This window comes from Numenius arquata, chromosome 7 (genome assembly GCF_964106895.1).
Source record: "Numenius arquata chromosome 7, bNumArq3.hap1.1, whole genome shotgun sequence".
In the NCBI taxonomy this organism is placed as follows: Eukaryota; Metazoa; Chordata; class Aves; order Charadriiformes; family Scolopacidae; genus Numenius; species Numenius arquata.
Genome location: NC_133582.1, coordinates 59,026,709 through 59,155,467, shown reverse-complemented (window position 1 = coordinate 59,155,467; position 128,759 = coordinate 59,026,709). Strand labels below are relative to the sequence as shown.

Here is a 128,759-nt window from a genome sequence, read left to right as displayed (position 1 = left end):
CGGCGCTGGGGGAGGGAAGGGGGGGCCAGCGGCGGCGGCCTGTGGCCACCGGGCGACCCCGCTTCCCCTGGGCATCCCCAGCCCGGGTGCTCCCTGGGGCGGCGGCTGGGGGTATTTTCAGCAAGAAAACAAGCGAAACATTCAGCGGTTCCTGTCGGGGGCTTTATGAAGATGCTTTTTTGAATCCTACACAGACCCAAAGCTGGTCGGGGTCACTAGTGACATGGTTTAGTGATGGCTTTTTATCAGGGTCAGGTTGATGGTTGGACTAGATGATCTTAAAGGTCCCTTCCAACCTCGACAATTCTATGATTCAATGCAAGAGCAATGCCCCGCTGTCCTCTGACCCATAACTCTTTATTTTCTGATATTCAGTAAAATGCTGGAAAAGGGCAAGTTTCAAACTGCTTGCCGTGACTGCTTTGGTCGTTTCCTTAGACCACCAAGAGTGTTTTATACTTCTGCCCTAGCACTCATTACAACCTGCTGCGTTGGATACTGTTAATGCAGAATGAGTTGAGCAAATACCTAACAATTTCAAACACCCACGTTTCAAGGCTTGCTGGGAGACGCTCCTCGTTGGAAATATCTAGGAGAGGACAAAGAAGAGGACAAATCTCCACTTTTAAGACTGGGTAAATGCTGGTATTTTAGTTTGTAGGCTCGAGGTTGTGCAGGCGCTGAACTGCTTTGCACACACACGGGTCTACAGCAGCCCGCAGAGAAGTTTCACCTTCTCATTAAGGATACGCAGCCCAAAATCAAACCAATAAATGTTGCTGACGCTAAACCACAGCTTACTGCCATCCCCTGCACGGGTAAAATGTTCACTGGGACTGCTTTTAGGAGGTACTCACCTGGGTGAGTGGCTCTTGGCAGAGCAGGTTTCTCTGCAGAAGGAGGTATCAGGGGCTGGAGTCAAGGTGGAGACACAGCAGTGGTTTGGGGGTAACCTCAGTCTGCTCCTCTGCGCACACACCCTGAGCCTCTCCCCTGGAAGAAGCAGTTCAGCTCCGTGACAACAGCAGCGAGTTTCTAAAAGGAAACAGTGGCACAGCCCAAGAGTTGAATTCTCTGATTTCAGTTCTCTATGGCAGCTACATTTCTCCTAAGCACCCAGAGAAATTTTAAGTATGAGTTTTCTTAATTGTTTAGACAACTATCTGGGTTATTTGCTACCAGATATGGTAAAATTTTATCCTGAAAAGCTGCGTATGTCTGAAATAATTTTGGATCTTGTTTTTATTTTTTTTTTCCTAAGCTGTGTGTTTATAAAGACGACAAAAGGAAAGAAAGAGGTATTTTACAAATCAGGTTACAAAACAAGGACCTAGAAAGAGAGACGTAAGAAGCTTTTGACAAAATTTAAACATCGGGCTACTCCTTTGACCCCTGCTAATCATGATGGAGTGGTATTTACAGGAGGATTAACACCTTTCATCATGGATCATGCAGGAGACCGAAAGAGGTGGCAGTAACGGCTGCTGGGGGAAAGATACCTTTCATCTTTTCTGCACTGCTTTTCCTCTGCCAGCTCCCTCTGCTACTATCAGCCTTGTAGCCTCTTACAGTGACAGCAGAGGAAGAGCATATTGCAGTTAAAAGAGCTGACAACTTGCCAAAAGTAGTACTCGGCCCTCACGGTGACAGGAGTTGTGCCAGTGACAGTGAATTTATGAAAAAATGAAAGTAATTCCAGGGCAGCCTCATGCTTTTAATAGGAGTAAGGTCTTTCCAGGAGGCTGCAATTTCAGAAAGTTTTAGATGGTAGTTTACATAGATTTAATTTACTAAATCATAGGCCATGTAACATTGGTTTGCACTGCTGAAAACACCTCTTTTACACTTACCGTGGAATATGAAGTCAAATTACAATTTGCTATGTGCATATTATTAAGTAGCAGGATGTTTGGGACTGTTAAATGGAGGAAGAATTTAAGATGCTATAAATGATTATATAGCCCAAGTCATCACTGTTGTGAACTGTTTAAAGCTTGACTAAAAACCCGACACAGGGGTCAATGCTAGGGGGCCTTTAGACATTGCAGCGCGGAGCAGCATTTCTCGGAGTGGATTTTATGAATAACAGTGAAGAAAGAGAGATGCAAGCATGGTTTTGAAAAATATTCCAAGGCTAACTTCAAGTTTAATAATCTCAGTCTGTTCAGTAAAGCTTTTAAATACATATTTAAAATAAGGGGAATTCTCAAGTTTCATCTATGAATAAACAAAAGTATTTTTTTGAATGAAGCCTGAGTGGAAGTGTTTTTGCTGACTCAGGACTGACTTATTAGGGAGGGAAGAGCATAGTGATAAATCAGAGAAAACAGACGTGTTGGATGACAAGGAGCAGGGACTCAGGCGATGCTGCAAATAGAGTCATTGCAGAAGTTTAAAAATTCAGATGAAAAAGAAGGTGGCTCTGCTGATGCTAAGTGCTTGGTGCTGCAACTAGATTGGACTGGTTTCATGGTTATCTGTGTAAGTTCATGACTCCGGAGCTCCAGCGTGTGTGTACGAGTAACAGGAATCCAAGAAAAATCGTGAAAGAGAAAAAAAGGGAACTTTCTCATAAATGCAGCCAACGTAGCAATTTCTTACTTCATCTGTCATTTCTATTGCCAACGTGCCAGTAGTGTCTCTGTAACAGTGCACCTTAGGTCATGAACTTAATGTATATCAAATGCACGTCTTTTGCAGAATTTAACAAGATGATGTTATCTCGAACTGCATTTGGGGGAGCAATGCAGAGCAGGCAGCAGGCAAATGGATAGCAGGCTGATTAAAGATAAAGGAGTAATAGCCTTAGGTATTATAGGTAAGTAAATCAGGAAGAGCAATCAGCAGTGTTTGCCAGAATGTGTACATTCACAAATACCTGTGCAGAGCTGTTCAGGTGTGAACTGGAAATGAGAAACCACCTTTGAGTTTTAAAAGTCTTTGGCTTCAGACAAAGCCGTGAATGGTTTTTTGTAGTTGTATCCAAGCCCAAAACTCAAAGGTAAATAAGGGGATCCCCTAGAACAAAGGCAGGGCTTGTGGTAGGCTACTTGGAATAACAAGTAATTAGCGGGAATGCTGGTGCACCAGAGAGGGGAAGCAGAGATTGAGAGCTGAGGGCAGCAACGGGGTGGGCGGATGCTGTCCTGGACAATGACTCTCCAGATCCCACACTTAAGGCTTCTTAGTGATATTTTGTAAATAAAGGTAAACAATTAGAGAAGAATCTGATTAAGTTTAAGCTAAAATTGCCCACTATATCTGATTGATTATAAGCCTTTTCTTTCAAACTATCTAGCTAAGAGTATGAATGGGAGTCTTAAATGAATCCCCCCTGCTGTACCATTAAGCCTGTCTGTATTGTAGGCAAGGTAAATTTGAATAAAACCTTTAAACCTGTGTTGCTGTATTTGTTATCTGTGTAGAGGCAGAACATGGATGACAACTCCAAATAAAGCTGTGAGCAGAACTTGGAAGCTGGGAGAGGTTTTCCTGCAAAGCTTCAAAGGGTCATCGCTGAGTGTTTGGAAAGAGTTGCCTTCAGCAGATAACACCCCTCCTGCAAGGGGCAGATGGCTGAGAGACAGTCCTTGGCAGATCCAAAAGCATCAGAGAGAGAAAAGTTCTCTTGCACTTGCCCTTTAATGTTTTTAATTCTTTCTGTTTGTAAAAATAATTTCTTTTCAGTTATCCCTGTTCATTTATGGGAATGGTAAGTGAACATGTCCTTTCTGAAACAGTAAATTGTTAACATTCTTTGTCTAATCTAATCAATTCTGCCCTTAAAGTCAAATTCCAATCTTCCCTTCAAATTGAGGGTTGTGTGCCTTTTAACTTAGCTAAGGTTCATTAGATTTAATAACAGCTCTGAAACTAAGGTCCCAAAATGTCACTAGGGCGTAGGAAGACACATGAAGACACGTTGCTAATTCCAGTTCAGAATGAGGTATTTGATTCTATCCCCCGTCCCTATCTTTGACACCAAATGAACAGAAAAAGAGAATCAGTAATGGCCACATGCATTTATTTATTTTGGTTATTCTGTGGCTAACGTTACAGCACCACAAGAGGTTAAATTTACCCATGTTTATTCTGTTGTCAGCTTTTTCTGAAAACCGCATGGCTTTTGAGTGGCATTAGTTTTCAAAATGCTTTTAAAATTTGTAGAGGGTATTTTTTAAACTGCCATGTAAATGTACTCAGGGTTGACAGTCTGTTTAGCTTTCAGAAGTAATGACATCTTTAGTATGTTTTAGCTCCTCTTTCATATTTGACCTCTTGTATGTACTGTATTTGACTAATGTAGTAAAGGGCTGCAGTATAAAAATCTAATGTAATTTGGCTTAGATAAGCACTATGAGGTTTAATATAAAATATAGGAAATCTATCTCCAGGGGTTACTAAGAGCCAAATAAAATCAGTAGCAGACTTTCCATTAACTTCAATTGTCTTTGGATCAGCCCCTTGCTCTTTTATGGTTCTCGAGTATTTTTATATTCTTTATTGCATAATGGCTTGAAACCGAACTCAAAACTCTATCAGCTGTATTTACTCAGAATGTGCCAGAATATTTTGAAGTCTGGGAAGTCTCTTGGCTGGTAGAATATTAATGGAATAATCTTTGTTTTACCCATACTGAGCTGTGGCACTGACGTGTGGTTACATTGATGAGTTGCGTGTGATACAATTCTCAGCTATTATTTCTTCTCTTTCTGTCTCCCATGCTGTTTGGGTTTGTGTGGGTACAGCTTGCTTAGTTGCAATTTTTAATAAAGTAGGAAAACATAGAATTCATTCTTTAGCCCATCTATCGAATAAATGCTACTGGAGTAAGGTCCAAAGCATTGATCTTGTAGGATTCCTCAGCAAGGAAAAAAGTTCATCAAAGCAGAAAAAAGCACATTCTTTGGCTTTGTTTTATGAAAAGGTCTGGTTCCTGCCTCAAGGAGAGAGTTCATGGTGGAGGATCATAAAAGGGAAGAAGCACATGAGTAAGTTTTCCTCAGCTTTGACTACACACCAAGTTAGTCTGTGTCTTTCCGTAAGGCTCTGCCTGCATTGTAGATAAAGGCAATATTTACTTATTTAATAACGAGTAGAATGGTAAGAACGAATGCCCTCTAAAGGAGCAGAAGCGCAGATCATCAACTAGCTTTCATTGGGTGGCGTTGCAATGATTTTTGCTGTGGATTTCACCCAGAATTCCCATTTTCATGCATATCTTTATATAATACGAAGAAACTGAGAAGTAAGTCCTCACAGAGAGAAGCAGATGTGATTGCTTTTTCCCTTCCCAATTTTCCATCGGGCTTTGTTGAGGCTTTAAACAAGTATTTAGAGGGATACAGATTCCCCCTGCCTCATATTAATGGAAAATATGTTTCCTGTCTGTTCCCTAGATAAACTTATTTATTTTTCTTGGATAGGAGTAAGATATCTCACTGCCTGTAGCATTTTCTTGGCACGGCAAATTACGACAACTTTTTTTATCATCTATAGTCTGAAGAAACTGGAAGGACAGTGTCTGTCTGGTGCCCTGTTAACTTCCCCCTCTGATGCTCTAGGAGAGGTTCTGAAAGGGAGAGCTAAAAAAAGCTCTAGAAGAGTCTTCTCAGGAATGAAATCCAAAAGCCCCATGTAAGTAATTTAAATAGAGGTCAGAAACTGCAGTCAGGAATCTGTTTCAGATCAAATCTTATTCTGGCAAAAAAAAAAAAAAAGGAGACGATTATGTGGTTTGCTCATATGATGTAATTATTGATAATTTTATTGAATAAAAAAAAAAAAGTAAAAGGTAGCTTTTCTTGATGAGGTGTCAACATTTGTATGAATTAAGTGCCAGAAGGCAATCTGCTCTATAGGTAATGGAGCATATCTTAAAGTTGTGCAAAATAGCCCTGCTATACAGATACGTAAGCTTCAATTACCTACAAGTGACAATTAAAAATGGAAGGGAGAAAATAATCTAATTCCATTAGATTAGTTTAAAAGATTAATTCTCATTTTATTGGTAGCAAGGAACCGTGGTAAATGCTATGTAATTTTTGTAATTGAATGTCTTTCTGGCAGTATGTAGATTTAAGCGCACTCTTCAGTTTTACTGTAATTTGAAGTTTCTGTTCCATTACCTTTCTTCTTACTCCATGGTTAGGAATTTTGATATAAACTGTATGAGAAAAAGAGATGGCTTATGGAGACTGGGATTTGTGCAAGGATAAAGAGAATGTAAGTGCTGTATTCTGACGTTTAATACTGCTAACAATCTTAGGTTTGTCATTTTAGAAATAGATAGTAAGTATATCTGAGAATGAAAGCCAGATGTGGGGAAAAAAAAAAATCCTTTTGGCATCTTTCTTTATGATACAAATTTTGTTCCAATGACTATGTAAGTCAAGAATGAATAAAACAAAAACTTCAGCGACGAAATTCAGACAGAGATAGTACTACTACTTAAAAAAACCCCAACACACCAGCTACTTCATTTTTCCTGCCAGAACAAGGCTGTAGTATATCAGCTTCCCCCAACTTGCCTCTCTGACATGGACTATCTGTAGACATTTGTCTCTGCTTTGATCCTTTCCCAAACCCCATGATTATAACATAATTTCTTATTTTTTTTTCCCTTTAAGAATGTGCCCTTTCTGTATTACGGCTGTCTGGCTTCAGAGCTGCTGTGGTTACATCTATGGTCTTGACATAGGGAAGTCATGATGAACTTGTTACATTTGGTAGAATATTGTTTGTATTTTGAGAAAAAAAAGTGAGCAGCTGAGTTAAAAGTGAACTCCTTCACATTCCCTAAGCAAAGACTTATTATTCCAACCCGTGGGGCAATTAATCTCCTTTGCAGTAAAGAAGACATTATCTTTAACCTGACTTCATAGGTGTTATTTTTATAGTGCACCAAATATACAAAAAACTCTGGTTTCAGGTTCTTTCAATCTAGAAATAACCAAGTATTAGTTACATAAAATTATTAAATAAATGGATGCATTAAACAATGTACATGTGTGGATATATAACTGCTAAAGAAAAAGATATTGAATGTCATTGCTAGAACTGTAATACTTTATTTTACAGTATGGATGTCCTTGACATAATTACTAATATCAAGACATCATCTATTTAGTACCCATGGGCTTGGAGAATGATTTCAGCAGGTCATTGCTGAAACTGTGAGATGAAAACAACATAAAAGATACCAGAAAAACCTGTAAAAAGCAGAGCCAAATTATACTGTTACACTACAGCAATGTCTGAGTGCAAGTTGGGGGAGAAATGTTAAAAAGAATGGAAAATGTTAGGTGTTGTATAGTCCCAGTTACGCTGGCGGGGGCCCACAGAACTACATGACTTTGTGTTGGTAAAAGTTGGGCATAGGATTTTTATGATTTTAATAGAGTTCCTGTAGTTAGGGAGAGAACGCCCGGCATTTAAGTGGGTTTTGTTTCAGTCCTGCCTGTGTGGTCTTAGTTTTTCATTGCATATAATACTTCTGCAGGATCTATTGTCACAAATTCAAAATACAGTCCACATATATAAAATAAAAAAACAGAGCTAATGAAAAGCACCAACTAATAAAACTTCCCATACCTTCAACAGGTCTCAAACGCCTGTTTAAAATTTGTTTTGTAACTTGCTCTGAAATGTGATGGAGATTAATGCTTATGAGTCCCTCGTGAAAATGTAAAATAAAAGCTTCACGTACAGGTCGACAGAAAACATTTATCTCAAACACATCGACTGTGTCCCACCAGGACTATTCCAAGCTGATGCCCAGTGCATTCAGATGAAAAGAATAATTATCCTGGTCAATGCTGTTTTTTAACTGTCAGAAAGCAAATGTGATCTGTTTAGTTACTAACCTAAAGTGACTATTGCTCAGAAGTGAAGATATTCAAAAGTAAAAGTGATCAATCCAATGAAACATTTCCATTCTTTCATCCTGCTGTGTTTAGGCTGGTCTAAGCTTGCATATACTACAAAGGAAAACGCTGTTTAAAATCTGTTAATTTTGTCTGTATAGACAATATAGACTATATAGATTTGTTCATAGGAAAAGGAACTGTCAATCAAGAAGAACGATAATGTAGGGGGAAGCAAAAAGGTGCTTATTTCCCTTGTATATAATGACAATTGTAGAACTAAAACCATCTTTTTAAGCAAGAGATGTCCTCCATAACACTTTTTTTCCCCCTCAGTCCTTGATAAACTCCTTGGCTTCTCTTTTCAGAGTAGCCTCGCATATGTAAAAGCCAGTTCATCTGTATTTTGAGGATGAAGGGTCATTTTAAACTCCACAACCCATTAACAGCAGGTTTCCTGAAGTTGAAACACTCAGTCCCTAAGCCCTCTGCAAAGGCACTATAATCACTTAGACGTTATTTCTCATCTTCCCTATTTGATGATACAGATTTAATCTAGAGAGATAGCATTTGCTGATTTGTGAAAGGAGGAATTCCCCTTCTATAGATCTGTGACTCTCTGTGATGTGCTTACCTCTCTGTTTCCAGACTTGCTGCCACGCTAAGAGCAGGCGTCCCGCTGTTCGGCTGGAGCCTTAGCATTGTGTATCTGAAGATAATCCCTAGACCACCAGCATCTTTTCGGCATCTGTGAACATAAAGGTTATGACAGTTGCCCCTTCTGAGTGTAATCTTTGGTTTTACAAGAATTCTGCTAAAAGATTTTCAAGCTGTGATTATCTCTTCCTGCTTTGTGTGGTATTGCTAAAGGGAAAAAAAAAATAGTGGAAGTTTTACAAGCAATGCATTCTGCAGTGTTTTAAGACCTTCAATTTGCAACTAAATTATGTACTTAGCTTTACACACTTGACTTCTTTGGACTATTTAACAGCTCACACTGCAGCACATGTTCAAGTGTTTGCAGGATCAAGATCCACATCCTCTCTGCACCATTAAATGTTTTGCAATTGAACACTGGTTGGATTCCCCAAGGGGTTGTCTTTTACGTATAAATGGAGAACATCCACAGCTTGCATCTGGGATTTCTCATCTTGTTTGAGTGATCTAATCTCCTTAGTGTGTATGTGAGTACTCATGCACTTAAATATGTAGACATAGTAATGACCAGAATAAGCTTGCTGGGGGGTAAAAAGCAAGCAGGAGAAAGAATTGCCAAATATTCATGTCGGGGTTTAACCCCAGCCAGCAACAAGAACCATGGAGCCTCTCACTCACCTCCCCTTACCCCCCGAAGGGTAGGGAGAAGAGGGAGAAAAGCCGGGGAAAGGGAAAAAAAAACTCGTGGATTGATATAAAGACAGTTTAATAGAACAATAACGGAAAAGAAAAATAACAATAATAATCACAATAGTAATGGTACAAAAATATACAAGACACAAATCAGTCTCACCACCCAGTGAATTGATTGCCCTGCCCAACCTGAGCTGAGATCACAGATTCCCCCACCTCCCTGGCCAACCACCATTTATATACTGAGCATGATGTCTATGGTATGGAATATTCCATTGGCCATTCCATCCTTCTGTCTATGCTCCTTCTCAGCTTCTGTGGGAGGCTGGAAAAAGTCCTTGACTAGTATAAACATCCAGTCGTTGGATAAAAGACAGGAAAAAAAGATTTTAAAGGGCTTTCTAGCTGAAGAAAAGTATATCTTAAACTTATAGCCTTATACACTTTTATGTCTGGTTTGACATACTCTTATTTATGAAGGAGCAATTTTAAATTGAACAGCATAGTTTTAAGAGAATTCAGGATTTGTAAACTGTTACTTCTTTTTGTAATTGATTATTCTTGTAATGTCTTGGTTGAGCCATTCTGTGAATGTACCACTGACTTCTCCATTACATAAAAATACACTTCTGTCTATGTTAAAATTAATGGTAATTTTCGTATTACCTTTGATGAGAGCAAGAATAGATTTTTGCCTTTTGACAAGTATTAGTACTAAACTACATTGTTATGAGTTTTTCACAAACATTATCCCAAGAATTTATCTCCCCGGCAAACCCTGAGGTCACGGTCCCCTGGTTATGGCCTCTAAGTCATGGCCATGGTCCCCCCAAGGTTACTGTCTCTAAGTATTGTACCTACGAGACAGCACCTCTACCAGATCTAAGAACAAAGCTCAAATCTTCTGATGAGTACTACTGCATCCGAAGTGCTTTGGCGCTAGAAGTAACTGTCCAGTTTTCTATTGTCTCCGCTCAGTCAAAACTTCGCTCTCTGATTTTGAGTTGTGCGGTAAAATTAAATATTTTCATTGAGATTTGTTTTATACCCTTGTTGTAGATAGCGATATGCTTCTCTGTCTATGAAACCTTTGGTTATACCCCTTATTTCAGCTTTGGATACACATATTTTAATTCCACTTGATCATCTTAAACATGCATCTGTTAACACGTTCATTAGTAATGAATGCATATTCTCATGTGTGTTTCTGTTTGGAAAGGGGCTTCATTAATTGTTGCTCTATGTGATTCACGAGCAGATGCAGAATATGTAGTGACTCCTTTGTTAGAAGCGTTGTTGCCTCTCATATCCAGAAATGTATGGAAGGGGAAAAATCAAACCTATGTTCTCCTTCATATCTGCTGTGGGCAGGATGGCAGTGGGCTCAGGATTCCATTGGCCAAAAAGGCAGACGAAATATTTTGAGAGAATGACATAAAATTCCAGTGAGGTACAGATAACTATGCTGTATTCATTCTAAGGGTCCCCAAAATACCAACATGGACAGGTCTACAATTATGCTGTAATGAGGTCCCCAACTGTGCCCTATTTTCAGCTCCTTCCTTTTCCTACCAGGAGGTCTATGAATGTACAGGAAAAATCTAGTCCAAATTAGAGCAGGCTGGCAAAACTTCCAACAAAACAGTTTGTTTGGATGAAAAATACCTTAATTCCTGCGAAATTTCAGTGAAGCAACAGTCTGGTTCTTTGCCTGGCGGGCTGCTTAGGAGACCAGGCTTCCTAAGTCTGTGGTCCCCGACAGCTTCATCATGACTTCTTCTGAGGCTGAGAATCTCAGACAATGAAACAGGGATGCTAGAAGTAAGGAAGAATTTTAGGTAAGTGTGGTGGGTTGACCCCAGCTGGTAGGTAAACCCCCACCCAGTTGCTCACTCCGTCCTCCCCCAGTGGGATGGGGGAGAGAATCAGAAGGCAAAAGTGAGAACACTTGTGGGTTGAGATAAGACAGTTTAATAGGCAAGGGGAAAAAAAGAGTGAAAAAAGCAAACAGTGCAAAAGCAATCACTCACCACCAGCTGACCAATGCGTGGCCAGTCTCTGAGCAAAGACTACTTAAGTTTTAGTATATCTCTAGCTAAATACAAATACATAGCCATGCACTGGAAGTTAAATAGCTTTTGGAGATGTTAGCATCTTATTTATTTTTGTATGTCTTAAACATCTAGTACCATGTGGCTTTCAGAATAGGGATGTTAAGATTATTGTATTCTCACCTTAAATCAGAATCAATAGCACTTGAAATCTGCTGAAGGCAGTGGAGGCTGTCTAACTTGTAGTTAATTGTCCTGTAGGGGCCGTCCTTAAAGGTTCTTTTAGTTTCCTGAATTAGGAGTTACTGCATCGTTTTTAGGTATGTACTAATAACATCTGCTATTAGGAAAAAAATAATGGATTTTCTTTAAAGATTGTTTTGTTAAAGATATGAGGTTAATAAATGTGTCACAATACAGCCTGCAGATGAAAAACTCTGTATCAGCCATGGACACATTGCCAATTGCCCAGGTGAGGAGCCAACAACTTGGGAAGAGCTGGTGGGTGGTGAAGTTAGTTTGCTTCCTCACACACCAGCTCAGCTTCTCCTTCTTATAATTATATATGAGAACACATTATACAAGCCATCAGGCTCAGGAGAACTCCTCTTATTTATGATCTGAATAAAGTACATTGACATTAAATAACTATCATGAAGAAGTAAGTCATTGTCTCCCACAGGGAAGCTGTTCCTTCATCTTGTCTTGGAGATTGATAATTTCAGAGCCCACAGACAGGTCTCATCTTCTTTTCCATGTTTTTCCATTTACATATGCTAATGGCTCTTCTGTCTGTAGATGGTACCAGTTTCCTAAAGCCATTGTTACAGAAAATTAAATTTCGCAGAATTGATTGATGACACAGTTAAAAATTTAACTTAATTAAAAAGTATAATTAGTAGCGTGTGAGCTAACCTTGACAGAAGAAATGCAGCATGAGGAGCAGACTTAAAGAAGTGCTATCACAAAAATACGCTAATATAACACATAGAAAGACATTTATTATGATCCCTCAGATCCCATACTGGATGAACTGAACAGCTATTTTATCACTATAAACACTATCAGAGTTATTTTCCTCAAGGTAAAGAAAATTATTTCTTGATTCTCATGAGTGGAAACATAACTGTCTGCCTCAAGTTTTATGACTATTTTAAGCTGTCTCATGTACTAGTCATAGATGCCAGTACAGTTCATCTGGTTGAATGAGGAGAAAAGAAACATACCACACAGAAATACCTCCTTCACTGCTGTGTAATTTAATGTCACATCCATTTTCTGTAGAAAGGGCCATGCATTAGGGTTTCACCTTCTCACGTACACACCAAAGAGGGAGGGAAAGAGCAAAGGAGCACCTCATTTGTGTGAGGAACCGCTGAATCTTCTAATGAAACTTGTATTGCACATATTTGACTTTCCAGAGTCCCAAGGAGGTGTTGGCATGAAGAAGAAACAGTGTTTTCATGGCCCCACAACTCTTCAGTCTGTGAGGATTTGCTGTCTACAGTTCTTATAGTCAAAGCTCTCAAGTTGCCCAGCTCTACAGTTGAGCAGAACAAGGGTTTGGTAAAATATTCAGCAAAGTTTCCCTGTTGGCTTTGCCCTGAGGGCCAGCTCCGTGGCCAAACACAATCTTATTTTATTTATTTACGAAAGCTGAGATTGTTTTTTTTTTTAAAAAGCTACCAAATCGCAAGACACCAGGGAAGAAGAGAGGGTTCTTGGGAACAAGTAGATAGCACTGTGTATGACATCTGCGATGCAGCTACGAGGAAGAGGGGACAGGTTTTAACGCATGCCTAGGGCTTCTGCATGTAAATGGCATAAACACATTTTAATTCATCAGTCCTGAAATGGAGTCTCGCAGACAAGGTTCTTAATAGGTCAGTCTTCATGTTCCAAAAGATGATGTCTGTAGGTTTTGATACTCCCTTTGAGTACATACATAATAGATACATTATCAGCTCTGGGTGTTTGAAGAAATACGAAAACATTTTTAATCGACATTAAATACAAAATGAAGACATTACTTCAGCTGGTGCCTCAACCAAATGCATTTGATCCTTTTGGTTATGACGTACTCACTTGTAGTATTTAGATCTTGTAGGTTTTAATGCTCACCAACTGAGCTCCTGTCTTTAGAATAGAGTCCCTTTACAGGTCTTATTGATGCAGGGAAAATGTTGGCTAAATACTTCATTAGAATGCTAAACTAGAGATAAAACAATTCCTTCTTTAAGTTGAAAACTCAGCAGTCTCCCTAGGGATTGCAGTCTTGGGCTTTTTCTTCATTGCTGGTTTATCCTGGCTCTTCAGGAGGAAAGTGAGTTCCCAGAACTTAAGGTCACCTTCCATATCTTTAAATTAAAAGCAACATTTCTAACATTTCTCCTCTGTGTCTAGGTCTGAAAGTGTATTGTGCATCTTGCTAAAAAAGCCTGTACTTTCATTTCCTGCAGGAAGAAACTAGAGACAAAAAAAGTTAACCCTCAGGAGCTGAGGTTTAGTGTCCTATCTCACAAATGATGTAGAAAAGCTGCCAAATGGGACATTTGGAGGGGCCAAATTCCAACAGTACTTCTATAGAACCTGTTTTTTCTCAGCAGCTTTGCTCATGCAACCTGAGGCAATTAAAGCTCCAGCACTTCAATGCATGACAAATTTCCTTTTGTCTATAGTGAGGTAAGGAAATAAGTAAGAGTATTTTCTGGTTGCTGTGTTTTTTTGCCTTGATGCAGCTGTTTGGATTTCAATAATAAAGCAGTGTTCACTCAAGTTCTCATCGCGGCTGTGATTTCCTTCAGAGTGAACCAAGCAAAGCAATGAATATAAAATTGGCCCTATCTAGTCTGGATCTAATTTGAGAGTGAATGCTAGATTACAGGGACAGTTAAAGGAGGAAGGAAACTCAGGGGGATCCCACTGAGTTACTGATATTCCCAGATGCTGCGTGTCGACAGGTAAAATTTGTCTTAGGAACCTAAAGGCATTTTTTTCCTTGGTTATGCCTTTATCTTTCTTACTGACACATCAGTGGTTGCAGGAGGGACACTAAGGCACACTAGCTTTTAAAATAGCTTTCCACGGAGGTATTTTTGTATTTTTTTCTTCCAAAATTTTCAAAAATGAGTGTCAAAAGACCTAAGGTTTGGCAGTGCAGGAGTTCAAGGGATATTGTTCAAAGAGATTGAGCAAAAGCACTTGACAAAATGAGTTAAAGTTGTTAATCTACACCCTAATATACCCTGTATATGTATGTATATGTATATGTAATAGATATTGCATATATATATACATATATGTATATGTATATGTAATAGATATTGCAAGTGAATGTATGTAAGACATAGCTTTATATCAGCATGCTAGTATGTATATTGCAATTTATACTGGTTTACAGTCTGAGTTCTGCCACACACATACCAATCAGATAACCATCTTGATGTGGAACAAATAATTTCCCAGATATAAAAACTCAAGGTGGCCAAGAACTTGGTTACACCAGACTGGGGCCACGTCTTTGGTAGCCACGTTGAAAACTGTGTGAAAACTACGGCTCTTTTCACTGTTCAGCAGTCTTTCCCCCTTCTGGTGGTGTTGGTACAATTAAAGTTGAGTGCTGTCACTAAAAGAAGTTTAATCCTTTTGCTGCAATGTAGTCATATGGTAAATTTTTATAGCTATAACTACTCCTGCTTTATTTGCTATCCCAGCGGGGCATGGCTGAGATATAACAATATCGCACAGCAGGGCTGTCTCTTTTCACAAAACATTTCATTGAGGCTTTTGAGCTATCTCCTACTAATCAGATTTCTCACCGAGTTGCCCACCCACCCAAATCAAGTGTGGTCAGTGGACCTGACAGGTTACCACGTTCCAAGCAGTTTAATGAATATCTACCCATTTAATTTTGCTAAAGAAGAACCAGCAGGGTGGCTTCATAGGGTGGGATTATTGCCTCTGCATCCTGTTGTTCTTGACTGTGGGTTTAATTCCTGCTTCTGCAATATGAGTGGGTAAATGTAATCCGAGATAGTACATTTGATCTCGCTGCTCCCGGCAATGGAATCCCATTGAGCCACCTATTCCAAAACAATGCATGGAGGTTTCTTACAAACCTAAATATTGCCTGACATAAAGTAGCGTATCTAACTGTAGAGCAACAGCTGGCACGCTGAGGATATATATTCATTTGCACCCTTCTGCACTGCCTCGAGCAGATATCACTAAACATAAAAGAATTGGAAGATGACATTAAAAATATTATTTGTAAAGCTAGTATTTGTTTCCCCAGCTGTTTTCAGTCCTCTTTTCTTGTTCCTAATGTTTTGCAGTTTCATTCTTATTCCTGTTTCTCTGGTGGTACCTGTGACGCAACTTTGAAACTTTAATAAACAATATTCTTTGCAGAATCTTCCACATAGAATTGTAATTTGTTTTATGACTATTACAACATAAATCATTAATTACTTCTTAGGCATATTATCAATCAGCTTTCTGGTCCAAAGGATTAAGAAATTAAATCAAAAGCAGATGAAAACCGAATAGCAGATAACTTGGATAGGTTCTGAAATACCTATTATTTTGCTGTCTGGTTTATAGAATCATAGAATCACAGAATGGTTAGAGTTGGAATGGACCTTAAAGATCATCCAGTTCCAACCCCCCTGCCCTGGGCAGGGACACCTTCCACCAGACCAGGTTGCTCAAAGCCCCATCCAGCCTGGCCTTGAACCCCTCCAGGGATGGGGCAGCCACAGCTTCTCTGGGCAACCTCTTCCAGTGTCTCACCACCCTCACAGGAAGAATTTCTTCCTGAGATCTAATCTAAATCTCCCCTCTTTCAGTTTAAAACCATTACCCCTCATCCTACTGCTCTACTCCCTGATAAAGACTCTCTCCCCATCTCTCCTGTAGCCCCTTTTAGGTACTGGAAGGGGCTCTAAGGTCTCCCCAGAGCCTTCTCTTCTCCAGGCTGAACAACCCCAACTCTCTCAGCCCGTCAGATACAGCTGTCTGGAAGACAGTTATGTTTTCTCTAAAATGAAGTGAAGCTGTAAAACAGAAAAAGGAAACTTAGCCAGGCTTTTTGTTTGCTTGTTTCTTTCTTTTTTTCCCCAGTCTATATGGTTCATTTACATTTCTCTCCACGCTGCCTCTTATTGTGGGATTTGCAGGATGCTACTTTGCAAGCACAGCTCACAGGCATTCCTTAACATGTTGTCTCATGGAGACAAAGTTTGTTTTGTTTGTGGATAAATGATTACATTAAATTCTTCAACGTGACTGTCCTGACACGGGGTATTGGACTTTTCAGAATGGAAGAGTGGTTTCAAAAAACAGAAGAAGGTGTTGATGGGATACTACGTTAGAAACTTCAGAGCTGCACTAAACATTTACCTTTTTACTGCCACAAGCAGCCCTGAAGCCCTTCTGCAAAAAACACTGAAGCTGCACAGAGAATAAATCTATCGTCTACACACCAATAAGATCTGCCTGAGCTCCTTCTCCAGGCTAAACAGTCCCAGCTCTCAGCCTCTTCTCATACAAAGGATGCTCCGGTCCCTTAATCGTCTTCATGGCCCTTCACTGGGCTCGCTCCGGCGTGTCCATGTCTCTCCTGTATTGCTGGGCTCAGAAGTGGACACCGGACACTGTGTGTTGTCATACCGCTAATAACTAGAAGGCAGATAGGGAGGATAATATAGCAGAAAATCCAAAGCATCACTTCAAAATGATCACATGTGACTACCAGAATAAATGTACCAAAGCTGTGGGTTTCAAGGGCTGCAAAACTTATACCAAAAAAAACCCCTTGTTAAAAAATGTGAAAGAACTGGTTTCTTTAAGAAAAATCAATGTAAACCAGAAATCAGGATTGGATATTTTGGATCATCTTTGCAACAAAGAGGTTTAGAAACTATATTATGCTGTTGTGGTGCTGCAAAAAGCCTCCACATTTTAATCAGTCTTTTTACTCAATGTTTCCCCTATTCCAGATGCAGTGGCTGAGGGGAGAAGACAACGGCTAACCTACTGTACACCAAGAACCAAAACCTGAGAGACGAATAAAATGGAGTTATTGAGCTAGTTAATGAGTATGCTGAAAGCATCTGTCCTTTCATTCTGTTTATAATTTTTCAAAAGAATGCTAATATATTTTGACATGACGGAATGAATAGGAAAAATAACACTAGTGCACTGGAGAAAAAAAAAAGGCAACTAAAATCTCAAGAGGAATAGGAAATGAGAAATTTTCATGTTCTTCCATAAAGAGAATCACTCTTTATCTAAATTCCTAAAGCCCAGGTTGAAAAGCATAAAGTAATGCATTCAATTTCCTGGCTGTAGGTAGTGGCTTATAAGAGACCATCGTGGGGTATATTTCCTGTTCATGTAAATGCTGAGCTTCTGGAATAAATCAATAATATTTTGTCCCCCTTCCCAGCACCATTTTCAAAGGACGCTATTGAGAGATGCTGTCAAATTTGAATGTTTCGTTTCTTAGAACTTAAAAATGAAACTCCTTATAACTGCGTGTATCATCAGGGGGTTAAAAATAATGAATACCAACTTTTTTTTTTTTTCCTTCTGCTGCTTAGGAAGTAAGATTGAATCTTTCCAAAGTCTGGGAGCTTTATAGCTATATGCTGAATGTTCTGTTCAGCATCAAGGCAAATCCCAAGTTAAGCTATCAGAGATGAAAAACAACAATACCATCGCCTTATCTTAAGCTTTCCTTCAGGGGATTCAAAAACATTCAGTAAACATTAGCGAATTTAAGTAATTCTCTGTGAAGCAGATAGTCAGAATTTTCAAAAGCCTGTAAGTGCCAGGAAATCCATTAACTTTCTGTTATCAAAGGGCATCCCAGAGTAAGCCAATGAAAAATAGAGTATGTTAGAAGAAAGTCAGTCACAGATTACACAGACTCTTACTGTCAAAAGACTATAACTTGAGAAAGAGCTGATGTATGCAGTTAGTTTCCGTTCCTTTTAGGTTCTGCTGAAGTGCTCATTACTGTTGATAGGGATTCTCTTGTTCATTTTCCTGGGACTTAACTCCCACATTCAGAAAGAGTTCTGAAATTTGGTCTGACCATTACAATAAGAGGATCCGAAGCGGTGGCATTTTTTGAACCTAGAACTGGAATCACACCCTTGGTCATACATGGTGGAGTGGTGATCGTGAGGGAAGAGCGTTCCAAAATTCTGAGGTCTCTGGGTCATGCCAAGTCTCTGCTGAACTCTGGTCTTTATACCATGATCAGACACTGGTTAAGAGAGACACTCAAAGATCAAACACCCACCAAATCTCACCGTTTATATAAAGCCAATAAACATCTTTTTAGCCTGGAAACAAAACTACGTGTCAAGTCTTCTAACTTACTGTTCTCACTCCACACTTCCTTGGTGGGTGGCTGTTTAAGTTCAGCATCTGAAATCTTTTGGCACAGCATAAATAACCGTTCTAGGGAGCTGTCATTAGACATATTGGTTTTACTCCCCCTCTGTACCTGGTTGATATAAAATAACACCATCAATCTTGTAAAAATGACCCCTTGTTTTCCTCCTCCAGCCCCGTTACCACTGCTGTCTCTCCATAAGTCATGAATACTCCTAACACAGCAGGAACACATTAATGATTTATTTTTTCTAGGGAATACCCTTATTACAAATGATTTTGTTACCTTGCTGGGTACTCTCACTGCAGGACATTGATGCTAATAGATCCCCTTGAGCATTTGCAGTCTACATTCCTCATTTAACTGGATCCCAGGTGCTATGCATGTTAAAAACCTCATCTATAATCTCTTTAAGCGTGAGATTTCTATCACCATCTCTTTTGTTGGCTAGGCAATTTCTGGCAGGAACAGTAAAAACAGTGCAAGGATTTTCTAAAAATCACGGGAGAAGTTGCTCATTGTAATTATTCACAGTTGCACGCAGCGATAGGCTCATATTTAGAGGGAACGTCAGTTCCGGCACCCCTTATCTCTGCCACTCTGTATGACTCCTCTGTTACCTGAAATCCTAGAGCACCTTCAGACCCTCCTATTATTTTCTGATATGCCTCTCAAACTGTGGCAAAAGAAGTTTTGGCACATTAAAATCCAAGTGAGTTTTACCACAGTGAGAATAGGACTGAGTGCCAAGACTGAACGCTAATGCTAAAAAATGCTAATTTTCATGCCTTCTGCAAGATTTTGTTAAAAGATCCCTACTAAGAGAGGAAATACTTAGTTATCTATCTGAGGGAAAGGTTTCAGAGATAAAGGGCTGAATGGATGATAGGTCTTGCACTGACACATTCCTGCTGGGCTGTGCAAGGTGGAGACTGACTCTGGTGTGGAGGCAAAAGACTCAAAAATAGTGAGATGTCATTTGAGTTGGGGACGAAGAATAGAGCAGCTCTTTGTTGCAGGAGGAGAGGCTGCTGCCTGTCTGTGAGACTTGGTAGTTGTTACAGATTTTTTGGTTATATAGCAGTTACAAAGACAGAATCTAACCAGTGATGAAGTGGTATAGAGGATGTATGTGGAGCAAGTATATGGAGTGTGCAAGTCCCTTGGAGAGCATCTCATATGGATTGCAAACCTAAAGGACAACAATGTTGTGAAGGGCCTGTGCTTCGTGTCATCCTCTTTTAATAAATACATAGAGAGCAAAGTTTATTTGGAGATGCTTGAGGACTTACTTTATCATTTTTCTAGGAGTATTTCTTTATTGTCCATTTTTCATGCTTTTGCACATGCTCCCTTGTAACTGTAGTTGTAGCTGATGCTTGTGTGTGATTAGTCTGTCATGAAAAGCCGAGTTCTACTATTTTTTTATATGTACATTCTTCAAAAATAAGATCTTACTAAATCTTGACCCTTGATAAGATCCTACTTGAACATGACCCTACATTGTTAGATATGTGAGATGCTTTGCACTTTTTATTCCTCTTTACAAAACATCAGAAATTATAAGATTAATGCAAAACACTTATGGGAGGGGAGTACATGGAAAGAAAGAAATATAGATTGACACTATTTTGGCACTGTTTATAAATAGCAACTGAATGATAGGCCTTCTGTTTTTCCAAGTAAATGTTAATTAATCCAAGTGACCTGTTGTAGTGTTTAAACTATGGTAACACATCATTCATAAGGGAGGTAAGGGGTCAAGGCTGGTTCATAAGGGAGGTAGGGGCCACTGTATTTTGTTAAAAAAGAAATGAAGGTGACCAGGTGGCAAGCAGGTCCTGCAGTAAGGATGGTGGCGAGACACAAGGGAAAGAAACCTGTGGACTTTTCTAACCCCAGAATAGCAGCTAATTAGGGCCTGTTACTCCATAATGGCTTGTCTGAGTCAGGAACACCTAAGCTGGAATAGTTTCCTTTAAGGTTGGATTTCTGTAGCATTAATTGTCCAGGTTTCTTTTCCAACAGACAGTATTTTCCTACAGTTAATTAATGTGCAATATATTTACTTGATACATGCTAATATGCAGTTTCTGAAATGCAACATAATCGTATGACATTGCCATCTGTAGCCACAGAGAAGCTGTAACGTCATTTATGCACCATTTTCACAAACAATGAGCTACATCGTGGAACAAGACATGTCACCAACTGTAGCACCTGCGGGAATCGCAGTAATGCAGAAGCCGCAGTAATGTCATCAGAGACATTTGCAGCCTTCCCCCTCAAGGGGTAAGAAAATACACATATTTTCCTCTCACTGGGACCCAAGGCCTTGGTAGATTGAAAAGATGTACTGGTTTCCCCCTAGACTCACAGCACCCAGTCTTTCAATCTTTGTTGGTTTGGTACTGATCCGTAAATTCTCTAATGCTTCTGCAGTATTTGCCAGTTCTCCCATATTTAAGAAAAGCTGATACACAAATTGCATATATTATCTAGAAATTGAAGAGTCTCGATCGTGCCTTAGGTATGCGGCACAGCTTGGCTCCCCAGCTCCAACAGAGTTTAGTTGGAAGAATTGTACTGAAATGAGATGCAGAGTAAGTTTCTTCTCTGAGATGCCAAATACACTGGCTTTATTGAAAACATCTCTGCAGTTCTGCATTTACCCTATATAAGTAATATCTAATCTTTATTTAGTGAAAACAGCCATTGACAGCAATGGCAGGAAGGAACTTGGTAGAGTAAGAATGTTTGGTTTGGATTAAGGTAGTTTTTTTTCCTTTTGTACAACCTCTCTCCCGAAGAAAAGGCTCATTGAATGAATCATGTTTGCTGGGACAAAATAATTCTCTGTGCTTGAAGACGAAAGAATGAGGGATTAGCAAAGTAGATGGACCCCATGGTTCTCAGATAATGGGTCTGTTTTACCAGAACACTTTACAAGAGGAATCTACATCCTGTGAGACAGACAGTGTTTGTTCCACTGAACCAGGCTCATCCAATGCAAAATGTAAACAGTTGGAATGGAAATGCGATTTTCTAACATTTTTTTGAGCATTTAATAAAAAACAGCCCCTTGAAATTCTGACAATCTCTATCCCTCATCACTTCACTATTGGTTTCATGTTTCATTTAGTGTGATGCCAGCAGGAGTGCAAACTTTTTGGCTGGGAATATCTCTACTCCCATCAGAAATATTTCCCTTTCTTAATGGAATACAGGTAGAAGGTATAGGCTAAACTGCTGGAAATCAATGGAGTAACACGGAGGTAACCCTGGAATACCGCTGGTAGTGTTACAGCGCTGACTGTGAGCTGTGCCTGAAATGCCTAAAAGCAAGAAAAAAAAAGACATGTTGACTCCTCTGCATGGGGGAATGGATTGATCTTAGGGACACTGAGAAACACTGAGAATGGGACTTTGTCTGAAAAACCTTATGACTCTAGGGATTAGGTCCAAGCCCGGGTTTACTGCTGATGGTTATGTGAACACTCACTTGAAAGCACCTAGTCCTTGTCCTAGACCTTGCACTATTGTTTGTCCAGTGACTTACATATAATCCACATATTCATCAAATTAAAACAAAAGTGCAAGAATATCTTCATCTCTTCCTTTGCAAAGTGGAAGCTGCTGCTGAATTTTAAAGGAAACCATGCCATAGAAGCTTATTAGGCATGTGGGAGAGTATCCAGCAGACAAAGTCTACCAGTATCTTGGGTGTGATGGTTCTGCGCTTCTGGACTCTGATGATGTGGTTTGGATGCCCAACAGTTAATTTCCAAAAGGACTGGGAAAACACTGAAATAATTTTGTGGGTTTATTGCTATTTGAAGTTACTCAGGCAACTAGAAGCATGCGGCAATCGAAGCTGAGCATGGGGTTCTTGTGACTGACATCCTGATCTTAGCTTCAGATGTTCCTGCAGGAATGGAGTTGTTAGAGGATAATAACTGTTCAAAATATTTGAAAAAAATACTGGACAGAAATTAGTATTTATTATAAGAGAGAGGTTATCAATAACGAACAGAAATCTGCACCTGTGCTGTTCAATATGGGCATAAATGAGCTGGGGAAAAAGGTGAATAGGAAGACGACAATTTGCTGCTGATCCAAATTACTCAGGGTAGTCAAAATGGACTGTGAAGAAGTGTAGGGAATGGCTGGGTGGTAAATTGGCAGATGAGATTTTCCTTTGATAAATGCAAATAATGAATATGGGACAAGGCAATAATCTTAACTGTACATGAAGGGCTCTTATTAGTTATAGCCACTCAGAAAAGAGAACGTGTTATTGTAGACATTTCACTGAAAACACACTTTTAACGCCCAGCTGCAGTTACAAAGCAGCTAGCAGAATGGTTAGCTTTATTGGGAAAGGAGCAGAAACCATTGCTATGGGCCTGCTAAGGACCATTAAAGACAGATTTGAAAGACATCTGCAGCACAAAACCCTCTATGTTAAGGCTGACAAAACTAGGAAGATAAACCAATGAAAGTCCCAGTTTAGATTCATCCCATTCTTCCACTCTTTATTTTAATACAACTTATTATTCCTGCTAGAAACAAGACTTTTCTGCATATATCCCTAATTTTGCTGAAACCTCACTTTTAACTTAACCTTGGTTTGTGCTTCTAATTACATTATCTGATCAAGATATTCTGTGTCTCAGATGCTTTTCTGGAAATGTAGGTATTTATACCCTGACTTTGGGGCACCTCATAACAACAACGTGTAAGACAGTCAGACACTACAGGTGGAAACTCCAAAGAGTGAATGAGCTACCCCATATGGCTGCTGTTATGATTTTATGCTAATAGTGATCCAGGCTTTGCTCGAGATGAGCTTTGGTATGAAAGCTCAGATTTTAATGTCAACAACATTTGATAGTAGATGTCTTACGGAGACATTAGAAATGTCCATGTATTGAAATACTAGAGAGAACTAATGGCTCTAGTTCAAGCGACTCTAGAACAAGTGGCTCTAGTTCTAGAAACCCTGCAGCGGCGTTAGTGCGATGCTCTGCTCGATCTAATTATTTGTAATCAGTAATTTGTAAATCAGGCACCCGCGCTCCCTCTACAATATGCTATTTCCTCTTAAAAGCAAACAGCTGCTTTCATCTTGGAAACTAAATTTCAAGTTCCCGACGTGCTACATGAATTTCTGTTACTTTAATCTATATTTTACTTACACCATTTATAAAAGAGGATACTAAGGTTTTTAAGGCAGTTCACTTCACAGCAAACACCAACGTGCTCTAACAGAGAAAAACAAACTGTGTAAAATAATTTTCTTTCATAGAGGGTAAGAAAACAAGGAAGTTCTTGAGACCTGTTTATAAAACAGGTCAAATTAGAGTGGCTTCTCCTTGTGTTAAAATACAAGCATGGATAAATTTTGTAAACAAAGTTGTAAAAATAGCTATTAGAAAAAGCAAAGTATATTGCTACATTACATAATTAGGATAGAATTAGGGATATAGCAAAGAGTATTTTTCAGTAAAATACTAATTCTTTTACACAAAACTAGATATGACTATTTTATATGTTAAACCACATTTTTCTTGGCACACTGTCTGCAACTTCGTTAACAAATCAAAATGTGGCCTCAAGAAGCTAAAAAAGCAGATCACAGATACATCATTATCATCACAAATGAAGTTCATTTTCACAGGTGTTCCAGGTCAGAACGGGCAGGGGTGTTGGTTACCGAGAACTAATTTTTGAAGTGCCCTTTGCCACAGAGCTGTAAAAAGCTTTCTGCTGTTGACGAGGCTCAGTACTGTGGGTTTCAGCTATGTACACAGATATGCAAGAACAGGAACCATTCAGCTGTGAACTGAAGCCAGTTGTGAACCAGCGACCTGTCATAAATCTTTTCACAAAATTAATTAATTTTAAGGTCTTCGATATAGGGAAGCTTTTGCTATTCCACATTCATGATATTTCTAGAAAACTTTCTAACTTTGAAAGAGGGATGGATAGTTGATCTGTTTCAAAGTTTTCCATTAAATTCACATAGTGTAAAGCCTGTAGGGAATTTAAAAGGAATGTAAAGACTGTATTGTGATTTCCACCTTGATTAAAATATCTTTCAGGACTTGGGTTTTGCCACAGAACTGAAGAGCACAATCCTACCCAGCTGTATGCATGTAACTTATCCATGTGAGTATTCAACTGAAGTACATTCTGTGTGAAATTCAGTAGAACGTGAGCTGCAAGGCCTGTGTGACAGGAAACAAGTTATGCTGTTTTTTAGAGTAATCCTATTAACTCCTGACATGGTAAAACTGTAATTTCATGATATGTTGACTTAAGAAGTTCCTGTCTCTTCAGTTTTATTGACAGCTGTCTGTGGGATCTGATAGACTCTCATTTGATTCCTGCCTATCACGGAGTAATCATGTGGGGAGCACATCTGACTTAGATGCAACACAAAATCTTAAGCGTTGGACCAGGAATAAACTGGTTTTGCTTAAGCACAAATCCGTGAAGAGCTTCAGTTACCTGTCCCATGCTCTTTTTACTGCACTTGCATGGCTGGTTGGGACAGACAAGACAGGAAGAGCACAGGGGGAGTTGTGCCCTCTAGTAGGCCTGAGTAACAGGCACAGGAAAAAGATGTCTCCAGTGACATTTGTAGTTGTTCACTTGCTTAAAGAACAGCTGCTCAAATTGCATCTAGTGAAGGATATAGACTCGGATAAGCCTTGCCTGCCAGATGACACGGCCCAGGCTGGATTTAGGACTTACTCTCTGTGGTTTCACTCCTAAGCTTTCACTGAACTCTGCTGTGCTATCCTGGCTTTCAGCATCTAACCCTCCATATCAGCCCTTATTAAAGGGAGTTTGTCTGTCAGTCAACCGTATGAGATCTAAATCTTCTCCCTTGCTTGCTAAAAGAATCTTGATTTTTACCTGATCTCTACCACTGTGATGATGTATCACCACTTGATTTGCAGTGGAAGATTTTACTTTTTGGACTATAAATATGCAGTCTTGTGAGTGCCAAAGATGATGTCCTGTTTTATTTTTATTTAAATAGCTTTCAGGAAATTGTAGAAATAAAGAGGCTCACTGGATAGCCCTTCCTTCTGAAATTTCCACTACCTTTTGCCAAGAAAATGAAGAGTCAAGCCCTGATGTATGTTGTTGCACTTGCATTAAAAGATTTACATTTTGAACCAGAGCAGGTGCACAGATACCACGTACAGAACACTGTTACCAGATTGGGAACAGCAAATACTGGGCACTGATGGGTTCTAATCATGTATCATGCAGCTTCATGTTTTAGGGCAAGCAACTTGATTCAGTAAGATTCTTATCTGTGTAACTAAACCTACATTTATTCAGAAAATGCCTTAAATACATGCTTAAATTTCACTAAGCAATAGAGTTGATACCCCCTTTCTCAAATTATTGATTAATCACTCAATGAGCCTTAGGTATGACAGATAGTAACAAAGGCTTTTTGACTGTTTTACTGTCATAATAAAATTCCAGATCACTAATAAATGGCACCTCCTTTCAATGAGAACCTTGTAGTCAATGTGGGATACTTGAAAGAGAAAACTCAGGAGGACAGAAACACAACATGAAGGTGCAGCAGATACACAGATCGGTGTACAAAGCAGTAAGTATGTACCAGCTCCATGTGTCACTACCACCTTTGAGATGACACAAGAAAGGATGAGAATTGAACATTTTCATGCTTAGGAGAATTGTAGAATCTTGGTTTTGATTTGAAAAAAATGCATTGAATAGGAAAAAGTACAAATACGTTATGAAGGACAGCTTCCTGAAACTCATTTTCCACTCCTGCATCTGCAGCAGTCACTGAATTTCACTGAATTTCACTGAATTTTTAGAGTTGGAAGGGACCATAGAGATCATCTAGTCCAACTCCCTTGCTGAAGCAGAATTGCCTAGAGCATGTTAGAGCATGTTGTTCAGGACTGCAGTCCCGGTACAATGGGCCATAAAGACATGGGCTCAGAAGCAGGTCACTAACCACATCTGTATGCCTGCTCCTCAACATCCACCATAGTCAAGAGAAAAGGTGTCCAGCCTCTGCAGAGCCACTAACAGATGCTACACCATCCTACCAGCCCTGTGGTGGGAGGGGATGAAGGAAAAGGAGAAAAAACCCCGAAGGCTTAAAACTAAGACAGAAAAACATAAGGAATGAACAGAGAAGGAGGTCAAAATTGGTATTTCAGCAAAAGGTGATGGAGGCTATCTGTTTTCACAGTTCTGCCACAAGAGAACTCCAATACAAAGGTCTAGTTCATAAATGTGAGGGTGCTTTCACCAAACACTCTTTTCACAAGAAAGAGAGTTGTGAATATAAGGCAGACAGATATTTAAGAGGATAAGAAGAACATTTGAGTCTTGTTAGATAAATATTTTCTTTTAAAATTTGTATTATTGCTAAATAAATAAAAGCAAGGCTTCATGCACAGTTCTACCGACACCAATCTGACTCATTATTGTTTTCGATTTATTTTTGGGGGTAAGCATGTTGAATAATGAAAGCAAACTCCATCCACCTTCATGTGAATATATTGTAAGTCCTACAATGTGACACATTATTGTAATATGGTGGTTGAATTAATGATTTCAATTTAGAAATGAATCAGTGATTTAGAGCTGTGCATATACACAATCTATTTCAGCTGATATTAAGCCTCTGGAAGCAGTGGATATTTATTAGCACCTTTGTAATAATGCAAATTATACTTGATTTGGCTTCTGAAACACTGAACAAAGAATCTTGCGAATTCAGAACTTTTAACTCCTTATTGTACAGTGTACAATTGAATGTGTTAGAAAATGATTGGTTAATTTGCCCGAAAGAGTCCTGGATGTTTAAAATAATACCCAGCCTCTAATGGTAGAATTTTGTATTTAGACTATAAAGCATTCAAGATTGCAGATCTTCATTACAAAGACAATGTTCATTTGGCTCTTTCATAAAACTATGCTTAGCTAAAGGAATGTAATGGCTTAAGCTTATTCAGCAGAGCCAATATAATTATTCTCATCTGTTAGAGATATATGGGGATTACCAGAAAATTAATTTGAAAGACTAAAGGACTTATATAATTAAAGAATTGTCTTTATTAAGCAATTATTGAATTTAGTAAATTTTATCTGTTGTTTGAGAAATAAGTTTCCTACTAGGAAAAACATCCTGCAGACAATTACTTTCATCTGTATTTAGCAAATGAGGACAAGGTAATGATTCAAAACTGTCTTTCCAAGACAATTTGCAGAGAACATTTATTAGGTCCCTACTTACTCAGAGCGGACAGAAGCAGTACGTTTTCTCTTGCTCACCGTCTGCCAGAAGTCTGAATGTGGTGCTAATCAAGGCTGGTCTCATGCCCATCATGTCTATGCCTATGATGCTCTCCAGGTCTATTCTGTTCCTCCTCCCTTCTCTTGCAACTCACTCTTTCCTCTTCCCAGTTTACAGCCTGTTAAAAGACAGGTAAAGGACACCATCGCTTGGCCCTGTCACAGGACTTGGTATTCAGACACCCCTCCATCTAAGCTGCATACCTTTGTGGATGTAGGAAAATAGTACCATATATGTTTTATGAATATTGAAGAGTCAGCAGGATGTATCCAAAATAATGTTTTAGGAACCACATTGCATACCGCTGTAATGCCTCCGGGTTTGGTACTCGGCTATAAAAGTTATTCACAAGACTGAGACAGAATATTGAATGAGTAGTTAGATACCCAGGATTCAATTTCCAACAATCCCGTGGGTTTTATGAACACCTAATTCAAGAAACAGGATTAGCCATTTCTTCTGGTGTGTTGTTTCTTCTGTTTTAAAGCAAGAACTATTCTTAGATATATTTCCATGAGATTATGAAATCATTCCACATTGCTTCTTTCTGTAGAAGTTGTCCTGAGTCATGAGGCTGATACAGACATACGCTTCCGTAAAGTTTAAAGAAAACTCTCTGTAAGGAGACGGGAGATCCTTGTATTCCCATGCACTGAAGGATATTATTTTCTACCCCTCCTTACTTAGCTCAGGGGGTGGGAATGACATTATAGTTTTCCCTAATACACAACCCTCATAGAATAGCAGGTGCTCAGAACATTTATCTTGTTTTACACAATAAATAAACAATAAATAAACAGTTCATATGTTAACTTGTTATGTTCATACGTTGAACTTGTTAAACTATTTGTTGTGTATGAATGTTGTGGTGAAGCTTGAATCCCCATCCCTCATCCATCAAGAGTTTTTATATGAACAGAAATACAGAAACTGCAGGACCCCAAATTTATGGTAGCGATTAATTTATGGCAGATATTTTCCAGTGTGTGACTGAAACAGAGCATACACTTTCTCTGGCTATCTTAACGAAAAAGTTACCTACCTGAACTCAGTTTATGGCTTGATAGCGTTGGGCTGCAAGGAAGCCTTTTGCTGTATTTTGGAGTTACACGACGCATTTTACTGCTAGTCCCAAGATCTGAGTTTTATGTGAGCTTTTATATAAAAAGCCCAATACCGTGTGTTGGTGCCCTGGCACCGGTAGGGGGGGGCCTCAGGGCGGGCTCTGTGAGGAGAGGCCGGGGCTGCCCCGAGCCGGAGGCAGCCGGTTCCAGCCGGTTCTGTGACAGAGCCACCCCAGCCCCTCAGCCAAGATGGCGGCGCCTCAGGAGAAACATTTTAAAGAAAGGGCAGAAAAGCCAGACAGCCAAAAGAGTGAGGGGAAAAAAGTGAGAAACAGCAGTATGGATTTTCTTAGGCCACATTACAGAGAACAAATTGCAGTCTCTTACCTCTAGGCCTCGCATTTTCCTGAGAGAAACTGTTTCCAGGGGTTTTTCCTCCTATAGCTCTGTGAAACCTTCTTCCTCAGTCAAGACCTTTTCCTAAGTGAACTCTTCCAGCACTTCTTTAATGAGAAACATAACTTTTCTCCAGATGGTTTCCACTGATTTGAATAATCTGACTTGGGAACTTCAGGTAGGTAACTTCAAATGTTTCAGTTTCCTCCCCGTCTGCCAGTGTGAGGTAGGTATTTGCCTGTGATGTACCTGAACTTAAAAGCTGCAGTCCTGGAGCAGGGGTTTTTTTGTTAGGAACTACCAAAAAACAGGCATGTCTTTGCTGGAAGAATTTATGCACCCCAGCTGGAAGACTGAAATACTTTAAACAAAGCAGCAATAAACAGCTAAAGATAAATATTTATTTTTAGGTATCCTTTGTATGACTTAGGTCTCCAAACTACATTATCAATGTGATAAAATGGAATTAGAGCCACTCAACATTGTCACTCATGACAGAAACAGTCTTGTACAAGTTATTTAGAAAATAATTTGTGAATCTCTTTTTTTTTTTTTTTCCACTTGCAGGCATTGGATGTGTCCGTGCCTTCAACTGAGACACTTTATTCCTTGTATATCATCTAAACGGATGTAAAGAACCTAGTTCTGGTGGTTATTACCAGCCTCTTAGGTGGATGTTTTCCAGCCTTATGGAGATCAGGGTAACTTCTGAAAAAGGCTGCTTGGTTTCAGGAAAAGCAGGACTAAAACTAAAAACCTTAAGGAGTGGGACCAGGAAAATAAAATCCAAATGTATGATGGTAAATCTTGCTCATAAGCTCATAAGCTCATAAGAAAAATGTTGAATTATTTAACCAAACAAATGTAATCTGTATATGTTGAGCCACTGTGCCTATCTGTTATTGTTTCTAGTTTTTGATTAATTCAAAATTCAGGGAATCCAGTCCCACTGGACTGAAACTCGGGGAAGGGAACATCATTCCTTCAGCAGCAACTAACATGATGACCCGAATCCACAGCAGTGTATATTCCCTGTTTTAGTTTTGTCAGCAATTTGGGCAAATTAAATCCTGTTGGTGAGGGATTTAGAACTTGATGATAAACGCTAAGGCTGTAACTTGGCTTAGACCAAGTCTATGGAGTGATAATTGCTTTAAGGTGAAGGAATACCAAATATTTACAAGCTGATATTATGCATATACACACACTTACATTTGTGGTTCTTACTGGAAAAAGGAGAGATATGAGGGGGAGGAAATTGCTGTCTGGCTTAATTTTGCTTTAGAAGGGCACTGCAAATCATAAGGGAGCTTTTTGCTGTCGTTTCTACTGCTGACTACTCTTTGTTGTGTCTTTATCTTCACTTCTATGCGGTTTGGAAACAGCAGAGTGAAAAACCGCTATCAGAATGGATTAGAAAACACAAAAAAAATTTTTTGTGATCTTATTTTTAATCAGTCACTCTCTAAATTTTCCATTAAAAATAATTCTCACAGCAAAAACAGGTGAGGTTTTTACTTTCATGTCATACGATATTTTAAGGCAAACTATAATGGAGATGCTTGAAGGCATAACCAGATTAAAGGAGAAATTTATAAGGACTCAAATTTCACAAGCATGGGAGCTGGTTTTCAGGTTTGGGGTTTTTTTGTTTTGTTTGTTTATTTTGTGCTTCTAGGTATCCCAAGTGTTTCTCCCAACTATTGCATTTTTAAGAAATAGAAGTTGCCCCTACCTAGCCTTTGAGACTGTTCTCCTTTTCCTTCATTTCTGGGGAAGGAATGAGGATAAGGAATTATCCTCACAACTCCTTCTGTAGTGCAGAGATGCCTAAAATAGCTCTGAGCTGGCTTGCATTTCTTAACCCCAGCACTTGAATGCAATAGAGTTGTGTTTGCCTGATGCTGAAACACAAAGGCTAATTAGCAGAGATGGATGTGTCACCTTGTCCTGGACTTGTAGGCATCGATCCTGGAGTTAGCTGGGATATTTCAGAGTTGCACTGTATGGGGTAGACAGGCCTCTAATTCCTGGGCTTGATGAACATTCAGAATAAGGAAAATGAAGCAGTTATTTTGGTGTAAACCAGGATTTATTCTACTGAGTCTCTAATAAGATTTCTGAAAGAAGAAGTGGATTTATAAAATCTGTAGGCTTGTTCCTTACTTACATGAGTTACAGCAAGGGAACGCTAAGCCACCATTTGCCCTCAAACACTATCCTATATCCTAGTTGAGGAAAAATGAAATATTACCCTGTTATCACATGTTGATCAGAATTTTACACAGTAATGCAAATCTCTGTAATTTAATCTTTCTTTCCATTGCTTCAGCAGTGTTTTTAAATAGCTAATTATGATTTCATTCTGCCTTTGCACCTTCTTCAGTGGACGTATTCAGATTCTGCTAGAGTATTAGAACTAAATCAGAACTGCAAATACTTAGTGACATCTTCCCGATTCTCTTGAGTTATCACTGAAGCATTGCTGTGATATACCCCACATATGGGCCCTGAACTTACTTGGTTCAGCTGCCACAGAAATACAGGAAAAAGGTAGGTCACTATCACAAAAAGCTGACAGCCTAAGGAAAGGAAAGATTCTAACATAGGCTGGAGACAAGTGATAAGAATTGTTTGTCTCTTCTCGAAATCAAAAGTAAAACTGTTTTTTTTTTGACTCTTGGGAATCGATACACTATAGAACAATTTAAATTTTAAAAGTCCTAAAAACCATTGAAGAATACAACATGCTCCAAAAGACATGCTAATGGTCCTGCCAAGTGATGTGTTTTTCTTCTAGTCTAGGTTTTGGCTGATAATACTTCTTTATTATATGGTGGTTGAACAAAATATTTTTCGTCCCATTCTCTTTTACCGTTTATAAATAGTGAATGGGTAGGTTTTCTTTTTCCCTTTTTTTTTTTTTTTTTTTTTTTGAAATCCCTTCTTTCAAGTTAGAAAGTATAAATACTGCTGGTTATGGTTTTCAAGGTTAAATCTGGGTATAGAATTCCATCTGTGCTTGCTTGTCCCTAAGAAGATTCTGCAGCTCAGACTTGGATCCTGACTAGCTTTACTGCTTTTTCCAGCTTGTGCTCTTAAGGTCTCCTTAATCTTATTTAAGTCTACAAAGGGTTTATATTTAGCTGAAAACATGAGGTGGTTTTGTGTAGGAAAATTTCGAGCTCTCTTGCTACGCTGCGGTAGAGCAAAAAGATTTACTCCTCAGCTTTCTGGGGTTTAGGCTCCTTTCCCTTGTTCACTAAGGAACATGCTGCCATCTGCTGGCAATACAACGTGATTTTATTTCTTCAGGTGATTTTTAAGGAGTTTTGGCTGATGACGCTCCCTCTTCAGTAAAACTGTAGGTATCTCAGCAGCATGAACTTGCAAAGGATATCTTATAATTTACTTTCAGATCTCTGTGAGATCTTTGGGTATTTGAAATAATACAAAATCCCATCGCAAATCTTGGCTACGACCTCCAACTTCCTTCTCAGCTGAAAACCTGACGAAATGTTCATTTGCTTAGAAAGACAGAAAAGTGTATTGTGTCAGTGTAAAATCTCAAAGGGTTCTGAATGTCTTTCAAAAAAAACCCAGAAAACAAACAAAGGTATTTTCCCATATATTCTTTTTGCCCAGATTCTGATCAACTGCAACGTTATAAATGCTGAAGGAACCGCATGGAAGTGCTGAGAACTTAGAAACATTTAAGGAAGAAAGGGGTTTTTTTGCTTTTTTTTAATTATTTTTTTCTTTTTCTTTTGGAAATAGTACACTTACAAGAAGTAAAAATAAATGTGGAAACTGTTCAGGTGGCTCGAGGTGATTTGTCACCAATGAATTTTGCTTCCTCTTTCATCTCCAGTTAAATCCACTGTGTACACAGTCGTATCATGCAGCTGAAGAATAGCTCTTTGTGATTTTATGATGAAACATCAAAAAAGAAAAACAAAACAAGTGAGCCCTGTTTACTCAGCTGAGAACTGTAACTCCATTCAGACATGGCCTCCTCAGCTGGAGTGCTGGCCCAAGTTTCAGCTGAGTAATGAAGTTCTGCAACCAGAGGGAACAGATTTTACAATGAAATAGCTGATTGAACCAATGTAATTTCCAACAGCACATAATGACAGTTTGTTAAGGCGAAAGGGTGCTATAACGTATTTCTATTTTTATACATGTGCTGTGTTCTTATTTAGACCTTCCTTGCACATAAGCAAATATAGAAAACACTCTATGTGTAAGTGGTTAAGTAATTGCTCCCAGTTATACAATTAATGCCATTTTAAGAATGATCATTTTCAGCAACTATTGAATTCTTCTGTTGGCAGAGTGCTTGAAAACTGAAATGCAAACTGGAAGTTAATTCTGCTGGTCTGACTCTTGTGTTGTCACTGATACTGCACAAGCTGAATCAGGAAATACAGGTGTAAATACTGATGTTGCTTTGTATTCACTTGTTCTAGTAAATATGGACCTGCTCAAAGCACAGGGTAGCAAAGCACCGATCTTTCAGGTCATAAAGGTATGTTTAGTAAAAGATAGTTCCATCCCTTAGGATAATTGGTGATACAACAGCTCTGTTTTGTTTTCAAATTGCTGTTTTCTTTTCCTCAGTCATATTTTCCTTCCAATACCTTTGTTTTCTAACATGTAAGAGAATCACATTGAACTTGTGGCCTTGTTGCTAGGTTTCAAGCTGCATTTATGCAGTCTACTGAGACACTATTTTCATTTTTGAATTCTGAATCGAGTCCCAAGGCAACAGCGCCCTGTTTCTTAGCAACACAGATGGGTAGACTGTATATTCCAGCTCTTTTGCACAATGGAAGAATAAACAATTCCCTGAATAAGAGTGTGCTGCAAGTTCATCCCTTTGCTTAACTTCCCTTAGGAGAGAGGGAAGAGAAGCCTTCAGTGATACAGTGCATGAAGTTTGTCAGGAAGTCCCTGTTTTTTGCAGTGGTGAGTCTTTTCTGTTAACTGCGTTAACTGCTAACTCTGTCTTTTCTGTTAACTGCGTACCTCGGGGGTCCTTATTCATCACGGTGCATATGGGCCTGTAGGTACTTTGGATCCATGAGTCTCAGTTTCTAGGACACAAACATATGCATGGAAAATCCATGGTAACAAAGCTGGTAGGGGTGTGATGTGTGAAAACACACAGACTTTTTCTTCGCTGAAATTAATGGAGAATCATAGAAGTGCATAGTTTTAGAAACTTCCTCTGGATGCAAAACCATGGTTATAGGAAAAAAACTGGGGCTGAAGAAAACAAACAGGTGGAGGATTGAGAGGTAAGGAGGAAATGGTTATTCACGTGACTAGTAAATTAGTGGTGTATGACATAGTGAATGAAACAGAGAAGAGTTGCCCTTTGCCACGATCTCTGCAGAGGGTTGCACGGCTTTGAGACTTCTTGGCCATATAGGAAAAAATTTGAATTTTGCTGCCTCCGGACAACGGGACTGACATTGCCATGGGGAGGGAGGAGTACTAGGAAGAGAAGGACACACAGCCGGTATCTCTGTTTAGTTGCAAAACAAGAAAAGGCTGCTTTAAATGTATTTTTCTCCCCAGTTTATGGAATTACCAGATCAGCTGTTGTCTCTCTGTAGACTCTCCCACGCACATACCTGATAGGAAGCCAGGGCTACCTTAGAGGACAAAAGCAGAGTGACCCCCCAAGCCTGCTCACCTCCTCCCAAGCAGGAGCAAGTCCAGGCTGTGCTTGGGTATTTGGATAGCCTGAGAATAATTTGTGGAGTAAGGACTGTGAGTTTTGGCCCCTTCCCGGAGGCTGTCCTTCAGTGGGGCCTGGCTGCAGCTGAGAATTCTTCAGCCAGTGGGGTCCTGGACTGGAAGGAGCCTGGCTTGACAGTGCAGTGCAGCTGAGCATGGCTTGGGAACCTGAATCACCTGAGAAAGAAAGCACAGAAATGTGACTTTCCAAAAACAGTTTGTGGGAACTTACTTTCTCTCCATTAAGCTGCCCACCCAAATCCCTGTTGAGAAACACAATTTTGTTGTTTGTTCCATTTGCCCTTATCCTACAATTATCTTAGAAAACAAAACCCCATAATCCATCCTCAGAATGAATAAGCACAAAGAAGAGAAAGTTGTCAGGTTATAGCTTTCCTTCAGATTTCCTAACCGTTGAATATTAAAGGAAGTAGGAAAAAGTGGTTTGTATTGTCTTGGGGCCTGTTGCAATACCTTCATGTTTTGCAAAACCCTATGTCTGTCTGCTGGATTTTGCAGGACGTACAAGGAGCTCTTTAAGGCTCCTATTGCAGAGTGTAAGAAAAGTAACAGTCTGGGTGGGTGTTTAAGATCAGCAAGAGACAGAACAGAGATAAATAATGTCTAGCTTGTGCACAGAGGGAAATACTTTACTGCTATTTGGGGCGTTAGTGCTGCTCCAGTGGTTTTTCACCCTGCCCAGAGGCATCCTTGGGTGTATGAAAGGGCCTCCCTCTCCCTCTGGGCAAGAAGGTGAAGCTCGAGTGGCACTGGCTGATGAGATAGCCCACGGCAGGACGTAACACCTGGGCACATACTAGGATAGTAATGGGGCAGCTCTAATTAATGTTGTGGCCTGGGTGGGCCCAGGAATGTGGAGAGACATGAAAATGGAGATGGAGAGTGGATGGAGACTGGAGTTTCAACAGTCCCCTGATCGGAGCTTGTGCAAAGTGAGGCTAGTGTGCATCCAACACGACCCAGCTAACACCAAATCCCCGCTGTGCTGCACTGCATGTGCAAAGGTTTAGTGTCCCCTCAAAGATGTCCTGGTTAATGAGACAAGAATAAAAACTTGAAGGAGAGGATGTATTTGTGATCCTACTTAGTGGTGGATATTTCAGGCCAAATAAAAACCAGAACTGCTGTTAATACAGGCTGGTATGAACATTTAGATTCCTGAACATCCATGCTTTTGGCTTCAGATAGGCTTTCTGTATGGTTAGGAGTTTGCTTCTTCAGAATACTTTGCAGAACTGAGAGAATGAGGGAATCAAGAAGCAAGAGTTCTTCATCTAAGCACTGGTACAAAATAATGTTGAAGATACTCATTTATCTTCAATGCCTGTGCTACGTTATACAGACAGGGCTAGCCAGACTGTAAGTTACAATAATCAAAGTTCTGTCGTATATGTGTCTGTTGCTTTTTTCTTTTTCTTTTTGCCAGGATTACAGTATCTGAGAAGAAAAAAATCCATCATCAAGCCATTATGTTCACCCTCCACCAAGAAAAGCAAAAATTTTTATTGGAAAGTCAAGCACAATTTTCTGTGAGCCTTGATTTGCCTTTCTTCCAGCGAAAAACTGTAGTGGAGCAACGTAAATCCAATACAGATGTATGGCTAAAACAGCCTCCTGATTTTAGCTACCGGCTCTGTAGATCATCCAACCCTTCACTGAAGCCCCAAGGAAAGGGAAAAGGGGAACTGAAGCTAAAAATGACCTCTGAGTCCATGGTCACGCAACAGCTTTCCAGGCTTAGGTCCAGGCTGCTCCTTCCTCTCTCAGAAAAAGAAAAGGGACTTGTCTCAGCTTGTCACTCACTTTCCACAGATTGGCTCTTATGAGGCCAAAATACTGTTTATGAAGGATGGCAAATATAAGACTGGTGTGTATGAAGACCCCAAACTGCATGAATTTAGGCAGGTAAGGTGTCTGGCTCCTACACTTATAAAGCAAACACTGAAATAGAGGATGCTTGGAGATCTGTAAATGAAACCACTAGATGTCAGTCTCGGCAGCCCCAAAAAGAAAAGAAAACCCAGCAATTAGCACCACAGCTGGGCTCTGACTTTCATAGATAACTCTGCTGTAGTCACAAATTATTTGCCAAAAAGACTTCCACAGGGAAAGCTAATAAATCCAGGTTTGGAGCTTTACCTTTTAATGTGCTTTGTAGCTGACAAGACGGTTTCCATTTTGGCAGAGCAGACTGGAATAAGGGTATCAGGGCTAATCAGTTCATCTTCCCCTTGCTCTCTGTGACACATCTGCTTCCCCCAGAAGAATAGGTAGCAGTTGAATGGCTTGACACACTGGATGGAAGTATTTTACGGTAATTTTTCCGTTTTGCAGCCCTAACTGAGACCAGTGTTTCATTGTGCTGGCTCTTGTTCATAACACATGGCAAGAAACTGTCCTTTTTTTCACAACAGCTGAAAATCAAATTATTGATTTTTGATGAAAATCAAGAAAGTTGCATGGAAAATTAAAAAATTCAAGGTATAACTTGGATCAGTGCATTCCCCCAAAATCAGTACATTCAACACTAAAACTGCTAAGAAAGAGAACTCTTCAAACTAGATGGGTTTTGTTCAGATTCTTTTGATTAATTTTTTTTTTCTTTCAGAGACTCATTCTTCAGTTTCAGTTTTGGGGTTTTTTTTTTGTTTGGTTTTTGTTTGGTAATACCTTTTAAAATCAGATGCCATAAAAACAGAGAGAGGAATAACATTTTAATAAGTTTCAGTATACTATCCATATTCCATTAACTTTTAATTACAGACCTTCCTATCTCCTCTCGTTGGAGCCCTTCAGAGAATCTTACCCAAAGAGCAATTCAACAAACTTACTATTTCTAAAATAAGAAACGAAACCGAGACAGTGAAAAAAAAATCCTTCTGTTCTCCAAAGCAAACATTTATACCTGGTTGTCTAGTTTATTGAAGAACCACATAAATGGCATATAGCCAATGCTACATTTCCATGGAAAACAGTATTTTTTTCCTCCTTCTGTCTTCATGAGAGTATAAATCATGTCTTCATGTATTTGCCAAGCTGCTAGAGCAGGAATTTAACTTCCCTGTTTATTAGTTTACCTAGGGTAATTAAAAGCAAACTTCTAGTTAGCTATTACAGCCAAAGGAAATGTGTCTAATAATATCCTGTTTCAAGGAAAATTTGCTTTATTTCAAGATGATTAAGTTTCCATAATAGTAATTAAACTCTTATTTTCTCTTAAAATCTGCTAAAAAAACTTTTCTCTTTAAGTAAAAGTGTTTTATTTTTTCTCAAGTCTTGACCAGTAATGTAAATTTGCAAAACCAGTGGAAAAGGCAACAAAGCATGTTTGTCCCGCAACTCTAATGTGCTTTCTAAGGTCACCAGAGGGCCTGGCTCTAGCAAGATAATCTATAGCATCCGTATCTTAGGAAGTGTCCTCAAGGTTTCAGAACCTTTCCCATTCCACATCAGGAGAAAACTAATGCTTTAATAATTTGACTGGCTCCAAAAGCTAATTCCAGAAGTCCAATAACTACATGACCAAAGGTATTTGGCTGTTAGCATGAAAACAAATTTCAGGTCCTTGTTACAGATCAGGCACTTTGTTTGGGGATTTCAGTGTCACCAGTCAGTGCTCTGATCTCAGCACTAGTGGTTTTCTTTGGTGAAACTCTACCTGAGTGAAATGAGTCATTATAAATCAGTGTATCTGAAAACAAATAAGGAAAAGCAAGTTGCAAGCAGAAATTCCCAATTAAGTTCCTGATAGCAATAAAACATTCTCAGACTCTCTTAAGGACTTGGTCCAGAGGTAGAGGGTATCTCCACTCTGAGGTCTGAAGGAAATTAGTGCATATTGTCTAATTGCTTTGGCATATCATTAACTGTTCAACCAGCTGAAATTTCAGGCCACGTGTTCCAGAAGGCTGTAGATGCAAATTCAGTAGAACTAAGGACTTCCCTCTGCAGGGAATTTTACTCTTTTTTTTCCTCCACTGAAATGTCCCCTGGGGAGAACCCTTCATGATGTATTGTTAGGAGTTTAAAAAGAAATGAGCAATCCCAGTACAAGATTTCTAAATAAAAAATGTACCTAAGGACTAGCTGGACTTGTCCAAAATTCTTAGGTATAGACTTGACCTTACACAGGCAAAAAGAGGCAATTTCTGTCTTCACTTAGATGCGGAGTCCCTTTTTCACCATCAGGCCAATGGGAAGTGCTTCATCAAATGGAAACTGGAACTAAGGAAAAAAATGAGAAAAAGGGCTTTATTAAGAGAAAGGCAACAAGTAAGAAATGTAAAGTACTAGTGTACAGTGTTTCCTTCTCCTCGTGGCAGTCTTTCCTAGATGTGTACAATCTGCATCGCACCCATCAATCCACAGTTAAACATTCATTACCATCAAGTTTTCAACATGTAACTTCATGCATCATTTATGTTCCCTCCTGATTTCACAGGGTACTCATCCTGCTGCCTAACCCCCTATCTTGATTTTATCTTGTTCAGTTAATCAGAGAAACATATCTTCCTGTTCATGCAGATGATACTGGTTTCTCCAGAACATCACGGTTATAGATTTTTTATCTTGTAATTCGCAAGAAATCAACTGTTTTTTTCTATTTAAAACTGTGAAGATCGGGGAAAATTGTCAGTCAAATCTGTGTGGTAATAAAAGTGATCTACATGAAAAAGCAAATTGCTTTTCAAGAATGGGCTGATGGAATAGACTCACCCTTTTAAGACACCTTGTCTTGGAAAGATTTTAAGACCAATGTACTGGTGTCCTAAGAGTCAGACAAGAATCTGACACTTATCTGGTGCTGCAAAATGTGGTTTGGTGAAGAACAGCGCTACCAGCAGCCAAACTCACAATTTCCTTTTGCAACTGGCAGAAAACATTACCAGGTATTTAAAATCCTGCCCACTTTGAATGCAAAGTCACCTTTGCTTTTAAACAATGAGAATACATATTTAAAAAATGGTATGTCATTGATTTTAAATGACCCCCTTGTTTCAGCCTTGCTTTGAACCCTCTCATAAGTTCTCTGGCAACAGAAAGCTCTTATTGTAATGCAGGGTATGTTAATGATTAATTAAATTCACTGGAAAGGTTTGAAAAATAATGCAAATAACTCCAAAGCATGCAACATATTTGTACCAAGAAATTGCATCCCCTGTGCTTTTAGTATCACAGTTCCTTTTTCGAAGGTTTTTCTGTTTCTGTTATTATTCCTCATCTCTATTGTAATAGGAGGCCACTGGACTCATTTGGGATTGGGACCATGGTGATAGGAGTAGTGTAAATAAAGAACTTCAGGGTAATAGGAAGCCATAACTCTTGTCAGCTCAACAGCTTGACTTGTTAACAAAGTAATTAACAGTTAATTACATCTCCTAAATCTTGCATTTTTTGACCAGAAATGTTACAGGTATATTTTTTACCTTTACCCAAATCCAACATGTAAAGTTTACTCTACAATTAACTTCAGTGTTCTCAGTTCTAGGCATGATGGCTTGTCTGATGTTCCAATGGATTTTCCTTTTCAGGTGCAGTATGAAGCTAATTTACCAAATCTTGTGACAAGTTACTCCAGAGACCCTTATATATGAAGTTAAAATCACAGCATTTCAACATAGGTAAGACCTTGACAACATGCACATTCATTGTGTTAAAGAAATTAGGAATCAGTACGTGAACAGTAGGGAGCAGGAGTAAGAGCCTAGAACCCCTCTACTGCCATGTGGCTGCCTTAAGTGGCCTCAGATGAAGTTTAACAACCGAACTGCAATGTTTTCCCCTAAATGTTTTCCCCTTTTCAGTATTGGAGAAAGTCTGCTTCTCGGGTCTAAATAACAGACTCAAATCACAGAAAACACACTAATTCACTCACGCAAAGACACTCAGCTTTAAGGATACCTAATACAAGCAGGATTATTAGCTCAAAAATCTGTTTGCCAATGTAGATTTGCTGATAAGGCTGCAATTTCAACCTTGTAAAGGTGGTTTATTTCCAGGAAACTGAATCAAGTCCAATGTCTGCTGTCCTCATTGTAGATATAATAGCCCATATCTGCTTTCCTACTGCAGCGGGTAGTCCATAATGGGATATCTGCCCTTTAGTGTAGCTTCTGTATCTCCATCTCTTATAAGAATAGCTTATTTGAAAATAATTAACTACACATTAGTTAAAGTATACACACATACCTACCATGTAGCATAAAACGCAGCTTTCTTTGTGCATTCACAGCAAGGCCATGGAACAATATTTTTTTGTTTCTAATCTTCACCATATATGTCAGAGTGCTCCTTTTTTCAAGTCCTATCTCATTAACAATAGACGTAGCTTTTGAAATCCTAGAGTCCAGACAGTTTGTCCTATAGCTATTCAATACTGTTTGCTTAGTATTTTCAGATACTGGACTTGAACCACCGAGAGGAAAGTAGAAGGATTCTGTTAGATTTCTTACATACAAGCCTTGTGAAAGCAAATGGGATCCACGGCTGCTACTGCTAAAGAATCCCTGGCCACCAAAATCTGCTTCATTTACAGTTAGCCAGATTAAAAGACAACTTCCTGCTTTCCTCTATATCAGAAGCTTTTAAATTATTACTACTAGTAGTAATACTACTACTTCTTCTGAATTGCATTTATTTCAGTGTTTTGGATAACTCAATAACTGATTTTGAGGGGACAGCTGTCATGTCCTAAGGGGAGTGTCACTGTACTGGAGATCTAGGGACATGAACCACCGATTTACTCTAGCTTTTCAAGAACATAATTCTTTTTCCAGCTTTTATTGACTTTGATGGAGTCTGGAAGGATAATGTCTTGGGGAATGCATTCTTATTTCAGCCCTTAGCAGAAAATTATACAGCACTGCATGTTGCAATTCATTTGTAGGAACTAAAATGTCCATATTAGACTGTTCAGAGACAGACTATTTCAAAATATGCAGGTACTAGGTGGATACTTTGATTGCTTATAAATATAAGCCAAACAGTTAAATGTAGAGATTTCCAAAAAGAGAATGTCTCTAATTTCATTCTAAAAATGCTCCCGTTAACATTACTGAAGATTAATAAATAGTGGGTGAGGGGAAAATAAATTATTTAGGGAATCGGTGTAGGTGATGACAGATTCCAAGTTGTGCACATAACTCTACTGAATAGTGGCAAGTTAATATGCACATTTGTAAAACACATGAATTGGCTGAACACAAATGTCTCTAGGCATTTTGACATGTTGTGCCCTGATTCAAGTCTGGAACACGTCTGAGAATGAGTTCTTTGATGAACCTGTCAAAGATCATTCTCCTGATAGCCACTCCTGTTCCGTTTTGTAGCTCTGATGTACCTCTGCTTCTCTGCTCTCAGAGGTGCAGGCGGCAGTGTGGTGCTCACACCACGTTCGTGGATTGTGTGGAGGAGAAGCCGCACCGGCTGCAGCAGGGAGAGGCAGGCAGAGACAAGAGTGTTCATTCTGCTAGAGCAGAGACACTGGATCTAGTCTCATCCAGAGGGCAAACATGATTTTGTCCGCCCGCGGTCTTAGATGAGAAAGGATTAATGGGTGCTGGAGGAAGTCGTAATTCCCTTGGTTCAGGAGGGTCAGGAAGACTCTGACAACCAATTAAAATGAATAGACCCAAACCTTTCTTTTAGTCCAGAGGTAAAAATGCAGATAGTTTGTCTGGCCTTTCCTCATGCTGGCTTACACCGGGGAAAGGTTGCTGTCATAGAATCATAGAATAGTTTGGATTGGAAGGGACCTTAAAGATCATCAAGTTCCAACCCCCTGCCATGGACATCTTCCACCAGACCAGGTTGGTCAGAGCCCCGTCCAGCCTGGCCTTGAACCCCTCCAGGGATGGGGCATCTGTGACTTCTCTGGGCAACCTGTTCCAGTGCCTCACCACCCTCACAAGAAATAATTTCTTCCAAATTCAAACTTCTGGTCCCAAGAAATGTGTTCATCTGCACATGCTATGGAAGACACCAGTGGAAGACACCTGTGTCTTTTGTCTATCCTGCGAGGTCAGGTATGAGCTCTCTGAGAGCCCTGGCCCACTGTAATGAAGCAGGCCTAGATCCTTCAAACAGTACAAAAACTGGCACAGAGAACCCCCTTTACCAAGGTTTTCAGATATTTTAGCAAAATACCTGTTTTTTACTGTAAAGCATGGAACAGAAACACACTGAATGGCCTTTGTCTGGTTTTTTAGTCCTCATTTCTGAAATAACATGGAAGACAGCATTATTATCTCTTTCTACTTAATAAATTCCTCTCAACTCTTTCAATTCATTAATTCTTTTCTGTAACCAGTCCCTCAGTCATCTGGAGGCAAAAGAAACGGCACAGCCCATCACACTCCCGAGAACTGGAGAGGCTGAGTGCCATCAGGAGCTTACTTTGGAAACTCCCTGTCCTCTGCACCCGAGAGCTGGTGATCCGCAGACTGTGCCAAAATAAGTCCTCCCATGCTTCCTCTTCCCTCGATAGGAACGGCCGCTTTGCTCTTGACTCTAATTACTCTGGGACTGGCTGCTGAAAGCTCAACATGGTCAGGTAGTTTCAGTTCCTTTTATAAACAGTGCGGTGGAGGATGTTGAGTGTAACAGGGGGAAGCACTTTTTAGTCATAGTCTGCATTGCTGAGGGCTTTGGAGGAGTATCCAGGGGTAGATTTGAACTCAGGTCTCTAGGTTTAAACTGTAAGTAAGCTGTACAGTAAATGCACCCCAGCATAAGAAAATCACATATTGGATTGTTTTTCCCTTTCCAAAAGACAGTGAGCTACACACCATGGTGGAAAGCTTGGGACACAAGTAAGAATCCCTTAAGCAATGATCTCACAGCTCTGTGTGCTCTGTTGTGGAGTTTGGCATTTCTCCAGGATTTCCCAGATGCAACCCTTAGTGGAAAGAAAAAACTGTGTAAGATGTTAACACTAAAAATGGGTGTATTTTTTGTTAAAGAGAGCATCCTACCACTCAGGGAGCAATTGCGTTGCACCTCCAGACACTTGTTTGAAATTTGTGGTTCCCCACAAGAATAAAGTCCCCGGTCTGCCTGGAAATTCCCCATTTTCTGAATGCCAGACAAATCCAGCCCAGCGAATGGTGCTTTCTCTGTGCATGGCAAATGAACAGCTCAGGAAAAATTCCATTTCAGAGGTTGTTAGGATCTGGACATCTTGTTGGTAGACATAGCGTAACAGCATTGTACCTATGCTAATCATGGATAATGATATAACTTTAGCTGCCCTCCTCCCCGCCCCCCAGTAATAGGGGTGACAGTGTAATGAAGTGATGCACGGAGCAGTCCTTCAGAGGAATTGACTGTGTCTTTTTACAGGTGGGAGAAAGCAGGCCCAGACATTATAACAACTGTGAAGGCATTTCCAGTGTTCCTGAGGAAAAGAGGAATGAACTTGTCTTTAACCTCCATGCACGACACCGCATCTTTACAAATGCAGATGACAGAGGTATGTCTTCGTTCTGACCCACAGCATAGAAGTAGCCCCTTGTGCTTTCTTGCAGTGGGGAGTGAGACACGCGTGTTACAGGCACTCTTTTCCTGACTTGGGCAACTTCACTCTTTTTATTAGAGGAGCCAGGAAAAAAACCACAGGGCTGCTCTGCAGTGAGGAGAGTGCGAGTTGCTGGAGCCTCTGGTGTACAAAGGCTATTAAGGAAACTAAGGTACCTGCATAAATCTATGCATGTATAATGCTTTTTACTGCCAAATATACAATGAGAGATAACTTAAGAATGTAAACCAAGAGTTGTGGACCTAAAAGTTCCTTGAAAATGCTGGCTCAGTTTGTTCACCTACTTTTATGTAATTATTACATATACTATATACCTTTACCATATGCAATATATATAACTAAGAAAAAAACAACTGTTCCTCTTAAGAAGATATATATTCTTCTATAAAGAAGTATAAAGTTTTCTTTTTCTCCAACACCACATCCTTGCTAGGAAGCATCTTAAAGAGCATTACTGCTACTGACAGGACAGATATCTTGCTTCCAAATTCCCACAGGGGCATGACACCCAGCTGTCCCCTTTTGTGAGATGCATAGTGCCCCTAGGCAGGCGTACATCTAGAAGCTCTTGTTCCCCTGCCAGGCCAACTAGTACAGTGCAGTGGGGGCTTGCTCTGAAGGAGCTGGTGATGCTGCTGTGCAACATGGAGATTTGGGTGCTCTCCAGATGTTTATAGGTGCACATGGAAGAAGCACAGCACCCCAGCAGAGTGCTGTGACAGCTCTTCATGCTGGCCCCAGCTTGACATCTCCTCATCCCTCTGTCGCACACTCAAGTTCTTTCAGAGTCCAAAAGGGCCTGGGATTCCCCGTCAGAGATGTTTGCTGTTCTGGCTGATCTCCACCTCCTCTGACATGCTTTGTATCGAGGACAGGCTGAAGTAGTGTTCTCACGCCTCACCAGCTGGAGGTATATGCAAACCATTTTCATCCTTTTTACTTTTGCCTTCTCATTGTGGGGGTGCAAATGCACTGTGAATCTTGCTGACAGCTCTGTCAGCCGTTTGGGTACACAGTCAACTGCAGCGTGGACACCTCTTAGCCCAGCGTACGAGAAATGACCAGTGTCCGTTACCAAAAATGGCACCGATCTAAAATCTGTTCCCGTCAGTCGGTATTTTTCCATTGACTTTGCTGTACTTTGGAACGGGCTTAGGGAGGTGAGTTCTTTTGTTTTAGGCAGCACTATTGGATTGTTCCTTTAGAATCACTTTATAACTATATAAATGCAGGGAGTAAATTTGGATACTTTCTGAAATGCTAAAGGGAAGAAGCAGGCTTATGGGTTAACTGCAAATACTCATCAATGACTAGAAGAAGCAAGTGTTGCACAAAAGTATATTCAGATCTGCCACCTCCACATACTTACTCAATAAAGACTAATCAGTAGATTCTATAAGTTAACACTAATGTTTTGTGTCCATATAGAACTTAACCTACATATCTTTATTATAAAACAGACAGAAGGATTTCAAGATCTCTGTTGAGGACACCCTCTGCCCCATGCTCCCCCCCCGCTTATACTTCAAATTCAATGTTATCGCTAAAGCTGTTGTACTTTGGGCTTGATTTAGTCACGTGTCCTGTGATTTCTTGAACTGAGATCCTACTCGTGCGTGATTACCATGCAGATCAAATCAGTGTTAGATTTATACACAGGACCCCTAATCTAAGCTTTGTCAACATTTCTATAACTTTGTTTATTTTTTATTTGTCGTGAATTTATGCCCACATTCAACTAAAAGACACTTCTCTATATCCTCCCTCCATCACAAACCCACATATTTAAAAAATTAAGCACATACACATGGAGTGCTCAGGTGGTGTACTTTAAATGGTCCCAGGATCATACTGGTTATGCTGAAAGTGTAAATAACCTTGTCACACTAAACCTTTGAAATACCAAATTTTATGCCTTTCCCATGGAACAAAATCATAAAAAGACATGAAACAATCAACCTGACAAACAATAGACTAACATTCTAAAGTTTGAAGAATTATTATTAATTTATTAAGATCTTTCCAAAACCTGATTTACAAAAGCTGGTAAAGGTAGCACATTTGTTTGCTATAAAAAAAAAAACTCATATTGAGCACAATTAAAATTAACATACTGGAAAAAATTCAAAGATTAATTTTCTCCCAGATACCTCTCTGCTCCATTAAACATTGCTTTGAGCATTGCATTATAACTTACCATGTTATGGTGATAGCAGTAGGGTGATTTTATTACCTTAATAACACAACTGCAGTTAGCTTACACTGTGCTGTTTAGTTCATATGAGGAAGAAAAATATTAATTTGTTTTAAATAAGGGACTGTTATTACAAAGGCACTAACTGCATCCATGGAGACACATAGGAGAGCTGCGCAATGCTAAATAAAAGAGTGAAAGCTAAACGAAAAATGTTCTGGGATGCCTCTTTTCATTTAGGTAAGACTAATACCCTCTTTTACTTCGCTACCAACCGCTGTAACAGCTCAGGAAGTGCTGAGAATGTTCTGGCTGAATTTTGCGAATGCTGTGGGGAAGGACAAGAAGCAGAGAGGAGAGGGGAGAGAAGTGGGATGGGGAGCTGTGGGGAGAGGGCCTGGGAGGAGACAGGGGCATGTGCACAGCCAGAAAGGCTGCAGGAAGCCTGTTATGTGTCGCTTTCAATAAAGAACCAGTTCAGTTTTAGTACCATGGGATTTCCTCAATTTACAGACCAACAGGCAGCGCGCGAAACACACAAGGCCTGTTCTGTAAGGTTTAAAACATCAAGCTTTATAAACATTGAAGTGTGGCTTTTCCTCCACAGAGGCCTCTTCTCAGTTGGAAAAAAATAAAACAAGGAAGCGTCTGTCATGTAAGTTGTACTAAAATTATACTTAGCACAATAAATTTATCTATAATAGCAGGTTCCTCAGCTGACTCTTTACCTGTCATCTTTTACTTTGTAAAGAGAAACAGTTTATTTTCACTTGTTTCCTACATAGTTGAAAAAGGCAGTAGCTAAGTGGTGGTGATATTCCTTGGATGTTCATCTCAAGAGATGGAGAGGAAAACAGCAATCGCCTGGCAGCCAGTGGAAAGTCAGAACATGGAGCCATAAACAGATGCGTTCCTGTACGTGTTTTCCTGAGAGGATAATTGCTCTTGTTGATGGTTACGTACCTTTGAAAATAAATAACAAGCAGTGTTACTAGTGAAAATAACTAGAAACAGAGAAAGTCCAAGGACACCAGAGGGATTTTGCTTTTCCCAACAGAGGAAATTTTCTGGCCTTGTGGAAAAGGCAAGGAAAGAAAGGGAATATAATGGCCTGGTGTATTTTAAAATAATGTATCAATACGCACCCTTCTCTCTGATCATGTCTCAGAGCTGGCTGGGATGCCCTGTGTGAAACATGAGCACGAGCACACAGAGACTGTGTAATCACATAATGCTGTCTGCCTTGCACTGAGTGAGGAAAAAGTTTCTCTCAAATCCCAGAAGAGTTGGACAAGCCTTAAGTGACTTCCAGATCTGGAATTTCAAGCACACAGTCCCTGCATGTAGTGCTGTGTTGCTGTGTCATTGAAGAAAAAAAAGCACAAAATTTATCAAATTTATTTATTGACTTCATTGATCTGGTTTTTTGGGGGGGTGAGGTGGTGGGTTTTTGTTTTGTTTTGTTTTGTTTTTTTCCTAGCATCACACAGTTTATCAGTTTCACGAAATTGTAGGACCCAGTCTTTTGTGGTCCTGTTCAAGATTTCATTTTTAAAAGTAGAAATTACAGAAATGTACTCCCAGAAGTCATATATATAAAGCAAGGAAGGGAGAATGGTTGGGCTAGAGATAACGTTTATGTTTCACTTCTAGACAGATCTAGTCAAGAAGGCTTAGGAGCTTGGAAACATGGGACAGGAGAGTGCCAGAGACCTCGGAGCATTGCACCAGGATGGTGGGATGGGATTTCCATTAGCAGGATAAACTGGAGACCCAGGAAAAAAGAGGTACCTAAACTACTGATTTGAGGGAGAAGCTAAAGGGTGCTTTGTAGCTGTTCAACTGTTTTATTCTGGAAGGAGCGAAGGCTGTAGTTCTGTTTGGGAGCACAAGTATGTACAGTATTATTGACACGAAGGAAATGAGGGGATGATAAATATTGGAGACATTAGCTCTTTATTTTACAGCCAGAGGATTCATTTATTCTGGGAATTATGCCTAATGCTAGCTAGGATTGAGGGTGTATAAATAATCTGTGTACTTCGCTGTCTCACATCAATGATACATTTTACCTCACGTTTTATTTTATCTGGTATCTGGTCTTTGTCGGTGGCCAAACAAATTGGAAGAGTAGTCAGGAGAACAGGCTCTGCAAAGATAATACACTTGTGTCCCTAAGGACATGCCCTCTCTAGAATAATAGGCTCCTTAAAACAAGACATTAGGAAAATGTATTGATTCCCATAAGATTACTTTTTTCCTTGGAGTCTATGGTGAAGAGACTTGCACGATTTGCTAGTCAGACTTGAGTTGATATGAAATGTGGGTTCTTCAGACTTTCTCATGAAAAAACTTATCCTGACCAGTGGCAAAAAACCTAAACAAAGTATTGCTCCGTGTGTTTCCTTGTCACTTAGATTTATGAAATCAATTTTGAAATGGATGTTATGTTGACAGTACAACTTCTAATGTCAAGGCACCTCCATGCTTTTTAGTGCCAATCAGAAAACAGAGAGGTTGGGTCCTTTTCCCGTAACTATGTCTCAGACTTGAAACAGGAATCAGTACCAAGCTTTGATTTAAAATAGATCTTTCTGTAGACCTCTTGAGCAACTTTGAGACCCCATCTTGAACATGCGCTACCAAAAGATAACTATTTTAGAAGCTGCCTCCAGCAGATCTGCAGATCTCAGCAGCTTTTTAGCCAATTAGTATACTTTCAATATTTCAGAGAAAAGGAAGAAACTAATTTTATAACTCTGGAGACCCTGATGTAGAAACAGATTTATGGATGTCTCTGTTTTCCTTCAGGCAGCTTTGCATTTAGATCTGCTAAACTCAATGGGCAGATCCCCAATAAATGTCAGTGATCTTAGAAACTACTCAGATAATTTGGGAAGGCTGATCAAGGAAACTTTCCCGTCCTCTTCAAACTGAAGCAATGCTGAAAGTATTAATTTTAAAATGCTGTGACAGGACTCTTGTTAGTGATCCTAGTGTTTTGTGCCAGTGTAGTTAAACTTGGCTGATACATAAAAGCTGACACAGTAACAAAATTCATAATTCTCAAATGTGTTCTTCTTGGAGAGTTTGAAACCACTTTAGCCTTTCATTAGTTGAAGAATAACAATATACTTGTGCTTTAAGAAAACAAGTGGGAGCCAAAAATACTCTCCTATATGAGCTTGGTAAGAACTGGATTTTCCCAGGCTAGAGTATCAAATTCAAGAAACCTTCAAACAGAATTTTTTCAAAAAGTTGGAAAACAGAAAGTCTTCCCCTTCTTTCCCACATTTCCTTCCCCTTCTGTTCTGTTTCAGATATTTGAGTGATTTAGGTAAGTGTTCAGGGTCAGTGAATTAAAAACTGAAAAAAATGTTAGAACGTGTTTCAAATTTTACGTGAAGGTCAATGAATGTTGTGAAAAAATTATTTTCAATGCATGGTTTTCAAATCCAGAATAAAGTTATGTGTGAGATTTGATGAAAAATGTAATTTTAAGTACTCAGCTCAATGCATGCAGATATCTATTAATGAGGAGCTACTCTGTATTTTAAAAGCAGCTGTACCACTATTGTGATCTGTGTTGTCTGAAAAGGAAAAGAAGCTTAAAACATATTTTTACTCAAATTAATCTTGCAACTGTTTTGCCTGGAATGGAGAATCTGACCTACTCCATGGATGTCTACCACTGAAATCAGCTCCAATGAATGAGTTTATTCCTTTTCTGAGAATTCAGAGGCACTGCTTGCTAAATGGGAGTAGGAGATGCACATACTTTGAGTACTCTGCTTTTCACACAAGCTGCCTTTAAACACATAAAGGCATTGACATATACATCCAAGAGAAAAAGCTGTCTGAGAATAACTTTATTTCAAAGTAAATAGAATCTTGGCAAAATATCTTTTCCTTAGCATCTTAGTTTAGTGTCTCACAAAGATTGTTCATTTTTACATTAAATTTAGTAACCCTCTGAGATTAATCAGTATCAAGGAATTAATGAAGGAAACATTTACCACTTGAAGAATGGTATATAAATGAAATAAATGAAACCGAAATCCTACCTCAGTTTAGATAGCTACCAGCAGTTTTGCTTTTTGCCAGTTTTCTACAGATTTGATTGTTCCCCCTTAACCCCTTTTTGAGCAGATGTCTAGAAGAGCCACTGCTTTGTGCAGATGGAGAAGGCTGGTTTCCCTGGCTCCTCTCCACTTCCCTCTTGCCATATCCAGTCCTTCAAGCACTCCTTCCACAGATCTAAGGATATCTTGTTGGAGAGTTGATCTATGAGATTAATGTATGTTGCATATCTTATTAATGGGTCCAGAAGATGATTGTGATTTCTTCACATTGTTGCTGATTTCTTGTGTTTGAGTTCTTTTCCTCAGTTTTTACTTAGATGCCAGATTGTTGCGCTAATGGCAAACGGGAATGTGGCAATTTTCTTGTTCCTCTTTTCCAAGTATTCAAAAATAACTTAAACCATCATCAAAGCCCATATGCTGCAACAAACAAATAAAAAACTTCAATTCTCACTTCTTAAGACCCAAAAGATCATTCTGAAATTATAGGCAGACCAAAATTATAGTCTTTTCAAATTCAAAATGGATAAACACCACTCTTTGACGCTTACAGAATGTCAGTCGGCCTATGCAGAGCAATTCTGTAACTACCTCCTACACAGTCCTTTTAGGCTATGTGTTTGAACTTTACACAAGAAAGAAAGAAAGAAATCAGGGTTTAATTCCCTACTCCCTTCCATCCTCTGTAATGTAAAGTGATGTCGCTTCATCTTTTGCAACGGAAAAGAAGTCACCGATCTGACACATGGCCACTTCCACTTACGGAAAACAAACAGTTGAGCTGTAGCAATCAGCTGATACGGACTGTTGCATTATGACTGTGTGTAACCGTTAGCACACCACGTGAATGACACCGATGGAACCAACCATTTTTCACAGGACATCTTGTTTCACAAAGCAGTGTGCAGTTGCATCCCAGCAATACTGTGGAAACCAATAAAAGAGAGTCTTTCTCTCTTTTACTCTAAAAGTAATCTCTTTCAGATTTTGTAGCAATAATCAAAGTTATCAACTGATATAAAGTAGCCTTGTTTTAATTAAACTTCCAGAATTCCTGGCCAATACCTCTGAATCTTTTTTTAATAAAGAAAAGCCTTTCCATTTTTCTGTTTTCAACCAAGATACAGTGATTCATTGGAAACTTGAATTCTTTGCAAAGAGCTGGAGATTTTCCCCCAGCAAATTTGAGGTCATTATATCTAAATATAAGGAAGCAAACTTAAGGATTATTGGGATAATTTTGGTGAAAGTTACTGAGCCACGTATCCATAGAGAACGGCATGACTTATTCGATGGTAGACTGAATAAGCAAGAACTGTGGACAGGCTGGTAAATCACTGATGTGAATAATGACATCACTACTCTGTCTAGGCAGCCAAGGTGGGTAAAATGATGAGTCTGAGAATGTTTTCCTGAATCCTTTCTACTCCCATGACCATGCAATGAAATGCCGTGTCAAATAAACATAAAGGAGACCTTCTGTCTCTTGGAAGATGGGGGATTGCTGAAGGAGTGCTTCAATTCCCTCCCTCTGACTCCTTGAGAAATAATATACCGTGGCTTGGGATGAACATATAATCAGATTTTCTTGATTAAACTTTTATGCTGCTCATTGAATATTCCAGGGGAAGAACATAAGAAAAATACAGGGAGCTGTAACATACTTAATAATCAATACTTAACTTCTCACCAGCCCGGTGTCAAAAACATTTTCCCAGTTCCTTTGACTGAAGCCAGCATTCACATTCCTTCCTCTGCCTGCCCTACTTAGGCAGCACCATTGCTGAAGAATGAATTTGGAAAGTCAGAGCTTCTCAGCCACTGGGGATGCGGCATCCTTACCTGCAGAGCTGAGAGTGGTGGGTGCCACTGAAGAACCCCTCGTCTCCTGTACAGAGAGCACAGACACGGCCGACCATGAGAGTGAGGGAGCACTCACGCAAGCAGAGCAGGACGTAGGTAGGGACTAGCCAGTTGCCAAGTGGACCACATAGCAGAGCTGTGATCCTACCTTCTCTATGCACTGGCAGCCCAGAAAGGCAACCGCATCCTGGGCTGCACCAAAAGAAGTGTGGCCAGCAGGTTGAGAGAGGTGATTCTACCCCTCTACTCCACTCTAGTGAGACCCCACCTGGAGTACTGTGTCCAGCTCTGGAGTCCTCAGCACAGGAAGGACATGGACCTGTTGGAATGGGTCCAGAGGAGGGCCACGAAGATGATCAGAGCTGGAGCACCTCTCCTATGAAGACAGGCTGAGAGAGTTGGGGTTGTTCAGTCTGGAGAAGGGAAGGCTCCAAAGAGACCTTATTGCAGCCTTCTAGTACCTAAAGAGGGCCACAGGAGAGATGGGGAGGGACTCTTGATCAGGGAGTGGAGCCATAGGATGAGGGGTAATGGTTTTAAACTGAAAGAGGGGAGATTTAGATTAGATCTCAGGAAGAAATTCTTTGCTGTGAGGGTGGTGAGACACTGGCCCAGGTTGCCCAGAGAAGCTGTGGCTGCCCCATCCCTGGAGGGGTTCAAGGCCAGGCTGGACCTGCTCTGGTGGGAGGTGTCCCTGCCCATGGCAGGGGAGTGGGACTGGATGATCTTTAAGGTCCCTTCCAGCTCCAACCATTCTATGATTCTACGTCTTAGATACCTGCCTCAAAGCCACACACTAAGGCCCTTTACTTGCTCTGAACTTGGAGGGTTAAAACCAGACTCCTCTCTTGAAGGTAAAGAAGTTACTCTTGAAGTAACTTCTTCACTTTTATGTCAGGGGACTGGCTGGGATTCTGCATATCTCTCATCTGGTAGCCTCCTGACTCAAACTTTGCCAGTAAGGAGGAGAGCTGGGCTTCAGTCTTTCTTCAGCATGTTCTGGCTTTGCTAAGGCCTCTTCTGTTGAAGCTGAGCTGTTGAGCAGGATGGTTTGAGGGATGATGAGAGAACGAAGAGAATTGGCAAGTGGTAACATAGCCTGGTTTTGATACCCCAGCTTTTAAAGCTGTATTGCCTAACTCTCCTTCTGCACATAGAGTAACAGTGGATTTTTTGTTTATTTTTTTTTAGAAGTATATTGGAAATAAGAATTTAGCTCAGATCTGTGAACTGTCTTACTGTATTTGGAGCAAATCTGAAATAACTATTGATTTGTAATTCAGCAACAGGACAGATGAGAACAGGGATTGACCTCTGCGACTGTTTGGAGAAGAGTGTGCTTTTGACACACAGGCTCTGTGTACAGCAAACTTTGTAACGTGAAACTGGAGGAAAAACTAAACATCCGTAATCCCGTTGTTGAGGTAAGGCCACTGAGTTCAGGTGGGTGTTTGGCACATATGGTGAATAAGAAATAAGCTTTGTAGAAGGAAACACTCGTGACACTTGAAAATATTCTCTCCTCACATTCCCTTTTTGTTCCTTCCATTGTTAGTTCTTGGAATTCTAATTCAATGCTGGGCATCAGCCTTGTAGAAGGATTTAAACCTTAAAAAACCCATGCTGAAAGTTATTCCTCCTGGGAAAGATGCTGGAGCTCCTGGAAGCCCTTTTGGCTTCCTTGTGTATATCACCTGGAGACACCACCTTGTTTTGTTGCAATCCTTATCCCTGACTGGGACGAAAATCAGAACTCACTACATTGCATTCTGTTTTTTCACAGGCATTTATACACCCGCACCCTCCATATATGCAGTATATGACAATAATACCTTAAGGGAAAAAGATCCCTGAATCAATACCAAAAAAGATTTTGGAATTAAATTGGCAAAATTAAATGGCAACGATTTTCACAAGTCCTTGAATTCTCTGACTCATATCAAAGCTTTAAACTCAATACAAGTTTGAATCTCTGCTGTTTTAAGGACTAGATGAGGAGCGCAAACACCTTCTGGCACTCCTCTGTGACCTATCAGCAACTTGATAAGTTGCTGATGAAAAAAAAAGCAGGGATTTAAAGATGACCATACCTCAAAGAGTGCAGCCAAGCAGGTAGAAACCTACATCTTCAGTCTATGACTGTGCTGCTCTGCAGCAGCAGCCGATTGCTGTATCCAACCTCCCCCTGAGGCAAGGGTCTGAGGCAAAACTATTTCCCCTTGTACTAGGCCTTTGCCATGCTTCTGAGAAAGCCCTAGTTTATCAGCAAAATATAATCTTTAGGAAATTCTTTGAAATGTTAAGGTAGTCTGAAATTCCACTCTGGTGCAATTTCTAATGAGTGTAGTGATTACAATTTGACCCAGGATTCTGAGTCACAAAACCAGTGTTGGTTTGTAGTCCTCTCCACTTCGATTACTACATCAAACAACATGCAAAACCACATAAAAAGTAATTTTAAATATTCATTCTGAATATACAAATCCTGGGATATTTCTTCTTTTTTTTTTCTCCAAAATTTAACCTTTGAGTAACTGCATGCTAGAAAGCTTTTGATTATTTAAAATGTTATGAGAATCTGTGTAATGCTAAGAATGTCAGTGCTTATTTTTGCTACAAAAAAAATAGAATCATAGAATCATAGAATGGTTTGGGTTGGAAGGGACCTTAAAGATCATCTGGTTCCAACCTCCCTGCCCTGGGCAGGGACACCTCCCACTACAGCAGGTTGCTCCAAGCCCCATCCAGCCTGGCCTTGAACCCCTCCAGGGATGGGGCATCCACAGCTTCTCTGGGCAACCTGTTCCAGTGTCTCACCACCCTCACAGGAAGAATTTCCTCCTAATATCTAACCGAAATCTCCAAATAGATGGAAGTGGATCAAGACAAAAGACAATACAACTTCCATAAAATGTAACAGGAGTGGATTGCAAAAGCGAGATTTGTAAACAGGCAACAATTAATGTTGAAGAGTTCAAACAAATATCCTGGCACTTACTACACAAACTTCAACGCAAGATTTTCTTTGCTGTCATCCAGTAAGTGATTACATAGTATGTAATCCCAGTAAGACAAACCTGGGCATGAGAAAACTCTGCCGTCAGTAGTAACATCTTTTGTGTCTGAGTCGTGCTACAGACTCTGAGACAAAACAAACTCTTCTGGTGTCTTTAGCCTTTGTCTGTTGGTGTGTGATACTGGGCACGGTCCGTGCATTAACGTGCGTCTCATGGCAGCAACAGGGACACAGCTGAGAGTGGTGTTTGGTCTGTGGATTGAAAATGGAAAGCTGGACTAAGGAGATGTAAATTTGACTCAAGCGGCCTGTGCAACCTGCACACAAACACTTGAGCTTGGCAAGACGGGCAGAACAGGTTCGTAACACCGGGCTGGTTTGAGCTCGTGTACGGGCAAAACCCAGCTCACTCCAAAGCGGGTGCAACTTGCCAACTTCAGAAGAAACAGTAGATCCATGCAATTATAGAGTATGTGGTAAGTTCTCCCTGCACCGACTAAAGCTACTGAACGCACAAGAGTGCAAAAAGGCATGTAATGAGAGAAAGAAAAACTGCTTGGTGCAATTAAGTGAGTAAAAGTGAAAAGAAGAACTGGCACAGACAGGAGGGTAAATCTGAGCAATCACTTACAAATATTTTGAAACATCTGATACTGTATTGAAACTGGAACTGCTGCAATGTTTTGGCTGCTCTTCCTAAAGTGTTGGTTTTTTTTCTTCTTCACATGGTGAATGGTCTGGAGAAAACTATTTGATTTGGGTGGCATAGTGCTTTATCAAGCAAGCTCAGCCTCATCAAGTCCTCAACCCTGACAGAACGAGGGATAAAACACTTGGCCGTGAAGTGGGGAGGGTGAGCTGTAACCTTCAGCTGGCCCTTGGGCAAAGCAGAGCACCCACAGGTTCCTTTTTTATGCAGTGGGGACAGAGCGAGGGTGCCTGTTTGTCCCTGTCTGGCAAGCTGATGACAGGATGCTCACCCAAATGAGAGGTGGTGGCAGGTACATACTCTGTAAGGGCATCTTTTCCTTCAATAAGCTGTACACCGGATGTATAAAAAGAAGGCAGGGAAGATAGTTAAAAGGATTTCTTAGATATGGTGCTTTTTTTAACTTTTTGCCAGAGAGGATTCTCTCCATCTGTTGCATTTAGCAGCGCCTCTCCCTCCTTATTGAGGTAGCCCCCATCCACCCGCAGGCGGGTACTTGCACTCTGCCTGTATCAAACTGGTGAAACAAACTGGTGGGGAGATCACGAGCCTCAAAATTAATCCAGGTGGATAAAATAATGGACCTAAACACAACCCTCTCTGAAACATACAGACAGCTTGAGCTGTACCTATCTGTACCCTCCCCAGATTGATCTGCCTCCTACCAATAACGGATGAAAGCAGTGATTTGCTGTAATTTTCATGTTGTAACGACCTTTCAGGACGACGTGCCAATCATTTACAAAGGACAAGTAGGAAGTGGGTTTAACCTTTTTGGGTTGTTGTTGCATGGTGTTGGAAAAACACCAGCACAATGCTTTCTGCTTTCTGAGAAAGGGAAATTTATATAAATTCTGGGCTTCACCTGGAATCTTCAAAAAGATACAAGATTTGTCCCCCTACAGAAAGACTCCTGGCAATATTGGACAAACAAAATGAAATTACTGGCTGGTGAATGAGAGCTGCACTCTGCCATTCCAGTCTGGGTTAAAAAAAGAGCCCAGCGGCCAGTGCAAGCTCTAAAACCTCTTTGTATTCTGATATGAGCAGCTTACAAAAGCAAGGCAGATGTGACAATTCTATAAGCAAAATGCACAGCACCCATAGCTACTGGGTTAGGCCAGTTGTGCTTTGCTTTCTTGACTTTTTTCTTTTTCCCCTTCTCGTTTCAGAATAGAGAAAACTGATCCATTGGCGGCGAGGGAGGCTGATTTTTTATAACACCACCGCAACAGCTTTGGGGCAGAGAAAGAAAAGGTGTGCCGGGTGAGTTTTTTAGGTGTCTGTCCTGGTTTGAGCGACACGGGACTAATTTCTCTTTTAGCGCTCGGGAAAACTGCACTTTTAGAAGACTTCAGTGTCTGAATTTGTGAGTGTATTTACTCTATAGCCAGCTATGTGGGTTTCACGATTGCAGTGTTTTCGAGCCTTGCCAGGTGCGGGGATGAGGAAGAGCGCGACTCAGGCACTTGACCCTGTCTACCAACAGAATTATTTTATACCATGAACGGCACATTCAATATAAATTAGAATGTTTGCTGTGAAGTGCTCGCTCTCTCCCTCGATGGTGATGGTCCGGGGAACTCCTTGCCCCGGTGCCACCCCCTGAGCCCTTCCTTTCCTCCCGACGCCGCAGCACTTGCGGTGTCCCACATTGTCCCACATTGCTGGGAGTGACCGGCTTCTGCTGATGGAATGGGCTGAGTATAGTCCTTGGATATTTTATACTGGCATTGGGATCAATATTGGTTCTTTAGTATTATTAATGTTAATTATTTAGTCTTATCCTATTAAATGTGTTTATATTTCAACCCTCGGGTTTCCCTTTTTTTTCCCCAATTCCTTTTACCCGGGTGGGGAGGGATCATGGGGTGATGGAATAATTGTCTAAACGACAGTAAATTGTTGTGGGTGTCAGACAGCGTGTTAGAAACTAAGAAATAATAAAATAAACAAAAACTCAAGCCCGCCCGCAGCGGGGCGGCCGGCGGGAGCCGCGGGGGGAAGGCGCATCCCGGGGACCGGCCGCTCCCCTGGCCGGGCTCCGGCTGCCGGGCGGGGCCGGCCCCGCTCCGCCCGGGGGCCGGGCCGAGCCCTATAAAGGCGGTGCGGGCGAGCCGACGGGGCTGTTTCTCCGCTCGCCACCATGGCCCCGGACCGGCCCCCGCCGGCCTTCGCCGAAGCCGGGCAGCAGAGCGGGCTGCAGGTGTGGCGGGTCGAGCGGCTGGAGCTGGTGGCGGTGCCCCCCAGCCTCCACGGCGACTTCTTCGTGGGGGATGCCTACCTGGTGCTGCACACCGTCCGCCGCCCCTCCGCCGTCGCCTACCGACTCCACTACTGGCTCGGTAGGCAGCGATGGCGGGGGGCACTTGGGGCTGGGGGGCAGCGCCGGCCGGCGGTGTGTCCGTGGGCTCTTCCTGGAGTTTCTTGCTGGGTTCCGACGGAGCTGAATTTCCATCCTCCTCCCACTCTCACCCCCCCCGAAGCCCACGAGTTGAGGCACTTAATAGGAGAAGCAGGGCTACGGGCAAGGATCTGGGTGATGTCAAGCCTTCCTAGTTCTGCTGCAGCAGTGCTGAGGGGCTCTGGGGATGAGAAGGTGGGCTATGATAGAAAGGTGAACGTTTTCTTGCTTTGTGATGTTAGTTTGGAAAGGTGGTGAAGGGTTAAAGACAAGTCTTGGCTGCATCCAGCTGAGATTCATGAGTGAAATCCTGCTGTCATTCGGATGGAGAGTTTTCTTGCCTTTGCTTCCACTAGGACCAAAATTCCATCTCTGTCATCTCCCTGTGGCATTGTTGCACTGCTTTGTGTCCAGATGTTGCCTTTCTCAGCTAGACTAATTTGGCTTTCTGATGATACAGAGGCTGGAGGCAAAGTCACCAGGTTTTCTATAAAACCTCTTTAGTATCAGCCTGAAGACCTAGTAAAGCCCCTCCTGAAGCAACTGAGAACACTGGAATTGGGCTGATGTCTTTTTGCCTTCAATCTTGACTAGCACAGTGTTTACAGCAAAGTAGGAGTCTGGCATAAGGATGCATTTTAGGTGACTTCCTCATCTTTCGGAGCTTTCTTGAGACTTCTTTGCCTGGTCACCGACTCATCTGACCACAGTGGTTGCTGTGTAGCTGCCCGAGAACTATGTTCTTGTTTCGCCATCACAAGATTTGTGTTTGTAGGTAATTATCTTGGTGAATGCACACAAAGACAGGTCAATGTGTATTAACGTTAATGTGTTTGAGTTACTATGGTTCTCATTGTACTTTCAGATGCATTGGAAAAGAATAGCAGATAAAGCTGGGATTGTTCTTGCATAATTGTTTGAAGCTTGTTTAGTTTTGCATGTGCTGTGAGTTATCCAGCTGGCATGTGGGACAGTGTCTGTCTCTGATGAGTATAATCATAGATGGCAGCGTAAATGAATTTCTGGCAGATGTTCTTGTGTCAACAGCACTGCTAGTTAATAGCAGGGTTTGGCTATTTAGACCGTTGTTAATGAAGTCAGACTTATTTATATAGTAGTTAAGGTATAGTAGGCACTTCCCAGGGAAAGATGCAAGGACTTCTTGCAGCTGGAAGCGAAATAAAGACTGACTGATATTTGCACTAATTAAAACATCTTTACTGTTGGCTGAAGACCTTTAGTTTTACATGCTGATGCACATCTTGTGGTGATATCCAGATATTGTAAATAGCTTCAGGTAATCAGGGCATACATTGTTCTTATGCAACTGGCAGGTTGGCAGCAGAGTGGCAAACTGCTGGGAAATCCTTTCCTGCACACAAGATATCCCAGTTGTGGGGCAGAGGTGCTCAAACACTGCTGCAAGCTCCATAACAGACCATGACTTCATACAAGGTGTATGGGGAAGGGCAGCACACTCGGAGTAGGAATTGAAATAATTTTGGTTTTTTTGCTGGCTGATTCTCACCACTGTTACGTATACCAAACTTCTCTCTCATGAGCAAAGGTTTTATAACCTGTGGGCCAGGAAGACCTCAGTAGGGTCTTTCTGAAGACTTTCTGTAAGCCGTCTCTGAACAGTAACAGTAGTCAATAACAGGCTTTGGGATGGAAAGTACTCTTGTGGAATTAGATTAATGGAAACCCTGCAGACTTTGGACTTAAATACTTAACAAGGGCCTTGCCATTTGGTGACACTGTCACTACTCCTGACTGTCGTGTGGTGTGTGTTATTGTGGTCTCATACGGTGGCTTTGAGTCTGAACAGAGTCCGACTTCAACAAAAAAGACCCCAAATTCAGAATTAAAGTAGAGCATTGAATTTTACCACTATTATATAGTGGTAAAAGTCCTTCTAATACCATGCTTGACCATACCCATGGGGTTAGAAGGAGGTCTGGGCCATAAGAGGATAGTCTGTGACCTTGATACAGTCTTGTGCTATGACTGGGGTTTTTGAAACTATTTTTTAACCCTTGTTCCCATTGATTAAGTGATAAGACCTATCCAGTCTGGCAAAAATTTTGTTCTTTTTCCTGTATACTCTGGCTTACTTATAGTTGTTTGTGCTTCAAACTGTAAGGTAAATCTGTTTTCCCTACATCTTGAACAACCTACACTTGGATTGATGCTCGCTTTCGTTAAACAGGGTTTCACTGACTATTTTACTGCACAGCAGCTGTGAGACTGAGCCTGGTAGTAGCTCTTATCTCTAATACTGTTCCAAAACCAGTTTTCTTCAACCCTGAACCCTGTTGTGTAATTGCAAGCAATAAATCTCAAGGATCTGGTCCTAATGGACATGGATAACCCTATGAAAAAAAAATACCAAAGAAAAAGCAAACAAAACTTTGCCACCAACTTAAGGAGCTACCCAGGTCTGATAAGAATTTGCTGTGTGGCAATACACTGTCACTTCAGTGATGGGGATTTTTTTTTTTTCAGAGCTTCTTGTGTTATCTCGTTCTTTCAGTATTTTTTTTTTACCTTTCTGGGGTAAGGCCTCACGCTTTTCTCTTCCCCATGTCTCCATTATGCTTTGGATCCCTTCCCTGCTTTGTCCTTGCTGCTTTCTTGAGGCTTCCATTGCACCTGTGTCCCCACAGAAGCTGTGGTGGTGGCACTGCTCCTCAGAGAAGCACAGTTGTTGGGGGGCAATGGGGAGCTGTGTTGTGGCATTTTCACTGCTGGGCCATGAATAGAGCACTCACTCTCCCTAAGAGAGGAGCTAGCTCCATGATCCGCTCGGGCACCCCTGACCCTACTTTCCTAATGCCTTACTGACAGGTTTCCTGTGACAACAATGACTCCCTATGCTGTGAGTTGACACCAGCACCTCACTACACACTTCCCCTTCTCCCATGGCATGAGAGAGGTATCTCTGACCAGGCAGCTTGGAGCTCTGAGGTATTTTTCCACCCTAGAAGCAAAGAAATGGTTAATGCAAGTGAGAAGCTGCTCTTGAGAACTGTTGCATGTGTACAGGCTTCTTCCTCTTATTTAGAAAGAACAAATAAAAACCAAATGGCAAACCTTGCCTTTCCTCACTCTTCAAAGGTTCTTGAGAAGCCAGGTTTTTGAGACTGAATCCCACTTGCACTGCTCCTGAAACAATCAGAACTGCTGAAAGTGTTAATCAAAACTGTATGGGACCGTGCTAAAAGTTTTATTTTACTATACAGCGTGCTTTGCAGTGTGATTAGGCCATGAACATAGTAATTAAGGAGGCCATTTTGCCACATTCCTGAGAAGAGGCTAATCTCTGAAAAAACAAAGTGTGACCTCATGAAGCAAATATCTGAGCCCCAAAGCTGCTTTGCTTTCTCCCAGCTGTACCAGGTGATCCAATAAAAGATACTTGGGTAAAATGCTGTTTACTTGATCATGGTGTCAAGAGGACTGCTTCTGGATTATTTTAACTTTATGGCTTGGTGAGTTGCTTTTAGGGTAAATACATGGTTTACCATCTAATCAGCCCTTTGGCATGACCTTCCTTGGTCTTTGCACTTCAACTCGAAGTCCAAAAATGATTACTGCAGACACTTGCCCGTACTAAACTTACTGAATTAAAATATTCTCTTGTTCAAAGAGGCTGAGAGAAGACCAAGTTGGCTATTTTTTCACTTTTTTTGTTTGCTTATGAAGGCAGTTCTAGAGGTAGTTAAGAAATGGTCTGGCTGGTCATGCATTTGGTGGTGAACAAGGTTACGATGTAGTGTTTTGTTGCAATGTACCTGGGCTGTGCAACCTGCTGAAGGCAGAAATTCTGCCTTTCTCCAGCAGATTTCAAAGCTACAATAGTGCTTTATAGACATAATATTTCATCTTATTTCAGGGAAAGAATGTACCCAGGACGAAAGCACAGCTGTAGCTATCTTTGCTGTTCAAATGGATGACTACTTAGGAGGAAAGCCTGTGCAGAGCCGAGAAATTCAAGGATACGAGTCTACTGAGTTTGTGAGCTACTTCAAAGGAGGAATTAAATACAAGGTAAAGAGCCAGCTGTTAAAATACATTCTAAAAATATAGGTAACATTGTCCCCCAATTAAAATCAAATCTTTTGCTTTGTATCTGTTACTGAAAGTTTCAAAATTGTTTCTTAACTTTGGTTTCAGATCTGAACTACCTATCCTAAACTACAGGAGTCCAGTACTTGTTTACCAGTGTCTCTTCTGATAACTGAAAACTTGTCCCAGTGATTTACTCCCTGTCCCTCCATGCCCCCCTCCAAATCAAGCTATCCTGAGATTTCATACTTGTGTGTCTAAGGGTGCTCACAGTAGGGACTCTGTGTTTGGGAGGCAGCAAATGTCACAGAAACCATTTTATGTCATAGACTGAATCACTTTGTTCAAATGCAGAACTCGGTGTGCTTAAGTTGTTAAAAACATGAGCAGAGTGGAAAAGACCAAAACCTCACAGTCTAAAAATGGTGCTTTTGCAGTCCTACTGCAGTTTTTTCTTTGAGGTAGGTAAAAAAAACCTCCCAAATACTTTTCATTAAATTTTTTTAAATTTTTTAAAAAGCTGCCATATCAGTCCTTGTTGTGCCACTTCCAGAAGCAGAGCCTTTGGAAGGAATTTTTTTGAAACATCTGTGGCTTTTAAGAACAAAGTAATGTGTCTCCTGAGAATCTCCTTGTAATAGGAGCTCTGGGAGCCATTGCTCAGTCAGCCTTTTTCCCATTATGGAGGTTTGTAACTTGTCACGGTCTACACAACCAATTTGAAGCTTTTAACTCTGCTTGCGTAAGAGAGCTTGACACTGACCTGCCCACTCTTTTACATTATTTCTTTTTTCTTTGTAATTTCAAGAGACACTCTCTATTCCAACCCAAGGTCTTCCTCTCCTGGAGGAATGAAGAGCAGAGAGCCAAGCCAGTTTACAGAAATAACTTAGGCTTGTACCTTACACTTTATAGATTATAAATCAATAGTTTGGTCTCACTTCCAATCTGGTGCTCTTTGCTAGCTTGCTTCCTAAACTGCAGATATTCCTTTCAGAAAATTACAGAGCTCCTGTGGAATGACTCCTCCATCTACACGTAACCAGGCACTAAAACCACCCAGACCTATTGAATTCAAGGAAGTTGTGAAAATTTGTACAGGAGCTGCGTATCCCTCTGCTTTCCCTCAGTCTTTATTTGATAACCTACTGACTTCTGTCCTAACAGTGTGTTTCAGCATTACCTTATCCTCTGGATGATGCAGGAAAGTGCAGTGAATTCTGTGCTTTCCCTTTCCCCGTTCATCTGAAAACGCTTTGAAGCAGGGTGACATCTTCTTCCTCAGATAAAGGCTCACACCTGAGAGTTCAGCAGCCCCAGTGTCCCCAACCCTGTCTGGTCTGTGGTCAGCACTGTTAAACAGTATATTATTTTAGCTTGCCTCTCACTGCATAAGTTATGTTTTCCCCCTGCTAGTTAAAATGGTGAATTTGCAAAAATCAAACTGAAATAAAACTTGCCGCTTTCTTTTGTTTTATTCAGGCAGGTGGTGTTGCCTCTGGATTTAATCATGTTGTTACTAATGATCTGAGTGCTCAGAGGCTTCTGCATATCAAGGGCCGGAGAGTTGTAAGAGCCACCGAAGTCCCCCTGGCTTGGAGCAGCTTCAACAGAGGAGACTGTTTCATTATCGACCTTGGAACTGTAAGTCTTTCCTAGAGCAAAACACACTCAAAAGTAAGAGATGCAGCATCCCTTCTAGGGTCTGAATCATTCCCTAAAATGCACAACTGATTTTGCTGCTCACCCAAACTGACAGAAAGGATCTGCCTTAGTAAATCAGTTTTAGTGTCACAACACTTTGAAGATTCAAAACTGCCTTAAATGTTTTCTGAAGTATGCACAGATTATCTTTCAGGAAACAGTTCTCTTTCCTGCTTGAGGCATTGGGATTTTTTTACTACTCATGTTTGAACCTTAAGCTGTTCAGAGTAGCTCCTGCCTGACTTTGACACTATCTACCAGCTGAAGGGGCATCAGTGCTAGGCTTCAGAGCAGAACACAGATGGGACCTTTCTCCTAAGAGCATTTCTTCATATTCATAAAACTTTGATGTAAAAAGTTATCATAATAAACTTGTCATACAATGTGTTATAAACCTACTTTAGTATTACAGGAGACTAATTGGGAAGCCATCTGTTACTTCAAGGCTTTCTGCTGAAAACAAGTAGAGAGAATTAGCACAGAAGTGTATGGACAGATAAGAGAAGATAATCTTGCTTGCTCCGGATGACTTAAAGTATAGTGCTGTCACCTTAGTATCAAAAAGTCTTAAAATGAATTCTAGAAGTAGCAGCTGGGATGTAGTCTGTGCTAGTTGCTAGTTATCAGTTTGAAATTATTCCCATACCTGATATGCTCACACCTATAAAATTAAGAGCATATAGAGAAAATAGTTTGTTTGCAAGGCAGCAACTGCAGTTGGTCTTAACTGCAGTGCTTCACAAGGAAGTGGTCAGCTATTTCAGCAAGATTTCGGAGAAGACCTGTTGAAAAAGAAGCTCTTCTGAACATGTTACGGGTTTGGCTCTTTCTTCTGAAAAGCATCCCCCGGTGTGATAATTGAAGATACGGGTATCGAGTAGCTATACTAATTATGTCTGTTAGAATTTTATCATCTTTAACAGCCTTCAGACAGAACAACAACCAGTGTTTTCCTAACACTGTCCCATTTCTCCTATGGCACTGTGGTCTAATCGTCTGAAACAGCCAAGTCATCAGTACCCAAAGAGCTGTCTCTCAATGCCACTTTGTATTAAGGATGCATAGAAGACTCAATCATCTGTTCCCTTTCAGAGTTAACCCATAGGAAATGGGAAAGTTGGAACTGAAGATTGATAGAAAATCCTGCTTTTAAAGTCAGGCTGTCACAGGGCTTGAGTTTTCTGTCTTGGAGTTAACCTCCCCTGGACACCCTGTGGAACTGTGTGTACTCCATGAATTTGTCTTGTCCTGACTATTATTTTCCCAGTTGCGCAGTTCACCTAAAATAATTACTTGGGTCCCACTGCAGACAGGGCGATGACTGATGAAATGCAGAAACACACTATGGGTAACAGTAGTGTTGGGGTTCATCATCCCTTATGGTGAGATTTGTTGAGCGGAGAGCACTGTCACTAAACAATGTAAATGTAATATGGCTTTAGAGTCTTGATTTCTAATAGTGAACGTGCATTGTAAGCCTTTTTCTTTTTTTTTTTTTTTAAGTATAACATGACTGGTTTCTGATTTCCTGTTTGACAAGACAGAGGTTAAGCAGCAATGCAACCCTGTGTCTTTGCAGGAAGAAAGATCAGATGTGAACATCTAGATCTTTACCATGCTATGGGAAATGTCAGTTAAATCACATGACTAACAGCAGTTTTTGGTCTTGTCGTGTCAGGGGCATATGAGGGATGGGTTTTCTTGGGTGTATTAACAAGTTAAGGAAAAAATCTTTCAGCATCCAGACATTTGTAGTAATTTCATTGTAGGTTAGTATACAAACCAGACCTTTCTTGTGGGGGATGAAAAGGCAATGTGTGACATACTTCAAGATGAAGATACGCAAGCCTAGTGAATTTCTTCTGAGAAATAGATGTGGTGTAAAACTTAAGATCTCTACTGTGACAGCGTATTTTCTAAGAATTACATTTCAAGCTGAAGTAACTTTTTCAGTTTGAAATTTTCTATGGCTTCATGACTAGAGGCCCATTGTGAGTGGGTGAGTCTTTACAGGAACTCTTAATTGAATTTAGGGATCCTTTAAAAAAAAAAAAATTTGGCTCAAGCAGATTCCTTAATTGAAATAAAATTAATCTTAAATAGAGTTGCTCTTATGGCCTATGATAAATTCCAAGGCTCTACTGAATCATTGTCTGAGAATAATGGGCAGTAATTGCATAAAATAATGAGCTTATGGTCAGTGCTTTTAATATCAAATTATTGTAGCATGTCAAATAAGATGAATTTCCAAGACTTACTTTCCCCAGTCTCTTAGCTAACCAGAAGGATGGTCTCCATGGCACTGCAAAACTGCTTATGCAGTCCATTTGCGGCTACATTTTATCAAGCTGCTTACCTAATATAATGAAGAATCATTTCAGTTTTCCCCCGAGCTCAATTACAGCAGTATTTGAAACCTGTGGCTTGAACAGATAAGGGGAAATTAAGAAAGGTAATAATAATCAGGAATAAAGTCACTAAAGTCACTAAGGTTTCCCTCCCAGTGAAAATGCCATAAGTGAAAAGTGTCTGTTTGTGTTTCCAGCTAGATTCACATATTTACAGTTCAGGTTCTGATGGTTACCTGATACCTAGATATGTTACTAAACCACGTTTACAGCACTTCAAATATCCTGCCCAGGTCTCGTCTTGCCTCATTTGAACTCTCTAGGCTGGAACAGAAAATAGCTGCAGATGGCAGAGAAAACGCTGTCTTTGATATGAGGGGAGTCATTACCTGTAGGTAATCTGTAAAGACCTTCTATTCAAACAATCTGCTGTAAGACCATGACGTGAGAGCTGTGACCACCAGACTGATGCTCCAGTGCAATGAGTGATCCAGGAGGGTGCTTGGAGTGCCAGGCCCTGATTTATGATTTAATTTTTTTTTTTTCTACAAGGGATTTCCATGACATCTCCTTGAGGAACCTGAAAATCTCCCTGCCTTTGGGACAGGGCAGGCAAGACAAATGCAAAGCAGTTGCTGAGAAGGCTTTGTACAGGCCTGGTCTAAAGCACACCTTACCTTGTCAGGTGCTGCTTAGTTCATCTTGTCCTGGCATAGCTGTGCTCAAGCCATCCCAGAAGCCATGGTCTTCTGCCACGCTTCCCATTCTGTCCTTTTGGCTGGAGGGTGCTGAGCTTTTCCAGGTGTCTCACCTGAGAGGCACAAGGATGGGTTTGGCAGTTCGTGGTGGCTATAAACTGTCTGGCCTTGGTCTGTGCTGTCCTCTTTACCTCCAGATGCAGCTCTCCCTGCATCACCCCATCCTCCAGCCACCTTCCCTTAGCCACATCCTTCTTTCTTGCTCCATCACCAAGACAAATTCTCAAAACAGCAAAAGCATGGGAAATGACCATGGAAGGGAAGGAAGGAAAAAGATTAATCATTGTGCCACTCGGTGAATAACATACACATTTCCCCAGGCTATTTTAGTATTATCCAGATGTATATGTTAATATAGCTTTATAAACTATATTTCTAATAAGATGTTCAGATCTCAGATGTTCAGATGTTCAAAGACACTCATCTCTTTGGTCAATTTTCTTAGTGATTGGTTTAAAGTGGGAAGAAAACTTAACAGTATTGTGAAGTTCACCCAACATACATTGGTGCACACTGGTGATGTACAAAATGTGAATGTTGAGGCCTATTGATAATTTGGGTAGTTATCAAAACATAGAATCAATGGCTTGGGTTGGAAGGACCTTAAAGGTCATCGAGTTCCAACCCCCCTGCCCTGGGCGGGGACACCTCCCACCAGACCAGGTTGCTCAAAGCCCCATCCAGCCTGGCCTTGAACCCCTCCAGGGATGGGGCAGCCACAGCTTCCCTGGGCAACCTGTTCCAGTGTCTCACCACCCTCACAGCAAAGAATTTCTTCCTGAGATCTCATCTAAATCTCCCCTGACATGAAGCAGAATGGGAGTAGCAATAGAGTAAAACAGCATGAATTGAACAGCTGATTTTATTGAAAACTTCTCAGCTCAGTTTAGGAACTCTGCTGTATGAAGGCTGTCTGAAGTTGTACCCTTAGTGACCAGCAAAAATATTCTCTGCATTTTGTTCAGCTGGAGCCTTGTAAAATGTCAAACTTGGTTCTCTCTGACTTCTCTCTTGATGGGAGGAGCAGCAGCGCCGTGAGTCAAGTGACTGCAGAGGGCAGGAAGAGCGCTGTGTAACCACCTCCTGGAAGAAATTAGGAGACCCTTGGTAAAATAAGGTGTGTGAGGAGGGCATGTGTGAAAGTACCAAGAAGGTCTGAGCTTGGGCCTGGTTGAGGCTGGAAAGCTTTGTCAGTACAAAGTTCTGCTAAGGAAAAGTTACCCTTCTTCCCAAAGGAAGAATGCAGATGGTGAGGTGGTAACTATATCTCAAGTTCAGTGAAGACTGAGGGTAAACTACATGTGGTTGTCCATCCTTCCCATTCCCCTAAGGGTGCTTATAAACTGATTTATAAACAGACAAGAGGTTGCTGATTTGAAATTTAAAGGAGCCTGTGGTGTGCTTAAAAACAACTTCTTGTGCCATCCAGCAATCAATGTATGTACTTCTCAAGGGCTCCATGAATCACAAGTGAGTATTAGGATGTTAGAACTCAAAAGTACGAGACTGAATAAAGCTGTTGTGATCACGTATCTGTCAGTATGCTCCTACTTGGACTCCTGACATAATAGCTATGTCAAAAGGGAAAAGATTGCGGTCTTGTATGAAGACCCTAGAAAAAAATACATCAAGCAAAACCAGTGGGGGGCGGGGGGTTTGACAGCTGCTTTTCATAAAAACTGTTAATTTGCTATAGATTAAGTTATGTTTACTAAAAGAAAACTAACTTCTGCTTTTTAAGAGTAAAAGATCAAGAGGACAGATACCCTGTAGTCACAATCATCAAGCAAGTATGATTCAGCATCACACTGCAACCTTAAACACTGTTGTAGTTCTGCTTGCTTCTGTAATCTTCCTGCCTTCTTGCCTGCGCTAGCTCTTCTAGGTGGCTTTGCTTCTCCTCCTTTACAGAAACCGGTTCACAATCAGCATATTAATTGCTTTAATAAAGCCACTGTTTGGGTATAAACAGGGCTGGAAGAGCAGATTCTTGCATGTTGGAGGTCATGGCTGTAAGTTTCTCTTTCTAGTTGCTGTCCCTGGCACTAAGAGCTGACTAATACGTCCTTTTTCCGTGTTTTTCATTCCCATGTTTCTCCTACAACTAACCTCTTCCCCAGTTTTCCCCAGCTGAAAATAATAATAATAGTTAAACTATTGCTCTGCTGTAGCAGGGAGCTGCCAAACAAGTAGCAGAGCTTGAAGAGCTAAACTGCTCTAGTTCTTTATTAACTCTATGGACTTATTAACAGTTTAAAAATGTGGTTATATCTATGCACGGTGTATCTTAGTAAGCAAGCATCTCATTTTTCTGTAAGTCTGTAAACCAATTATTTTTACAGTTCCAGTAGTGTCAACTCCAGCATTCTGGAAACTGTTGTGGTCCCAAAGTCATTAGATGGAGAAAAATAAATATTAAGCTCTTTTTCTCCCTCTTCAGTTAGAATATTCAGGATATGTAGTTTTCCTTCATACTCTATGGACTGGAAAGCTTCCCTTGTCCCCACTTGCACACAGAAAAGTGGCTGAAACAGAGAATGTCATTAAAGCTTCAGGTGGATGGGACATACAAGGAATCAGTTAGGTTACTTTTCTTCCTGATGTTGTAGGAAATCCAGATGTTTCACTGCTTGAGCTGCTATTTAGAATAACTATTCTCCTGGTACTCCTCCTTTTAATGTCCTGTGTGTAGCAACAGCTATTCCCAGAATATACTGGCAAAACAGGTGTGAGAGGAAAAACTGAATGTAGTAAGTGTATGACTGTGGTACATCTGACTTATTTTTATTCTGACAATTTGTTCCAGTTGAATCGACTGGGAGACTCCAAGACTGATGACAAAGACCCTATTGTAATTATACCAGGGCCAGGCTCGTGGTGGCCTCTGCAACATTCTGGCTGAATGAATTCAGAGTTTGTTTTGGATTATCAAAACTCTACAACTTTCAATGGTTCAGTGTATTACAGTTCCAACAAATATAAAAAGGCAGATTTGATGAGTATGTGAAATTATATTTTTCTTTTCCCTGCCTATATCAAGAATTTAACAGTCAAGACAGGAAAAAACATTGAATAATTTTAGGTGAAAAACGTCTCTAGAGGTCTATATTAACCTGGTTCAATCCAGACATTCTTCTCAATATGTATGTCAGTTCCTAAAAAACTGAGTATCCGTGAACTGACAGAAAGTACTGTATCCTAGTCACACTTCTATTCAGTTTTACTGTTCAGTTATTTCCCCCACCATTTGGACTTTATTTTCTTGATTTAGCACTCCTTTTTTGCTTACAAAAATAACTCTACACTCTTGCTTTAGGGCTCTCCATTTAGTTTCCAAAAACTTGGTATTTGAATTACAAGCTCCAAGGTAATGTACGTTTGTGTTACAAATACTTCTACTGAGAACTGAAGGCACTGGAAGCATTTATGGTTTTTCCAGGTCATATAAAAACTTTTTTCCAAGTCTCTTTGTATTTTGTATTGGCATTTTTCCTTTAAATCTGTGAAATTTAGAGACTAGACTTTTAACAAAGAACAGTTTCAGCTAGAATGAACTTGTGCCTTATTGGAACAGCTGTTTATTAATGACCACGAAGAGAATGAATGGAGTCTCAGCTGAGTGCGTTCCATTTATTCTGATACAAACATAAAAGCGTGATAAGATACGTATAAAAGCTTTGCCAATATTCACGCATGTTCAGTCTGTCTCCAGCTTTGCTAGTTTCTTTTTTTTTTTCTATTTCCCCTCAAGAAAGGTGGTGTCTTGGGTTCACTCACTTGTGAGCATTAGGAGTGCAGGCTCCTTTGGGCACTCCTGCACCACAGCTCCTCTCCTCCTCACCCACCTTTCTTTACAAACCTCGTCAGCCTTTCTTCTACCCACCTGCTGGGAAACCACTGCCCTGGCTTTCTGTGATGTGGTTATTTGCCCGGGCTCTGATCTGATTCTATCTAATAAACAGAAGCAGCTAAGCCTAAGAGATGAGGAAAAACTAAGGAAGTAATAACTTGACAAACCCTTTTTTCTTGCTTTTCACCCTTTTATATGAATTATGGGGGTAAGGAGAACATGGTGTGGTGTTTCACACGGGGGGGACAGGTTTAGCTGAAGGTCTTTTTTTGCACTATTTCATAGCCGTGCCTCAGTATCTAACATCGTGGTTTAGAGGTACAGAAGACAACACCCAGACTGACATACATTAAGTCAGCATAAGCTACCTCATGTTGACATGACACTATCCATGCTATAGATTTAGCTGACTCTTAACTAAGAGTGGTAATTTTTTTTTAATTGCGGTGCGGTTGCATTCTAGGAGCATGTTCTGATGTAGGTGTAGGCAAAGGTAGACACGCCTGGGGTGCATCAGGGTCTGCCAGAAAGAACAGAGGCACACCAGCTTGTGATACTTGGCTTCAAGTCTTTCTTTAATGAAAGCTGAAATTTTTATTTTAATATTTTAAGATGAGTGACACTTAATCCCTTAAACATTTCACTGTTATTTCTACCCAAATTGGAGTTTTGCAACAGATTTGCATCAAATAGTTTTGAAACCTATTTAATTTGTTTAGCTTTTTAACGTCTCTTCATGTTAAGAGAATGCAAATTGGCAGTTACAGAATGGACTGGAAATTAATAGCTACTTCAACAAAGGCATAGGATTAAAACATTTTAGTATGTTAGTAACTAGAGCTGTTACTCTAGTGAGTAACACTGACTACTTCACAGATTTAGGCTTCTTGATTTTGCTTTCATAATCCTGGCTAAGATTCACAGAAAAGACACCAGGACACGGTATATTTTCATTTGCCTCCAAACTGAGCAGGCTGCCAGTTGAACACAGAGGTGGCTGTGTGTTAGAAAGGAAAACTTGTTTTTATGTCGCCTCTGTTACAAGCAATATTTTTTTTTGTTTATTTTTCCTTTTCTTGCTCTACGTGCCATTTGGGGCTGGAGCAGGAAGGCAGGAGGTGTCCTTTCCCAATCCCTCTCCATGCAGGGAAAAGAGCCAAGGTTACACAAGCCGTACATAACCGTCCTGCCACATGCTTCTGCAGAGCAGCTAAGTGCTGGGTCATTTTTAATGTGCTGTAGAAATCTCATGGGACTTGCTCAAGGTCACTCTGCAGGCCAGAAGCTGTCAAGAATAAAAGTGGTGACTCCTGCCACCCTAGAACTAGAAGACCAAACCGCATCCCCGAGAGACCTCACTGTGACCACAGTCTGCCCATCGCAGACCCCGGTTGCCTTCTTGACCTCCCTCAGGAGCTCTAGAGCAGGCATTGTGACTATTTGTGATAACGTTTTCTCTCCCTGAGCTGCTTATTGTCCCACTGTGATCTGACAAGGATATTGATATCAACAACCATTAATATCAAGTAGCAGAATAGCTCTTCTTCCATAGCGCACCTCTCAAACCCTGTTAAAGAGGCTATAAAAATAAATAATTAAATACTGCTAGTACAAACTTCTGAAAATAAACCGGGCTTGTCACAGGAATTACTGATGAATGAAGTTCCTTTTTTTTTTTTTTTTTTTTTTTTTTTTGAGGGGAGTGAACACTTGAAGTCTATTTTCATTTTAATGGAAACATTTTTTGTCAGCCGGCCAATTCAAAATAAGGTTAGCAAAACAAGCCTAAAAATAGTGAAGGTGTAGTACAGCTAAGAAATTGTGAAAGCGCTGAGTGAGCTAAAGCTAAATACCACAGTATGTCCCGAGTTGAGCACTATATATGTGGGTGTCTAAAAATAAATACCTGAATAATAAAATACAAGCCCAAGGCTCAGTGTTCTGTTGGACATGGTTAGATAACCAGCAGACTGTACTTCAGGTAAATCCACATCTAAATATTAGCCTTGTCAAGAAGTGGCTTTGACTTTTAAAAATAGCTCTTTCTGACTTTAAATTGTTAAAAAAAACAATCTGCCTAAAGATTGAAATGGGTAAGTTATATCAGGAAGATGAACTTGTAAATATCCAGCTGAACTTCTGCCATGAGGCCTTGTAGGTCCCGGTTTCTCACAGGCCTCAAAATTAGATATGTTTAAAAATAATTGAGAAGATGATTTTACTTCAGAAGAGAAAATGAACTAAATCTAAGCTCCTGAAGGCTTGTAGCACTGAATTCTTAAGATATTTGTTTAGTGCTTATAGTATATATAGTAAAATATTACGCACTTCGTGACACTTTCATGACTTGTGGCTGCTCACTTCCTTCTATTAAATTACACAGTACATGAAGTTTAGCTTTGGGGTTCTAATAAAGAATGCTGTCTTTATTATTTAGTACTGAAAGGAATCAGACTCTTCTTTCACTACCTTTTAAAATGGCTATTTTTTAAATAACCAGGGAGGCTGGAGCTTATAGGAATGGTATGGCTCATCCATGTGAAGTCCAGATGAAAGGATGTTTGCAGACACTGTCTGTTGATTCAAGGTTTTTTTATGTGGCCGGAGAAAACCTTACCACACAAGGTTTCTCAGGGTTGCAGCTAACAAAATTTCATATGCCAACAGTATCTTTGTCTGTATCAGGAACAGCGTGGTGAGTAGCACTCGAGAGGTGATTGTCCCCCTGGACTGGGCACTGGTGAGGCCACACCTCAAATACTGTGTCCAGTTTTGGGCCTCTTCCCGCAAAAAAGATATTGAGGTGCTGGAGCGGGTCCAGAGAAGGGCAACGGAGCTGGTGAGGGGTCTGGAGCACAAGTCTTCTGAGGAGCAGCTGAGGGAGCTGGGGGTGTTCAGCCTGGAGAAAAGGAGGCTGAGGGGAGACCTTCTCGCTCTCTACAACTCCCTGAAAGGAGGGTGTAGCCGGGGGGGTCGGTCTCTTCTCCCAAGGAACAGGTGACAGGAACAGGTGACAGGACTAGAGGAAACAGCCTCAAGTTGTGCCAGGGGAGATTCAGGTTGGATATTAGGAAGAATTTTTACACTGTAAGGGTTATCAAGCCTTGGAACAGACTGGCCAGGGAAGTGGTTGAGGCACCATCCCTGGAGGTATTCAAAAGACGGGTAGACACAGTGCTGGGGGACATGGTTTAGTGATGTTTTGGGGTTTTTTTGTCAGTTAAATTGATGGTTGGACTAGATGATCTTGAAGGTCCCTTCCAACCTAGAAGATTCTATGGTTCTATGTATTTATTTTATTTTAGGACAAAAGTGTTTAGGCCACGTTATTTTGTGGGAATGTTTCTGTAGTTCAGGAAGGTGGACTCCATAAGGGAAATGATGAAATCTGCAAATTAAAAAAATATCTGAAATTCATTACTGTAAATTTTTAAAGGTCTTTCTCCTTCCTGAGGCTGATTTGCAGCCTAGAGCCAGTGGGATGCTGGAGAACTCAGTCACTAACTGAAGGCAAAGAGGGAGAACATGCAGGGTTCCCAGTGCCCACTGTGCAGTGGGACCTTTAGGAGACAGCAAGAAAAGAAAATGTGAATTTATTGTCCGAGAAGTAAAGATCTTTGCAATTTGCAGTGACAATTTAAGTCTCGCAACATCCTTTGTGGTCAGTGCAGTAAATACTATTCATTTTGCAGACGAGAATATTTGTTTGAGGTTATGTGGCCACTTGCCAAAAGACTGAGAGAAGGCTGACACGTACAACTGAAACTGAACTTTTAACCTTTCTGAAGGAGTAATCTCCCTGAATTGCAGCGTGAACACTGAGATAAGGCAGGAGCTGCCTAACCTCCTCAGCTAATTCTCTATGTATGTCTCCTTCCTCTTCCTTATTGCTTCTATAGACTCTGGGAAAGAAGGAATTGCTAATTATTGCTGCTATATCTCTAGTGACTCCTGTTTTCTCACACCATTTCAAATAAGATCAGTTAGTAGGAGGTAGGCCAAGATGAGAAGGAGTAAGTTTGAGTGCTGAAATTCTCGGAAACTGAAGGAGTCTCCCAAAATGTGGGAGAAGGTGGCTGAAGCAGTGCATGGGTATAATAACTATATTTAAAAATCTGCTGAAATGGAAACGTTTTACTTTCTACACACTCAAGGCAGTATTTCATTAATTCTTTAGAAAATTCTGTTTCTCCAAGTATACACAGATATATATTTATTTTTTTTCCTGTGTAAATGTCAAAGGTCAGATTTAAGCTAAGGTCCAAATCTGAAGCCAAGTATGTCTTCAGATTCTGGATACTTAGCAAGCTGACAGTATTTAAACCAGAACTTGGAAGCGTTTTTTGTGTGTTTTCTTGTCTTAAGCCCACAGTCAGTTTGGGAAAGGCAAAAACGTAAAGGCTGAAAACCTGACAGCTTTCACTGCATAACATCTGTGAACTGAAAGAGATCCAGTTCTGGGAATCTGTGTAATCCTGACGTAGGCTTAAAACTTCGTCTTTGAAGGATGCTTCCAAAGGGAGGGGAACTTGGCTGTGAGATCACTGAGTTTGGGGTTTTTTTTGTGTCCAAGCTGGTGAAAACTGAATATCGGAAGTTCCCATCACTGTTCTGCTGGCAGACAGCATCAACGTTAGCGGTCTTCTAAAAGTTTGCATCCCCTGGTACTGTGAAACTGTACATCATCTCTTACTTGTCTCAAGCCACCATTTCAAGTACTATTAAATAATAATAGTGCTCAGCAGAATTAGCTTAAAAAGCTTTTTTTTGAATGAAACAGGTTTTCATCTGAAATCTAAGTTTTATGCAGTTGCATATACACCATAAAACATAGACCCCAATAATTGCTCAGTGGGGGCTCTGATTAAATCCTTGTTATTTGCCTTGTAGACGAACACAAACCTGTTCAACCTTTTTTAAGTTGAAAATGACCGTGTACCTTTATCGCTGGGCTATTTGATAGAATCATGTGAAGAAGAATCAAGTGACTTTCTTCGACAAGAAGGGAGGGGGCGGGTAAAGGCAACCAGTCAAGCTGATTTATTTCCTTTGACTGGCTCCTTCCAGCTCAGCCTCTAGTGGCCCTGCAGCTTATGTTCTGCCTCTCAGTAATTTTCATCAAGACTGAAATCTAATTTCTTTATTCTGAAATGCTTATTCCTAGCTGCTGTGTCTCCTGGATGGAGGCATCTTTTAGAGATGTGCCTCTTGTCTTTATTTTAGTTGGTTCTTGAGGCAGGAAAGGGGACCAGGTATGTGTCCATCTTCTGCTGGGGAGGAACTTGGTGGTTTAACCGACCAGAGAAACTGCTTATTCCCCATCTGTAAATATTTAGAAGTAATTTTTAAAGACATTTGTGATAACTACAGTTGAAAGGGCTTGCGTTAATCTGAGATTAATAAACTTTTATGAGCATTGGATCAGCTGGACGCGGAGGAAGAAATCTTTCAGTGAAGAAGACTTTTTATTGAAAACGCCTGCATCATCTGTTCGCACTTGAGCTGGTTTTGTGGTTTGATGCAGCAGAGTGTATGACAAATACCATTATACAGCAAAAAGTCACAGAAATAAAAATTGTATTGAGAGTTCTAACTTTACCTTTGAGTAGTGGATACAGTCAGGGTTTTCCTTGAGATTTTGAAGTTACTTTGTAATGCCTAAATAACTAGGTGATTTAACAAATCTCTTCTGGAAAGTATTTCTGAAAGATGTAGCTTCACTGATGTTCTGGTGGTTTAGATCCAGTAAGATAATTATTAATAAAATAGTAATTTCATAATTTTGCTCAGTGTTGAATCTTATTACTAACATATGTGTGCTTTTAATTATTTTAGGAAATCTATCAGTGGTGTGGCTCATCGTGCAATAAATACGAGCGGCTGAAGGCTGCTCAAGTTGCTATTGGCATTCGGGACAACGAACGGAATGGAAGGTCTAAATTAATTACTGTGGAAGAAGGGAGTGAACCAGACCAGCTCATAGAGGTATTGTAATATGCAAACTGGTTACTGACACAGCTGTGAATAAAATGTTTTTACACCTCAGGAACTTAAATAGGATTGGGCTCAAACACCTTACGTTCTTCAAAGACTCCAGGAAGTCAGATTTAGGTTATGGTAGGCCAGTTCATACTTCTTTTCCCTCCTTATCCAAGCAGTGTTAAGTTTATTAGGCAGTAGAGTGGTTTATCTCAGTAGAGTCTGAGATAGTTAATCATCTGAGAATAGTTTTACAAGAACTAAATATTTTCTTTTTTTGGATTAGCCATATGGTGATTGAATTAGCTGTAGGGTGACTGAATTAACAGCACAGCTCAGACCTGAACCACACTCTCTGCTCTGTATGAGGAAAAAGCAGCATCGAGGTGGGCCAGCACCACACAAGAGGAAGGACATAGAATTACTACTATGCTGAGGATGTCAACAAAAGCAGCAAATTGCATGGAGATGCGTGGGGCCAAGCACACTGCTTTGCATCACCACTTCTATTACAAACTCCTGTGCCCCTAACCTCTACTAACCCTGCTGAGCCCATTCCTCGTATATTTAGAAAGCGTAACCGTTTACTTAAAAACTAGAATTTAGATTTCATAACTGAGTTTGTCGAAGCAGAATTGAAAAAAAAAACATTCCCCAATTTATGGACTTGTCAGATCTTGAAAAAATTAATGAGCACTGATGCGTTGTTGCAGGCCACATACTAATAAAAGCAACGTCACTTGGCATTTGTGTGCTAAATTAAGCTTTTCCCATTCATTCTCTAAAAAGAAGGAAGAGGGAAGCAGTGTCATAAAGCAGTCCCTCAATTAAATGGAAAATGTACAGTTAAAATATTATCTTGTACTTCAGATTAACTTCAGGAAGTAATGCTAATGGTGCGTGCAGGTATGCTGTTCTTTTTGATGGTTCTTACGCTTGATTTTGTCACAGGGACTATAAGTAGTTATTGCCTAAGCAGCAAAACATGCCGGGTGCTGAGCTGCCAGCCCGTGGCCACGCTGGCTGTGGTGATGCCTTTGCATGATCCGTCTGTCCATCTGCTGTCAAAGACTTTTTGCCTGTGGGTGTGAGCGCAGATGTAAGCTGTGCTCACAAGTAGGGGAGGTGGCACCCAGTGCACCGGAGATTTTTGAAGGAAAAAAAACTAACCCCAATCCTCTGTCTGGCTTTTACTTCCTTGTACAGACTTCTCACACACGCTCTGATGTGGCACAAATTTTACACCTAAAACTTTTATGAAAAGAGCACAGTTTAATAATTAGACCTCGACCTTCTGCTCTTAGATTGAGTGATGGTATTGGGTTGCAGCTCGCTGCTGGTCAGGGCTGGGTGGCACTGTGTGAACCTGCTGGCACAGTCCCCTGGCAGCAGCCTCCCAGTGCCAAGCCCATCCCGGGGTTACGGCTCCAGGCTCCGCATGGGGCTCCTGATAAACTCACGTGAGCGTTGGGAGCACTGATCAGAACTGCTGCCCTTTGCACCTCTTACCCAATGAAGGCAGAGATGCAGATGCAAAATCAGCCTGCTGGGATGGCTGTCACCTTTGTCCTCCCCTGATAGGCTACCAGCCACACGGATGTGCTGGCCTCGCCCCTGCATCTCTTTGCCAGATTATTTTTTTTTTTTCAGCTGGGTGCAGCTGTTGTTTTGTGGCGACCTTGACACATGATTAAGAACAGGAAAAGCGCCAAGGTTGCATTTTGATCCTGTAGTGCATTGTTATTGCATCAGGGAATAAGTCTTTTCTTCACTTGCTCAGCAGCATATGAAGAAGTTTCTGCTTTTCCTTTTGGATTGTGAATACAGAGGGAAGAAAAATGGGTAGTTCAATGCAAGTTGGTTTATGGCTTTTATTGCTGCTGCTGAAACGAGCCTGATTTGAGTGAGTTTGTGGGCAGCCAGGGCTTACCTTCCAGCCTGCATCGTTCCAGGCAGCCTTGCTTTCGGAAGTGCTGCTCACCTAACGGGGTTTGCAGCTTGGCTGTGGCTGTCCCAGTCCAAGCCCTGAAATGTGCTGCTAATAAGCCAGGGGCGTAGTTTAACCTCACAAACGTATAAAACGTATTAATCTCTATTCCTGCTCCAATGGTGTCCAGTTCCTGGTCCTCTTCATTTTGCTTTCTTCTTGCTCCCACAAAATCATCTCCAACTTGCTGTAGCGCTTAACTGGGGCTGACTGCTCTGAAACTGGTATTGTGCCTGTTTCTTCCCTCCGCATCAGGAAGGATAGATTTTTGAAATACCCAGCTTTCTTAAAAAAAGGTTTGATTTATTTTCTAGGGAAAATAATTACGTACTTTAAATATTCATTTTGTCATCCAGTGTGCTACTGAAATCAGAATGAGGTTTCCTAAAATTATGTCCTCTGATAAATGAGGAATGATTCCTCCTCTTGTGAGCTAGAAATCTGCTTCCATATCAGTGGCTAAACTTGCTCATGCAGTGCTGCTAGAAAAGCGTTGACCAGGCAGGGGCTGACGTACCCACCACAAATACCAACGGAAAGAGCCGATAGTGATCTTATCCCTACTCTGTAAGCACAGAGTCGTCACTCCCAGGCAGTAAAGCAAGACTGCTGGGCCTATGCCCCGCCAGGGAGGCAAGACACAGGCTGAATCAACAAACCCTACCAGATTGCATCAAAAGAAGCGTGGCCAGCAGGTCGAGGGAGGAGATTCTGCCCCTCTGCTCTGGTGAGACCCCACCTGGAGTACTGTGTCCAGCTCTGGAGTCCTCAGCACAGGAAGGACATGGACCTGTTGGAACAGGTCCAGCAGAGGGCCATGAAGATGATCGGGGGCTGGAGCACCTCTGCTGTGAGGACAGGCTGGGAGAGTTGGGGTTGTTCAGCCTGGAGAAGAGAAGGCTCCGGGGAGACCTTAGAGCCCCTTCCAGTCCCTAAAGGGAGAGGTTATAGGAGAGATGGGGAGGGACTCTTGATCACGGGGTAGAGTGACAGGACGAGGTGTAACAGTTTTAAACTGAAAGAGGGGAGATTTAGATTAGATTTTAGGAAGAAATTCTTTGCTGTGAGGGTGATGAGGTACTGGCCCAGGCTGCCCAGAGAAGTTGTGGATAGCGTTACTCGTTCCGCTGAATCTTAGGCCTGACTGTTCAAATTGTGTTACAGGAAGTTTTTCATCTGCATCGGACCAATCCAAAAATAGGTCTTAGCAATGCTTGAGTCAGTTTGGTTGCTCTGGAGTGACCACATCAGGGTTAGAGCTAACAACACTTCTTTTTTTTCCTTTAACCAAAAGGTTTCAAAGCTAAGCTAGGACCAGAATCTTCTAGGGTCAGTTTCTAGCCCCGTCAGAAACCCGCCTGGGCCGATGGCACTGGCACTGATGCTTGTCCCTCCAACCGCTTGCACAGCAGTAGGCAGAGATCTCACAGCACCGTGTCTGCGTACCCAAGAGATCACCGAGAGTGAGACTCTGAGAGTTCACCCCAGTAACAGGTAGCCATGCTCAGGAGGGACAATTTTCTAACTGCGATCTCTGCTCTAATTCTGAAGAGAGGACAAAACTGGGAAAGCTAAATTTTAAACGTTGTTTTCCATGATCTCATTACTCAGCACTGTGGGAAAAGGTGAATGGGGCGAGTGAATGATTCAGGTGCCCTGTTTCTTTTCTTGGGGGAAGTTATTGTCCACTGTTTGGCTAGTGAATGTGTACGCTGTGCTTCTCCTTTCAGAGTAGTGGCAAACTGGAGAAATGAGGAATCAGAAATGTCTGGTTTTGTGAAGTTTTCTAGTCAGTCAGCAAGCTGAAGCTGCTTGCATTAATCCAGGAAACACAGAAATTCAGTTCCCTTCTATTTAATCGTAAGTGTTCAGCTAACACTTTTCAGGATGGTTCTGTTTTCTCTGCAGCCAAAACTGTCTGATTCGTAGGACTGTTTTAATGTTCCCCTATAAATTATTCCCTTAAATCTGCAGCTTGTGCTGTAGTTTTTACTGCTGAGGTTTTTGGCTTTTATTTCATTTTTGTGAAGGTTTTTGATGTTCATGGCTGAAATAATGAAACCTGAGAAACATGACTGCTGAGGTCTAAAACCGCAAGAAAATGAAGAATCGTGTTAGTACTCAGCTTTGAAATAATTCTTCTGCCTTTAAACAAAAAACGCCACAATTTTTGTTTACTCAGCATTTGTATTTGTCATGTGCCTGGTTTTGCTAGAGTTCTGGTGGCCTTACAACAGGTGGGTGCAAGCTCGCTGCTCATAAAATACTTGTGTAAATATTCAGCTGGTTTAAATATTGAGCAACAGAGGGAATCTCTTCCGCCTTTTGTGATAATGCAGCCTTTCTCCTCCCTCCTTTCTCTTTCAATCTCCTAAGAAACGCTTCATCCTGAGAATTCCTCAGTGCCATTGTGTTCAGTGGTGATTGGTTTTGCCGGGGGTGTGAATAAATACTATGCACAAGTGGCTTGATCACGTTACAGCCAGTCACACCTTGGCACTCCCGTTAACTGGAAAGGGACTGGTAGCACTACACGGCGCTAACTCAGTCATGTGGGTAAAAATCTCAAGAGCACAGAAACTAAGAAGAGCCCATTGCAAATGCAAGTTACAGAGGAGACCCAAATAATGCAAACATCACTACAACGTCAAGCTCCAATAAATCTTAAATTAGCTGGATACATGTCTGGGCATACGGACAGAAGAGCAGGACCACCCCTTTCTTCCTTGTTAAGTTCAAGCCCCTAAAAATGATTTACTAGAAAACAAAGATAATTTCTAAGAGCAGCACGGAGCACCGTGAGGTAGCTGGGAAAAATGAAGGCTTACTGTGGCTTGTGACAAGCAAGTTTGACGGTGCAAGGACATGCTTCTCTGAAGGAGCTAGGCAGGTTCCTGCAGTCGCTGGTCCAGCCACACGGATCATTGCATAAGGCTCAAAGAGCAGCACGTGCCCCACCAGTTTGGTACCTGCTCCTTTCCCAGAGCCAGCCAGAGCAGGATCTGCCATCACAATTCTGCAAAAGCAAAAATTGCTATTGCTGCTCTCAGAACATTTGCATTTCTTCTCGTTCCCTTGCTTTTGGTTGTGTTAAGAGGTCAAGTCATGCCATGGAGAGGTTTGTTTGGTTTGTATACAGAGGAGTGAAGGAACAGTGGGAGTAAGGGTGATGCAGGAGGAGGAGAAGGAGGAGGAGGGTTAACTTCTTTTGTGGAATACAAACTCCAGGCATTTGTTCGGGATTAAACAATTGTTTAATCGTGTAGCTTGTGGACACTTTTACTCAAATGCTATGAGTTCATAAGCAATGAATTGCATGTAACTGTTACGGGCCAGCCTGACCTGTTCACTAGCAAGAAAATGCCCAATATGAAAAATATCTTAATGAAGTCATATTAGGCCAAATTATCCATGGCTTTGGGAATGTGTAGGCCAAAGTAATATCTTTTATTGTCCGAATTGAGACATTTGAAAAGAAATCACGGAATCACAGGGGTTGTAAGGGACCTCTGGAGATCATCTAGTCCAACCCCCTGCCAGAGCAGGTCCACCCAGAGCAGGTTTCACAGGAACATGTCCAGGCGGGTTTGAATGTCTCCAGAGGAGACTCCACCACCTCTTTGGGCAGCCTGTTCCAGGGCTCTGCCACCCTCACAGGAAAGATGTTCCTCCTTGTGTTTAGATGGAACTTCTTATGTTCCAGTTTGTGCCCATTTCCTCTTGTCCTGTCCCTGGGCACCACTGAAAAAAGACTGGCCCCATCCTCCTGACACTCACCCTTTGAGTATTTATAGGTGTTGACCAGATCCCCCCTCAGTCGTCTCCTCTCCAGACTAAAAAGACCCAAGTCCCTCAGCCTTTAAAATGGACAAGCTTCCACAGAATTTTGGGAAATAAATACTAGAAATGGATTTCAGTCCCAGGGCAGAGGTGGTATTGAACAGTCCACGTACAAAGGAAAAGGGATGCACTGAGAGAGGGGTGAGGACAATGGAAATGCCAAATGAGCTCAAATGACCAGACAACTTTCTCAGCCTCCCTTCAAACTGTACGGGTCACATTTACCCCTCAGGAAGGCAAATACCCTTCTTCAGTGCAATGGTTTCGGATGTGTGCAGGTGTCAGCAGGAACATCATTTGGGTCTTGCCATTTTGAACAGGGAGATTTTGTAGGATTCGAACTCAAAGTGGTCCATGGGGTAAAATACTACGTGTATTTGTGCACCTTTCACAGCAACAGCTGTCCCGTCTGAGGTGAGGCAGTTTATTAATCATTACACTGTTTAATTAAAATTTATGATAGGCTATGAGTGTGGATACAAAGTACAAACCCTTTGCCCGGCAGGGAGCCGGTTTCAAGCTGTCAGAAACAGGTGTCCCCTTTTCTTTCTAATTACTGAGCGTATCTCCTCCATTAAGGACAGTCCTTTTCCTTGATGCAAATTGCCATTTAAAGGACTAATTATGCAACCTGTGCTGAGACATAAACACGCATGGCCTGGATTTCAGTACAGCTTTGCACCAGCTGAGCATTTGGCCCAGTATTTTCCCCAGGCCCAGGGAAAAAAACAGCAGGGGTTTTGCCCGAGAATGGCAGAGCCTGGTGAAGAGGAATCTTCAGCGAGGTTGTGAGTTACCCATAACGTTCCTCAAGCTGCAGTTTTCAGTCTTGGATGCCTGAAGCCACATACATAATGACAGGGAACCGAACAGGAGCTGCAGGTGGCAAGTACATCTGAAAGTCAGGCTTTTAATTAAGTCTCTAAATACGGCTTTCAGTGCCCGCGTTAGAAATTTTACTTCAAAAAATGTTGAGTACTGCATGGCATCAACTACATCGTTTAAGAACAGCTCCAATAATAGATGGTCGAAAACCTAATTTTTATTCTGGGAAAGATGCTTCTATGCTAGGCATTTTAGTGAATTTCTAAAACCGTAATGAATTTCTAGAAGTGCTTGCAATTAAAGTATAACATGTCTCGTTTACATTCTTGTGGGTGAGAAAACCACTCGGCTTTGTTACGTTTTCTTCTTCAGCAGCTGTAGCGCTTGCAGGGTTACCGCGTTAGTCAATTATAATCTTATAATTACATGTTGGAATATTAATGGAGTTTGTAATGGCTTTTTTCCTTTCTGTACTAGACTATCAAGAAATCTGTTGATGAAAAACTACTATAATTTTCAGTTGTTAAATGAGCACAATTAAGAAGACAAGGCCAAAGAAGAGTTGTTAGCAGTTATCTCTGTGTGGAGTTATTTCTATGTAGTTTGTAGCAACGGGGGGATTTCATGGAGAGGAACTGAAAGGGCAGAGTTTCCCTGCCATATAGAAAGCTTGGAGACACACTGTCCCTGGAATCCAGCATCTCCCTAAGATAAATACACCTTGAAAGGGTTTTTCCTTTTTTTTTCTTTTTCCTTTTTTTCCTTTTTTCTTTTCCTTTTTTCCTTTTTTCTTTTCCTTTTTTCCTTTTTTCCTCTTTTCCTTTTTTCTTTTCCTTTTTTCTTTTCCTTTTTTCTTTTCCTTTTTTCTTTTCCTTTTTTCTTTTCCTTTTTTCTTTTCCTTTTTTCCTTTTTTTCTTTTTTTTTTCCTTTTTTCCTTTTTTTTTTTTTTTCCTTTTTTTTTCTGCAGCTCCTCCTCATCCCAGCCTCTATGCAGACCAGCTCTCAAGGGATCTCTGCTCAAGGTTGCCTTTGACTTTTCTTAAGTGGAAGTTCTGCAGTGCAGGAAGGGCTCAGGGAAGAAAACTTTGTAGGTTTGGTTATTTTTTCAGAGGAGTCTGGATATGCACGGATTGCTGTTCTCATATAACACTGGAGTAAAAGTCCTCTTGCATCTGAGCAAGGGTGAAGAGCAGCTGTATGGAAGAAAGAGTTCCATGTGTCGTGGGATCAGTTCAGTGTTTCCACCACCACCTAGTGTGTAATGCTGAAGAAGTATGTAAATATAATTATTGTATTTACTGGAAAGCAGGTTACTAGGGTCATGTGTCTTGCTCACGTAACTGCCTATGACTTTGGTACCACCTGGCTCTGCCTGTAAAAATAAGAGGTAGATAAAACTACATAAGATGGATTTAAAAATTGGAGTAGTCGATGGTGCAACTTCTAATTTTTAAGAGCTGTAAATCAAAGCCCCTTTGAACATATTGTCTCCTTTAAATAAATTTTGAGGAGGTGTAGGAACTTGAAAACAGAAAACAGTTAGTGGAGAGCACCTAAACTAGCTTCTTCCAGCTTGCTCCCTGCTGCTTCAAGCTCCACAGGGTATTTATTTGTGATACTCCTCTTGTTACGCCACTGTTGCTGTTGACCAGCCTGCGTGGTGGCGTTGCCAATGCCCTCCTGCAGAAGGGTGTGCACTTAAAAAACAAAAAACTAGGAATTTTCTGAATTTTAGCAGGTGGTGTCTGAGCCTCCCTGTTGGAGTTACTTGGTTTATTGCCATCAGTTATTTCCCAATGCATGAGCATGCATTAACTGTCATGCAGCACATACAGGGTGTTTTTTTTATCCATAAGGCTTTCAAACCGAGATCTGCAAAGCTCCAGAGGCTTCAGTGGGTGCCTGACTTTATGTCCCAGTAAAGCATAAAAAAAGCAGAAAAGTCAAGCAGAAAAAAGCAGGCATCTCGAGCATGTGTGCAAGTCTCTGCGGGATTTGGGTCTCATTTCTAATACTTCTGCTGGTGTCGGAGCAGTACGTAACAAAGGAGTAAGATTTGAAAAATGAGTCAGAAAGGACTAGTATAAATGCAAAAAAGATGTAGGGGTGATTACTTATTGCATTTTTCATTATGCTGCAGGTAGGCAGGTGGCTGAACAGCTCAATTCTCAACGCTCAGCGGCATTAATGGTTACAAAAAGTCTTGTGTTCGCATAGTTGCTGCTGTTCACCCTCCTGGTTTCTTTAGGGTGGGATCACTGTTCATCCTGAAGGCATTTGAAGATAGCACAGGCTGGGGTTTTCCTCAGCTCATTTCACGCACACCTGGTCTCAGTGTGAATTGCTGGCTCAGATACTGCCCGCTGTGCCATCCCAGCAGGACAGAAGGTAGCTTCTTTTACCTCGGAGGCAAACTATTGAAAAACATCGAATTTGTACTCTCGATACTGATCTAGATACTTTTTTTTTTTTGAACATGTTATCTGTGGCCTGTTTCACAGAGCAGAAAGTTAATGTTAGAATACTGTTCTCATACTAGTAAAGGCTTTATATTCAAATTATCCCAGATAGATATGCAAACTTGCAAATACTGTATGAAAAGCTGCCTAAGCCTAATGACCTGTTTTTAGGAAGCTAAGCCTTGAGCTATGATACGATTTGCATTTGAAATTCCTGAGACGACAGAAACTGGCTAAAAATGTAGGCCATAATTTATGCATCAAAAATGCCGTGAGCAACTGATGTGTTTTGCTATTTTATAGTAATCGGAATGCACGGGATCAGGTTTAGACCTTAACACCAGAAAGTCCTTTTGATAAATTACATGCTGAACCCTCAAATATTAACAGCGTACCAGAACTATTCGTCAACACAAAACATACTTTTGTCCGCTTCTTAGTACCTGATGGCTGTTTCCATCTCATTTTCAATCTCTGTTGAGGCAGGTGGGAAGTCTTCTTCTCAAGGTGAGCATGTAGTGACATCTGTTGTTGCTGGAATTGGTAGTGAGAGGCAATTCCAGGCAGAAACCCTGCTAGTTACTTGGGAGCTGTTTAGTTAAAGGATGATTTTTTTTTTTTTCCTGATGGGAGCGTAATTTTTCAGAATCATAGAATCGTTGGAGTTGGAAGGGACATTAAAGATCATCCCATGCCAACCCCCTGCCATGGGCAGGGACACCTTCCACCAGACCAGGTTGCTCAAAGCCCCATCCGGCCTGGCCTTGAACCCCTCCAGGGATGGGGCAGCCACAGCTTCTCTGGGCAACCTGTTCCAGTGTCTCACCAGCCTCACAGGAAAGAATTTCTTCCTCAGATCTCATCTAAATCTCCCCTCTTTCAATTTAAAACCATTACCCCTTGTCATATCACTCCACTCCCTGATCAAGAGTCCCTCCCCACCTCTCCTGTAGCCCCCATCAGATACTGGAAGGATGCTATGAGGTCTCCCCAGAGCTTTCATTTCTCCAGGCTGAACAACCCCAACTCTCCCAGCCTGTCCTCATAGCAGAGGTGCTCCAGCCCTCTGAGCATCTTCGTGGCCTTCCCCTGGACCCCTTCCAACAGGTCCATGTCCTTCCTGTGCTGAGGACTCCAAAGCCTGACACAGTACTCCAGGTGGGGTCTCACCAGAGCGGAGCAGAGGGGCAGAATCACCTCCCTCGCCCTGCTGGCCACACTGCTTTTGATGCAGCCCAGGATGCAGTTGTCTTTCTGGGCTGCTGGCACACATTGCTGGCTCATTTTGAGCTTCTCATCCACAAGCGCGCTCCCAAGTCCTTCTCCTCAGGGCTGCTCTCCAGCCATTCTCTTTTTCTGAGACTGTGAATTGATGGAAAGAGCTCCAGGTTGCAATAAGCAGTGAAATAAGCATATTCAGCTGTTCATAATCTGGCCAATGTCAAACGTTGGTTTTGTCTGCAGCAGAATATCCTTGTGCTCTGGCTGGAGAACCAGTAAGCTAAAATTATTAGAAGCAGAACAGTGGCCAGTTAGTTAAACAGCAAAGCCGTGAAGCCACCTTTGCTCAATGAGCCTCAGGGCATATGTCTGCGCAGGTAGCCAGGTGGCTACTAGCCCCCATCATGTTCATCCTGTCCTCTCTCTGCTGGATTTTTTCCTCTTACAGGCTACTGGAGTAGCTATTTGCGGCAGTATTTATTTCAGAGAGACATTCCTCGTAACACTTCTCTTGGCTTTGAAGGTTAATAAAAATCTAAGCCTTTATCTGCCAATGGGTTCACGCTGTGCCAGTAGCTGAGACCTCTCTGTTGTCCTGCAGGGAGGGTTTATTCTCTCTCACAGCCCACACGTGTACCTCCAGTTTGCGGGAACAGGATAGACTTGTTTATGTCAGAGCATTCAAGAAAGTAAATGATGAGCTGCTAACGCTGATTGATTTCTAAAGGTATGAAGTAAAAAAACGTCAGAGCCACAAGATGGTTTTAAGCTGTGTAAATGTCTTGCTCGTAGCCTATAAAGAGGGGAATTGGAGTGTTTTTGAGGTCTGGCACTTGGGATCACAGCCACAGCAAATAGTTCAGTTTCAGACGCAGAAACCTAACCCAAAGTGTTCATAGTGAGAAGAAACACAAACGCAGTGCCCGTGTACACAAATTAAACTGTACAAAACTGGTTTTCTCTCTCAATTAACCTTCACCTGGTGTGTTCCTCAAGTATTGTTCTCCTAGTTGGATTTTCAGCCTCACTGAACTCTTTAAACTTCTTGCTCCCATTAAATCAATATCAACTACATTATGCTGCAGAGCTGGCTTCTCCAGTTATGAAGACAATGTTTGCTAAATTTCTTCTTTTGATGAGTTTATTTTAAATTATTTACCGTGTCACAGTCCTACCGATTAGAAACCTTTTGTCTGTGATTTCTTCTGTTCTTTTTTTTTAAGGGTAAAGGGGTGGAATTTCCCTTGTCAGTAAAAGCTTTGGCTCTGTTTGTTGCCCTTCTCTGAGGGGGTGCAGATATTTAGAGAGAAGAGCTCGTGCACATGAGAATGTGAAAGGGGATTATGCTTTTGCAGGCAGGACAAGCTGCACTGCATTTCCCACAAGATAACTTGGGCAGTGGTTGTAGAAGAACCAATGTTCTGTTGTTTCCACTACGATATTCTTGTGCAAACCCAAGAGGATTAGCACAAAGGTTTAACAGAACTTAAAAATTCAAAATTTGTAAAATTAATGCGGGTTGACTTCCTGTTATCCCCCCATAGACAAGATCTAAAGATTAATGAAAACTTTTACTAAAACAACTCTAAGTCTCCTGAGTTAGATGTTTTCCTTGAGAGATGCTCTCCTTGAGAAATAACCTGGCCTTAGGCTGTAGCCATGTAAAGAAAGGCGGGCTCTGCCGTAGCCAGCATGTCGTATTGTGAAATAGCTGTGCAGCAGATGAAGCCCCGAGCGGTCAAACAGCCTCACGCAGACCGTGAGGTTAGAGGGGTCGCTGCGGAATAGCGGCACTACGCCTGTGTGCGCCTTCCCTGAGGCCAGAGCTACTCGTGCTTTTCTGCAGGACTCTGAGCAACCCGCACGTAGGAAGCAATGCTGGGGAGAGGATAAGCATCATTCTGTGGCGGAGCAACGGAGAGCGAGGGGTGGTTTGGTGCCTTAATCTGTCAGTGGCCTATAAGATGGAGGGATATGAAGAGTCTCTGTGGTTTGGAAATCAGCAGCTACAAAGAAAGATGCTAAGCCCAAAGAACGAAGAAGCTGGGGCATGGGTATGCTCTCAGGGCCCATAATTATTCTTTAGCTGATTTCTACTGCAGTAAATAATAATAATAATGATAATTATGATTTTACAAGTGTTTTCAAAACCTGTCTGTGCACCTGTGTATTTATGAGAGGTATGGTTTGAAGTTGCCAGTACAGTTGGACATCCGGGGAAAAGTGTGGCCAGGCTGTTTTGCGTCCCCAAGACAGCTTTGCTATTTTCAGGTGTGTGGGGTGGGTTTGTGGGCCTGAATTCTTAGCAGGTTTGTGAGTCAGGGTCTGGAACCTCAGAGCAGCCCGGGGCTGTCAGTACACTGGGTCGTGAGACACAAAGACCCACTGGGGCAGCCTGACTCTGTATAGGGAGAATTACATGAGGAATTTCATGTGTATATAGCTACCACAGGATTTGTGTGAAACTAAGAATATATATAGATCAGAGTTAGAAGACTCAATGTCCTTTGAACCGTCTGTTGGTTTAAGTCATTTTATCGGGGAACCTTAATGAAAAGCTTTGGGGACCTTTGACTATAGTCTCAGCTGGCATGATTTGTTTTCTTTTTGATGCATCACATAAGAATTATGTGTATAAAGATGAGGTGCCCTGGAGAGCTGCATCTCAGCCAGCCATATGCTCGGGTAATGATACAACCCAATTCCAGAGTAGCAGTTAGGTGCTGTTCAATACACTTTGTAATCTTACTGATAAATTTATCAGTTGTCATAACATCCAGGCATATGTATGGCTGCGTGTGGACTCAGCTATTGCACCGGAGTTTGCCTTGGAAGGAGGAAAGACAACTTCTCTGGAAGGCATTTCTTTGAAACAAAACATTTTTCTCAGCATAAATTGCTTTCTGTTTAGGCGTGGAATTTTTCCTTCCGTGATCTGTCGCATCCACTGGTCTGTAAGACAAACTGGCTGAAATTAATGCGTGTTGGGAATGACACAAGTTGTTCCCAGCAATACAAAAGTGTACTGACTATATGTATTTCGTACTGTATCACTTCATATATTCAGTATCTATAGTGCATGCTGCATCTCTTCACAACTGGTGTCTTCACAGGCCTTAGGCCATTTTAACCTTGTTATCATCTGCTGGTTTTGGTACCAACACACATGGCTGTAGATACCCGTTAGTGATTCAGCTCAAGGCTTATTCTAACAGCTCTGTTGGCTGCACAACCCTCCTCACGAGTCTTAGGTTTTTTTCACCTGGTGGGAGGAGAAGCACATCTTGTCCCTTCTTAACAAGGGATCCCAAAATACCAGGATCTGCAAGCCACCGTGACTGCAGACGCAGGAGAAGGGAGCGCCCTCGAGACCCTTCTCCATTTATTTTGGGGCTTCTCTGAGAAACTGCAGAAGAATTACCAAAATGAGTTACATTGCTTTTCTGCTTGTCTACGCTGAAGCGCAGGGCTGGCTTTGCCCGGAGAAGCTGCTGTGTGAGCTGCTGTTGAGTGAATTGGGAATGGATTTCCCCAGAACCAGAACATCTCTGCCGTTTCCAACACAGTTCTTCCCATTCCTGTAACTGCACCTGCACAAAGGAGGTTTTGACCCCCCTGTGCCGGTACTGATGAACTGAGATTTCCTGAGATGAGACTTAGGGAGTCTGTGATTCTGAGTCTGACAGTAATTCTCTACCTAGTTCAGAAAAATACTGCACGCAGTTTTAAGACACCAACAGGTCAGGCCAGCAATCTAAACTGGGCTGGGGCCAATTTTCAACCCCAGTTTTTAAATTATAGAGGCTGCTTGGTTTAATTGCCATTGTGCTGTGAATAGAGAGGATGCTTCTGAGCCTCTTTAGAGATGCTTTAGATATATAGATGCTTTCAGGAACACTAACAGGCACTATTTAGCCTTGTTTAAAAACAGTCAGAGTGGCACTCGCATAGTTTTCAAAGACGCCTGGGCAAGCAGAATATTTTAAGAGCAGTTTATTTTTATATCCCTTTAAGCATCTTACAACAAAGCTGCAAAATAATTGTGGTGCCACAGGTATTCTATATGCACAGCAAGGGAAAACGCTGACTTTAACTGTGTCAGGAATCACTATTTTTGTGTAATTTTTTTTTTGCTGGAAGTACTTAATTAAGCAGAGAACTAGTGCGTATGGACTTCTGGAAGTTTTATTAACAAGTCTTTTTATCCTCGTAAGCATCACTGAAAGTCAAATGTTATAAAAACCTCAACCCCATTCAGTGTCTGGTGGGGTAAAGAAGCATGCCTGTTAATTGGCAATTTTCTGACCTTTGCATTACAAAGATAACATTGTTCTTGGTGCTTTACAGCTCGTGTGTGGGCTACTGGTTAGTGTGAAAACCCAGTGAGGGAACCCTTGTGCCAATATTCCACATACGCCCATTGTTTTTAGCCATTCACCAACACTCTGCTCTGAAAATGTAGCCCTGCTTGGCCTGTACGTCAGTAAATCTGCAGCCACGTAGGGTAAATTCAGGAAATGCTGACTGATTGCTACTGCAAAGCTATTGGTAACATCTTTCGGAAACACTCAGGACATTACTTTTTCTTCTTCACCAAAATAGTTTAGATTAAACTGAAGTGATCACACTTAACAAGGCCAAGTATTTTACTGGCTTTACCAAGTCAGGGGACTCCACAGATGGCAGATATATATTAAATATTTAGGCTATATTGTGGTGGGTTTTTTTTTTCCAAATTGCAGCTCTACGCTTTGTCAGGCTTCCCTGTTATCAAATATTTACAGTGTTTTTGCATGTGACTCCATGGCACATGCAAATGCATTGTGTCAATAGGAAGGCTGGCGCTACCCTTAGCTAATTTTTCCTCCTTAAACAGGATTAAGAATCTGTAAATTTTTAAACTCATAACTGAATATTTTATAGTGTCAATTTAAATATTTTTAAAGATAATTTCAGCTCGTATATATTTCACTTTGTCTACTTTCATTTTAGTATTTTCAAACGTTTTAAGAGTAATGTCATTCCAAAAATTGTAAGACTTGCTTGCTGACAGTTTAGCAGTTACTGGGAGGAAAAGGGGAAGAGAGACACGTAAACAGACATAGAGCAGGATCACATAAACCTCTATTCTGTGTATTTGTCCGTGTATGTATCCTTGGAAGCTTTTTTTTTCTATGTAATTTCCTATCCTAGTTTATAGACAACCAGCAAGTTGGCTTGCAGGAAAGACAGCGTGTAAATCTAAAGCTGCTGGAGATCTGACACAGTTATTTAAACTCATCCATGTATTTGGGAACAAATCATCCATGAGTTTGGACGTAGATTGGGTTACGTGTAAGGATGATCCTGACTAATCCCTTCCTGGGACAACGCGTTGCGGTGTTCAGGTATTTATACTATAGCAGCTACTCTCTCTCTGCATTGAATTCATTATTCTCCTGTTGTACAGGTTTTAGGGAGCAAGCCAGCGCTTCCCGAATGTGGTGATGATGATGATGAGCTGGCGGATATTACAAACAGGAGAAGCGCTAAACTATATATGGTAAGTAATTTATATTTCTTTTAGTTAGGTACACTCAACAGTATTCATGCACATAGTGCCCTCATACATGGAGTTCTGGCTTCGCTTTCAGAAGTGCGGTTGTGTGAGTTAATTTGCAGCCAACGGACAAGTTTCTCAAAGGATGTCAATCAAGACAGCCCATGTAATTTGAGAAAAAAAAATGGATTGCAGTCCTGTTTACTCAGAAAACAAACATGGCCTATGGATCACTCACTGCAGGGCAAAGAAGGATTAACTGGTCTTAAACTATATTTCTCATCTTCTTGATTTTTAAATTGGGAGTTTTAGTAGTCACATACGATTTAGGTATTCTTAGCAGAGTTTGGGAGATGGACAGTTAGGTTATATTTTTCTGATCAAAATCCAGTAGAATTTGAATGCAAAACTCCTTTTTTTTGCAATGCCCTTTTCCTCCTTCCTCACCTGCTTATCCCTGACTAGGACAGTGCCAACGTCAGAAAAATTACCTATAAACACAACAGATAAATTTTTTACTCCATTTAGATCAGTAGGAATTCTATTATTACATTTATGGAATAAATTATTCAACAAATAATCTGTAATTAACTTTAGTAGTAGTCCAAAATATTTCCTTCATTACCAGTGCCAAAGCAGACTTGGGGTTTTGTATTTCATCCTTTCTCACAAAAAAAAAAAAAAAAAAATGTTTTGAAATTAAATTGTATAGCCATTTCATTTCATTGGCAGAAGCCACTGAGTTTGCAGGAGCAGGATTTACTTGCTTATGTCAGAGCATTCAAGAAAGTAAATGATGGGCTACTAATCCTGGTTGTTTTCCAAAAGTATGAAGTAAAAAAAAGTCAGACCCACAAGATGGCTTGAAGCTGTGTAAATGTAAATATTTTCTTCTGAAGATTGCAAGAGTATTCTTTTTACAAGCCCTGATTAGCACTGAGATCTGGGCCTCTCTCTTCAGCACATGTGGCTCATGCACTGAGGTTGCCGTGTGTGACAGAAAAGAATCTTCCACTGGCAGAACGTTCTTCCCTGTAACGAGAAGAGTTTGGTCAACAAGTGGCAACGCTCTTGACAGCACTAAATGCTACTGGATCCCCACGTGTGTGACCTTTTAGGTGCTATCTACAGCAGCTTCGAAGCTGCTGTGAAGTGTGAGAGAGGGTGAGTCACTCCCTCTGAAGCTCCTGCGTCCCACCGAGCACAGCAGGATGGAGCCACCTCTCTCCCTGCCTGTTACATGATGCTTCCCCTACCCATGTGTGTGGCTGGGCTTTACAAGAAGCCTATATGAGGAGTTTGATGTTAAAAGGCCATTTTTAGTCCTTGTTGTCTATGTATGTTCTGTGTTTAGTTCCCATTAGTTCCCATTTAGTTCCCATTCCATTCTTGCCAAAAAAATCATGCACATATTAATCGTTATAGCAGGGGTTTAGCAAAAAAGATTAAAAAAAAAAAGGAAGAAAAAGAAGACCTGCAGATATAATCAGGACCGCTGTAGTAGGACAACACTAGAGAAGAGAAAAGTGCTTCCAGAGAGTTCTGGAATCCTAAGAACTCTCAGAAAATTCTGTGGCTATCTCATAAATTCCTCTAAGTATGTGGGTCCAACTAACAGAGCTCTATTAGCTAAATTTAAATGTGCTGCAATCTAACAATGAGCGTCAAAGTCAGGAGACAGGTCTACGGTGAGCCTTCACAGCAGGTGTAATAGTTGCTTTTTATTTGTTGTATGCCGTGGTAATTTCCATCTTGTGCTTTCATAATACACAATATAAGATATAACGGTGTATTTAATACTAGTATTTAATTATGAAAGGAAATAAAGACTGCTAGAAAAGTTATTACAAGACGAATAACTTGTTTTCATTAGTAATAACTGGTCTTTTCAGCCACGCAGGAGTGAATTTTAAAAGGTTTTAAAGGTCTACACGAACTTACAGCGGTGGTAAGGGATTACAAAGCAGATTCCCCAGCGGGTCTTATATTACAGTTTCCAATTAAAAACTGTAGGTTACAAATGTAGATATTTCACTTGTTAATATCAGTATAAGACTATGTTATTACAATTTCAAATGTTCTTGTTCAGCATTTACGTGTACCTTTGGCTTCAGTGTGGGTTGCTTGGTAGCAGATGACAACACCTATGGACTCCACCAGTTCAGCTGATCTTATAGAAGGGGCTGGAGAAAATACAGATTTTTTTAACTGTGAGGTGTTCACTGAATGAGCAGCTGAATTGAAAGTGGAAGAGAAGCGTATTTATTTTAAGAACTTGTGAGACGGGGGAGCCAACAAACTCACTAAAATTAACACTACATCTCCCTCTATTGGTTGTGAAATGAAATGAAACAAAAAAAATTCATCATTAGCCTACCTTACTTTCCAGCAGCACACGAATTTCATACATATAGGAATGGTGACCGATTTTATAGCAATTTTGGGAGCAGAAATTCATTTGGTTATAAAAGCCAGAGCTGATGTAAATTTGAAATGGTTGCTTTCCTAGGTGTCAGATGCAAGTGGATCCATGAAGGTGTCCGTGGTAGCAGAGGAAAACCCCTTCTCCATGGCTATGCTTCTGTCTGAGGAGTGCTTCATTTTGGACAACGGTGCCGCAAGGAAGATCTTTGTGTGGAAAGGTAAGAGATCGCTCCTGTCACAAACGCAGAAGCCACACAGGAATATCTAGGGAGTCGACACAACACCCTGGGGACACTGGCAAGAATTTAATTGCTGGCTGGACACAGTACCCTTGCAGAGAGTTCTTCCCTGGTGCGGTCAATGGACATGGATGTGTTATGTGAGTAAGGGCTTCAAAACCAAGGATTTTTGCTATTGCTATTTTGGAAGCATCTGTAAGCCTGGGTGCTTAAATGCTTATCTACTTGCAATTATAGAGCAAACATAAGGAATCCTACAAGTTTTGTATATTGTGATAAAATCTCTACCTTCTGGGGCAAAATTTGGACTCTGAAGGTTTGATAATGGGTAGATATTATATTTCCATACATTACTCCACAGAGGTGTGTGATTAAAAGTTGAGTGTCCCTGGCATCAGCTAAAAGCATAAGGTTGCAAATACTTTGGTGCTTCTTTTTTTTCGTGTGAATATTTCTCTGTGGTTTCATCGGTGCTTGTGGGAGCGTCTGCAATTGCTTTGACTGAACGTTTCCCAGGGGAATATTACTGCTGGGGAACTGGGTCTGGACACACCTTGTAACTGGATTGTTGTGCTGCCATTGCGTCCAGTGCTGAGTATCTCCCCCTTCTTGTCTGAGGCAGCATACTAATTATTTGGTGGCATTTCCATTTCTTTTTTACCATGTGCAATAGCAAATAATTCATCAGTGCAGTTGCCAAACTGCTGAAGTCAGTCCGGGCAGCACTGTAAGCATTTTTGCTTGAAAGCTTCCTTTGTAGTTAGGGAAACATCCTTTAAAAGAGAGGATTTGGGGAGCACTGTGCTCAGAAGGCCTAAGCTCTACCTGACCCCCTGATTCCTACTTTTCACTCTCTACCTGCCAGCTCCTAGAACCAAGCCAATAAGATCAGGCATAAAATAAATAAAATATAATTTAGGCCCTTTGAATGTGGCCCTCTGTGCACCCTCACTTTCCTACTGTTGGTAACAGTAACGTATGGAAAAAATCCATTAGTCTGTGAGTCTCACCCTTGCACTGGGAGGCTGCAGTTATCATCTCTGCTGGAAACCTTCAGACCACTAAGTTAAGGAGTGTGAATTACTTCCCTAATAGTCTCATTCAAACTGGAATATGATGAATATCTTATCAGAGCATCTTATTAGACTAAGAGGTCTTTGGAGTGTAGTCGCTGACAGCCAGCTGGGACGCAGACCTGATACAGGATATCATCCCACAGAGGCTTTCAGAGGTGTCTGACACCGAGCAAGGCTGAACGAGGAGCAGTGGATGGGGAAGGGTGGTGGTGAATTGCACAGCCCAGCCCACTGAAATGGGAGGTTCTTTTACTCTGTAAAAAGTACTTTTACTTATTTTAACTGTGGTGCTGCCTGAATAAGTGAAGGCAATTCTGGACAGCAGCTTTATTTACCACATTGCAGCCCAGTAAGGGAAGATTCAGAGAAAAGAGCCAGGGTGCTCTCGTACCTTGAATCAAGCAGATGTTATGAATAGCATTATTGGATAGAAACACACACACTAAGCAAAAATCAGTGCTCCCTTTTTTCTTTTCCCCTTCCCTTCCCTTCCCTTCCCTTCCCTTCCCTTCCCTTCCCTTCCCTTCCCTTCCCTTCCCTTCCCTTCCCTTCCCTTCCCTTCCCTTCCCTTCCCTTCCCTTCCCTTCCCTTCCCTTCCCTTCCCTTCCCTTCCCTTCCCTTCCCTTCCCTTCCCTTCCCTTCCCTTCCCTTCCCTTCCCTTCCCTTCCCTTCCCTTCCCTTCCCTTCCCTTCCCTTCCCTTCCCTTCCCTTCCCTTCCCTTCCCTTCCCTTCCCTTCCTTTCCCTTCCCTTTTTTTAAATTTCATTTTGTTTTAACTGTTTTAAACTTGTGTGAATCTTATTGCTCATGCTATGTCCAGCATTTGTTCAAGACTGAGGCGAGAGCAATGCCGAAGGGAGCCTGGCTCAAGGACATCTTGTTTTTGCGGGGCCTATGAGCTCATTGCCCTTTCCCATGTATTGTTATCCTTCTGTTTTACCCAGGCAAAGATGCTAACCCACAAGAGAGAAAAGCTGCCATGAAGAACGCAGAACAATTCATACAGCAGATGAATTATCCTGCCAACACACAGGTGCGATCTATTTATGAGATGATACCAGGAGAGCATGAGCTCTGTTACAGGCTTCATTTTTAAATCAGAAAAAAAAATAAAAAATTGAGGGCTTACAAGACAATAAGGGCAATGTCTCACTAAGAAATAATTCAGAAAAGTTTTTGTTCTAATAACTTTGTCAGTTCTGTTTTCCTTCCACCTCATGCGGCTCATGTTCATTTCAGATTCAAGTCCTTCCTGAAGGAGGTGAAACGCCAATTTTCAAACAATTTTTCAAAGACTGGAAGGATAAAGATCAAAGTGATGGCTTTGGCAAAGTATATGTCACGGAGAGAGTGGCTAAAATAGAGCAGGTTGAATTTGATGCTACCAAGTTACATGAGTCTCCACAAATGGCTGCCCAGCATAACATGGTAGATGACGGTTCAGGAAAAGTAGAGGTAATTTTTGTGCTTTATTAAATTGTATCCCACCTACCCACTTCATTCTGTCACTTGTAATGGGATAAGCTGCTACTCTGTGTGTTGCCATTTAAACTGTTGCGTAGAGTAACACCACGTTAGTGGCAGTGTTACTCCTACCATCAGAAAAGGTACTTTGAAGTGAAAAGTGAATCTCTTTGTCAGCTGTATGCTGGGTCATGGCTTTTTGGTGATTATGAACGATGTTGTACCAGTCAGCAGCAGAAATCAAATAGCAGAAACGTTTCCCCTTTTACACAGTACCTTTTAAAGATACACTTTAAATATGATCCTTGGCCTAAAGAAAAACTTCATGTCAGCTTGAAATCTGGAATGGGAAAACTTGCCCTTGGAGTCAGAAATTAATTCTGCGTCTTTATGTATGTAGCCAGTCTGCTTCTAGAGGAATCTTCTTTGTCCCTCAAGTATCTCTTAGGGAGCCTGGATTTGGATAGAAAAAAATGACTGACTGTACAATCTTTCTAGATCTATCCGTGTCCCAGGGCAGGAATATCTTTGGACTACCCAGGGCTGGTTTGGCATTGTACCAACACAGCCTCTTGAATATAGGTCTGCAAGTTGGGCTTCTGGAAGACAAAGGAGCGATAAATCCCTACAGTCTCATTGGTGTATTTTCTGGGTTTCTAACCTCACACTTGGGATGGTCCATAGGATTTGGCCAAAGCAGCTTAGATCTGAAGCAATTTTTACTGTTTAAATTTCTCAGAATGTTTTTGGAGAGTGATTGTTTACTGAACAGGCCTGTGGTGAATCAGATAGGAAGAAATCTCCCTAACAATGTGTTTTCTGACTGCAGTGTGCCCCTCCCAAATGATATGATAGTTCTATGATGAATCATAATGTTGTGCCATTCATCTCATATTGTCATCTTAAGATGTTAAGAAAGTAAGTTCAACATAGCATTATGAAGTGCGCATGTGGCATTAAAGCATCAAGACAAAGAAAAGTGTACTGCAGTGGCTTGTTGATGGTCATTATCCATTCATTCAGTGGTTGCAGGGTCTATCTGTCTAATTTATGAAGAATCCCTCCTAGTTTTATTCCGTAACACTTGAGAGGAGAAACAAAGGTCACTCAAGGAATGACACAGTGAATCACTTCTTGAAGAGTCTCAGGATAAAGTTCAGCGTTTTCCAGTGATTTTTCTGTTTCCCCAGATCTGGCGTGTGGAAAGCAGCGGCAGAGTTCCCGTGGGACCCGAGACGTATGGACAGTTCTATGGTGGTGACTGCTACATTATCCTCTACACTTACCCCAAAGGGCAGATCATCTACACCTGGTATGTTTGGACGGCTTTGCACAGACTTCCAGCACGTGGATATTATTTTATGCTGATTTTATGTCCTTTTGAGTAGAACCATGTGTAAATGTGAGGTTGTTTACTGCGCGTTTGTCACACACTTTAAGCTCTAGATCATTTTGAAACTGGACTTAACTATTGTCTTTCGCCTCGTCTTTTCCTCAGGCAAGGAGCCCATGCTACAAAAGATGAGCTGACTGCGTCTGCATTTCTGACTGTTCAGCTGGATCGGTTATTGAATGATCAGGCCGTGCAGGTTAGTGTCTTTTGGATAAAATTCAACAGAGCATGCAATGTATGCAAATTTCAATGAGAACCGAAAGGAGGAGGTAGTGTTTGAAGACCGGGAATATCAACTGCTCATGGTCTGGATGAGCCAAGCACCGTGGGCTCCTTTTAAAGTCACCAGAGAATTCCCATTTGAATCATCCTTCCTGAATGTAGATGTCTAAAAGAACACCTCTTTTCACAGAAAGGCTAGAGCTGGAAGATGACTAAGGACAGGCAGAGATTTTTCTAAGCAGCAGGAGATAATTCTGTGCTTCCCATTTCTTAATTACCAATGTAAAGGGCTTCCCCCACCCACCAAGATACAGTTAATTCAGGTCGCAGACCACACTTTTAGCTATTAATCAGTTATGATTTATGATTGAAATGATATTAAAGAAGGATTAGAACACTTCTAGGTAATTACTCCTTGAAATATTCTTAACGCATTCTATTTTTGGACAGAGTTCAGCACAATATGGACTTGCCTTGTACCTAAGGCCAATACTAACACTGAAGTAATAATAATATTACTACTGACAACTATAATAATAATGTGCTTAAAAAGCTTTTTTATTAAAGCCGAAGGAGATCCATCTCACTGCGATGGACATGATACTTAAAAGTACTTTTAGCCTGCCATGAATTTAGGAATATATGTATATATAAGTGTATATATACACACAGTTATATATCTGTGCATTTGGGTGCATGTACATAGCTACCTAGAATGTATTACCTGTGCTTACCGTCTGTATTAGCATTATTTGAAGGGTTTAAATATACTATTTTGTGGTCACTAGATGGCACTACAGTACAAACGACTGTTAAAAAGTCCTTCCCCTATTTATTTTGCAGGAATATGTTTCCCTCAGCAGGTTGTGGGTTGTTTTATTTTCTGGTGCGATTTTGTGGGTTTGGGGTTTTTGGGGTTTGGGGGGTTTTTGTTTGTTTTTCATTTTTTAAATCCTGCCACAGTTTGGAACCTAGACCGTACATGTCTGAGGGTATCCTTATCAGGTGACTGTACCAGTCTATCCAGCAGTGAGACAAGCAAAAGCACCGGCCCCCGGCCGCCCAGCACGACCACTACTGGGCACCCCGGGCTGCCTGGCTGCAAAGGGCTGGGGCTCTCCACTTCTCCTCCTCTGCTGGCTACACATCCTGCCTCAGTCCCTTTTTTTTTGTCTTTTTTTTCTTTTCTTTCCGGGAGTGGAAGGCCGGGGCTCACAGCCCTCCACCTTGGCACATGGTGCTGTTATAAAGGAAGAATAAATGGTTGTATGCAAATAACTTTCATCATATATTAACTATGTAATCAAAAATAGTTGTTCTTCGTAGCTCAGTGGTTTTCTGAGATTGCAATAACATCTTTGCCATCTGTAATGGAATTTTTGTCATCCATGTTATCCTCTGTGAGATAGATTTATGCTCATCTTTTTCATCTTCTTGCAGATAAAATGCACATAGAAATAATGGTCAGGATGAATAACTATTCTTTTCTGCTTAAATACAAGGCACCTAAACTTCCAATATAGTTTTTCAGGGGAATTAAGTCACTCTATAAAACTCTGTGAAATGACAGTTCTTTTGAAAAAGAGTAATTTTCTTATTACAGTAGATAGCAGCCATTTTAATCAGCTAAACGGTATGTTAGAAGTTTGAATCTTGTCTTTTTGTCAGCGTGATTGACAAAAAAAAATCTCACAAGTGCTCGAACTTTAATGTGTCTGGAACTATATTTTTAGATCTTCTCAGCTTGCTGCTTCTCATTCTTGCTAACATATTTAATGTTATTGGCTAACATCCCCTATGCTGTTCAACAAAGACCAAAAATAACTACTTTTGTTTCTTTTATTGCATTTCTTTACGTCTGTACAGATCCGAGTCAGCCAAGGCAAAGAGCCTCCACATTTACTGAGCTTGTTCAAAAACAAACCGCTTATTGTCTACAAGGATGGGACATCCAAGAAGGAAGGTCAGAAGCCTCCTCCACCCATGCGACTCTTCCAAATCCGCAGGAACCTGGGAGCCATCACCAGGGTTGCAGAGGTAAAGTCACCTCCTGTGAAACCAACTATCCCCAATGGAACATGCTGTAGCTGCCATGAGCCAGCTAATCTGGTTGGGTGGTATGAACGGCACAACTCCAAATCACTGCTCTATGTGACCACCCCACCTAATAAATCAAAGAGAATATGCCATAACTGGCTACAACCAATCTACATGTTTCAGAAGAAACTGTAAGAAAATGCCGAGCAAACACTGACAGCTGACAAAGAATAGACAAGCAATCAGCAACCCTTATGAGATAGTCTTTCCTTCTGCCAAACAATCCTAAGTTTTGTCCTGTGAGTCAGTTCCCTGTTTCAAGTTAAATTCTTCTCTAACTTGTTTCATAATAAATTCAGGGGAAAATTGAAGGGAAAAGGCATAGCTGATCAACACCTATCCATACATTTCATATAAGCATAAAAAATAGCGATCACGTTATTTGAAAATATGAAGAATAAAACAATTTCTTTCTCGATCTAGGTTGATGTTGATGCAGTGTCACTAAACTCCAACGACGTCTTTGTTCTGAAACTGCCGAACAACTCTGGCTACACCTGGGTAGGAAAAGGAGCAAACAGAGAAGAGGAACAAGGGGCTCAGTACATTGCCAGCGTTCTTAAGTGCCAGACTGCTAAGATTAATGAAGGCCAGGAACCAGGTTAGTATGAAGCCACGTGGTTGCTAACAGGCAACTGAGACCACACAGCGCCGCAAGGAAACACGGCCTACGTAGTTTTTGCCATCATATATTTTGTATGCAGATGCATATGCTCACTCTCTCTATTTCAAGATCCAACCTGACATCTTAACGTGGAGATCTATCCAGAACTGGTTGATACACAAGCAAGTGTGACACCCTGGAAGACTGTAGGACTAGTCAGTAGCAGAGGTTGCAGAAGAATGCGGTCCTTTCTTTAGCACAAGTGACTTGGAGGGGAGAAAGACATAGCACATTGCTCTCTCTAGGCCTGCAAGTGATACCTTTATTGTTGTTTTGACAAAACACAGGAAGAACTGTAAGAAAAATGCACCCATCTTTGAGACAGCACAGAAGATATTGTTTGGGGATTCTTGAAACGGTATCTAATAAGCTAACCCATCAAATGTTAAATCCACTGCTGAATAAATTATGTATTGTGTATTTCAGAGGAATTCTGGAAAGCACTTGGAGGTAAAAAAAAATACCAGACTTCATCACAGCTCTTGACAAACGCTGAAGATCATCCCCCTCGCCTGTATGGGTGCTCTAATAAGACTGGCAGGTTTATTGTGAGTATATGAAGGATACTTTCCCCTCTGTTTAATTATGTAGTTTCTGGTATATTTTGCCTCGGGAATCAGCAGACATTAAATGAATTTGGGGATCTGGCTTAGTGAGCCGTGCTTGGCAAGTGAGAGAGAGCTGAGGTTTGGTGCTTTATATCATTCCAAATGGAAAGCACGGACAGAAGAATTCATACTGCAGAAGTTTACAGGCAGAGCCTGCTCCAGCCTGGGACTAGAAGCTTGCAGATGCAAAAAGATAAGGCGTTTGCCCAGTCAAAAGCAATCGTGTTCCTGCGGAGCATTGCCATACTCCTGTCGTTTCACTGAGAAAGTGCAGGTCAGTGCCTTGCCCCTTTCGTGTTTGATTGTGGTGGTGAGGAAAAGAAATGCCCCTTGCCAAAAATCCCCAGCAGCCTGAAATTTTCCATAGAGATTTAAGACATGTAATTATGCCTCTGAGGTACTGGCCTGCACTCAAGGAGGCAGGAAGACTTATTTCCTTAGCAGAAATATGCAGACCTGTGCACTGGGTATTAGGCCTGTGATTCAGGCTTAATTAATTACTGTATTCTGGGAGGGCAACGCTGTGTCACCATTTGGCAAGAATGCACTTGTTTTTAGGTAGGGGACAGAGTTGGCTGCTGTCTCTGCAGTCTCCTTAAGGCACAGCCCGTTCATTTGGAGAGGGATAAAACAAATAGGATCCTTTAAAATCTTATGAGAGAAGTAAAGGGTATTCTTCTAACAAGCTTCTAACACTGGTGTGAAATACAGCAATAGGAACCAGCCTCTCTATAATAGTCTGCTGGGAACTATACAGTAGTTTGGGTTATGTTTTAAATTCCCTCCAAATTCTGTGAAATCCCCTCTTTCCTGTAGCATTTCTCTAGTACCAGAATCACCCCTGTTAGAGCTCACCAGAAGGGGTAGGTCAGATCACTCTGACCTTCTGGCCACGATAACACAGGGTGGGGAAAGGGAATGTCTTTTGCACCATCTGCTTCCCGTCCTTTTGGCACTCCTACATGACCAAGCATAGCCAAACTCTTGACAGTCTTATAAAAGCAGAGGGCTGACCACTATCTATGTTACCACCTCTCCTTCTCATGCAGAATAACATTAAACTGCTTTCCAATCTGCCTGCACATCCTTGGAAGAAGCAGGCAGTCTGCCTTTCCTCTGGGGACTGATCCTCAGTGGCTTTGTCAACTGTAATGTCCCACTGTCAAGCGACTGGAAAGCTTCCTTGGGTGTGATGAAGATGCTCTATGGAAGCATCCATATGCTCCCTGTCCCCTTCTTCCGGCAGACCTTGGTCCCAACTTAGAATAGTAACAATTCCAGTGTAAGACTCTGCCTCTCCTGAAGGTATCCCAGCAATTCTGACAAACCGAGGGCTGATTTTATAGGACATGGGATTTGTTTCCTTTCAGTGAAACACCCTTGACGCGTTCATGAAATCAGTTTGGAGCTTGACCCTTTAGGAGCAAGAAGAATTGCAAACCAGGTTCTAGACTTACCCCTTTTAAAAAATGTATTTGGTCTGTCCAAAGTCAGAATATCTTAAGAAACAATTTAAAAAAAAAGTAAAAAACCATAATATCCCTTTTTTAGATTGAGGAGGTCCCAGGAGAATTCACTCAGGATGATTTGGCTGAGGATGACGTCATGTTGCTGGATGTTTGGGAGCAGGTAAGCTGTGTACTTGACCACTGCTTTTTGTGGTAACAAGAACAATTTATCCGTAACCACTTAGATCATAAGATGGGAGGAGAAATCATCTTCGTGAGAATGGAAGAGGTTTCTTTCTCTTTAAATTATACCAGAGGGGAGCTGTATTTTTCGAGCTCCATGATGTGCTGGTGTGAACATACATGATTGAATTTCCAAGCATAATGTGAGACAATGGCAGGTACTTCCCATTAAAACCAATGGGGGTTGCAAGATATAAGCCCCAGCAGTGTTCTGAAAGGCTCTCAATAATGTTCTTGAATTTATCACTAAAATTTATTAATTTAAAAAAAAAAAAAGGAAATTTATTCCCTAAAAAGTATTTGGAAGCCACAAAATCTATATAGCAGCACCCATGAAAATTCTTCCTGGAGAAGGGGACAAATACAAGATTCATGCGCAGATATTTTTTTCAGAAAAACTGGGTGGAGGGTGACAGAAACAATCTCTGTCATTCTTCCAGGTTCACTGAAAACTGAGAATGTTGAAAGCTTTTTTGGATGACAGGCAAACTTACTGCAGGTGTGGAAAGCACATCTGTTTCTCACAGAATATCTCTCTACCCTTCCTCTCCCCTTGGAGGGAAAGAGGGAGGAGGCCATGGATCCCAGTGTGGCCAGCAGGTCAAGGGAGGTGATTCTGCCCCTCTGCTCTGCTCTGGTGAGACCCCACGTGGCGTCCCGCGTCCAGCTCTGGAGTCCTTAGCACAAGAAGGACATGGACCTGTTGGAAGGGGTCCAGGGGAAGGTCATGAAGATGCTTAGAGGGCTGGAGCACCTCTGCTATGAGGACAGGCTGAGAGAGTTGGGGTTGTTCAGCCTGGAGAAGAGAAGGCTCCAGGGAGACCTTAGAGCCCCTTCCAGTATCTGAAGAGGGGCTCCAGGAGAGATGGGGAGGGACTCTTGATCGGGAAGTGGAGCGATAGGATGAGGGGTAATGGTTTTAAACTGAAAGAGGGGAGATTTAGATGAGATCTCAGGAAGAAATTCTTTCCTGTGAGGGTGGTGAGGCACTGGAACAGGTTGCTCAGAGAAGCTGTGGCTGCCCCATCCCTGGAAGTGTTCAAGGCCAGACTGGATGGGGCTTTGAGCAACCTGGTCTGGTGGGAGGTGTCCCTGCCCAGGGCAGGGGGTTGGAACCAGATGATCTTTAAGGTCCCTTCCAACCCAAACCATTCTATGATGCTATGATTCTACGTTTTATTTGTCTTCTTCAGCCTAACTCTAAAGGAAAGAAGGCTGAGGTTTTTGGAAATTAGAAGGAATGTCCAAGGTCCAATTAGAAGGAGTGATGGGGGAAGGTGGATGGGACATAGGGACTCAGATAAGAAGTCTGGTAAATGTAGATGGTTTCCAAAAAGATCCTTGAGAGAAATGAACTAGTGGGGGTTGCAGATCAAGGCTCTGGCTGTTGGGTTACTCGGTGGTTTATCTGGCACTTGCCCAGGGGAGCATCAGTCACAGGGCACGAGCATTGATGTGCACGCAGAGCTCAAACCAGAGAAAGCTGCTCATCAGTGGTTTTACCTGCACCTAAAAAGCAATTTCCAGGTAACCTGTAAAAGATATCCATGCAAAAGGTAATTAGAGTTCCTTTCATCCAAGAGTGTAAAGGTTTGGCCTTTCAGTGTCAGGAGAGCGGTGAGATTTCAGGCGACAGAACTACAGTCTCTCGTGAGGGAAAAAAAATATATCATCAGTTGTGGTTTGTGAGAGCTGTGTGTCTCTGCAGACTTCTCAGAATGGGTATTCCTTCTCCTAGTGGAATTTAACTATTTTGTATTTTACCTGCTGCACTCAACATCCTTATAACAACACGGGAGCTAAATCTTTCTCTCCTCTCTTTGCAGGTTTTTGTCTGGATTGGGAAGGATGCTAATGAAACTGAGCGACAGGAATCTGTTAAATCTGGTAAATCAAATCAGTTTGGCAGAATTCTGAGAGAAGTAGCATCAATAGTACTTAAAGAAGTAAAAAAGATGATGTAGAAGAAATCTAGTTATGTTTACAGTGTCTAAAAGGGTTATTGAGTTTATTAGGATTTGATCCTGGAGATTATTTTCTCCTTTAAATGTGATTTAAAATTCATTGTATCTTTCTTATCTCTAAGTTTATGAAGAGTAAAATTACTCAATAGGCTGCAGAGCTTTTGAAGGAGCGTACAGGAGAGCTCCATAAAAAGAAACTGCACTCAGACAGAATTTAAAAGCAGGTACCTACTGAGCTGTACTCTACGCTAATGTATGTACTCAAAGGAACGCCAACAAATCCCCCAGTCCAGTACCGATGTCACGTTGCGGTGTCAAGGGAAACTCTACTGGCTTTTACGTGGGAAAAATGGGAATGAAGCTTGTGCATTTGCACAGCGCCAGCAAACGCTTCCTCCTCTTCGAGGGCCAAACCCGGCTGGGCGGAACAAACCGATCAGAGGAACGACCCCTCTGTTTTAACCTCATGGAAAATTCTTTCACTGGCAGCTGGGAGAAATCAGCAACTACCTGATCATTTCATTGCCTTTGAAATCATTTAATTGAATACTGTATTAATAGTAGCCCTGGGCTCTTTCACCAGGGCTTTTAATGTATTTTTTATACAAAAGCAATGAACTAATATATTACACGTTTTATTTCCTTTCTGGTTTCAGCCAAACGCTATATTGAAACGGATCCTTCTGGCAGGGATAAGGGGACCCCCATTGTAATCGTGAAGCAGGGGCACGAGCCCCCGACCTTCACCGGCTGGTTCCTGGCTTGGGACTCCAACAAATGGAAGAACTGATCTGTCCAAAGAGCTTCAGCTTCAAGCCAAAGAGTGATCAACGCCCAGCTACTTTCTAGTAATTTTTAAGCATAAGCTTATGCAACAATATGATGCATCTGTTGTTACACTTTCCCGAGCTTTGATATGTCTGTGAATAACCTAGAAATTCTTCGCACTGGAAAGGATAAATTGATAATCGTAAAGTGGTCAAATGGGGCAAGTGGGGCTTTTCACATAGTAAATATGGGAAGTGCTGCCAATACTTTGCTTAATCTATTGATTCTTTTAAGAGAAGCTGTGGATCCATTTATTTTAATGTGCTAAAATGGGCCAAATTCTGCCTTCACTTAAAAATCCAAGTTAATGCCAAAGAAATTCCTTTAGATTAAGGTCAGCAGAATATTCTGCAGTATTTGGCCTGATAAAGGACTAATTCTACACCTGTTCTAAGGGCAGGGCTGGATATGATTTACTTACCAGGCCCAAACATTGCCACACTCACTCACGCGCAGTTTCAGCTCATCCCTGATCCAGAGTGGCATCTGTGTCTTGCAGGGGGCAAATAAGGGATGGCATTTTGAGAAAGCTGCGCTTAACTTGTGGGTTTGTCCTGTTAGTACATACATTTGGAGCTTAGGACTGTGTGATTCTAAGAATCTGAAGTTTACAATGTTTTTTTTGAGGGACTGTCCAGCTCATTGTAACAAATTTCTTTAGATTTATCCCTGTGAGCCAGCCTCCAGCTCCAGGTCTTTTTAACCAAAGCTCCTAAACACATTCCAGTGTACAAGTGCTTTTAAGTGGAAGCAGAAGAAGCAACGGCTTCAAAAATACTTACTCTGCCTTAAGCATATTGCATTTAAGCCATACTTTGTCTCAGATGCCTTACTCAGCAGTACTCAGTTCCTCTCCAGCGTGCGGACTGCTCACCCTGGCAGGGGCAGGACGTGTTTCTACTCATTTTCTAACCAGGTCGTAGTCAAATACCAAAGTACATGGAGCGCGAGGAAACCCCTTGTTTCACTTCCACATCCTGGGAGTTTGGAGTGTGAGTACGCGCCAGAGAATATAGCCTTCTCTTTTCCCTCAGACACAGTTATTTTGGATTATTTTTTTTTATTCTGGTGAATTTAAGAGTACATTTTGAAAGTGTTTTTTATTTGTAGCTTAGCCAGAAAAGTCTAGGTAGGGGCAGTGGGAAAATCTGCTTCGAATCTTTAGCGCTGCTTTGGACACTTCTCCTATAATGCCTGTTTTAAAAAACAATTTGTACAGCTGTAACTCATGTCAACAAGGCTTTTTAGTGAAGGCATTTCAACTGTTTTATTATTCTTAGAAGCTAGGTTGGAAAGCGAAATTTTAGACATTTTTGTATTTTTTTAACATGATCATGATTTTGAATCTGAGTAATGCAAAAGAGTGAGTTTAGTCTGAGCTCATACAGAATTGTGAAGCCAAAAGATTAATTATGGGGGTCTGTTAGCTTTAAATATTTGTTTAAATCTCTGCTAATATTACTGGGCTGTAACTGGATGTGATTTCATTTAAAATAAAATTACAAAAAACAGTACTCGATATGCCGAGCTGATCTTCCTGTCTCTGACATATCAGTGCTCGGTGCTTCCACTTGCGAAACTTCCCAGACCCTCTGTGTACCTTCCTTTCCAGGTGGACAATGGAAGGAGAAGTTTGGGGTTTTTTTTTCACATTTTACCCAAAGGAGAGCAAACTCTTCCCAAAAACTTTAAAGTCACAAACCTAAATGAAAATCAAAGAACTGGGTGCTTAGTAGTGTATGGTTTCATAGAATCACAGAATGGTTTGGGTTGGAAGGGACATTAAAGATCATCCAGTTCCAACCCCCCTGCCCTGGGCAGGGACACCTCCCACCAGACCAGGTTGCTCAAAGCCCCATCCAGCCTGGCCTTGAACCCCTCCAGGGATGGGGCAGCCACAGCTTCTCTGGGCAACCTGTTCCGGTGTCTCACCACCCTCACAGGAAAGAATTTCTTCCTGAGATCTAATCTAAATCTCCCCTCTTTCGGTTTAAAACTGTTACCTCTCCTCCTATGCCTGATGGTTCCACATAAAAGGAAGAATTTCCTAGCTCTGTAACGGTGAAAGCCTGGAGTTAGGGACTCCGTGGTGACCGCTAATGGCTATTGTTTTACCTCAACTCTGAATTACCACAGGTCTGAACACCACAGAAGGATGTCTGTGCTGTATGTGCTGGACCGCTGGGCCTTCACCCAGTCCTCAGCAAGGACTCACGGATCAGTGATTTGAAGGGAGTGCAGTGGTGCTCACCTAAAAACCCACGATCTGGAGCTGTGCTGAGATGAAGGACCGTACAGATGTCGGTGTCCCTAAACAAAAGTGCTGGGCTCCACCGTGAGACTCATCAGGCAGCATCTCTAAGACTTAATAACAGGCTTTTGCAGAATAACCTAGGGTTCCAGAGGCCTTCCATCATTAAAACAGGGGGAAGGGATGCGACCATTTGTCCTCTTTAAAACTTTCTGATGCTTCCTTTGAAGATTCCGACTGGGGTTGAGTGTACTCATGAGCTGTCTGCATCGCATATCTATCATGATACTTGCCTTCTGAAATCCAAAGGCTTCAAAGCATGAAAAATTCCACAAATAGTCCCTTTCTGCTTACGTATGTCCATGCTTATTTTTTCCTTACATAAAGAGGTACTATTTGTTTTTATTTTCCATTTATATCCCAGCAGTAGAGAGGCCTTGAACGGAATACGTAAATTGGAAAAAAATAAGATGATGTTTATAGTAACCCGTCGCTGCTTCTGCTTCCTAGAGCCCTGCCCGGACTCTTCCTTAATCTCCTTTCTGTGTCCCATCCTGGCAGAGGTGTCAAGGAAGGGCCTTCAAAGGCGAGATGAAAACTCCAGGGTTTGCCCTTGCAGAACTGCTGGCTCTTGCAGCGTTGTCTCCATTCACCGGAGTCGAGCGAGGTGATTAAAATCTCAGCTAAACAATCTGTTCCTCCTTACGCTTGTTTATCTGCCTTCCTTACTTTGTTTAAAGCCTACGAAGCAGCGTGGCCTTGGCCATGGGAGCCAGAACAGGGGAAAGCTATAGTCTGATGAAAAGCCCCGATGTCAACATAAGGTTTAAAAATGTACGTATTTAAAAATTAATATTTTGGCAGGTTTTCACAACAGTAGAGTTTACACCTCTGGTGGCAACAGCTGTGGGGCGCCAGATTCCCCGAAAAAACTTCTCCGCTTTTTCAGTATCATGAAACGGGGATGTATAATGTGGTTTGTTTGAATCGTACGCTCTGTGAGATGAAAGCAAAAAGGCTTTTGCAGAGACAGCTTTTATAAGGTCTTCAAAGTGAGTTTACTGTTGTTCCCATCCAAGAATTGAAACCTAGGAGTGCGGAGGAAAGCTTTCTGCCTAGCACACTCACCATCAGCTTCCCAGTCAGTTCTCAATTGATGTAGCTTTTAAATTTCAGCAGTGGGCCAAATCATGCATTCATTGGAGTATTTTTGAGATTTACTGTTAATTTAAAGACAGGGTGAGCTGATAAGACTTAAAAATTCTAGACTGTAGCTGAGCAAGGAGCTGAAATTACTGCTCCCCACCCACACAGTGTTTGTCTTCCCTGAAACCTTGTTCTTTCATCCTCCTCTTTTCTTTGGTTTCTTTCTTCCTCCTTTTTTCACTTAACCATAACACGAGCTTGTGAGCTCCCCAGGATAAGGGCTGCTTTTCCTTTTGCGATGTTCGTATAGCACAGAGTAATAGGCTTGGATTTCTCACTGAAACTCTTAAGTATTGTGATTGAGGAGACCGGTTACCCCTTTATTCCTGAAGTTTTAGAAACCGCAAGAAATATCCAGTACTTAACACAAGTACCTGGTTCATATTCTGCTGACTGAATTCTTCTTATACTAGAAATCAAAGCGAGGGACTACGTGCTCCTTCCGCTCCCTCCCGTAAAGCTGATTTTTAACACCCTTCTGCTTCGAAGCAGAATTTGATGTATTGGTCAAAATCCAGACATGGTGAGGGGCTGGATGCAGCTGCCCCACACCTGGAAAGGTGTGTGCTACACCTTGGGGTGCTGCGGGCTTGGAAGAGGGGAAATGTAAATAAGTCTTAGCTCAAAACTAGTCCCCAGTAAATCTGCAAATGAAAAGCCAGGCCTTCTGTGCAAGCAATGAATTGGGCCGTATATCACTCTGAGTTCAAATTTATGTTTTATTTCGCAGGGCCAAATGCAGTATTTCCCCCTGCGCACTTCAGATGCCTATTGACTAAAAGAATCATAGAATTATAGAGTCATAGAATTGTCTGGGTTGGAAGGGACCTTTCAGATCATGGAGTCCAACCATCAACCTAACTCTGATAAAACCCATCACTAAACCATGTCTCTGAGCACTATGTCTACTCGTCTTCTGAATACCTCCAGGGATGGTGCCTCAACCACTTCCCTGGGCAGCCCATTCCAAGGCTTAATAACCCTTTCCATGGAAACATTTTTCCTAATATCCAATCTGAACCTCCCCTGGGGCAACTTGAGGCCATTTCCTCTTGTCCCATCGCCTGTGACTTGGAGAAGAGACCGACCCCCCCTGGCTACACCCTCCTTTCAGGGAGTTGTAGAGAGCGAGAAGGTCTCCCCTCAGCCTCCTTTTCTCCAGGCTGAACACCCCCAGCTCCCTCAGCCGCTCCTCATAGGACTTGTTCTCCAGACCCCTCACCAGCTCCGTTGCCCTTCTCTGGACCCGCTCCAGCACCTCAAGGTCTTTCTTGCAGTGAGTGGCCCAAAATTGGACACAGCCCTCGAGGTGGGGCCTCACCAGTGCCCAGTCCAGGGGGAACTTAAACATTGCATTGACTGCACCTGATGAGTTCCTCTCTGACCTGTGTGCCATAATACGCGTCTTCCTGCCCTTGCGCTGCCCCTTGGGTATGTGCAGGGCCCGAAGCACAAAGCACAGCTTTTAAACCAGTACCTGTTGCAAGCGGACGGACCATTATGAGATAACTGGCCTAAACCAATGTTCCGTCCCACCAACGCTTTATCAGAAGTCAGAACTTGCATCGCTTTTTCCGCTACAGTCAATCAGCTGAGACAGAAATTCATCAAAAAATAAGCTTCTTAGTTCTGATGTTCAAGGTGTTTTGTTTCTCTGATCTTTTATAATTCCAGCAAATCTCGCCACCCTTATAAATGTTAAATACTTATACAACATTTAGAAAGTTCTTCGGAAAAGCAAAAATTGAATTGTATTTTTCTCGCCTTCATTGTTCCTCTGTGCTAACAATATTGCAGAGCAAACACCAGTATTTGACATACTACTACTATTCCCATTTTTATTCCGGAGTGGGGAAAATCCCTTCACATATTAAATCTAGCCATGCGGGGACAAAATAAAACAGATTCTGCTCTTATATTTGAAATTGTAGTACTTGGAATCTGCTGGCCAACTGCTTCCACTGCGTTAACCCCCCTTCCACCAGAGCAGGGTGTTTGGAACTCGATGGTCTTTAAGGTCCCTTCCAACCCGAACCATTCTATGGTTCTATGAAACCTGGAGTCACTGCCATCGCTGCCACCCCCCCATCGGGGGATGAACAACCCAAATCCACAGGACTTGGAAGGCAGAGATTATCATTTCAGTCACCCTCAGACCACACTTCTCAGTGTGACTAAGAATTCACCATCGCTTGACCTGTTGGAACGGGTCCAGCAGAGGGCCAAGAAGATGATCAGAGGGATGGAGCACCTCCCCTGTGAAGACAGGCTGAGAGAGCTGGGGTTGTTCAGCCTGGAGAAGAGAAGGCTCCGGGGAGACCTTATAGCCCCTTCCAGTACCTAAAGGGGCTCCAGGAGAGATGGGGAGGGACTCGATCAGGGAGTGGAGCGATAAGACAAGGGGTAATGGTTTTAAATTGGAAGAGGGGAGATTTCGATTAGCTATTAGGAGGAAATTCTTTCCTGTGAGGGTGGTGAGACACTGGAACAGGTTGCCCAGAGAAGCTGTGGCTGCCCCATCCCTGGAGGGGTTCAAGGCCAGGCTGGATGGGGCTCTGAGCAACCTGGTCTGGTGGGAGGTGTCTCTGCCCATGGCAGGGTGGTTGGAACTGGATGATCTTTAAGGTCCCTTCCAACCCAAACCATTCTGTGATTCTATGATCTAGTACCCCTACACACCGCACAGCATTCGAGATGCACCTCAGCGGGACTGTCAGTGCCAAGGAACACGGCTTTTTGTTTGTCAGCCCCGCTACACGGCATAGTGTTTATTTATGAAAAGAAAAGCAGTAAAATGTAAACGTTAAGACTTCATCTGAAGGTACGTATGAAAGGAGAACAGGTTTAATTAACTGGTCTAATCAGAGTGGTAACTTAAAAGTCTAACACGCGGTGACTCCAGCTCCTACTGCTCTGAGCTTTGTTATTTATTGTGAGGAAATAAATTAGAATGCAGCATGTAAGTTACCATAAAAGAATTCAGCAGCCCCAGCAAAGGTGATAAAAGGCTGCTTTGTGCCAAACATTTTGTATGTCAATTTAAGAGACAGTCCTAAGAGCAAAACTTCCTGTGTTGCAATTTGTCAGCGATTTCCTTGTCACTGCTCATTTTCAAGGGGCTTCTCCAAACCCACGGGGAAACTGCCGTAGCGTTTTATGTAGGAACTCCATCTTCTTTTAGAACCACATAATGTCACCTCAAAGCAATACTTTTTTAGCTCTGATCTTAGAGGATATAGTTGAAGAGCAGTGACTTCGATTTTTACACGTTCAACCAAGCTACAGTTGGTTACTGTAATAATAATACACATTATTGTTATTACATATCCATTAATCCATATTACCCTACCCGGGGCCTGCCATGTCACTGTACTGGAATGCAACTGATTTTCTTTTTTATACACATGGAGGAATCGGCTCAGTTGCCACTCGGAGAGGCAACTGGGGAATTGGTGGTGTGAGGTGTGAGGTTGCCAAGGCTCTTCTCTGAAGCTGGAGGTGCTGGGATCCCATCACTACGTAGGAGCCACCTGGGGCTGGCAGGGCAGCGTCCTCGTCCTTGCGATAGCTCTGTTCTCCTCGTGACTCCGTTCCTTTGTGGTTTACGACTAACCCAGCTCCAGGATGCAGCCGGTCTCTTCCTCTCCCTCCTTCTGCGTTTGCTATTGGCTTCTACTCACAACACGTAGTGCTATTAAGATATAACTGCTAAGGTGATTAGGTATTGAATTGGGTAATAAATGTTAGCTGCCTGTTCTACGGAATGATGCTCTTGAGCCAAACCAGAAGGAATGTTGTGCTTATCTGGCCAAGGAAATTCAAGCCCACTGGGCTTGGCTTTGGGAGGAATTTCTCACCTGCTGTGTCACTAGATGTGCTCATGTGACGTGTCGTTATCTCCTTGAATAGAAATTACCTTTAAAAGGAGCAGCACCAAGTGAAAGCTCCGATTTAACGTCCTGCTAGAGTGAAATTCTCATGAACTGCCAGCTTTTAATTTCCAGGAATTGCTATTTCCGTATGAAAGACCGTTTCTTGCCAAGGCCACGTGCAGCCTCGCAAGTGGGTGTTTGATGGTCCTTCGCGTTAGTGTGAGATGGCTCCTGCAGCACACCAGGCGACACGTAGAAAGAGGGGACCTAAGTCTCTGTCACGTAATTAAAATTTTCCAAGAGTCTTCCCTTTCCACTCTGCGCCAATTCTTTCACGGCAACATTTACAACCTCCCCCTCGCCACTATCCGTTTCACGGTCCGTGTCTAATAAGGACACTCTTTGTCTCATAAAGTAGTCAATAACTTCAGCTTTAACCTGCCCTGAAAAAACATTATTCCTGGACCATTTAGGAATTAAAAAAAAAAAAAAAAAATCCTATTTTACCATAATGAAGAAGCCACACGTTATGCAGGTGCTGCTTCTTTTTCTTGAAGGTTTGTCCCAGGCTACCTTTTCTGTGTGGAAAAATATATGTAGACTATACATATGAAACATATGTAGAAAATAATATATTACTGTTTAGCCTGGTAAATTGGTATCAAAGAAAGGGGAAAAGGGTTTTGGCCCAGAGAAGGCGAAGCTGCGGTTGTTTTCGTAAGGTAAGGAATGCTGAGCCAGAAAGAACTCGGCGCCAACAAGACAAGTGAGACGGGGAGTGAGGAAAGTATCAGGAGGCGAAATGACCCCAGCACAGAAATGAGGCACCTCCTTATTTTGCATTATAAACTCCACCGGTGGCTTGAGCCTTTCTGCATGGAGAAACGCTCCATGTTCCTCATACATGAATCTTGCAGTTATTGTCACCTGCCATGGAGTGACAGCCTCCTTTCCCCCATTTAGCTCCATACTTGAAAAGAAACTCTACTTCTCGCCGTCCACCTCCTTCATTCAAGACTCCTACAGGACAATCAAAGCCTTGCTTCATCCTCACCTTTAATTACCAGAGGTTGAATGTGTCAGCTTTCTGACCCTCCCACTCATTTAGGTACCGTTCCTCCCTCTGGAACACCTGGAACACCTGCCCACTCTGCACTTCTGACTTCTAAAGTAGCACGAAGTGCATGGGAGGAGTCGATCAACTTGGATTGTTATTTAATAGCTGTTTTGCAGAAATGCCTACAGGCATTAATTAAGATCAAGGCGCTAAGCGCTAAGAAGACTTACAATGAGAAATAGTCCCTGCCCCAGAGAGCTCATAATTCAGTTTCTAACGAGTTCCAACAGGTGGATGAGATAAATAATTAACTGTAGGGAGGGAAAGAGAAGTAGAACAATCTCCTTCTCCAAGCATGTTCTGGACAGTGTGAATCATTTTTCCTGTATATATTTACAAATACAGATATGCTCATTTTGCTGAAGATGTTCACTTCTCTTTAATCTTAAAATGACCTCCCATACATCATAAAACTCTTCTTCCAAAGAAACACGAGATTTCTTCTCCAGCTAGTGTGGGATATGCTATATCCAGAAAATCATCAGTTCTGCACCTCTCCCTTTTCAAGGGCACCAAAATCTGTTATTATGTACTGACTGCTTTTCAGCAGAGCAAGGGATAAAGGCATTTATCTTCCTGCATTTCATGTTTAAAATTAAAATACCTCCATAAAAGTAGGAGCTGGCCCATATCACCCCTTGTGGAATTAATTGTAAAATATGTTATTATAAAGCCGTGTTAAAGTGTGACCAGATCTTGGTAACAATCAATCAGACATGAAAGTTTAGAAGACTTCAATATCCAATAGGCTTATTTTTCCATTAAAAATAGGGAACACATAATTTTGTAGGTGGAGATAAAGGTCAATTTGATTTATTTCAGCTTGTCAAGTTTTATGAATAAATCTATTATATCTAGTAATATTCCTTAACAAGATATTTCTATCTGGTTTCCGCCAATTTTACATTACTGAAAACCATCCACGAAATAATTAAGGCCCACTTCTGCTGTCACTATAAATGCTTTTCTATTACATTGTGTGCTCTGCTGTTCTTTGTACTATCCAAAAGTAGCATAAAACGCTGCCAAATCAGAAACCTTACCAGGTGGCCTCAGGGGTAGTAACTTACTCCTGCTTTTCCGTGGGTGTAAAATCACTTTCCTATACAAACAGATCACTTCCTCCAAAGCGAGTCATCTGCAAGATCTGGATGTAAATAACTAACACAGATAAAAGCAGTGAAACATTCATCTCAGAGGTAAGCAAATGAGAATTTTGCTATTTTTACTAGGGCTATAATGAGTATCTTAACAGCTTAATAACGTGAAACCTTGCCTACAGCACACCGTGGAATTTTTGTTGCTATACAATGTCCTTTTACTATTAAATTACCTCTCTTGTATACATCATCATTCTTATTTTTAATCAATCTTATGTGATTTAACACATAAAGTCCAATGCTTCCAAAGGAAAAAAAAAAATCAGACGTGATTGCCAGAATATTCTTAAAAATTCAACCCCCAAAAATGCCACCTTTGCTCTTTTACTGGGGCTAGCTGGTCAAAGACTTGGCTGACTGTGGTACAAAGCAGAGGAAACACACACTTGGAACAGCAGACAATAGCTTCAGTAGCACAATAGCTTCAGTTAGCAGTTAAACATAGGCCTTTATCGAAAAGACTGATTTACTTAATATGTATCTAAGATATAGATGAAAACGCCTGTAGTATGCCCTGCTCTGCAGTCAGCAAATCTGATCTTTTTGTGTGCTACTAGTATTTTACACCGGGCTGGTGTACATCCAACACAGGCAGAAGTAGCCATCTAAGTTGCCACAGCTGTATAAAAACTACGGTGGCAAACGCAGAAGTGAAGAGAGCTGTGGGAAGGAACGGAATGATGGAGAGACAGCAAGAATATCTGAGATGAAACGCTCCTCCAGGCCTCCTCTAAAACCGGTACGCTCTGGGAACAGGAACATACAAAAATGTCTTGTTAGACGCTAGTAATTAGTTCTGAGTTTGAAAGACTTCACTGCTCCAATCAGGCTTAGGTATTAAAATGCAGAATTACTTAACATATCCTTGTGCTGTGGGAAACCTTCCTTGTAACTAAGATAAGTGACATTTATGTTCATTCAGTCCTGAGAACTGCTGTTATCTCTGTATGTCAGACATTTAACAGCACTGTTTCGTCCACTCGGTTATCCCCAGCTCCTCCCGGACTGTTTCTCTCCTGTTTCATGGGGAGAAGTGAAAGGCACAAAGAGCACAGTAAGAAGAGACAGCCGGGCCTGGGACCACTCACTCCTATTTATACAACAGCAGCAAGAAACCCCGCTCTCGGCACTTCCCTCCTCTCTAACGTAGCCCATATCAGTGCCCGCAGGGGTCCCCGGTGGCAAGGGCAAGGCAGCCAACGGGCTTTTCCACAGCCAACGGGCTTCTCCGCAGCGGCGGAGGCACGACGGCGGCCTAGCGCCCGGGCTACTTGCTGCGTCACTGCGAGAGACCGGGAGCTGTAAGGCCACGCACGGAGGCTCTAACAGCAGCACCCTCCCGGCCTCCCCGGGGCACCGCTCGTCTCCCGGGGGCCTCCCCGGACCCGCTCCGGAGTGCCCGACAGAGGGTAGAGGCAGCCTCGGCCATGGCGGCGCCTCCTCAGGGCGGCGGCAGGGCGGGCTCAGCGGGTCACGTGGGAAGGCGGCCCGCGAGCTGCTGCCGGTTTGGGGCCCGTTGCTAGGCGACGGGAGGGCGCGCGGCGCCAACGGCAGCGGCCGGGCCAGCGGAGCAGCCTCAGCGGCGGCCCCTTGTCATACCGGGGCAGGCGCCGTCCGCCCCCGCACCGGGAGGCTTTCCCCGGGGGGGGATTCCAGCGGGAACGGGCGGCCGGAGAAGGGCGTTGCCGCCCTCCCCACCCCGGGCGCAGGTGCGCTGTGAGGCCTCTCACGGGCCGCTAGGGGGCGGGGCTAGAGTGACAGCGCCCACAGCCAATGAGCGCACGCGTCTCGGGCGAAGGGGCGGGGCGCTGCCGCCCGCCGCAGGGGGGTGAGAGGCTGCGGGCGCCGCCCGCCCGTTGGGCCGCGGGCCCGTAGGCGGAGGGCGGGGCAACAGCGGCTTTCCCCGAGGGGGGCCGTGTGAGGCAGCGGCTCCGCCCCGTCGAGGGAGGAGCGGGGTCGCTCAGGCAGGGCACGGGCGGAGAGGGCAGCGCGTCCCCCGCCGCTGCAGAGGAGGCGGCGGCGCCGAGCCCCAGCGTCCGCCGGAGGCCGGTAAAAAAAAAAAAAAAAATAAAAAAAATAAATCGCGGTCTGCGGTGAGTGGCCGGTGCCGCCGGCCAATCGGCGAGGCGGAGCCGGCCCTCCGCCCCGCCCCCGCCGCCCGGCGGGGCCAATGGGAGTGAGCGGGGCGGGGCGCTGCGGGCTAGGCGCGGGCTGGGAGGCGCCGCGCCGCCAGATGCGGGGGAGTCGCGGCGGAGGCAGCGGTAGCGGCGGCAGGAGCGGCGGCAGCGTGCGGACATGGGGGCGCGGGCAGCTCTCGCCTCCCCGCGCTGAGGGACGCGGCCCAGCGGTAGGTGAGGGGCGGCGGTGGCGGCGAGGGGTGCAGGTGGCCGGCCAGCCGCAGTGTGGGTGGCGGCAGGGCCCGCCGCGCTGAGGGGACGTGTGTCGTTCCGCCTCGTCCGCAGTCGGAGGGGCGGCGGCGGCGCTGGGCCGGCGCGTTGCGGCCGGTAAAGCCCGGCCGAGGCCCCGGAGAGGAGGAGGAGGAGGAGGGGGGTCCGCCGTGGGGTAACACCGCTCGTGTCGTTGGCAGGATCGCAGCCTAGCGCGGCGGCGAGGCTCAGCGGCGGGAGCCGGCCCCTGCTCGTGGCAGCCCGCTGTCACCTCACCCCCCGGCAATGGGGAATGGACTCTCGGACCAGACGCCGATCTTCTCCAGCCTGCCTGCCTTCCAGAGTTTTCACATTGTCATCTTGGGCTTGGACTCCGCCGGAAAGACGACGGTGCTCTACAGGCTGCAGTTCAATGAGTTCGTCAACACTGTCCCCACGAAAGGATTTAATACGGAGAAAATCAAAGTGACGCTGGGCAACTCCAAAACGGTCACTTTCCACTTCTGGGATGTAGGCGGCCAGGAGAAGCTGAGGCCGCTGTGGAAGTCCTACACGAGGTGCACCGATGGCATCGTGTTTGTGGTGGACTCCGTCGACGTGGAGAGAATGGAGGAGGCCAAAACGGAACTTCACAAAATTACTAGGATATCTGAAAATCAAGGAGTGCCTGTCCTTATCATTGCTAACAAGCAGGACTTGAGGAACTCTCTCTCCCTTTCTGAAATAGAGAAGATGTTAGCGATGAGCGAGCTGAGTTCTTCGACTCCCTGGCATTTGCAGCCTACCTGTGCAATCATCGGCGATGGACTCAAAGAGGGACTGGAGAAACTACACGATATGATAATTAAGCGAAGGAAAATGTTGAGGCAGCAGAAAAAGAAGAGATGAGTTCTAGTTCCACCTTCCTATTTTAGAGTAGTTACAGTGGTCAAAATTTGACACGAGACAGCTTCCAAACCCAGGCCTGCTCGTTTGGATGCCGTTAAGCTTAGTTACGTTAAACAATCAGTTGCACAACCTTGCCGTGTGGAAGGCTGTGCAGTTATGGGATTTTTTTATTTTATTTTTATTTTTTAACTAGTCTCAGATTCTGAGTTTTACGGCTCTGCGTTATTTCAGAAGCCCCTATAGATGATGTAATACTATCAGGAAAAGGATGGGTGGGTATATGTGACATGGATGTCTAAATAGCCAAATAAAAATGAGGGTTTTCTGCTTAGTGTTGTATGCCTATGTATGAGGGTGCCCTCTGCAAGCAATTTGCATTGAAGGTGTTCTGTGTTTTTAAACTTCTAATGCTCGTAAGTGGAGTGTTTAGGTGAACATTATACAGCTTTAAAAACATGTATGAAGCTAGTAACCCATTATTTCCAGAGGCTGTTTGTTTTACCTTGTTTGGGGATTTCTATGAGAGCTTGACTACGTGTGTAGGTTTTTTTTTTTAATTTGGCACTTTTTTGAAATTGAATCATGTTCAGTTGAAATACTTGAAATTTAAGCGCTGTGGATTCTTCAACTGATAAAAAGACTTTTTGACGAGTAAAAAATGTAAACAACACGCTGGAGCATGGAAAAGTGGTTTCCCAACATATAGCATGTTTTTTGGTATGTAAAGGTTTTTATTTTTTAGAAGTAGCCATTCATCGTTCTACAGTGCTAATCAGGTTCAAACTGTTACTCCAAATTAGTAATTTATTTCTGAATGCTGAGTATTATGTCCTCCTCCTATCAAGTTAAAAGTAAATTAATTGCAGTAAAGGAGCTATAAAGAACAACTCTGGCTGTTGTGGTTCAAACCAGTGCAGCGTTCTTCGCTCTACTGGTGACTTTTCCTGGCAATAAAACAAAATTATAATGAAGTAAAGATGGAGTTAAAATTAGCAGAGCACATCTTGTATCTCCCCAAAACACCCCGTTTTATTAAAGTGGTATTGCTATGTCACTTTTCAACGTATGCTTTTTTTTTTTTTTTTTTTTTTTTTAAATAATCGTGACTCTTAAAGTATTTTGTGGTTAGGAATGTAATAACGCTTTATACACTCAAAAACGTTTTGACACTACCGGGGGCGGGAGGGGAGGGAGGGAGGGAGTGGGGGAAGAAGATTTTCAAGATGGGCCTGTGTTCTGCTTTAATTATGCTTTAAGCTGTTCTTGTTTACAGAGTGTGCAAACAGTGTTAACTGGGCAGGATAGTGCTTGAGGGGAAAGGGAGGGTGGTTTTTCTTACTGGTACAGAGCTTCAAGTGACTCTTTAGATACTTGGCTAGCCATTAAAAAGGGCTAAAAAAAGAGCCTGGATTTTTAAGACTAACTTTAGTGGTGCTGTAAAAAATTGATCAGAATGTTAGATTCTCTTTAAACTTTTGTTGAAAAGACCGGATTACAAAAAAAAAAAAAAAAAGAGAAAATTAAAAAAAAAAATAAGGCAAAATCTAGAAATCTTATTTCCTCCTCTTACTCAACCAGCAAAGTGATAGATTTTTCTTACCTGCTGCCACGTATTAGGAGGGTGACGGCTACAATCCTGAATGTCAGTCAATGTAACTTAGATATGTTTTTAAGAAAAGAAAAATCAAACTTTTTAACCAGCAGCTGCTCATCCAGGAGGTAACCAAAAATGCACTTTAGTGTCTTCAATAACTGAAAGTGACAGCTGTTGTGGTTTATTTTGTTTTTTGGTTTTTTTTTTTTTTATGACATCTTGGTCCTTTTTTTGAATAAACAGAAGTAGCTTCCAGTGGAGCTTTTGTATGTTGGTTATATATGTACCTGCACTGGTGACATTGTAAGTCACTTACTCAAGTAATGTCTATATTTATAGAAATGTGGATGACTTCTTAAACCTCAATAAACGATTCGAAACAAGCCTGCGGAGGGGAGGTGTCTGACTTCTTGTGGTACGTTCTCCTCAACCTCCGTGCGTGTGTTGATTCAACAAGAGTCGTGCCTCTTGTGTTGAAAAGCAAAGTCGTGTATGTGCGATGAGGCTCGTGGATGTCAGGGTGTTATAAATTGCAGGCATCTCATTAAAAGCTTTAAATCAGTGGCGTATCTCTATATTCGCAGAAGAAATAATGACTGCGGTGATGGATCTTGCATAATTTGGAAAATCTTTTCTACAGCTGGGCCTGTTTTGTGTTAGGTGCAAGGTTTAATAGGCGATATATAATTGGGCATTTATCACATGTACTCACAGGTGGGACTTAATTTAGTGTCTTCAGGCTCATCTGTCTGACGCTGTCCGAGGGATTCACGTGTGCTTAAGCTTTGGGAGAATTTCCTCCTTGGATTTTACGGCAGCGAGTAGAACGTGGCAAGAGATACGGAAGCTTCTGGGTAGTTTCAGGACCCGAACATAAACAAGAAGCCTGCAAATCCAAACCGCGCAGTTTGAGGAAGAACATCTAAGCCTATTTCTAAAAAAAATAACCATATATTTTAGTTTCTGTTTATGTAACCGATGGCACATCAAAATCTAGGTTACTAACAACCAGTCTTGAGAAAAATGCTGTATCGGGAATGCTGAGCCCTATGAATTTGGAGTGTAATTGGTATAATCTGCCTAATGTTTTCCTTCCCCTCGGGTGCGTGGTGGCGCTGGGCTGAGGAAGGTGAGGTGACAGGCTGGCTCTCTCGACCCACCAAACAAACTGTACCGTACCAAATAGTCATTCCTGCGTCCTGAGTGTTCATTAGGCTTCTATTGGGAATGGCTGAAAAAGTGGATTGTATTTTGTTCTGCGCATTAAACATCTGGGGATAGTCTCCCTCGGCTCTCCTGTGGTTACTGGGAATACCCGGACATGACTGATTCCCAGCGCTCCGGAGGCAGAAGTGAGGAGAGGTCGTTGTTATCGTGATATTTAATACTGACTTGGAAGTAGAAAACTTTTGAGTGGGGGATGAGCTTTACCTTTATCTGTTCTAGAACTATTTTTGCTGGAATGTTACAGTAGCTGTTCTGAGTAAAATACACGAATGGAGCTGTACCTCCGAAACTGGTTTTTTTGTATTACTGCGACAAAGTCTTCAACTGTGAACAAAATGGTGATTGTGGTGAAGCATTTGGTATCTGAGCTGGTGGAGTTTCTGCTGCCGTAGTTCTGGCAGACTGGGATCACTCTCTTCCGTACGATGAATTGACAGTTCTGGCCTAAACATTAGTATATATAAGAAAATCTTTAGAGGAGCTGAATGAGCAGGTACAATTTTGTTACAATGCTGGAGCCACACAACTTTAAAATTTAAGTGGTGGTGGTTGTTTTTTTTTTTTTTTTGCTAAAATAGGCTACAAGTGACACCGTTCTTCAAGGCACTGGGTAAAGGAAGTATCTTAAACTGCTGCTGCTTTAAGGAGGTGTGGAATTGTATTTAAATCCGTGCGGCGCTGTTAGAAAAGAACAAACCACAAGGTCTTGTAACCTTATCGCTGTTGTCCTGGCTTACAAAGGGTGGTAGGGCATGGCCTCAGCTGCTCCTGCACGGGCAATGGTTTCGAGTGAAGCAGCCGTGGGGATCTGGTCCCTGTTTTCTGGCTCTGCGCTAGCTTATGACTCTTCCAGCCAGAAAAAAAGCACCCTATGAAGGTGAGACCCCTTCAGGTTCTCGACATCCCTCTTAAGTTGTGTTGCACTGGATGTGAATTTACATTAAAATAAAAATATGTATCTCTTTTTTTTTTTTACAGCTGGCTGATGGGTGAAACCTTTCTCTCTTTAAATTTTCGTGTTTTATGGAGATGTGATTGATCCTGCTGGAAAGCAGTACCCGTGGCCAGTCGGAGGTTCCCAGCCTGACTTAGACGGGTGCTTCTTGGGGGGAGGGGGGGGGGGAGTTATTTGCACCTGGGATCATTTGTTTACAAGTAGCAGGGTGTTAATTAGTGCCTGGCGGGAAATTTGTTGAGAGTGTCATTGGTGGCATGGGAGGAGGATTTAGATGCTGCGTTGATACTACGGAGAAGGGCTCGTTAGGGCAGAGCGTGGAAAATGTTGGGATACAGGATGTAGAGGGCACCGACCCCCACGTGAAATCTGGATTCAGCTGTGCAGGTTGCAACGCGTGAAGGCTCGTAACCGTGTGCTCATAATGCCCTCAAACTTCTTTTGAGAGTTCACCTGCTCTGGGTGGACCTGCTTTGGCGGGAGGGGGTTGGACTAGATGATCTCCAGAGGTCCCCTCCAACCCCGTATCGTTCTGTGAAATGTAGGCACGAACTGGTGCTTTTTGGATCAGCGTTTTCACTTTCCTGGTGGGTGACCCCTCTTTTGAGGGGGTCACGGTTTACGGCCCCTTTCTGACAGCCATCAGCCTCCTGTCCCCAACCCTCCCTGCTGCTGGAAGGGATGTTGAGGGACCCGTGAAAGGGCAGCAGCTCCTGTTTGTTTAGTCTTGGGGGGGGGGGGGGAGGGGGAAGAAGGAAAGCATTTCTTAATTTTTTTTTTTATTCTTTTTTTTTTAATCCTGACTGACACAGGTCCTGCCCCCCTCGCGCTGCTCTGCAGGCTGGCATTATTTTTAGGAGCAGAAGGAGACTGCAGAGCTGTGTGGAGAAACTCACCTGTGCTTTTAGACTGAGGGGGAAACACACACAGCCCAGACTCGGCAGCGGGGGGATGCCGGGGGTCGGCGGATGGGCTCCCACATCGTCCCACCTCTCCGAGGACAAAATACGGAGGTGATACGCCGCTGGTAGTTTGCCCTTCTTTAAAACATTAGCCAGTCGCCTTAAACCGGCTGTAAAGAAGTAAAAATGCAGTTTCAAAGACCTAGCTGGGAAAAAATATAATATATCCCGAGCAGCAAATTAGGGACTTTGATTTTCCTCCCTGCAAGCGCCCTCTTTGATGGGTGCTGGCTACGAGGGACCTGCGTGGTGGCACATAGTGTTTTATTTATTTATTTATTTATTTATTTATTCCAAGGCAAACCCAAAATCTTAAGGAGAAAAAAGCAGGCAGGGAGGCCAGGCAGTGCTGCCAGACGAAATACCTGCTCGCAGACAGCTCAGGAAGGTAAGAGACGCTGATCGCCCAGCTGCGAAGGTGCTGGTTTCTCGGTTCGGGCTGTATTTACACAGCTGCTCCTCCAGGATGAAGAGCTCAAGGTGACGGAGAAGTTGGAAAGAAGAAGGTCGAGCACAGTTGTTGGCCGTAGGGTGCGTGGAGGGACGGAGGGAGGGAGGATTTGGAGCTGTTGGGTTTTCCCAGCTTTTCAAGACGCGTTGAGCCCTAAGGGATAACAGATAGGCCTTTTAGGCTGCTTAATTGGTTTAAAATCTTTATTGTCTTATGCGGCGTAGTTTTCCTATTGCTGAAATGAAACAATACCTCATTTGAGAACGCCACCTAATCACCGCATTAATCTCCGGGCCCACTGACGAAGGGGAAGGTTAGCAGGGGTGCTGAGCCTTGTTAACGTGCCGAGGGCTCCTGGCTGGCACACAAGCTGCTGTATTTCAAGCTCTTTTTCTAAAAATAGCAGAATGGTAGAATTTAGGTCAGGCGAGGTGAAGGTGTGAAGCCCGATACCTCAGACACCACACGACCTGGGGTGCCACCAACCCTCTAATCTTCTCTTACCGCTTTATGAATGATAAATAAGAATAATTTCCTTTGGAGCATAACGGGTTTTTTTCCACCTTTTCCTGTTCCGGTGTCATTTGCCCTGAAAGCTTTATCAGGTTTTGGTGTTGGAACATCGTTGAGCTGGGTGTCACAAGGATGAGTCCGTGAGTGAAGAGGGTCAGGAAAGAGCCTTCACCTTTTCCTTGGTCAGATAAAACCAGTCTTTTGGTAAAGCTGGCATATCGTGGGCAAAAGGTGACCTAAAAGCGGGAAATTTTCTAAAAATACCTTCTTGTTTCTAACATCAGCTGAACTCCGCTGGTCTTTAAAATTATTGAATGCTGGGTTTTCCACACCGGTTGCATGATGATCTCCGAGATGCCTTCAGCCGTTTGCAGACCACGAGTGTAAGGTCTCCACAGTAATACTGAATTTATATAGCCACCACGTAGGTTTTTAGCTGCCTATTTGAGGTGTTTCTATGGGTCAATTTAGTTTCTCAAAGAAACTCGATTCTTTGTGAAACGTAGATTAACGTATCAACATCTCTGCAAACACAGTTTATTCCTGTTTGGTCCCCGTTACGGGTGACACAGTGAAATGGCAATCTAAGGATTGTTAGTAGCGCTGTTTCCGTTGAACTTCCATTTTTCTTGATTATACCGTATTTCGAATAGGAGCTGAATTGTGCTAAGCTTAAAAATACTGGCCTCCCTGATTTTAATTAGGTTAGAAAATTGACTTGTACGTTTAAAGTCACTGCAATTCAGCTGTAATCAGTCACATTACGCTAGAGACTAATGGGATTCATGGACTGAGCCCATACTGATTCTTTTTGACAGATCTCCTATTGCCACATCAATACCCATCCCTCACTGGGTGCTGCGGTCGTGCTGGTACCAGCAAACTCTACTTCTGTATGGTTCAGCAACTCTGTATTTCCTCCACTCCGTCCTATAACTTCCTTATGTACAATGGTTGCTTCTGTCCAGCTGTTTCTGGAACGGTGATAGGGGACTGTTTGAAAAAATTCTGTACAAAAGACTCAGCCGTACACTGCAACTTTAAAACAAATACATCCAACTTTGTCATTTAAAGTACTGGAGTTAATGCTGAAAGCTGGGAGTTTGAGACCGAAGACTGATACATCCAGCCCAGACACTGAGCGCTGGTCGTGTTGTCCCTGAAATGTCTTCATCTATGTGCCAAGCAAGAAACTCGTAGTTGCTCTTACGTTTAAATTCATGCTTGAAAGTGCTGTGAGATATTAAGATTTTACAGAAATACAGTGTAATAGACTGTAACAGTAACTTGGATTTTTCCGATTGACTTGTCACATACTTGTGTTCAATAGTCAGGCGCCGGGAAATCATATCGTTTCCAAACTAATGCATTTTGGAGCCTAACACAGGATGTTGAACTTGTATTTTTATCTCTGGCCCCATGAGCTTCAGCTTCACAGAAAACAAAAATATTACCATAGTTGAAAATAATAATGTATTTCATATTCATCAGTGAATAAATATTCATAAACCGGATCATCTGTACCTGCTTTTTGTTTGCATTTGACCGTAGCTATTAAGCAAAAGTAGTCACAATGACTCCGTTTTATTTTTGAATTAAATGGGGGTGAATGTATGCTCTTCCAAGTGGGGCACCTGAAAGTTTTCGAGTAAAGGTGAGTTGCGAAGATCTTGAGTTAAAATAACAACATTCTCTTAAAATAAGCTTTTACTTGGAATAGTAACGACAATGGCTGGAGACTCCGTTGACAAGACAGCTTTGTTATATGTAGCGCGGTGAGAGAAGAAGGTTCGAGCGGCTTCGGACATCGGGATTCAGGGGGTCTCCGGTTCTCCCTGCCTTTCTTGGCTGCAATGGATCGC

At 41.9% G+C, this 128,759-nt stretch overlaps 2 protein-coding genes across 2 annotated transcripts; both read left to right on the top strand.

Moving 5' to 3' along the window:
* The first annotated feature begins 58,809 nt into the window (after positions 1-58,809).
* SCIN (scinderin) lies at positions 58,810-109,831 on the top strand. The gene is made up of 16 exons (XM_074151107.1): positions 58,810-59,008; positions 62,963-63,117; positions 64,618-64,779; positions 77,631-77,780; positions 93,556-93,648; positions 96,155-96,287; positions 98,328-98,416; positions 98,623-98,838; positions 100,038-100,159; positions 100,346-100,436; positions 102,329-102,499; positions 102,983-103,160; positions 103,650-103,771; positions 105,383-105,460; positions 107,349-107,409; positions 108,143-109,831. The coding sequence occupies exons 1-16, from the start codon at positions 58,810-58,812 to the stop codon at positions 108,274-108,276; spliced, it is 2,154 nt and encodes a 717-aa protein (XP_074007208.1). The 3' UTR covers positions 108,277-109,831.
* Positions 109,832-120,160: 10,329 nt separating this feature from the next.
* ARL4A (ARF like GTPase 4A) lies at positions 120,161-122,691 on the top strand. Its single transcript, XM_074150458.1, has 2 exons — positions 120,161-120,267; positions 120,508-122,691. Exon 2 carries the CDS (start codon positions 120,593-120,595, stop codon positions 121,193-121,195), a length of 603 nt encoding a protein of 200 aa, XP_074006559.1. The 5' UTR covers positions 120,161-120,267; positions 120,508-120,592; the 3' UTR covers positions 121,196-122,691.
* The last annotated feature ends 6,068 nt before the right edge of the window (positions 122,692-128,759 follow it).

What these genes read in the sequence shown, in the direction of transcription:
- SCIN (XM_074151107.1), top strand. Translation starts at nt 58,810, where the DNA reads ATGGCCCCGGACCGGCCCCCGCCGGCCTTCGCCGAAGCCGGGCAGCAG. An exon ending in GGGCAGATCATCTACACCTG is followed by an intron (nt 100,160 to 100,345) that starts GTATGTTTGGAC and finishes TCTTTTCCTCAG; the next exon opens with GCAAGGAGCCCATGCTACAA. An exon ending in CCATCACCAGGGTTGCAGAG is followed by an intron (nt 102,500 to 102,982) that starts GTAAAGTCACCT and finishes TTCTCGATCTAG; the next exon opens with GTTGATGTTGATGCAGTGTC.
- ARL4A (XM_074150458.1), top strand. Translation starts at nt 120,593, where the DNA reads ATGGGGAATGGACTCTCGGACCAGACGCCGATCTTCTCCAGCCTGCCT.